Source organism: Rattus norvegicus, chromosome 5, assembly GCF_036323735.1.
Source record: "Rattus norvegicus strain BN/NHsdMcwi chromosome 5, GRCr8, whole genome shotgun sequence".
Lineage (NCBI taxonomy): Eukaryota > Metazoa > Chordata > Mammalia > Rodentia > Muridae > Rattus > Rattus norvegicus.
In genome coordinates this window covers 82,491,247-82,635,425 of record NC_086023.1, presented here as the reverse complement: position 1 = coordinate 82,635,425, position 144,179 = coordinate 82,491,247, and the positions used below count along the sequence as shown (strand labels likewise).

General features: G+C 39.9%; 1 long non-coding RNA gene across 6 annotated transcripts; it reads right to left on the bottom strand.

The window, feature by feature from the left end:
- Positions 1–55,766: 55,766 nt before the first annotated feature.
- Positions 55,767–120,975, bottom strand: LOC103692377 (uncharacterized). 6 transcript variants are annotated; one of them, XR_010051837.1, is made up of 8 exons: positions 119,761–120,975; positions 115,688–115,794; positions 111,093–111,270; positions 80,437–80,566; positions 78,440–78,612; positions 74,357–74,440; positions 60,943–61,115; positions 55,767–56,390 (listed from the first exon to the last, which is right to left on the bottom strand). It is a non-coding gene; the product is annotated as an uncharacterized LOC103692377 (long non-coding RNA). The 6 variants fall into 6 exon arrangements; XR_010051839.1 differs by lacking the exon at positions 115,688–115,794 and having other exon boundaries at positions 78,453–78,612; positions 119,761–120,968; XR_005504800.2 differs by lacking the exon at positions 115,688–115,794 and having other exon boundaries at positions 60,943–61,025; positions 119,761–120,967.
- Between the last annotated feature and the right edge of the window lie 23,204 nt (positions 120,976–144,179).

The following is a 144,179-nucleotide window of genomic DNA, read 5'->3' as shown; positions in this document are numbered from 1 at the left end:
GTCCCATATAACTTCAATGTTCAATAGGTTTATAGCTGACTATATCATTTGTTTTTAACATTCCTTACCCGATATATAAAGCACAGTCTATGCTGATGTTGCATGGTTGCAATTATAGTACATCTGATTTTTGTATCCTTTTGATTTCCAGTGCTTAAGACTGTAAAGTACCCCCAAAGGAACCTAGAAGATGTTTTATATAAATAATGTCATTAATAAGTTAAAATGTATTAAGTAGATAGTTGCCAAAACACTGCATAAGCACTCTGTATGCATTGTTGTGTGTCCTCTTTACAACGTAACCAAAGTAGACACCATGGCTCCTGTTGAACTAAGAAAGACAGTTCAGTGAAGGGAGAATAAACTATTTGTCGGAGGTGCCAAATTCTGGTTGTGATGTATCCAATAGGCACAGAAGTCTGTCTGGTTTCTACACATAGGCTTTCCCCTACTGTTCCACAGTCTTTAAGCCCATCAAAGAAACAATGCCCACACCCATGCCCTTGTGTTTCACAGTGCTATAAGGAAAGGGCTATTCATGCTGACTGGAGTGGCAACAGTACCCAGCCCTAATTTGAGGAACAAAGAACTAGGGGAGAGATCGGGTTTCCCACCAAACCCTTCCCAGGCAAAGCAGCAAACCAGAATAAAGTTGCAAAGGAGCTGGGAAATAGCATGCATGATGAGATGGTGGTTCTTTAGGTTTGTGACCAGGAAAGCCTGAGTCTCCTGCTGCAGCTGCCAGGCCTGCAGATTAAGCCCCCTTTTCTTTCTTTCTTCAAAAACAAGAATGTTGAGACCCTAAACTTGTTTTCTTTTAAATGCTATAAGCCTTTCAGGAAACAGCTTCCTCTGGGAACCTGCTCATTACAGAGGCCCCTTGAAGAAGTGCCAAAGTGTAGTTAGGAAGGAGGGGGTTGGAAAGAGGGAAATGCTGGGTGGATTCAGTGGGGTTATTTGATGGTAGAAATGCCTTTATCCAAGGAACAGAGAATGGCCTGGTGCCTTCTCAGCCAGACAGAGAACACAGACTCCTGGGAAAGGAGTTTGCATTGGATGAAATTTTGCTAAAAGCAGATTCTTGCAACTGAGAGTGATAAATTTAATAATTTTAGTAATAGGTCCCATATACTAAGGACTTTAAGCACTGAAGTCAGATCTTTTTATTGAACTTAACTCCGTAGTCACCATGTTGGGAGATAGCTTTATAATATAAAAGCAAAAATGCAAAAATATGAATTCAGAGATTAAAAAGACTTAAATACCACAGAGATAAGACATAACCAAATCTTTATTTGAACTCTTTTTTGATGACAGATTTCATGTTGTACAGTCTTACCTATTGACATCTGAGTAAAGAAATTCTAGATCTATAAGGTTAATTTGCAGCAAAGAATTATCCTGGAATGAAGAATGTGGAGACGTATTTCCTTTTGTCAAGATTTTATACAATCACGACATCATTCTTCATTGATATATAAAAGAAGGGATAGAGCCATTGGATACACAATTACTATCATCTACTCTGGAATGTTTAAAGGACATCAGTGAGATTACTCATCCCTGAGTATCATTCCTGCCTAAAGCCACCAGGACCTACACACTTCATCTTTAGAATCATCGCTTAGAAAATTCCTCAAAGGCTTAAAAGTACAGAAGATCAGGAAATTAAATAGAAACGTGTAGCAGAAGAGGATGGGAAACTGAGGTAGCCACTAAAAAGTCCCAGACTCCAGGGAAATGAGAGGTTCCCAGGAGCCGATGGCAGTGTCTTTAGCTGCAATACCCAGCAAAGAGGAGATACAACCCATAGAGACCAACTACCTCCAGTAGATAGGCACAGCCCCCAGTTGAGAGATGGGGGCACCCATGCATCTCAAAATTTTAAACTCAGAAATGTTTCTGTGCAAAGGAAAAACAGGGACAGAAGGATAGGCCATCCAGAGACCACCCCACCTAGGAATCCATCCAATCCCATCTGCAGATACCAAACACCCAAACTATTGCTGATGCCAAGAAGTGCTTGCTTACAGGAGCCTGATATGGCTGTTCCTTGAGAGGTTCTACCAGTACCTGACCAATACAGATGCAGATACTTACAGATAACCATCAGACTGAGCCTTGGGACCTCAATGGAAGAGCTAGGGGAAGGACTGAAGGGGCTGAAGGGGATTGCAACCCCAAAAGAAGAACATCATCAACTAACTTGACCACTCAGAGCTCCCAGGGACTAAACCACCAACTAAAGAGTATACATGGAGGGAGCCAGAATTCCAGATACATATGTAACAGAGGATGGTCTTATTTGACATCAAAAGGAGGAGAGGGAGACTTGATGCCCCAGGGTAGGGGGATGCTAGAGGGATAAGGTGGGAGTGGATGAATTGATGGAGGGACGCCCTCATAGAAGGAAAGGGATGGGGGAGGAGGAATGAGATGGGGGGAGGATTGGTGGAGGGGTAACCAGGAAGAGGAATATCATTTGAAGTGTAAGTGAATAAAATGATTAATAAAAAATACAAAAGAAAAAAAAGAAAGAAAATCCCTCAGAAGAAAAACAAATTGGAAGACCATAGTCTGTGAGTAGAATGCAGAGATGTTCATTTGGGGGTCAGATTATCCTTTCTTTGTTTTCTCCCTAGTCTATGGACTGGCTGAACTTTTATGACCCTTCATTTCCTCATCTGTAAAACAGATCTAGGAGACATTTACTTTACAGAGACTGTGAGGTCAGAAGATACCATGAAACAATAGCTCAAAGAATGGATATTCACTACAGTTCCAGTGAGTATTGAGGTGTTGTACAGAGGTTATTATTGCTAACATTATTACGTTTGTCCAAGGAAGCATGAGCACATAAGACATGGCATGAATTAATTTCTCACTATGTGACAAGTATGAGTTTACCCATCTCATAGTATGCAATACTCTCAGGATCTCTATTTACTAGTGGAAACGTTCACTGGAAAGTTTAATAAACCAAATTATGATAAAACTAAATATTGCCTTCTCAATTCACAGAGGTTATAGGGTTTTGAATCAAGATTCAGACCCAGAAAGGCTAATTCTGATAAGTTTCCCTTGGGTACTTGTATGGAAATTTCCTACACAGTATGTGTCCAAACCAGGTCCTGTGGTTCCCTAGAAGCCACCAGTGTGGGTAGGAATAACACCAAAGCCCTTCTCTCCTCTCCAGAACACTTCCATTTATTAATATTGCATATGCTATTTTAATAAATGTGTCATTTTAAAAGAAATTTCATAACTGCTAAGCATTTAGTCTAGACTCTGTGCTACATAGTATGAGGATGAACCATGGGCTCGGGCTCTGTGGAGAGTGACAAGGAAGGGCACAGCCAGTGTTATGTTGAGACATACTTTTCACAAGATTTCACACTAATGCCAGTACTGCAGATGATTCCTCAGTTGAGACAATACTTGAGGTGTCTTGGGTGGAAGCCTTCACGTTCTTAGGTGGCTGCTAAACAGCCTGAGACTTTCAGCACTGTCCTGGGGAACAGCAGCCCTGCAGCCAGGTTCTGGTGGCCTGAACCCAACCAAGAGAGAGGCAGCCTGGAATCCAAAGATGCCTTGCAGATAGACATTTCAGATGTGGAAAATTGATAAGGGTTATGATGACTCTTTGTTGTATTGTTTATCTTCTGTTTCCTTTGCTAAAAAGAATGCATCATTTTAAAAAATTTCACACACTTCCGCCATGGACATTTCTTGTCAAAGTGTCCTTTATATTGTTTGTTTCTTTGTTTGTTTGTTTGCTTGTTTGTTTAAAGTGAGAATAAAAATAACTTCTGGGAAATGAAAATGGCTTTAAAGGAATATTCCTAAAATAGCCTTGGAATCTTGAAATTTCTTTGATGTCTCATTTTATATTATAAAATATTAAAATAACCACCCTACATGTCTGGCTGAGCTAAATGAATTGAGAGGTGCCTTCTTTCTTTGTTCCTCAGCATCCAAATAGAATATATATATATGTGTGTGTGTGTGTGTGTGTGTGTGTGTGTGTGTGTGTGTGTGTGTTTGCTACTCTACTTGTAATTATTGTAATTATTGGTTAGACTTTTGGGGTGTGCCTTGTAGCTGTGTTTTTCACTAATTGCATCAGTCTGTACTGCCATGAGCAAAGCACAATAAAAAGTCTCAAATAGACAATTTATGGGGAAGCCCCCAGTGAGTTCATTAAGACAAGAACTTTGCCATCTTCAATTTGTTCTCTTTTTACAAGGGTTTTTGCAACAAACAATTCCATGATATTCTACTTACAAATGAGTTAATATGATCACTTTCACTCTACATGGTATCTTCTCCAGGGGAGCATCATGAATTTGTTCTTCACGACTTCTTGAAGGGTCCCGGGCATACTTGTAACACACTGTAGTAGGTACAATAAAAAAAACCCTCCCCCAAGACTGACAGGGAGTAGCATGATAAGGATGTGTGGCCTTATTGGAGTAGATGTGTTACTAGGGGTGGGCTTTGAAGTTTCAAGTGCTTAAGCTAGGCCAAATGACTCTTTCTGCTGCCTGCTGACCCAGATGTAAAACTCTTAGCTATCTCTCCAGCACCATGTGTGCCTGAATGCTGCCATGCTTCCTGCCATGAAAATAATGGACTAAATCTCTAAACTGTAAGCTTATCTCACTGAATTGTTTTCCTTTATAAGAGTTATTTGAGTCATAGTGCCTTTTTATCACAATAGATCTTTGACTAAAGGCACACACCTTAATGAATTTGTCCACAGAAGGGAAAAACTAATTTCTTTTTTACATCAGTCCTTGGGACAAAAGAGATTCCACATAGACAATTCCTTCTTTATAAATTCCCAAGAAGAGTCAGAAGCCTGAGTTGTCATTGAACAATCATGCTCCACCCCAACTAAAAGATTCATAATTTGAAGGAAAGATCCTCAATTAAAAATGAATGTCATCCTGCACAGCGGGAGAGATCACCAATACTGCCCACCCCTGACCACATCCCTGGCCCAAGAGGAAACTATATAGGGCGTCTTGGAACTGGAAGATAGGGGCACTCAAGCAGCAGGTTCCCTGCGGTCCAGACACTGCCCGGACCTGAAGGGACCCATCAACAGTTCCCTGCACCCAAATCCCATGGGAGGGAGAGCTAAACCTTCAGAGGAGCAGACACGCCTGGGAAGCCAGAAGAAACTACACTCTGCCCACATTTCTGACTCCAGAGAAAAACACCTAATGCCATCTGGGACCCCGCTGCACGGGGGCCCCGGGAAAAGGCGGCGCAGGCCCTCCTGGTTGCTGCAGTCATGGAGAGCTCAAAAACAGCACCCCAGGAGCAACTTCAGCCAGGGGACCACAGGTAAGACAAACTTTTCGGCTCCAAGCGACCTGCCTGGTGGCCTCAGGACAAATGCCCACAGAAACAGCTGAAGACCAGTAGACAGGAACAACTACATGCCTGAAAGCAGAACACTCTGTTCCCATAACTGGCTGAAAGAAATCAGGAAAACAGGTATACAGCACTCCTGACACACAGGCCTATAGGATGGTCTAGCCACTGTCAGAATTAGCAGAACCAGGTAACACCAGAGACAACCTGATGGCGAGAGGCAAGCACAGGAACCCAAGCAACAGAAACCAACACTACATGGCATCATCGGAGCCCAATTCTCCCACCAAAGCAAACACTGAATATCCAAACACAACAGAAAAGCAAGACCTAGATTTAAAGTCAGATTTTACCATGATGATGGAGGACTTCAAGAAAAACATTAAGAAGTCCCGTAGAAAAAAAGGAAGGAAAACATAAATAAACTAGTAGAAGCCTATAGAGAGGAATCACAAAAAACCCTAAAAGAATTCCAGGAAAACACAATCAAACAGTTGAAGGAATTAAAAATGGAAATAGAAGCAATCAAGAAAGCACAAAGGGAGACAATCCTGGATATAGAAAACCAAAGGAAGAGACAAGGAGACATAGATACAAACATCACCAACAGAATACAAGAGATAGAACAGAGACTCTAAGGAGCAGAAGATTCCATAGAAATCATCGACACAACTGTCAAAGATGATGTAAAACGGAAAAAGCTACTGGTTCAAAACATACAGGAAATCCAGGACTCAATGAGAAGATCAAACCTAAGGATAATAGGTATAGAAAAGAGTGAAGACTCCCAGCTCAAAGGACCAGTAAATATCTTCAACAAAATCATCGAAGAAAACTTCCCTAACCTAAAGATAAAGATGCCCATAAACATACAAGGAGCCAAAGAACTCCAAATAGATTGGACCAGAAAAGAAACTCCTCCCATCACATAATAGTCAAAACAACAAATGCACAAAACAAAGAAAGAATATTAAAAACAGTAAGGGAAAAAGGTCAAGTAACATATAAAGGCAGACCTATCAGAATTACACCAGACTTCTCACCAGAGACTATGAAAGCCAGAAGATCCTGGATAGATGTCATACAGACCCTAAGAGAACACAAATGCCAGCCCAGGTTACTGTATCCTGCAGGCAAAATTCTCAATTAACATAGATGGAGAAACCAAGATATTCCATGACAAAAAAAACTTTCCAACCAAATGGTCTGAAGAAGCAAGCTAGAGTAGCAATTCTAATACTGAATAAAATTGCTTTTCAACCAAAAGTCATCAAAAAAGATAAGGAAGGACACTTCATATTCATCAAAGAAAAAAACCACCAAGATAAACTCTCAATCCTAAATATCTATGCTCCAAATATAAGGGCACCTACATACATAAGAGAAACCTTACTAAAGCTCAAAGCACACATTGTACCTCACACAATAATAATAGGAGATTTCAACACCCCACTCTCATCAATGGACAGATCATGGAAACAGAAATTAAACAGATATAGACAGACTAAGAGAAGTCATGAACCAAATGGACTTAACAGATATTTATACAACATTCCATCCTAAAACAAAAGGATATATCTTCTCACCACCTCATGGTACTTTCTCCAAAATTGACCATATACTTGGTCATAAAACAGGCCTCAATAGATACAGAAATATAGAAATAATCCCATGCGTCTTATCAGACCACCATGGGCTAAAGCTGTTCTTCAAAAACAATAATGGAAAACGCCCACATATACATGGAAATTGAACAATGCTCTACTCAATGATAACCTGGTCAAGGAAAAAATAAAGAAAGAAATTAAAGACTTCTTAAAATTTAATGAAAATGAAGGCACAACATACCAAACTTATGGGATACAATGAAAGCTATGCTAAGAGGAAAACTCATAGCTCTGAGTGCCTGCAGAAAGAAACAGAAGAGAGCATATATCAGCAGCTTGACAGCACACCTAAAAGCTCTAGAACAAAAAGAAGCAAATACACCCAGGAGGAGTAGAAGGCAGGAAATAATCAAACTCAGAGCTGAAGTCAGCCAAGTAGAAACAAAAAGGACCATACAAACAATCAACAGAACCAAAAGCTGGTTCTTTTGAGAAAATCAACAAGAGAGATAAACCTTTAGCCAGACTAACGAGAGGAAACAGAGAGTGTGTCCAAATTAACAATATCAGAAATGAAAAGGGAGACATAACTACAGAATCAGAGGAAATTCAAAAAATCATCAGATCCTACTACAAAAGCCTATATTCAACAAAACTGGAAAATCTGCAGGAAATGGACAATTTCCTAGACAGATACCAGGTACCGAAGTTAAATCAGCAACAGATAAACCATTTAAACAACCCCATAACTCCTACAGAAATAAAAGCAGTCATTAAAGGTCTCCCAAACAAAAAGAGCCCAGGTCCAGATGGGTTCAGTATAGAATTCTATCAGACCTTCCTAGAAGACCTCATACCAACACTATCCAAACTATTCCACAAAATTGAAACAGATGGAGCACTACCGAATTCCTTCTATGAAGCCACAATTACTCTTAGACCTAAACCACACAAAGACCCGACAAAGAAACAGAACTTCATACCAATTTCCCTTATGAATATCGACCCAAATATACTCAATAAAATTCTGGCAAACCGAATCCAAAAACACATCAAAACAATCATCCATCATGATCAAGTAGGCTTCATCCTAGGCATGCAGGGATAGATTAATATATGGAAAACCATTAACATAATCCACTATATAAACAAACTGAAAGATAAAACCACATGATAATTTCATTAGATGCTGAGAAAGCATTTGACAAAATTCAACACCCCTTCATGATAAAAGTCCTGGAAAGAATAGGAATTCAAGGTCCATACCTAAACATAGTAAAAGCCATATACAGCAAACCAGTAGCTAATATTAAACTAAATGGAGAGAAACTTGAAGCAATCCCACTAAAATCAGGGACTAGACAAGACTACCCACTCGTTCCCTGCTTGTTCAATATAGTTCTTGAAGTTCTAGCCAGAGCAATCAGACAACAAAAGGAGATGAAGGGGATACAGGTTGGAAAAGAAGAAGTCAAAATATCACTATTTGCAGATGATAAGATAGTATATTTAAATGATCCCAAAAGTTCCACCAGAGAACAACTAAAGCTGATAAACAACTTCAGCAAAGTGGCTGGGTATAAAGTTAACTCAAATAAATCAGTAGCCTTCCTCTACACAAAAGAGAAACAAGCCGAGAAAGAAATTTGGGAAATGACACCCTTCATAATAGTCCCAAATAATATAAAATAACTCGGTGTGACTTTAAGCAAGCAAATAAAAGATCTGTATGTTAAGAACTTCAAACCTCTGAAGAAAGAAATTGAAGATCTCAGAAGATGGAAAGATCTCCCATGCTCATGGATTGGCAGGGATAATATAGTAAAAATGGCCATTTTACCAAAAGCAATCTACAGATTCAATGCAATCCCCATCAAAATACCAATCCAATTCTTCAGAGAGTTAGACAGAACAATTTGCAAATTCATCTGGAATAACAAAAAACCCAGGAAGGCTAAAACTATCCTCAACAATAAAAGGACTTCAGGGGGAATCACTATCCCTGAACTCAAGCAGTATTACAGAGCAATAGTGATAAAAACTGCATGGTATTGGTACAGAGACAGACAGATAGACCAATGGAATAGAATTGAAGACCCAGAAATGAACCCACACACCTATGGTCACTTGATTTTTGACAAAGGAGCCAAAACCATCAAGTGGAAAAAAGATAGCATTTTCAGCAAATGGTGCTGGTTCAATTGGAGGTCAGTATGTTGAAGAATGCAGATCAATCCATGCTTATCACCCTGTACAAAGCTTAAGTCCAAGTGGATCAAGGACCACCACATCAAACCAGATACACTCAAACTAATAGAAGAAAAAGTGGGGAAGAATCTCAAACCCATGGGCACTGGAGAAAATTTCCTGAACAAAACACCAATGGCTTATGCTCTAAGATCAAGAATCGACAAATGGGATCTCATAAAACTGCAAAGCTTCTGTAAGGCAAAGGACACTGTTGTTAGAACAAAATGGCAACCAACATATTAGAAAAAGATCTTACCAACCCCACAACTGATAGAGGGCTTATATCCAAAATATACAAAGAACTGAAGAAGTTAGACTGCAGGGAAGCAAATAACCCTATTAAAAATGGGGTTCAGAGCTAAACAAAGAATTCACAGCTGAGGAATGCTGAATGGCTGAGAAACACCTAAAGAAATGTTCAACATCTTTAGTCATAAGGGAAATGCAAATCAAAACAACACTGAGATTTCACCTCACACTAGTGAGAATGGCTAAGAACAAAAACTCAGGTGACAGCAGATGCTGGCGCGGATGTGGAGAAAGAGCAACACTCCTCCATTGTTGGTGGGATTGCAGACTGGTACAACCATTCTGGAAATCAGTCTGGAGGTTCCTCAGAAAATTGGACATTGAACTATCTGAGGACCCAGCTAAACCTCTCTTGGGCATATAACCAAAAGATGCCCCAACATATAACAAAAACACATGCTCCACTATGTTCATAGCAGCCTTATTTATAATAGCCAGAAGCTGGAAAGAACTCAGATCCCTTCAACAGAGGAATGGATCCAGATAATGTGGTGCATCTACACAATGGAATACTACTCAGCTATCAAAAACAATGACTTTATGAAATTCATAGGCAAATGGATGGAACTGGAAAATATCATCCTGAGTGAGGTAACCCAATCATAGAAAAACACACATGCTATGTATTTTTTCATACATAAGTGGCTATTAGCCCAAAGGCTTGAATTATCCTAGACGCACAGAACACATGAAACTCAAGAAGGATGACCAAAATGCGAATGCTTCACTCCTTCTTTAAAAGGGGAACAAGAATAGCCTTGGGAGGGAATAGGGAGACAAAGTTTAGAACAGAGGCAGAAAGAACACACATTCAGAGCCTGCCCCATATGTGGCCCATACATATACAGCCACCAAACTAGATAAGATGGATGAAGCAAGGAAGTGCAGGCTGACAGGAACCGGATGTAGAGCTCTCCTGAGAGACACAGCCAGAATACAGCAAATACATAGGCGAATGCCATTATTAAACCATTGAACTGAGAACGGGACCCCCGTTGAAGAATTCAGAGAAAAGACTGAAAGAACTTGAAGGGGCTTGAGACCCCATATGAACAACAATGCCAAGCAACCAGAGCTTCCAGGGACTAAGCCACTAACCAAAGGCTATGCATGGACTGACCCTGGGCTCCAACCTCATAGGTAGCAATGAATAACCTAGTAAGAGCACCAGTTGAAGGGGAAGCCCTTGGTCCTGGCAAGACTGAACCCCCAGTGAATGTGATTGTTTAGAGGAGGGTGGTAATGGGAGGAGGATGGGAAGAGGAACACCCATAGAGAAGGGAAGGGGGAGGGGTTGGCCCAGAAACTGGGAAAGGGAATAACAATCGAAATGTAAAAAAGAAATACTCAAGTTAATAAAGATGAAAAGAAAAAAAAATGAAAGTCTTCTAGTCATGGACTGAACACACATTTTCCCTGTAGTGGTAGGAACTGGAATTGGTGACCATTCTCTTCCAGTATTCTAACCTGAGTCTTTGTCTCAGACTCTACTTTAAAGGAGCATTGAAAGTTGCATTTAAAATAATGTTGGAGACTATGCCGTACTATTAATACAGTTCTCACTTTTCTTTCTCTCTTTGTTCTATGCAGTCCATTGGCTAAATAATTACAGCAACTGGACATACAATTTATTTGTACATACAATTGGTTTTCTTATGAATCTCCTGAGCATAACCTAGGCAGATTCTTCAAGGGCATATGATAACCCAAAGTTTTGCATAAATGCTTCTATGACTTTGCTTCCAAAATGGGGCTCTGCACACTTCTGAGTTTTAGAAACCTTCCTTCAAGTGAAACGTACAAAGATATAAAGTACATATACGATAAGACACAGACTTCTCCAGTTTATGTTAAAGAAACAAAGCATTAAACATCATTGTTAAAAAAGTATGGGGCCCATGGGTTCGATCCTCAGCTCTGAAAAAAAAAAGAATGGGGAGAGAAAGAGGGAGAAAGAGATGAGAGAGAGGGAGAGATGAGAGAGAGAGAGAGAGGGAGAGAGGGAGAGAGGGAGAGAGGGAGAGAGGGAGAGAGGGAGAGAGGGAGAGAGGGAGAGAGGGAGAGAGGGAGAGAGGGAGAGAGAGAGATTTGTACCAAAAAGGAGGCCTAGAAAAAATGGAACTGGAGGACTACAGTTTAAAACTTCTTGCTATCTGGGTAACAGCCTAGTTCTCAGAGATCTTGAGTAATGCATTCTATGCAGCGGGCTTCTCCTGTGCACTTTCTATTCCTTCAACCAAGCTGGAATTGGAGTTCTCACTATGGCAGATCAAACCCACTCAGCTAATTCTCAAAGGATTCCTTATGATGTGCCACACCGTCCTTTTCTATGTATTTTCCCAGAAAGTATTTGGTGGAGATGGGGTTCCAACTTTTATTTTGTTTATTTAATATTTTTTGGCTCACTGAAGTTAGTTCATGGAGCTGCACTAGAAAAGAATTCTCTTTGGAGATAATGGAAAAGCCATTGGGGCCAACGCTCAAGTAGGAAAAGAAGATTCTAGATGTAAGCCTCTGGTGCTATCCCTCAGGAGAATACTGCTGAAAGGCATTCTCAGAGATCTATGTGGAAAGAAATTTACTTGTTTTCTAAAACACCCTTGCCTAACTGCCTTCGGCTCCCTGGCCATCTTATACTCAGCACAGCCCCTTCTCTCAATTAGGGCTCCCATTGCTGCAGTAAAACAGGTTAGAGAGGAAAGGGCTTATTGCTTTTTTCCTCCCACAGCACTATTTATCATAAAGGAAGTCAGGACAGGAACTCAAAAAGGGCAGGAACTTAGGGACAGGAGCTGAGGTCATGGACAGGTGCCGTTTACTTGCTTCTTCCCCATGGCTTCTTCAGCCTAATTTCTTACAGAACACAGGACCAGCACCCCAGGAATAGTACTACCCACAATGATGTGGGTCCTCCCACATCAATCACTAAGAAAATGCCTTACAGCTGGATCTTATGGAGCCATTTTTTCAATTGAGTCCCCTCTTCTCTGATGACTCTAGCTTGTGTCAAGTTGACATAAAGCCAACCAGTATAACCCTTCTCCCATTGTAAAACTAAGAATCATTCATTCTAGAAATTTCATTATCTAGAACAAAAGTATTTGGTCACTGTCTTAGTTAAGGTTTATATTTATGTGGTAAAACCCATAACCAAAATCTACTTGAGCAGAAAGGGCTTCTTTATGCTAACATACCCCATTCACAGTCCATCATGAAGAGAAACCAAGGAAAGAACCCAAGGGAAGAGAAGCAAAAACCATGGAAAGGTGCCGGTTACTGGCTTACTTCCTAAGGCTTCTTCAGCCTGTTTTTGTATACACCCCAAACTACTTTCTCAGGGGTGACACCAACAGCAATGGACTTTGTCCACCCACATCAATCATTATTTAAGAAAATGCACACACAAGCCTGCTGACAAACCAACTTTATTTAGTTGTTGTTTCTTCTTCTCTGATCACTGTAGTTTGTCTCAAATTGACAAAAACAAAAGCAATCAAACAAAAACAAAAACCCAATCATAACCATCACAACATTTCCTTTATTTCCTATCAAAAGTCCCATCTTTGATCTCTCTTGAGATTGCATACTTCAGTGAGGACTTATGAGTAATGGTGGAGAGGCAGACTCCTATAAAGAACACTAGCTTTGAAATCAGTTGGAATCTTAGACATTTACTAGCTCTCTCTATACAAGAGTCATCTTGCCTTGTTAGAGCACAGTTTCCTTATTTGGAAAGCCAGGATAAAATATCCAATCTCATTAGATAAAACTATGTCCTTTCTACCATAAAAGTACTCCCATCATTAGCTTAGTATCCAGTTGCCCACATAATTATTAACAGCTGTTCTCTAGAGACGGCAATAAGGCACAGCCATAGTGCTAACTTCCAGACAAGATACAAGAAAGATCATCAAGAAGCAGACTCTGAAGGGTAGGCTTAGCGCATTATCTATTATTCTCCCATCATTATTTTTCTTTCATCCTTTCTTCTTTTCTGCTAAGCACTCAGAGAATGTCCTGCGAGTTGCAGTAGCCAAAGTGCATTGTGACAATGCTTAGGAGCTTAAGATAAAGAAGTTAAGCATGGGAGCATTCTGAGTACTAAGACTGTTGGATCAGGGCCAGCATAACCACCCTGAACTCTATCCGTGTACAAGAAAGAATAACTTTATATCTTGTTCATGTTATTCGGGTGTGGGACCAACTTAATATTACTCTCTGACAGGTTTAATCACAGAAAAAACTGTAATTCTTTCTAGTTTGTGATGATTTGAAGAGATTGACTGTGTAAACCACTTCTCATGCTTTATAGACAGAGCTGGCATATGTTCTTGATCACCTCAAGAACACCACAGAGAGTGATGGCCTAAAGACACAAAATGCTCCCACTAAAAGTAGTTTCCCACTGTCTTCTTTTCCTTAAACCTGATTTCAACCAATCCATGACTCTGGCCTGACACTCCTTATGAAGTAACAGCAGGCTCATATCTCATCATTCTTAAAATATTTTCTCCTAATATTCCAGGTGTTTATAATTCTCTAAACTTGAACTATCTTTCTTATATGCTTCAGAGGGTGACTCTGATCTGACATGCATAACTCTCTTGGTCTTAGTTCCTCTATGACCAATAATAAACCCACATGTATGTTATGGTTGTTAACTAGGTGTTTTGGGGGGACTCCTAACAATGGCAGTGGGATTATCTCTGGCTCAGTTGCTTGCTCTTAGGACCTTTTTTCTGCTACCGGATTGTCTCACCCATCCTTGGTATAAGCCTTTGTGTGTATTATTATTATATCTTGTTATGCCACATTCAGTCATTAACCCTGGGAAGCCTCTTCTTTTCTAAAGCTAAATGGAGGAGGAATGGATCTGGGGGAGAGCAGAGGAGGTAGTGGGGACAGGAACTGGAAGGGGTGAAGGGAGAGGAAACTGGTTGATATATACTGAAAATAAATAAGCAAGCATATAGATAGTGAATACTCTCATTGTCTACTGCCACCAAGCCAACCCTATGCTTCCATACAGCACTTACTACATACTCTCTCCTCCTTTCCGGATTGTTTTCTTCAAGCATATTTTCCCTCACTTTCTAGACTATAGGATATAAAACCACGCCAGGAATTTTGGTAAGGTAGAGCAGGTTGAGATCTAGAGACTCAGTGATCACACACGTGAGGCTTAGGCTACTCCCACCTCCCTGCCAGACTCCGGGCCTAGAACATGTACCACATTCCTCACACAAAGAAATGTGTTCTATGAAGGCTCATTTCCCCAGTGAAGGGGAATGCTGGTGTGTTGAGGTGGGAGTGTGTGGGTGGGAGGTGTAGCATCCTCATAGAAGCAGGGGAGGGGAGATAGGAGAGGAGGGAACAGGGAAAGGGGGTAACATTTAAAATGTAAATATATAAACTATCCAATAAAAAAAGAAACATGTGTTATAGTCACGTAGGCCCAAAACAGAGTTCTCCATGCTAATGAGGTACCTAGAGGCCCAGAGGGCTTAGCCATAAAGCTTCCCTTCCCAGACATCCCTTCGGCAAAACGTATTTAATCTCAGCTCTACCCTGAGAAGTGAATATGGTAAGTTATTCATCCATTTTCCACCATGGACTGTCTCTTTCATCAAGATCCACCATGGGAAGCTGTCAGAGAAGGCATTTGACTACAGAGCTTAATTCTCCAGTAGATGGTTTTTCTGAACTCCTGGCCACAACCTCCACCAAGCCTACATCCGACAAACTAAGGACAATCACCCACGGGACAGGGGGTGCTCCCATCCTCCTTCCCAACCCCAGGCTAGACTCTATCCTCAGCCTGCAACCCATCCCCTCCGGACTCCGTTCTCAGCTCTTCCAAAATTGCCAGCAACGCTTGTATGTCCAAGAGTCTGAGAACCCCACAGCCCCCGCCTAATCGTAGCTACTAGGAACACTGAACCAGCATTTCAGACTGTGTTTTCCCACCCCTGAGTGGTATTTCCATGGTTCTAAACAGCACAGCACCCTCCCGGGCAGCAGTGTGGGGTAAGCACTGTCAAACTGCCTGCATTACACCTCCCCAAAAGGCATGCTCAGAGGCCGAGTAGACACGGACAAACACTGGACATTTAAGTTCTTCCCGTTATTTTCCTGCTTCATCAAAAAGCAAGTTCTGAGTCAGCAGGCATCTTCTGATTGTACACTTAATCCAAATTTGACTCACATATCAAAAAATGCAATGTACCACTACAGCACTGTGTTATTTCTCTAAAAAGAGTTTACATCCACAACCTAATTGACAGTGTTTCTGGGAGCTTAATGAAACATTCTTATTTTTCAAATACCATAATTCTGGAAATGCCACCTTCTTCAAAAGTTTTGCTTCTGAAGGGAAACCTAGAGGTGACGAGGTGTGTACTACTTCTCCATCTTGACTAGGTAGTGTAAATTACTTCAGAATACTGAAGACAATATCAAGGATACACAGGTAATACAATTCAGACCGGCATTCTTAGTAAGAACTTTCTACTGCTACGGTGTTACCACATCAAAGGCTGATCACAAGATCAGCTCATAAATAATAGTGATAATAATAAAAATGATGGTAGCTAGTATTTATTGACTATCACATGCCAGAAAAGACACTAGACATACCTTAATGATTATTTCATTTTGTTCTTACTTAGGAACATATATTTTATGACTTGAGCTTGTTCTCAGCATTGTAAAGATAAGGAGATCTGGAGAGCTTAGTCCACTGTCTAAGTTAACAAAAGGAGTAAGTGGAAGAGCGGGAATCTGAACTCTACATTCATCAGGAAGCAAAGCAAGAGGTTCACAAAGTTTGCATGTTGAATTTCTCTGGGGATGACCTCCAACAGGAATTTAGCTCCCCTCTTCTTTGTTCCCATAGTACTGGGTATACCCCAACATTAGACCATTCAGTGTGCTATATTATAGTTATTAGCTTAGTTGCTTGTGTTCTCCACTAGTCTTCATGTCATTTGTGTCATTTTCTGCATCTTCTATCTTTGTATCCCCTTTCCTGTCAGAATGGCTTATGCATACCAGCATTGCTTCAAATTAACAAAGCATAGGAAATACCTCTTGTATTTGAAATGAGCCATTGTCTCACCACCTCCAAGAGAAAGACTGTCCATCTATTAATAAGGACAATTCTGACTCTTTGATGTCAAGCAATGCTCACAATATTGTGTTCCTGAGCCAGTACATGTGTGCAACTGGCAAGAAACATCTTGGGAAAATGCTACCCTATTATTACAAGGCACTATTGAAAAGGGACCAAAAAAGAAAATTCCTACTGTCCTAACATGATCCAGCTGCAGCAGACAAGTTGTCATTACAGCAACAAAAAGTTATTGCCTCTTGACTCAAAACCAGCAAATTGGCCTGAAGTTACAGGATACAATCTTCATTGCATATTGTTATGAACTCAAACTGCATTGTAAAAATGCACGCTATCTCTGCGTGGGGGAAGCTGTCATTGTGTCTTCGCACCAGGTATGCAATCAGTGTCTGATGGGCAGGTTGCCAGGATGGCCATCTGTGTTGTGCTTCGTTGCTAGGGTACAAACAAGGATCTGTGTAGTATCTTGTTTTCACCCTAGCCACAAAAGCCTGGAGCAGTGACAAAGGCTGCTCAAAATGCTACAGCATCAAGGAAATGTATATATTTTGCTTAATTTGTGGACGTGCTACAGAAGGTAACTCAGAAAAGCAGGACTGGGATCTGGGCTCTGCAGCTAAAGGCTCCAACTTAGATGCATAATTTTCTGAGAATACTAAATCACTAGGGGCAAATACGGAGATTCCAAGATTCTATCACTTCAACAGTATAATGAATACTTATGGATATTACCCAGACAAACCTCTAAATCCTTTAGCATTTAAAAATTATTGGAATGTAGAATGAAAGGACATTACTAAATACTTACATAAATAACTTCTTAGAGTGACTGCAAAGCAAATAGTTCTAATATTTGAAGTTATCTTCTTTTGTTTCACTTTTAGTAATGAATCTACATAAGGAAACATGAATTCTGATAGCATATGTACTTAAATATGACAAAACCCATAAAGGTGGAACCCTATGGCTAGAAGGAGGAGAGAGCATGAGTAGAACATGGGACAGTCATATTAGTCTAACACAAATGGCTAAAGCAAGAATCTGGACTGTATAGGCTAAAGCAATTTTATTATGAAAATTATTTTATTTATGTAGGCCACGTGGATCAAGGTAAATAGTTTTGAACCAACCTACAGGGTATTAGGACTCAAAAACAAAGAAGAAAGTGTCTTGGCACTGTCTAACCAGAAACGCACCTGGACAATAAGCAATTTCAATCCAGGTCGACATTTATAGCAACGTGAAGTTATCTGGGATCCAGAAATAGAAACCGAGACTACATAGGAGGAAATGGCCAAAGGAGTCTTCACAGTAGACTGGAATTACAGTTTGAGCCTTAAAGCCAAAGAAAAGCATCACTTGACTATGTAGGCCAGTGAGGACTTTCCAGGCAGATGAAAAACTGTATGGAGAAGTGCTAAGCTGAAAACCTGACAGGAAAAATATGGGTTCATTTTCTCTATTTCAAATGCAAATAAGTTGTCTGTTAAGATCTGCATTTCATGAGTGAGAGACTGGGATGCTCAATGTGCAATCCTGAGCTGGCTAATTATCTTTATATTGTATCATATCAAACTGGAAAGCTCAGCAAAGTGTAGCAATTAATGGTATATGAAGGCTATTATTAACACACTGAGCAAACTTACTGATGATCAAAAGAAGCGATAGTAAGATCTGCCTCTTTGTGGTCAGATTCCCCAATTGTAGGTAACATATCTTTCTTTAAAGCCCCTGATACATATGTAGCAAGGGCTTCCCTGCCTGGCCTCAGAGGGAGAGGATGTGCCTAATCTTGTAGAAACTTGATGCTCCATGCGAGGGAGAAACCTGGGGAGGAACCCTCTCAGAGGTAAAAGGGAGGAGGGATTGGGAAGATAACTCTGTGAGGGGACCAGAGGTAGGCAGCATTTGGGGATTTAAATAAATAAAATAATCAATTAATAAAAATTTAAAATGTAAAAAATATAACTGTAGAGTAACTCCCAATATACCTTTCCATAGACTTCCAGAAAGACTCCTCTATGGATTTCTACCAGTTCATACATTGAACATATAGCCACATTTCTCAAAATCAAGGACAATGGAAACCTTCTGTCCTTGGAGAAATTTTTATTCAAGAATGAGGCAGAAAGAATACATGTGGACCTTTGACATTGAGTGCAGGCATTGGTTAACAAGGTCCCTGATTAGGGAATATGCAACTGGGAAAAGTTTCATACTACCTTCACTTAGTGAGGACACTTTATCAGTTCAAGTAGGAGAAATAGGTCCTACAAGATTTCCCCTCCCGATCCATATTTAAACATGAGCATCCAAGATGTATTCACACAAATTCTCTACATTCAACTCCTCATATAACAAAGATGATATGAAAATAGCATAGCTAATTATGTTCTCCCTATCTTAATTAACAGTGTCTCTTCTAAATCAAAGCAGGCACAGATGGCTAGCTGGAGATAAGAATAGGTTACCTGTGAGAATATAAAGGAAATTTGATGAAAACTAAATATGGAGAATGTTGGCTTATTCAAGAAAAAAAACTAAGGAAGGAAAACAGTAGCTATGGTTGTTCTAGAAAGGAGACTATTTTCAGCTTGAGAAAAGAGTTCTAAAACAGGACTCTACCTGGGGTGTGTTATGATGTAAGCAGAAAAATCAAAGATGACTATGAGTTTTAGGCTCAGACAGACAGAATGGTTTAATCCCCCATTTAACCTCTCAATTGACATGACTTTATTTGGTAGATCGGACAAAACCCATAAAAGTGGAATATCAAGGCCAGAAGGTTAAATAAGACCAGATCATATTTAACCCTCAACTTGTTTCAACGTTACTTACCAAGATAAGGCCCATCAGATGCTAAATGCATTATTCTAAGGACTGTAGTACAATCAACCCTAGCAATTGAGAAGAAGAAACAATGTGTTAATTAAATACTTATCTTCACATTCAGTTCAGAAAAGCTGATAATGACATTTGATTGTTTGGTGGAAGACAGATTTGGTGACTACTCTGTCTCTACAGAATGGTATTTTCCTCTTTTGTTTGTTTGTCTGTTTGAAGTATAATCCAGTGTTCTATCACAGAGATACAAGATACAATATATTATCATGTCTAAATGTTTTTTATTATTTTGTATTTGTTAAGTTTCAAACTCAGAACAAGAGGGTCAGGTGCCTATTTAACATATTAAAGCAGATCTGGCCTCCAGGTTCTCCCAGCATCACTTAGTTCCTACCTACTACAGAATATGGCTGGCATACCCTATCCGCTACCCTGAACTCTCCATCCCAGGGGCTGGGCATCCCCTGCTCCAGAGGCTCTTTCAAATATGATCCAGGCATTTTGGTTACCTGCCCTTATTTGCTTCTTTTGTATCTTTCGACTCTTTGCTGCTGTGTTTTGTTCTCTCACCCCCTTTCCCATATACTTACATGTCATGACCATTCTGGACTCTCCTTATGTGTCTGCATCTGGCTATGCTCTCACATAGCTACAGTAAATTCACATATCTACAATAAACATCTCCTTCACCATACCTAGAAACAACCATGTCATTTTCTTTCTTTTTAATTTCTTTTTTTCATCTAGTATCTTGCTAGCTTCTTAACTTGCTTTATTTGTTACAGTACTAATTTTGTTAATCCCCTATACTTTTCAAACCATAAAGACCCATAATTTACTATCTTATGTCTTTTTCCACTTCTTTTAAAATCATATCCTTGTCCCCTCGCTGAGTATTGATGTCTTCAAATTACCTAAACTAAAGTTTCTTTGGAGTAAAGCAAATAACAAAGTGACCTGACATGCCCTGAGTCCCATGTGCTGTAGCTAGGGAGGATAGAGTCTTACAACTTCTGTCCCAAAGGTGTATCTGTCAGCAGCACTGACTCAAAACTTCACCCACTCTGTGCCATGGAACAGGGCCAACTCTAGAACACCAGGCAGAAGCCACAAAGCAGACACACTGCTGGTTGTGACAAGGCTTGGGTTTTCTATCAAGGGATTTTGTTTCCCAACTTCATTAAAGATAATTCATATGTGGGCATGTGTCCCACAGTAGATTAGAAGCATAAACAGCTTCAAGTCCATAGATGATCGACTCCCTGATAGCCATGATTTCAGATCCAACAGTCATAATATTTTCAGCAAAATGAAAAATCAATAGTATTTAGGTTTACATATCAAATACAATAACTCTTTCAGAGGAATGTGTGCTACACAACAACCCAATTTCACAAGAACACCCATTTATTACTTATGCATCCTTCTTCCCTAAGAGCAGCTCGCCTTCCTTAGCTGCATAACTTCTACATATATCCATTACATTATATCCAGAGTTCATCGGAATCCAGCATTTGTTTATATGTTACATTCATAATTGATGCTTTGATTTTAACATTTGCACATTCCCAATCACCTGTCATTTCATGTGTGTGTGTGTTCATAGTTTTGTGTTTCAGGTCTGTGTGTTCATAGTTTTGCCTATACCTAAATCGCTTGCCTTAGTGTTATTGGCAGTAAATGCATGGAGAGTTAATACAACACTTCTTTCAGACTTTTTAATTCTATTTCATGTGTCTTCTTTGCCTTATGACTTAAACTAATTTTATCTCATTGAAAAACAGGGGCATACTTCTTTTTTGGAGTCTTAGAACTAAACTGCTAAGAACTGAAGCTGATAGAGAATGTTGTCACCTGCATCTGTCACTCAAGTTTCTTTTTACCAACATTTGCAAAAAAGTACAAATTGACTTCCATAATAGTAAAATAATAAAAAGAGTCATGCCAACAACAGAAGACCCAATGATAGCAGGCTCCAGCCTTGAATTCATACTTTGGTTCTGAATCAAGTTCCTCTCAGTGTTTCGTCTTCCTGTTCAGGCAAGAAGTTAGTGGCCACGATGTTTATGAACCTCATACTCATGCATGAAAAATAACAAAGAAGACAGATGACTCTTCCAGGGCCAAATTCCCCCATGTGCCCATCCCTTGTCAATTACTGGATTAGGGAAAAGGACAACTCTCTGTCCTATCAGACCCACCCATGAGGATCTGATTTTCATTCAGTATTATGGCTCAAGTCGGAGTTCAGATGAAAAGGTATCAGCTTACTTACTAATACATGCAGTGGTTATATAGTAAACATTTAACATATAACAAGTCCATATAACAAAGAATACATGTGTGCTAGCTTTCCTTCAGTTTTCTGAAGCCAGACTTGTGAGTGTAGTCTGAGAGGTCAGCATCACTGCTGTTCTCTTGGTGTGTTCCTCTTCTACTTTGCATGGGCATAAGATATCCTCTACACTTTTAGAGGCAAAGAAAATGAAACACGCCATTGTAACCACATTTTTCATGCAGCCAAAACTTCCCAATCATGTCTGCTTATTTTATTGAAGTCACACCATTAAACTGAAATCTGAGGAGCTGAATATTTAGCTTTCTGGTAAAAATTTCTAGCCAATGACCAATGGGAGATGCCGAGTTTCTGTCTTTTTTACCTGCCGTTGTCTCCTTTCTGTTTCATCCATGCTAATATTTTGCCTGGATTTTCTAAAATAGAAAGTATCAATGGATCTATTTGGTCTTCTCCACCCCATTTGTTATTTATCAGAGCCCAGGTTTTATACAATATACAAGAAAGGGCAAATTATTTAGGGATGAAATTTTTATCCTTCTCATTCCCCTTCTGCTTCTTCCTTCATCTTTTTCCTTCTCACGGATATAAATTGGATAATGTATGGGTCATAGCCTGGCATGCTGAAGTCAAATGTACTCCCAGCAAGAAAGTTGCTTTATCTATCAAAGATATTGAAGGAAACTAGGCAAATTGAAAATGCTGTGTTTGAATCCCTATGAGTGGGGAAAAATTTACAAGTAGAAGAATGAAAATGTAGAAAGTCCAATGGTGTAGTATAGATTAAAATTTGAAGGAGATAGGTCAGTCTCTCAGTTTTATATGCATATGGATCAAAATACATAGGCATATATACTTCTGAGTAACTGTACTATGTGTGCATGTCTGTGTGTTGGCATTTCTGTCTCTGTGTGTACGTTTGTGTGTCTGCATTTCTGTCTCTGTGTATACTTGTTTATTTGTGGTCTAGATCTGTCCATTAGAAAGACTTATACAGAAAGACTTATAAATATCAGTACTCCCCTTAGAATTGACATGAGGTTATTCTTAACATCCTGGCTTCTCTCCACGTAAAAGTCTCCTTGCTTTTTTCTTAATGATTTCTTGATTTTTATTTTATGTACATTGGTGATTTGACTGCCTGTATGTCTGTGTGAAGGTGTCAGATACCCTGAAACAGGAGTTACAGACAGTTGCGAGCTGCCATGTTGGTGCTGAGAATTGAATCCAGGTCCTCTGGAAGAGTAGCCAGTGCTCTTAAACACTATGACATCTCTCCAACCCCCTCTTTGTTTCTTTCTATACACAACCCTTCACTGAAGAATCCAGGATGCACAAGTGCATTGACAAAGATCTGGGGAAAAGAAAACAAAATTTAAACTAAGGAGTTTCTGAAAGAATTGAGACAGCAGGTCAAAAGGTCACTGGTGCCAGTTTAAAGGGCTTTATTGACCAGTATAGAAAAATATAAGCATCAAGAGGGACACTGACCTTTAAAGGCTTTAGTCTTTAGAGTTAAACAGAAATCCATGAATCCATTAGTGACATAAGAGTGTGGCATAGAAGTCAAAGTTCCATATTGCAGTAGAGCATAAAAGTTTATCCCCCAGAAAATATTTTTTTACTAACCATTAATCATGAGCAGAAAGTAATTGTTGGCTACTTATGCAGTAGTATTTCATTTAATCAAGGGATGAAGAAGTTATTAACATTGATAAACAAAGTTGCCCATATTGCCTTATTATAAGACACCACAAGGAGCATATTTAATGGCTTTGTTGCAGGCAAACAAAATAACAACTGGAGACATTCTATAAAACCAACTCTATTTAAAATGCCACAACCATAAAATAGAAGGAAAGATTGGAGATTGCTCAGATGGGAGGAGAAGGAAAAGATGACAATGAAATAAAACACTCATTCCTGGTTTTGAGTCAATTACTTCACTATGTTGATGGATACAACTGACATTGCTTGGAAATGACAGAGGAGCTTCAAGTAGATGCCAGCTAGTGTAGAGACATAAACTGGTCAATGTGATGAGAGAAAGTGACTGTTGAGTGCTAAGCCCTAAATGTGAGATCCCTATCACCCTTCTCATTGGAGAAGAAAGAGAATGAAGAGCTGGGGAGGGAAAGAATGCTGGAAAATGGGGTCTTTTGAACCTGACACGGCTGTTGCATCCATGAATATGCATCAGCAATGCCACAAAAGTGAACACAGTGACATTTCATCACCAAGAGGCTCATAAATCTCCATAGCCCCAAGAAGAATGGCAGGCAATAGAGACAGTCAAAGTTCTCAGGAGGAGAAGTCATATTTGTCAGTGGTGTAGCCACTGGCACACTGTCTCGACCCATTCTTATGGGGGCACTCCTAATTAAATGCAATAATTCCCCCCAAAACACATAAATGTAGGAGGGGAACGTTGTGAGATGTAAAGAGGTAAGAGAGGTCATGAGGAGACGTGGATTAAAGACCTTTGTTTGAGGGAAGGGAACGACATTGCAATTATTCCAAAAAAGAACATTTTATATATACATATATATATATATATATATATATGTATATATATGTGTGTGTGTGTGAAATTGTAAGAGAATAAATTTTAAAATGTTGATATTCATAATATAACTTTTTAAATTAATCACAAATTTCTGAAATGTACAAGTGGTGTGTGTGTGTGTGTGTGTGTGTGTGTGTGTGTGTGTGAAAGAGAGAGAGAGAGAGAGAGAGAGAGAGAGAGAGAGAATGCTAAGACGAATGTAGACAAAAATTATCAACACAGAAATCTGGTTTAGGGGACTGTGGAAACTTAGCAGTTTTGCAACTTGTCTGAAGCATTTTAATTATTTTGAAATAGAAAGTTTAAAACTCAGAGACAAAGGTTAATGAGAATATAGATGTTGCTTAGTAACTACAAGTGTTTATGATAACATACATCTTGGGCCTCACAAGCCAAACTCTACCAAAACTCCTAAACTTCTGTACATGTCCATATTCTAGGGACATTAAAAGCACAGGCTCAAATATATAAAATTTATTCTTTTGCCAGTTTTGCACTCCACTCCACCGGTCTACCTCCAGGACTATTCAAGACACTTTAAAATGCTCCATAAATTTTCCTCATTTATCACTTAAGTATAAGCCAGGTATTTATTTCCACTTGGCCATTTGGTCTTCCACAGGTTACCCCTTGATCTAGTAAGATTTCTCAGTTGCAGCTGCTGCCTATCTTGACGCTACTGGTATGGAGCACCACAGCTGCTGGTGAGATCACTATTATCATTGCTTTAATGCACTTAGCTGAGGTCTTCTGGCCAGAAGCCTCTACCTCTGCATACTAACTCCAAGTCAGGAGAGGATTCATTCCGAAAGGCCAGCTGCAGACAGCAACAGTTCTTTTTCCTAAAGATTTCCATGGATTGCTGGAACCCAAGGTCAGCACCAACCAGCTTCCAAAAGGTTGATCAACTTCATCCAGCCCACTGGCTTGGTTTTATGGCAGGAATCTCAACAGAGTTTGCATTTTAAAAATATTGGAGAAAAGTCAAGACTCTATTTCAGGATCCATAAAATAATTTAAAACTCCAATTTGCCCCATCATTTAACATTTTCTTGGAATGCAGCCATGTGTGTTCACTTATATATTTTCCAGGGCTACTTTGATGCTGTGCTGGCAGTGTTGAGTACGTGTGACAGAAGGCAAGTGACCCACATAGTTCAGTATATGTATTCTCTAGTTTATTAAAGAGTGTATCCATTGGTCCCTTTCCACGAGCCTACAACACCATTACTCTTTAAACATCTTTGGACATCATTTAAATTGTTCGGATAAACCAGTGCTTCTTAATGCCAAATCATATCATCACCCTAGAAAAGCATGAACCATTGAAACACAACCCTTGCATCTTAAAAGTTACCTTAATTTCCTGGAACTGATACTTTCAAGTCCAAGTAAACATGCTTTGAACTGGACTGAGACTTTGGGAGTCTAAGAGCTGGCCTTGAGGACTGACTCTCAACAAATTCTCCAGGACTTCTCATATAACACTCAGAGTCCAAGTGGGGGACTTAATGAGTGAGGTCATTACATTAGAAGCCCCATAAAGGATGGAAGGAAAATAAATGAAATGTTGGAGGAGAGTGAAGTATTATTGGTTATAGGAATAAAGTAATCAAATAGTGCCTTCTAGTTCAGTTTTAATTCCTTTCCTGTTGTCAGTTCAGTTTATAGAGCCACAAAGAAAAGACACTGGGTTATCTCAAATGTAATTTGACCATCCATTCCCTGGTCATCATCTCATACATGATGCTCTTATTTAGGTCAAATTTGATACTGGAGCATCAAGGTACCCCATTAACAGAGTGAGTAGCTCTTCAACCCCATGATGGTGGAGGATCTTCACAATTTATGCCTGTGGCAAGAACCTTCCCCTAATGAATAAAGATCTCAGGGGACCAATCACTGGGCGAGGAGTAGGCAGGACTTCCAGGTCGGAGGGTGCAAAAGAGGAGGAGAAAAGGGACTTGCAGCTTTTTGGACAGAGTGAGCTTGAGGTACAAGATATAACGAACTAGAAGCCCCCGGTTAGATGGCAGATCTGTTGGAATCTGCTACCGGAGGATTTAATTTAGAATGGCTTAACAATGAGGATATTAGTTGTTGCATCCAGCAATTGTGTTACCTGTTAATTCTGAACTAAGATTGTGTAATGTTTTCTTTCACGTGGAGACTCAATTAAGTTCCAGAGGAAGATATGGGAACCCCAGCCAGCTTTGGAATTTGGATGTGTGGGTGTGGCATGGTAGTGACCTGTCATGAGAACTTAGAGAGTCAGGTGCAAAGATTTCAGAGCAAAGGGTCAAAGAGTCTATTGAGATGAGGACACCCCGCTGGTGCCATGTGGCCCGCTGGTATGCTGTCTAGTGTGGGTTGGTGCCCCCTTTGTTTATTATTTAATGCAACATATGTTCATGAGATTTTTCAGTAAACTTTAATCTTTATACCTATGGGATATAATTTCTGTTGTTTTCATTGAAATGATAAAAGAAATCATTTCCTAGTAAACTAACTTAAAGTTCCTGACCCCCACCAGCATTCTAGGTCTGCCACATTAGTCACCAGCTATAAAGAAGTAAGTCTGTCAATAAACCTTAATGAACTTGAAAGTAAATTCTTCCCAGTCCAGCTCAGACCATACTTTCATTTCAGACCTCTATAAACTTAAGTAAAACCAAGTGCAGCTACTCCTGGACTCCTAGTCCACAAACACCGTGAGATATATTTTGTAAATTTACAGATGATAACATTTATTGAAATGTGCACATGATAAGAAATTAGGACACTGAGCAATACCACCATCTATTAATCAATCTATTTAGGTGGTGTGTGTGTGTGTGTGTGTGTGTGTGTGTGTGTGTGTGTGTGTGATGCATGTCACAGCCTACACATGGCAGTAAATTGAGAGCCATCAAGAATTAGTTGGAGGAACTAGAGAAAGGATTGAAAGAGCTGAAAGGGGCTTGCAACCCCCTAAGAACGACAGTGTCAACCAACCAGAGCTCCCGGGACTAAACCACTACCCATGGACTGACCCATGCCTCCAGCTGCATGTGCAGCAGAGGATGGCCTTGTTGGGCACCAGTGGTAGGAGAAGCCCTTGGTCCTGCCAAGTTTGGACCCCTAGTGTAGAGGAATGTGGGGGGGGGGTTGGATGGGGAATGGAATACTCTTATAGAAGAAGGAGAAGAGGATGGGATAGGGGGCTTATGTCCAGGAAACCAGGAAAGAGAATAACATTTGAAATGTAAATAAAAAATACCCAATAAAAATAAAAGAAAAAAGACAAAAAAAAAAGAATTAGTTCTCTCCATCCATTACATGGGACCTGGGGATAAAACTCAGATTGACTGACTTGGCAACATGAACCTTTTCAAACTAAGCCATTTTGTCATGCCATACCTCCACTTAAATACATTGAAGCTATAAAATAAAATACCATTGGGTAAATGAAAAGCAGTAGAAATGTACTTCACACATAACTGGAAACTTAAAAGTTCAAAATGAGCATGGGTAGACTAAGTATCTGATAAGATCTCAGTTCCTGGCTTATAGCAATGGCACCTTCTCCCTGCTCCCTCACATGAGATCTCTTTTATACAAGGTATAAAAATCCCATTCATAAGGACTCCCTCAAACACCTAATGACTTGATATCACCCCACTGAGAATTGGATTTCAATGGATTAATTTTAGTCAGAATACTAATATTTAGAAATTCCTGTGCTCATTCTTGAAGGTATCTTGAAAGATGATTAAATTCCATTTATGCACTTTTTGCTTATTATTTCTTTGGTCCTTTAAAGACCTTACACATTGGTAAGAAGACAGTTCTCTTCAGCCACTTTGGATAGACATTGTTGAAGAAGCTATGATATGAGCTGAGTGGCACTAAAAATGGGACTGACATGACCATAGCCCCTCCATTAGGTCCTCACACACCACACATCCCAAACACAAAAAGAAAGGTAGGAGACATGGTACAGACCACCAACTTGTGAAGAACATAAAGTCTGGATGTGCCCAAATGCAAGATGCATGGAAACATGCAAACCAAGTGATAGAGGAGGCCCCGTGTGATGCAGGGGCATCTAAAACCGTTAGGTATTATAGGTACAGCTCTGCCATTTACCATGTTGCTAAGGCTCTGTGTGCAAGTTTTCTCAGTCTCTCATTCTCACCTATAAAAAAATAATAATATAGCTAATATTTCCACCAGAAAATACTCATTGTATCTTGTGAGTATATGCTAACATCTCACTAGACACTGATAATGTGGAAGATTATGACAGATATAAGGTTACTGTCTTCAAGACCCAAGGAGCCTACTAAAAATACTAAATGCCAGAGACAAAAGCAGAACCTTGCCGTCTCAATTCTGTAGTCAGTAGGGTTATACCTGTAAGGTAACCAAAATGTCTCAGGAGTGAATGGACAATGCAGAGAGTTGTTAACATACCTTTTAGTGAGTCTGCTGTGTATAAGAAAAACAACAGCTTTGAAGTAGGAAGAACCCTTGTGATTTATTATTGAAAACAAGTGCTGACTATAGCTAGGGTAAGACAATCAACTTGCCCCACCCAGATAGTCACTAGGATATTGGGAGGGTGAGTTTTCCTGTTATTTTGGTTTAGTTTTGGATTTTTGAGACAATATCCCAGGCCATCTGGGAGCTGAGTATCTAAAGATAACCTCCTTGTAATCCTCTTCTTCCCAGTACTAGGGTAGCAGAACTGTACCACCATTTTGTGAAGGCTGGAGATTAGTCCCTAGGCTTTACTCATTCTAGGCAAGCACTCTACCAGCAAAACACACATTTGGAGCCCCAAGTTGTTCTTAACATGCTAAAACAGAAGCAGGGAGAGGACTGATGAGAATCCAGGCTAAGACAAAATAATCCCTTGCTCTAGTGGAAAGTTACAGTCTTATACATATAAACTCTGGGGGTGAGTTTTCAGTACTTCTGTTCTCCATACCTTCTATGTACAAGTGTAGAGGAAAATAAAGTACAAAGTGCTGTATCCCAATTGCAGATGAATGGTATGGGATAACAGTAACAAGTAGGGACGTTTCAAGGTAGAGAATATGAAATACGTGGGTACAGGACAGGAGATGACAAAGGGAAAAGAAAGCTTGAGTCTCTGAATTCCTAAGGACCATAATAGGACCCTAGTATTATTTCAGCCATGGAAGGGTCTCTGGACTGATGCACATCTCTCTTCTAATGGATAATATGATCTCTGAAGGCTGGTGATACCAGGGGAATGGGGCAGCTGAGCAAGTAAACAACAATAAACCAAATGTAAGGAGTTTAAGAGGATAGATGTGGCTTTGGGGGAATTTCCAGTCTCTCTGACCAGTAGGGAATCTTTAGGGAGTATAACAGAAGGTGGCAAAATGCATCTCAGTGCAATTTTTCCCCAGGATATAGTCAGGAAGACACTAGGAGAAAAAAAGCCTGGTGAGAAACATGATGACCATTGAGGATCTATCTGGTCAATGCCACAGTAAGCGGGAAGAACTCAGCAGGCTTTGGTCTAACGCTGGGCAGATCCCAGTCAGGAGAAAGACTGAGCCTCCATCCACACAGTCTGTTCCTCCCACTGGCTTCACCTCACTTTTCCGTCTTTACCTGATGGTTGCCCTTGAAACGTTATTTTAATTTTTGAAAAGAAAAGTGAAGATATTTTAGTTTTGTTTTAATGAGAGAGAGGGGGTTAGAGAAGGCCAGTGAAAAAAGACAAATGGCATTCACAAGGACATGAGTATGTTTGCAGGGGGGCAAACCCAACGTTGAAAATGATTCCTCGGAAGAGGCCTTTGGTGCCAAATAGTTGAGCTGGTGCCAGTCATTTATGACTCCTTCTTTATCATTTCCCCTCAGATGAGGCAGATCAGGACAGATCCACATTCCATCTCTTGGTGTTTGAGGCCCCTCCTGGCCTTCCTCTACTGGTTTGCCGAGGCTCTTGAGTTTGAGAAAACCCGCCTGGCAGCTCCATTTCAGCATGTTGAGGCGCTTATGCAGATGGGGGTGTCATGGGAGCCATGGCAACAGAGTCACAACAAACAAAAGCAACCCACTGCCTTCCAGCACAAACAATGAAGACCTCCCAGTTCCCCAGCTAGTCTATGAAGTTGCTGAGTGGCCACATCTCTAGAGTCCTCGCACTAGACAGTGAGCAGCTGTTTCAAGTTTTTTTTGGAAGAGTTTATACATAAAGTAACTCAAACGCAGCTTAGCCTTGAGCCCATGAGTATCTCCTCCAGCCATTGGTGCTAACTGCCCCGCCACCATCTCTCATGCTTTCAGTTGCTTTCTTCCTCCCCTCCTGTCTTCCTGCCTCGCCACCTTCATAGTTCATAACAGACAGTTCTGACAGTACAGTCAACTCAGAATCTACAACATGGGAATGATGCCTCTTGACACTAGGGTGGACAGTACGTTTTGGTGTCAATAAAAATGTAACTGCCTAAGCAAACAAGTGAGAAAGAACTAAAATCTTCTACTTTTTTAATTTATTTATTCATTTTAAGTTTCTATCTCAGTCCTCTTCCAGTTCTACCCTTATAAATCCCTTCCTCATTATCCCTCCCCTTCTCTGAGGAGAAAGGGAAGCTCTCCTTGTATCACCCCACCCTGGGGCATCCAGTGGGAGCAGGATTAAGCACATCTTCCACTAAGGACCAATTAGAAGACACTCATGAAGACCAAGTTGTACATCTGCTACAAATGTATAGGGTACCTAGGTCCCATCCCTGTATGCTCTTTGGTTGTTAATTCAGTCTCCATGAATTCAGCCTCCATGGGCCCAGGTTAGTTGATTCTGTAGGTCTTTTTCTGGTGTCTTTGACCTCTCCAACTCAATTCTATTCCTCTACTCTTCTACAAGATACCCAGAGCTCTGCCAGATGTCTGGCTGTAGATCTCAGCATCTGTTTCCATCAGCTGCTGGGTGAAGCCTCTCAATGACAGTTATACTAGGTTCCTGTCTGCAAGCATAGCAGAGTATCATTAACAGTGTCAGGGATTGCTCTCATGGGGTGGGTCTCAAGCTGGCAGTCATTGGTTGGCTATTCCCTCAATCTCTATTCCAACTTTATCCCTGCACATCTTTTGGGCAGGAAAACAATTGGGTTGAAAGCTTTGTGGATGGGTTGGTGTCTTCCTCCTCCTATAGAAGTCCTGCCTGGCTACAGGAGATAGCCACTTCAGGCTCCTTATTCCCCACTGATTGTGGGGGACACCTCTGGGACTAGCTGGAGACCTGTGCTAGGGCAAGACTAAAGCCTTCTTCCCAGCAATGGGGGAGGGGGAGACTATCTATGGAGGAAGGTGAGGAGTCATGATAGAAAGCGACCTAGGATGGAAAGTCGATGTTTACAGATACACATCTGATAAGGAGTCAAAATCTCAAACGTATAAGGAATCCAAGACATTCAAAAGTGAACAAACAGAATAATTTATTTTAAAAATAAATGAGCTTCTCAGAAAGAGAGGGAAAACATCTCTTCATCTGCAAAGAAAACAAGCTGATGGCCAAAGGGTACATGACAAGGTCACTAGTCACCAAAGCAGTGCGACTACAATCCACATTCTGAGGTCAAGCTGGTTATGAGAATATTTTCAAGAAATAAATTTAAGTGCTAAATATGGATATGTCGAGAGATAGGAAACATGGTACATTTCTGGGGGTGTAAAATAGTGTGGTGGCTATGGAAGACAATGCAGTCAGTTATTCAGAGACCAAAGCCACAGGATCTACAATCTCAGATATCTATGCTGAAGAAAGGAAATCAAGTTGTCAAGGCAATTATGCATCTTCACGTTCATTACACCATTACTCAAACCAATATATACTATTCAACTGCCAAATGAAGAAACATGAATGTTCATGAACAGATGATAGGATAGTGTTCAGCCTGAAAATAGAAACCATAATGAACCATTGGTGACACTATGCAAGAACTTTGGGGGGCATTGTAGATAACTAAAGACATTGAGGTGTATAAATCGCTAAACTCCTAAAAACAGAATGAAGAATGGAGCTGCCAAAAGCTGAGAGCATTGCTGTACAGTGGGTAGGAAGTTTCAATTAGAGCCAAAGCTGGCTATCTTATCTGTAACACTGGCACTCAAGATGCTGAGGGAGGATTGCAATTTAGACAAAGAAAGGAAAAAGTAGAGGAGGAAGAAAAGGAAAGAACCATGGGATAGGGAAGGAGAGAGGAGAGAGATGGAGATAGGCGAGAAGAAGAGAAGGGAGGGTAAGGAAGGGGAAGAGGATGGGAGGGGAGAGAAGGGGAGGAAAGAGAAGAGGAAAAGTGAGAAGTGAGAAGCAACTTTCCATCCCCCTCCCAGTCCTTGGCAGCCACATTCTTCATTCTGTTTTTAGGAGTTTAGCCATTTAGACACTCCATATCTTTAATTATCCACAATGTACCTAGGATTCCTTCATACTGTCACAAATGGCAGGTTCATTATATTTTTAGGAACTGTGAGAAGTAGAGTGGAGGGGAAGAGGCAGGAAGGGAGTGGAAAGAAGAGGAGAAAGAAGAAGAGAGGGGAGGAATGGGGAGGAGAGGATAAAGAAGAAGATAAGATTTAGTAGTGCAAGATAATTTCTACAGAACTGCTGTACAACAAAATTACCTATATGGTATGTCTATTGAAAGATTTGAAAGATTTGTTATGTGGGTAGATCTTAAATATTTTACCACAATTTTTAAAAGAAAATAATATTCAATAAATATAAATAAATAAAATAATAAATAAACTAGTTTATTCAGCCTATACAATCCTTATTTCATAACATGCTTCAGGCAGAAAGGGACCTTAAAAGATGAGGGCCCACAGTCATCCCCTCATGAAGGAATGAAGTCGGATAGCATGGTAATGCGAGCAGCAGAGACAACTGTGTCTGAGCAGAGGGCCAGCTCTGTTGGTTCAGTTCCCATCCACTTCCAGCATATGTACAGTCCACAATGTCACTTTCTGTAGTCCTATTAGCTGCTTACCTAATTTGTGTCAAGGATAGACACAGGTGAGGCTACATAAAGCTAAAGACAGTTCCTCCTTTGCTCCTGCCTGGTTATTGGATATATTAAAATAATATGGTCGGCAACGGCCCCATTTACTAACTACTCCTATTTAGTAATTAGTGTCTATTTGCAACATGAAATCCTAGAGAAATAAAATAAGGCTTTTGAATGTTTTGCAAATTAAATTTGCAATGGAAAGACACATGGTTTCAGTGGAGTCCAAAGTAGTTGGAAGGGAGACTAATGTAAACCAGGCTGAGGGCTCAGTGAGAAAGGCATTGTGCTGGGCCTCAGCTTGCCCTGACGGAGTGTCTGCTTTGGATGGAAATAGGAACCTTGGGAAAAACAAATGATGCAGTTGACACTATATACGTGTGTGTGTGTGTGTGTGTGTGTGTGTGTGTGTGTGTGTGTGTGTGTGTAAATTCTCTTTACATCCTGTTCACTGCCCCACTCCTGGTCACTCATCCCACAATCCTTCCTTCACCACCTCCCTTTCTCCTCTGAGTGGGTGAGGGTTCCTCTGGGTATCTCCCTACCCTGGCACATCAAGTCTCTGTGAGACTAGGCATGTCCTCTACCATTGAGACCAGACAAGGCACCCAAACTAATAGAATGCATCCTGCGTGCAGGACACAGGTTTTGGTATATCCCTCCCTCTGGCTGTTTGGGAGCCCCATGAAGACAAAACTGAATATCTGCTACGTATGAGTAGAGAGGCCTAGGTTCAGCCTGTTTATGGTCTTTGGTTAGTGCTTTAGTCTCTGAGAGCCCCAAAGGTCCAGGTTAGTTGATGCTTCCTGTGGTTGAATCCATAGGAAGATGAATGTTGAAGACCGCAAGAAGTTGTTTCTATCCCCTTAGGGGCTATAATCCTTTCTTCTATTCTTCCATAAGAGTCTTCTAGCTCCATCCATTGTTTGGCTGTGGGCATCTGCATCTGTCTGAGTTAATTGGTGGGTGGAGTCTCTCAGAGGACAGCAATGATAGACTCCTGTGTGCAAGCATAACAGAGTATCATTGATAGTGTCATGGGTTGGTCCTTGTCAATGGGATGGGTCTCAACTTGGGCCTGTTATTGGTTGGCTACCTCCCTAACCCCTGCATTTCCTGAAGAGGAGATAAGTTCTGGGTTGAAAGTTTTGTGGGTTCATCAGTCTGCTATTTTTTATTTTTTAAAGATATTGGTGATACAGGCTCCCCAGTCACCAATGGGACATCCATTAGAGGTCATAATTCTTCTCTGAAAGAGGTAACCCTGAAGAAAGACATTGTGATTATGTATACATACACATATGCAACACACATATACATGTGTACATACACACATATTTATACAAACACATATGCCTTTCAAGAACATAGGTTCTACATTTTGGGATATCCTCTATTGTAACTTTGTTTGATATATATATTATTTAGTTTTTTAATTTTGAGATTTGCATATATGAATGCTATATTTATATTACTTTTCCCTATCAAATTCCCTTCTGTGGCTCACATTCCTTCCCAAATTTGTGACTTCTTCCTCTTTAATATTATTACATAACATACATATAAGATATTATAGTACATTACATTATACTACATTATATAATTAATGGAATATAATGGCTACTGAATCCATTCAGAGTATGTGGGGTGGGGTGTGTGTATGTGGGGTGGGGTGTGTGTATGTATGTCTGTGTGTGTGTGTGTGTGTGTGTGTGTGTGTGTGTGTGTGTGTTATATGTTTAGGGCTGACTAGTTGGGATTGTATAACCTATCAGTGGGTTCACTGTTGGAGAAGACTTTCTCTCTCTCTCTCTCTCTCTCTCTCTCTCTCTCTCTCTCTCTCTCTCTCTGATATTAATTGTTTGTGGCTCTTCATGTAAAAGTGAGGGCTTGTAGTAGTTCCCCCCATCAATGGCATCTCAAACGGAGATACCATTATGCAGGTTTTGTTCAGGCAGCAATAGTGTTCATGTTTCATGGCTGCAGCATCCCTGTGACATCTAGAAGATGCTATCTCACAGCTAATGTCCTTGCGCCTCCAGCTCTTACAATCTTTCCCACTTCCTCTCCTTTGATACTTCCTTAGCCTTGGGTATAGTGGTTGTGCTGTAGAACTCCTTTCTATATGTTCACTTATTCTCTGCATTCTGACCAGCTATGGATCCATACAATGTTCTCCAACTGCTGTAGAAATAAGTTTCTTTAAGGAAAAGTGAAAGCTAGACTTATCTATGGGTACAAGGTTAAGAACTTAGTAAAGCTATAACTTAGGAAAGAAGTGGTGCCCTGATCCTCTGACTCTTGCAATCTCTCCACCCCCTCTACTGTGCTGGCCCCTGAACCCTACATGCAGGGGTTGTAGCACAGATGTATTAGTTGAAGTTCTGTACCCCACAGTCAGTTATTCCTTGCATTTTGACCAGTTGTGAATTTCTTAGTACTTTCTGTCTACTGAAAAAAAATTAAAACATCCATCTTTGAACACATTTTCTAGTGGCTTCCTCTTGAGCCAGGTAGAGAATGAGTAAACCATTTGGCACATCTCCTTTGTAGTATGCAATGTTTCATATACTGGATTAAAATTATCAACAAAATTAAATAATGAACTGGCAAGTTATTTATTTATAGAACACGCTACATGAAATGATGTGCTATAATACACCTGGCATGGGTATTTGTTTCCTTGGATTACTCTCTTGACCATGAGATTAAGACTTATTTGTGGAGGTCAGTGACTTGGCCATCTTTATAGCCTTAAATTTAAGCTGTGAACACAAATCAGTAGGAGCTCAAGTGTTTAACAAAGGAAGGAATAAGGTGGTCACAAGTGGAAAAGATGCAGGAAGCAGGGAAAAGTGGGTGGAATAACAGAAGTCTAGAATTCCTGGTAAAGGTATCATTTTGCCTTTCTGGTATTGTTCTAACTACATATCAACACAATCTTAGTGAAACTGAAGCCTCTCATGTTCTATCCCTTCTCAGAGAAATCTAACATCCTCAGTCACTTTCTTATACATTAGAGGAATGGAATAATTATGCATAGAGGTAAGTATGGGTATGGCTCATGTGTGTCTGTGAAAAGTTACTGAATAAAGGTGACTGTGAAGACCAGTTCATGAAGAAGGAGGAATATTCATGATTGGAGACTGTAGGAACCTAACTTGGAAGCAAAGAATATTTCAGAAAAAAAATGGCCTTTGCTAGGCAAAGACTAAAATTTCCCAACATTTTCATTCCATTTCACTGGCTACATGTCAAGTAGAGGTAGGAAGATGTTAAGCAACAGTTGTTCTACATTCCTTAAAAGCCAAGTCCTTGACACTAATTTTAAAGAAATGTTTGACTTATACACTAAGTGATGGTTGCTTGTTTCATACTTGGAAAATCCGAGGAACTAAAGGTCAACCAATTTATAAATGTTTATGCTCAGCTAAACAGAAACGAGGTCAGAATTGATGCAAGGTCCCTTTAGATCATTTAGAAGGTAACTTTTGGGTCAGGTATAATCAGTTAATGTCAACATGAGACTCTTCGTTCATTCTGCACTACCCTTGTGGTTCTAAGTGTAATAGCAAGTGCTCTTATAAGTCAAGTATGGAGAAGAGAAAGAGACCACCAGGGGAATGATCAGAGTGGCGATGCCATAGACAAGGGTCATGTGGAGCTAAGAGAAGCTGGGCAAACAGGGAGCAGGATGCCTGCCTAGGGTACTCAGATGGCGTACAAACCATAAGGACTGACTTCATACTTTTGACCTCTAAAACTCTGCTAGCAAATTTCTGTTGCTTTTAATCCTCCAAATGTGGGGTCACTACTCTTAACTTCTCCTTTGGGAATATCAGTTTTCAGATTCAAAAACGTGAGACTTAAGTAACAATGTTTTGGAGAAAATGTATCAGCAACCATATTGCTTTTCGAAGCACAAAATAAGCTGGAATATAATGCACTCACATGGATATACTTTCTCCAATGCATTTTTTTCACTTAAATTCCCTAGGAAACCATGTTGTGTCCATTATTCTGTACCCGAGGCCTTGAACAATTGCCCATATTTTCCCTAGGATGGCAGTTCCTTAAACACTATGCCCCAGCCTCACTGCATGTTTTTCCATTTACATGGGTTCCTTCATTCTCACGGGTGGGGACTTCACAGAAATGGCAACATAGTAGAAGCCTTAAGCACTAGCAGAGGTCCTTCTGAGGGTCCATCAGTGCTTTTGGGTGCTTCCCAGACATCTTAGGGAACCTCATGCAGTCTCAACTGCCATGCATGGTAGAAATGGGTGCAGCACACTTATGGTAATATTCACAAATTATTCAACAAATGAACTTGACAGATATCCAATTTCTTAGTTCAAATGTCATCAATTTGTGCTATAAAATGTTAAGGTAACATGAAAAGGAATAGGTAAGACATCTCCCCAGTTCACTGAAGTAGAAGAGAAACAATGTCAAACACATATCCTAAGTGAGTATAAAGGGACACTTTAGACCTTCTAAGCATTCTATGTGACCTATCAGTGCCCAGAAATAGGATGCTTTAAAACAGTACACATGTGTGTAAAAAGATAAGGAGAGACTAGAAAATAAGTAAAACCAGTCCAACCATGAAGAACCTCGCATCCTGCCCCATAGGACAAAGTATAGCAATTCCTGCTTACCTATATTCTACTAGAACAATTACTTACGAAAGCAGGAGGGTAATAAACACCCCCCAAGGCTGCACTTAACAATGTCTGGAGATGTTTTGTTGTCAGAAGGAGGAGGTGTTACAAGCCAGGAATGCTGTAAACATCTGACAATGTACAAGACAGTCCTCCGCAACAAGGAATTTTCCAGCCCCAAATGTCAATGCTCAGAGATTAAACATATTGTGCTGACAGGAGATCTCTCAAATCAAGACAGCTTCTAGTAAGACCACTATCTTCACAACTTTACATATCAGAAAGTACTAGAGACTTGAGGACTAAGGACATAATCAATCTAGGCTTTCATATATACAAAGAGATTCACTGTGGTTTTCTATACAGATATAAACAATAATAGTGATAACTTGATAGTTTGGTTGGTTTTGTTTGTTTTGTGTCTGTGTGCATGTGTTTGTGTGCGTGCGTGTGTGTGTTTGTGTGTGTGTGTGTGTGTGTGTGTGTGTGTGTGTGTGTGTGTGTGTGTGTTTGGTTACTTTTAGTTTCCTAGTCTCCTTGTAATCTCTCCTCTTTCCTCCTGTACTGGTTATATATTCACTTGTGTCTGTTAAGTGAAAGAGTGGTGTCTGAGGAATAAATGACTTCAGTAATCTAGCCCTTTGAGCCTGACTATGGACTCAAGGTTGGACAGGAGATTGAAGCCATTCAACTAGAGCCCTTTCCTTGAAGTGGGTGCAGTAGACTAGTGAAAGATTCTGATGCAGGAGACTAGCCTACTGCGAGATATTTTTTTCTACTTTGCTGTTCAGGAGACTGAATGAAGTTCATGTGAGCATGGGTAACTGTTGTTATCTTCCCTCTCTTCTTCCTTGCTTCCTTCTCTCCTTTCTCATTGCATGGAGATGACCACATGGAGAAGAAAAGAGCATGGGCATCAGAGATGCCAACAAGAGTGAACAGCATGTTCTACTCGTAATGGTCATCAGTTACGTTCACAAACCCTGGTTCTTAAATCTCTTCCTGTAGAATTGTTACCTTCATAACAACCCAATGATTCTCATTTTGAAATAAGTTAATTTTATTTTCATTTCAACTAATAAACTCATATTTATAAAACAATTGAGAGTTCACTAGGTGTTGGCACATTTGTGATTATTTCTGTCACATGAAAAAGGAGAGAGAGAGAGAGAGAGAGAGAGAGAGAGAGAGAGAGAGAGAGAGAGTAATCTAGAAGTGAGAGTGTTCTCTTATTGGCAGGTATAAAAACTAAAATCCAAAGTGGCTGTGGTTAAATGGCCATCCTAACACCAAACTATGGAACATGTCCCTAGAGGAAAAGGTCTCACTCTTCCAGTAAGAGACAGTACAATAAAAATAATGGAAGAATAGTTAACATCTACATTGCATTTAGCATCTGCCAAGCTCTGCCCAAGTGCTTTGTAAATAGGAACTCTCAGAGCTTCACAACTCCTGATATAAATTCATGACAGTGGGCCAACTTACTCAGCCATACTAATAAGGGAATTAAGGCATTGGGAGTAAATGCCCCAAAGTCATAGTGATGAAAAGTTACACACCTAGGACTTAAACTGGCAATCATAATGGTCAACCTGTGCAACAAACATAGAAACAGAGCAGTTATGCAGAATAAGTCAAATACACCTTCACATAACTAGGGCTACACTCCGGATCCTAACCCTGTTTTGACCTAAAGGCATTTACTCTATACTGTCACCCAGTACATATAGCCATTCGAAGTGATGGCTGGTATATAAGGATTAACCACAGACCAAGTCCACTCTTCATATCTTCTCATATATTCATGTAATATGTTATCAGTAAAGCAGTCTACAGACATGTTTAGAAGGAAGACCAATGATAATGTTCAAGAAAACTTCATTACAAATCAATTCTTGTCCTCAAAGAGGAGGTTCATACTCAAATACATCTTTGAAACAGGGATTCTAGGAGAAAAACAGTCTGTACTTTATTAGAGAAAGACAAGAAAACACCCTTCACCAAGCTCAGTAGCCAAATTAAAAATATGCTGGTTCATAGTCCACAACAAATGCTGGATCTGTCATATCCAAGTCACTTGTGTCCCCAAAACACATGTAGAGAAACCTTGGGGACTTGTTTATTTCAAGGTTTCCTGATAGAGAATGTGGCCTGAGGGTTCTGGCTTGCTCCTTTTCTCCATCCTGCTACTGGAAAAAAACAAAAGCAAAACAAAAAAGGAATTTCTAAGTCCAAAACACATGTCTTTCATAGAGATTGGAAAGCTATTTATCATCATCTTGGCAAAGAAAAAACATAATATTTAAAAGAAAAATTCATTTCAGAATCTTCAAAACAGCAATATGAACTACAAGAGAAAATAATAATTCTAAATGCTCAAGCAAATTTCCAAATCACCTTTATTTTTCTATGCATATAATTTTTTTTGTTTTGTGGATTCGTTCATGCCTTGCCTTGAAATGAAGACACACTTTTGAGACTGTCACCATGTAGCCCTGTCACCTTGATACCCAACATAAGTAGATATCCAACATTAGCATCCTGTAGGGAAAGCCTATGACGACTGTACAGTTTCAGTTTCTCAAGAATGGAGTTAAGGAGATAAAGGCTGATTTCAACTTGAGGTTGAAGGAGATATGGTTCACCTGAGTTGAGGAAGGCGTGGTGGAGAGAGAATGAGGCATGTGGGTACATCATGTCCACAGTCCAGAAGCAGAAAGATGTATGCCTCTACTTGACTTGCATTTCCCTTTTATTCAGTTACAGACTCAGCGAGTCTTTTAGGTGATTCTACACCCTGTCAAGTTGACAATGAAATTAACCACCGCAAAGCCAAGGGACAGTCATATACAACTGAAGCTCAAGATGACCAACAGAGCCTTGGCTCAATAAAGGGAAACTGTAGAAGGATGTACCTTTGTACCTGTAACCATTTTCCTAATGTAAAGATGATGCTAATGAAAAGAAGCTGGTAAAGGTAACACTTGGAGTTCCTTAGGCACAGCTTTCATTGAAAAGTACTTGTTTTGCTTCAATAAAATGAGATGAACTAAGAACTAAATGAACCACCCAAAGTGTACCCAGAAAAAAATTGGACTCTACACCTCAAGGCAGCCCTTCCAATTCTTTCTAAAGCCTAGCATTGCTCTTCCCTCAGTGTTCCTTAATCAGAGGTCTCCAGCCTCCTCCATGGGCATCATAGACAAAGATTCAGATGCCCCACCTCCTTAATTAAGCCATTACCAACTCCCTCAGACCCTAGTTTCAGACTCTTCCACACTGTCCTTCCTTTATTTCTGCTCCCCTTCCTATATAGGCTATTTACACCATGTCCAGATAGTTTCCATCTTCGTTTCTCTCCTATATGCAAACACAAAACAGAATTCCCCACTCACCCCCACTCTCAGAGCCCTGAAACATCCAATTTCACCTTCAAGATAAAGTGTGAGTTTCTTAGCAATATATGTAAGTCTCATGTCCTCTGGTCCACCCACCCATCTTCAGCCTCCCTCTCTCCATACTATAAGAGATATTAGATGTTATCCCTGCACACTCAGATGTTTCTCATCTCAGGGACTCTGTTCAGGCTGTTGCAATGTGAACAATTCTACCTTCTGCTCTTTCTACCCCTTGTTTGTGCCTCATTCTTAAGGGCTTAGCTTAACTACCCACCCCTATCATTGTGTGACTTCTTAAACGGTTTTCCTAAAGTTCTACTAACACCACCTTGAGAATACATCACTTGTCTGCTTTTCATCACACCTCTCACCATGATCTTCCCAATCTCCTTATGCATGTTTCACTGTAGGCAGAGTGTTGGTTCTGTTAGAACTAAACTCTAGACAAAAATTCTTCTAACATAGTAATCTTACCCTGGAATCCTCTGTCCTCTCCCTTCCTCTTCCTTGTCCTCTACCCTCCCCTCTTCTCTTTCTCCTCCCCTCCCCCCTCTCTGCAGCATTGCTATTTCCTACTGATATCATTGTTTGATGTTTGAAGTAAACAATAACAAGACATTTTCAATGTCAATGAAAACATAAGAACCACTACCAGCCGTCAAATTAAGTGCATTTTTTTAGAAGGAAGGGAAAAAGAATCACCAAAGGCAAATGCCCCTGAATCTTGCTTGTCTGTGAATCTCTTCACCTGTCATTTATTAAGGACGAGCTTTTGCATATAAAATGTGGAATCTGTTTAACAAGACTATTTTCTTACCCTTTTAGATTTGGACTTTGTTGTCTAAAACAAAAAATGCTAAGTTTTGGACAGGAATTAGGGGAACAGTGTGACTCTAGATTGCCTTTTCAGTACAAAAATCTTTTTCTTCTTAAGACTATTCCTTATTGTCCTGCCCTGCACATTTTTCCTAATGTCTTCTCTCCTCTGTGTGCAAATACTTCGTCTGAACCTTGGTGAACTGAATAGGTGAAGGCACCACAAAGGCTGAAGTCGTCCTACTTCCCATAGGAACAGAAAAGATTTCTTCCAGATAGGCTGCTCTTCAAACTATTAGTGTGTGATCCACTATATGGTCAGTTTTATATGATGCTTCCACTTCTTTCCCCACTTTTCCTTAAAAAATTTCATTTATGTATTTAAGCAGTGGGGACACATGCTACAGTTCAGCTGGCATTTATCTCCTTCTACAATGTACATGCTTTGAATCCAAATCAGATCACTGGGATAGGCAGTGAACTCCTCTATCCATTAAAGGGTCTCAACTTTTAGACAAGTAAAGTATCCTACTTTCTTGGGTAAAAAGGACTAACATTAACTCTATCCAATTATGTGATAGATAAAGCACACTACTTGTGTCATTTAATCTTCCTAGCAAACTTTGATCAAAGCCTTCAGTTAGAATAAAGGTTCAAGAGCAATTCCATAGTTAAGGTTTTAGAAATTAATTTAAACTTAATGCTATTTTCATTTAAATTGATGGAAGTTAAATGTGATTACCTGAATCCAAAAGCCCGTATTTTCCCCCAAAATTTTGAATCAAGGTAGTAATATAATAAAAAAAAATCTTTGAAAATTGTAAAGGTTAAAGCAGTCAAGAAATGCCATCATCACTTTTAATTTAACATACTTCTTGTATATGAGGATTCTAGGAGAATATACAGCTAAAAGAAAACACAGAGACATCCAGCAAAGCATCATGTTTAAGGGAAGGAAAAAGCAACAACAGAAAGTCAAGAAGGACTGGAGATGGTGAAGGCCTCTGCTAAGTCATGGTGGAGCGACACATGGGACAATCTGCAAGAGTAGGGCGTGGCTGTGCAGTGTGACAGCTGGGCCTGAAGAGGAGCAGACTTTATAGTAAGGGCTGTTTTTGAGCATCTGAGCCAAGGGGGCATCTGGCCCAGAAGGCATTCTTGGAACAAAGAACTGAGAAAAAAAGGCAAAAAGTAAAATAAATCCTGAGCTCCATGTGTTGGGACTCACAGGAATGCTTTGACCTTAGAGTCACTTTCTACACTGGCACCAGGAGTTTTCCACCCAGGTTTTGCACAAGCTGCAAATTTTTTACATCAGTTTTACTGGGAATCATACGGAAACAGGCTTCAAGGGACAGAGACTATTTTCCCACATCACACTGGGACCAAGTCTCCTTAATCCTTCTTAACCAGAAGAGTTTACCTCAGTTACTAACTCTGTCTCTTCAGCCCTAGTGGGCAGGTGACAGGAGGTGGGCAGGGTGGTCCATCCATTTTTATGCTTTGAGATGCTAAAGCTGGTGTTCTGAAAAACATCCCGGGCTCCTTGCTCACTCCTCACTAAAGTCTTTCAACACTGAGATCAACAGGAAACTGGGAAGTGACAAAAAGGAACAGGACACTATTCCAAGTTCCATCTTCTGTCAGATGCCTTCTATAAACAGAGATAGCCTTGCTCACATCTGCTGGCTCCTACCAGCTCATACTGTGCTGTGCCTCACTAGAGACCAACACAAATTTTTGATCCACATTTCAGTGCTCAGCTCACATTCTCAGAGTTCTGATCACAGGCAAGATTGTCTCCCCATTGAAATTCACTGAAGAGGCATCCCTCCCTGTAAATATAAAAAGTCAGTCACAGAAAATTCACCTCCAGTTCATAAGCTTTTCTAAGAGCACCTTTTATTTCTGAGCTTCTGTAGTTACCAATGTTATAATTATCTCTCAGTACAAATCCACTGACAGCCTTCTAACACCCACAATGTCAATTCCATATATTAGATCAAAAGCTCAACTAATAGCTCGTGCTAGTGAGGATGAGGAAGAAGCTCCCTCCATTGCTGGAGGGAATGAAAACTTGTACAACAACTTTGGAAATCAATTTGACTGTTTTCACACAACTGGGAATAGTTCTACCTTAAGATCCAGCTATGCCACTTCTGAATATATACCCCCAAAGATGTTCCACCATACCACAAGGACACATGCTCCACTATGTTCGTAGCAGCTTTCATGATAGGCAGAAACTATAAACAACCTAAATATCCCTCAACTGAATAACAGATAAAGAAAATGTGATAAATCTGCAAATTAGAATACTACTCAGCTATTAAAAACAAAGACATCATAAAATTTGAAGACAAATGAATGGAACTAGAAAAATCATCCTGAGTGAGATAGCTCAGACACAGAAAGACACACATGTACTCACTTATAAGTGGATATTAGTTATAAAGTACAGATAGCCATACAATGGTCTGCAGACCCAAAGAAGCTAAGTAACAAGGAGGACCTAAAGGAGGATTTTTTAATCTCACTGAGAAGAGAAAACAAAAGAGATATTGGGGGCAGAAGGAGGGAGGGAACTCAAGGGAACCTCTTAAGAACCTATGAGGGCGAACATAGCTAAGACTCCTAGCAATAGCGGATATAGAACCTGAAACACCGTCCTCCTGTAACTAAGTACGACTTCTCATGAAGGGATAGGGGACACCATTCCACCCACAAAACTCAACTCACAATTTTTTCCTCCTATAAAATACGAAGCAATAAAGATGGAGTAGAAATTGAGGGAATAGCCAACCAATGACTGGCCCAACTTGAAATCCATGCTATGAGAGAGAACCCACCCTGACATTATTAATGATATTCTCCTGTGCTTGCAGACATAAGTCTAGCATCTACTGTCCTTTGAGAAGGTTCACCCAGTAACTGTTGGAAATAGATGCAGAGACCCACAACCAAACATAAGTTGGAGCTAGGGTAATCTTCTGGAAGAGGGCAAGGAAGGATTGAAGGAGCCAGAGGGGTCAAGTATACCACAAAAAAACCTACAGAATCAACTAATGTGGTCCCACAGGGCCTTGCAGAGACTGAACCACCAATCAAAGAGTGTGCATGATGTGGACCTAGGTCCTCTGCACATACATAACAGTTGTGCAGCTTGGTCTTCATGTGAGACCCATAACAAGTGAGCAGAGGCCATCTCTGACTCTGTTGACTGTTTTTGGACTCCTTTCCCCTAACTGTGCTGCCTTGTATCTGTTCAACAGCAGAAGTCTACTGCAAGGTGATATGCTAAGACAATCGATAACCATGGGAGGCCTGATCTTCTCTGAGGAGAAAGGGAGGGGGAATTGGGTAAAGGGAGGGAAAGGGAAGTATTGGGAAGAGGTGAAGGAGGGGAAGTTGTGATTTGAATGTAAAATTGATTGATTAATTAATTAATTAAAAATAATTTCCTGTGGTTTCTATAATATCCAAGGCTGATGGTGGTGGTGATTTGGGGTAAATCATTTCTAGTATTGTAAACTTACCAAGGAAACTCTTGGAATTGAGAGAACAGAGCACAAGAGGAGCAGGTTAAGGAAGAAGAGGAAAATGAGGAAGTGAGTACCATATTAATAATAATTAGGCCATATCACATTGATAGCACAAACTCAAAGCTCAATAGAAATCCAGGAATGTTGAGTTCAAGAAAATAACTAGAATAGAAGCATAAGAGAACATGTTCAGCACACTACTGGGCAGCCTCATCCTTGTGTGACATTGGTGATCCAGTGTGAGCAGGGTCGGGCTCTGCCCTGGTCAGAAGAGGGAAGCTGGCGCCGAGTAGCTGCAAAAACAGCGAGAATCCTACAGCAGACACCCAGGGGCAATGCCTGGACCTCCCAAGGTACTCCTGGACCCTAAGTGCTGTGACTTTCCACATCTCCCTCAGTGGGATTTCTTGAAAAAGCCACAGAATACTGAAAGCTGGGAGATGTGAGGGTGACTATTATTTCATCCAAACCTATCATTTGACAGATGAAATTAGTCTCCATGTTCCCATCAGCCATATGGTTCTGAGGTTGCTTTCTCCAAAGGTTCAGCCACAAAGACTGGCTAGTTATTTAATTTTTTTTTTAGTTGAGAAATACTGGATAAAATGACTGTCTCTGTCCCCACCACAAATGACCTGCTTTTGTTCCTCCATAGAAAATATTACGGGTTAAATATTGCATTTCCCGTGACTGCACTTTCTCCTGCATCATAAGAAAGTAGTCCACAGAGAGAGTAGTCTTGTCATGAGAGGGGTCAGTCTGCATAAGATTTTACCTTTCTTCAGAAAGTTGAGCTAGAGAATATATTTATTCCCAGGACACAGTCTCCTTTCATGATTCCAACCCTAGTCTTTGATGTTGTTATAGGATTCAAGGTTTATTGAACATTGGATTCTCAAGTTCACAGTGGAACTAGTGGCTCCTTTTATATCAAATATGGTCTTTCTTTAGCCACCTACAAAACATTAATGGAGCACTACTCTGCTTGTCACTGAAGTCATAACAATAAAGATACCATGCTGCCTTTTCAAACTTGTAATTGAGTGACTTTTGTTGACATTAAGGACACAGAAGTGTGCATTATGATCCAAAAGTAAATGAGTCTCAACCACAGTCTTTCCTTGGAGACTTATATACTATAATATTATATAACTGATTTAATGCTATACAAGAGAACAAATGCACCTGTAGATCTTACAGAACTAGAAATTCACTTGATAAAATTCTTAAGCAATTTACACTTCACTTTCAGTTACTGGTCCACAACTTAATCACCTACTTACTACCTGCTGTAAGGCTGTTTATAGTTGGTCTTGCAGACAGTCTCAATGAACTAAGTTATACATGAGGATAAGTTATTCATGGTCATACCCAATACTGTCAGATGCATTTTATTAATAAGGGAACTGAAGTCTAGAAAAAAATCAGAAGCCTAGCCGAGTTGAATCAAGACCAAGTCCATCATCTTTAATATCATCATTTCTATTATGATAACAAGATATAATCATCAATTCTTGTATATTATAGCAGGAGCAGCCATTCATTCATTCATTCATTCATCCATTCATCAAGCAAACATTTAACTAAGCCTGTTATGTACAAACATATTTTAAATCATACGTAGTTGTAGCCTATCAAGATGTCTCAGAGAAAAAAAGAAATTTGCTATGCAAACTTGACAAACTAATTTTGATCTCAGGAACCCACAGACATGTGGAAGGAGAGGACTGATTCCTGAGAGTTGTTTTCTGACCACCACACCTGCACTGTGCCAGTCATGCTCTCACATGCATATGTTTATATAACAATAATGTATAGTATTATTTTTAAAGACTCAGCTCTTATGACCAAAGCGCAAAGACTTCAATAAACAATCTATTCATTAAGAGGTAACCACTGGGCCATTTCACCTTCAGTTATTATGAGTAATGAGATGTGTGGACACCAGTGTGTGAACATGTATCTGCAAGCTTTTTGTATAGAAATGTGCTTCAATATGCTGTAATGTTTTCCCACTATAAACAGGACTGATGTATTGATACATTCTGTAGCATAAATGAATGTTGATGACATTGTAAATAAAAGTAGTCAGGTATAAAAAGGCATGCATTTCATCATTTTATTTGTAAAAAGTATCTATTAGAGGGACTGGGGAGATGGCTCAGTAAGTAAGAGTACCTATCACAGAAGCATGGGGACCTGAGTTCAGAGTGTGATCCACATATAATCTGCTTGGGGCCATACGTACAGGCAATTCCCCCTCTTGGCAGAGTAGAGAGACAGAAACATCTCTGAAGCTTGCTGGTCAGGCATTCTAGCTACAGAATACTAAGCACGGGAAAGAGACATTGTCTCTAAGAAACAGGGTAAAGACTGATAGAGCAGGACATCCAGTGTGCCCCCTTTAGCCTTGTCACTTTAATATACAGATATGTACAATAGCCCTCCCTTGATAACACTTACATGTGAACAACATGCAAAATCACATCCAGTTGTAGGTATAAATATAAGCATCCAGTTGCAGGTAAAAATCTATAGGGTGCAATGACTACAGACAGGACTATGGAAAGGCACAAATTTTCTTTCTGTGTGTTCTAAAAATAAACTGAATGGTGCTTGTACAACTGGGTGAATGAACCAAAAACCACTAGTCACATACTTCAAACATCCTAATTACATACTACAAAACAAAGAATTTCATGCCATGCACACAAGAGGACATGCAGTATTAAGACTAACTCAAAAGAAGTGTGATGAATGGTTTGTGTGAGGGTGGAAAGGCTGCAGACGGCTGAAGGGAATATCCGTGCTACACCTATAACCCGCTTTATTGAAAGCATATTGTGTATTTTGCATTATGTCAAAAATTCTTTTGACATAATTTATTATTAGTTTATTTCAATTAACCATCAAATTTCATTTGACCATTAAGCAATTAGGGCCATTGGAACTTGCCATGTGCCATACCCTAAGTTATAGGGATTAGCTATAGAGCTCCTAATGGCAGTAAGATCGCTGCTTCAATAAAGCGTCCATTCTATTGAGTGGCAAGCCAAGAGTGTAATGGCAAAAAGAAATGAAAGCCACTCAGAGGGCACAGGTCACAGGCTGTGGGGAGTTTTATTTTTCCCCAAGATGGTTAAAGAAATAGTCACTAAGTGACTGTGGGTGGTAACCCAGAGCTTACAGGCTGGAGTTCTAAAGCTAAACAATGTGGTGATATAGAGGGTGATGTCATTAGATGCTAATTGAGACTTTATCCACCCTCTTGGTTACTGGCCGAGGTAGTGTGAGAGGATGCTGAGGAGTGAGTCACATCCTCATTCTCTCAGTTACAGCATGGTGTTCTATTATCTTCTACGTCTTCCCATGGCAGTACCCAGTTCCAAGACCTACCAAGTGTGGATGCATCAGACAAAGAAGCCTTTAACCAACAGAGATGGCAAAAGAAGCAATATCCTATAGCCAAGACTAGGAAACCCAGCTTGCAGATGAAGAAATGAATCCTTCAGATTTTTCCCAGAGTTAAGAGTGGGAACTGACCTCTGACCTGGACTCGAAGGCCCACCAACCTTCACAGACATTTACTTCACTCCATTCTTGACTGAACATAAAACCCCCAATCCAACCTGAATGTGTTCCTTGGTCTAAGGCTATTTCCTCTCCATAAGAGCACCAGGCAGTCTCCATGTTGCCATAGCAAACTACAGATCATAGAGCCACCCTGACAATGAGAATACTGTACCCTCTGACTAAATCCAGCTCACAATGTCTGATTAGCCCATGCGAAAAACAGCTCGGGCCCCCTGAAAATCAGTTGGCTGCCTTCCCAAGAAAGCTTTTTATTCATCTAATTTAACATTTTCTCCTACTATCAAAATGGGGGCAGTCTCAATGCTCTATTCCTGGCTGAGACTCCCTTGGAGGTTAGACTTCCCTAAGACTGTTCATTCTTTCTGCAACTCACTTTCCTGCCCATAGGGTCACAGCCTCTCTCACCCATTGAACCCTCCTCCTGTGGTTTAGAGACAAAGTGAAGGTGACCTGATTCTGATGATAGAGAAGCGACAGAGGGTATAAATAGTTCATTTAGGACATGGCTTAGAGGTAGAGCTGACAGGTTCTGTTCCTGGAGCAGATGAGAAAAGAGAGACAAATGAGTTCTCAGGGGAGAGTTGCCAAGTTCTGACAAGTGGAAGACCAGTGTGGGAGGGAGAGTCGAGCTTACGTGTATATGTACCCCCTAAAAAGTGTTTTATACAGACAGGTCAAGTGGAATAGATTACCTATTAGATACACAAGTACAATATGTAATGCACACTCTAAATGTCTGGGTTTCAGAATATCCTGTGACTAAAAGGAGCCCTTCTCAATCTTAGCACAATTAATTTTGCTGTACAATTCTTAGCAGTACCTTGCTGTTTCCCTACACCATGACATTTATCACCCTCCATGAATTAGATCCCAGCAGCAATGCCCCACTTACCTGGAGTCATGGTGACAACATGAAAATTTTCTTTTCAGACATGGCAGAGTATCTGGTGGTATAAATCACTCCCAGCCGAGAACTACTAACCTAGTGCTACCCAGAGTGGGACAGTTATAAGCTCATGGACTAGAATCTATCTATTTACCTATAGATACGTTTACTGCTGGAACACATACTCTTACACATTTATTCTTCACATGTGTACTGACTTGTAACTTACTTATTTCATCACAGAAGATCTGAGCATGCTGGTGCATGTACTATGAACGTGCATAGTAACATCTCATTTTAAAATGTCATACTATTCTATAGCATGAATCTCTTCAGTTCATCTACATCTGAGCCCTTAAGTTTGGTGATTTGTTTCCACAGTTGTTTTGTTTGCAATGAATTTCTTACAGCATAACTCTTTACTCCTTGTGCAGAGTATCCCTCAGGTAGTGAAAACTGGAATTGTTCAAATGCATAATGTTTGCTTCAGGAAGATAGTTTATTTAAATGATTTTTATGTGCACCCTCGCACCTGGGTTTCTTTGTGATCTGACCTAGCAGCAGCTACTTACCTTTTTCCCAAATATGAGTGGGCTTTGTGACTAACCTTGAGTCACAGAAAGCAGCACTGTTGAAAACTCAGCAACACAAGCAACCTTAGATGCCATCTTGCTCTCAAGGTGTCATAAGCTTGTCCCAAGGAACAGTATACATCAGAACTATGGAATAGCAAAGGCAGATTAAGTTTGCAGTAGACTGTTGAGTGGAGCACTAAGGGGATGAGTCAGGAGGAACGCAGGTTAAAATTGTCACCTTGGAACAAGCAAATCTTGAAGACTGGACATGAGATGCTATTTATAAATATCACCTGCTCATCAGAAACAAGAACTGTCAGGCCCAGCTTCTCTCAGCTGATTAATCCCCAAAGTCCTGGCCCTTGTCCTTGTGGGCATATGATAGAGCAGACTGTCAGATGCTGAACATCTGTAATGCACAGAAGCAAAGGAGGTCAAGGCTGTTGATTTATTTCCCCTGGGATGAGTCTAGTCTTTGCTAGCATAGCCATTTATAAAGGAAGAAGTCTGTTAGAAGGGTAGGATTTGTTTTTCAGAGCATAAAATGTATCTCAGATATTTGACTTAAGGGGACATTGAAGGGTTCTTTGGCAAGAGGGATACTGAAAACAGTTTTAGCTTCCAGTCAAATCAGAGTAGGGACCTAAAAGTCTTCAAACACCTTGGCAGTTTTCATTCTTCAAAATGGGAGGTTTCATTCTTTTCCATCCCTCCTGGTGTGCCAGGATGTGACATTTGACATCTGAAATTCTCTGCTGTGCTATTCAAGGATCTGTCTGATCTAATGTAAGCTGCAATTTCACTCGAGGAGGAGTGGCTGGTAAACCCCATTTGTTTTCTTCATGCTGGCTCTGTCCTCCACCCTCTCTTCCTTGCCCACCTTCTTTCTCTCCTTTTAGGATTGTTTTCAACATAAAAGAAGCATTATTTAAGAAGAACAATTATTCCAGTTAGTGATTTAGTCAATTTGAGAATGAATTTCAGTAAGACTGATTCATGGTCCAGTGCCAACTTCGTTGTACATAACACAAAATTAATGCTATGGTCCTCATCAAAAAGAAGTGCTTGAAATATGGGAGGTGGAGGGATCTATAGAGAGGCAAACAAAGGAAGGAAGGTAGGAATGGAGAGAGGGAGGAGTGGATGGACAGAATGATGATGGACGAAAAGAAAAAGGGAGGGAGATGTGGGAACAAGCAAAATATCCAATAACACAAATCAATAAACTATTATAGCCCTTCCATGGAATACTATGCCTTATGCCTATGCATATTTCTAAAACAAAGCAAACCTGAGAATTTCTAGTGCAGTGGTGAATTCCAATATCTCAAACACATAAGCATATCAAACAATCAAGTTTAAATGTGTATATAATCTCCCACATGTGAAAAACAGAAAGAAGATGCTCTCATGCTAAATTCATCTATTATGAAATATACAAACAGGCCCTCGAAGCATCATAGGAAATGCATATCCCTACTCTCTGCTAGTTTTTTGGTTCTCTAATTTGGCCAATTTTGTTGCCAGCAGGCACTTGTCAGTGTCTTGAGACACTGGTGAAGGCACTACAGACAGTTGTACCACATAATGTTGTATTTAGTGTATGGAAGGCATGGCCTCTGGTGTTATCAGTACGCAGGTCTTGTTTATGAAATGATGTTATTGGGAAGTCATGAGTGAGATGTCCCCATCATATCTAGAAGACACTATTTCATTATCTTTAAATCTTTCTACCCAGATCCTCAGGTATAGGAGTTCTACTGAAGATGTCCTAACTAGGTTTGGAATTTCCATAGCCACTTATTCTCTGGATTTTGATTAATATCTCTAATAATCTCTATCTGGAAAAAGCTGCTTTTTAATTTACGATGAGAACTATAATATCTGTGGTTACAATGATAAGTACTAGAATATAGACACAAACTATATTGATGTAGGTAAATGACAGTAGTAGGTTCTCCAGAACGATCTATGACCTCTTCGGACATTGATGGTTGTCTATGCATGCACATGCATATACCAAGCATGAGTTTCCTCCTATTGAGTGAACACCTTCCTATTGAGTGAATTCCCTCCTGTTAAGGACAACTAGATAGCTCTTGGCTATCTTCAAATTAAAGTACCAGTATTTGGGATGTCTTACCAGGCTGGTCATTGTGATAGTTTGTTATACACTATTGATTATACATTTGCCATTGTGGTTTATAAAGCACATTTGAATAGAAAGAAAGTCCTTGGGGAAGAGGCATCTAGGCTAGATCCAGCTTGATTTCTCTAAATCTCATGTCCAGAGAGTGTCACACTTTCAGTTATAGGATCTTGCTTTCAAGGTCTGGAAGGCAACAAAATGCAATAGCAATAGCCTATATAATAGTCTATATTGTTTGGGGACATCTCTTAAAACCTCTGATTGACAACTAGAAAGGATATTTCTTATTGGAAAGCATTATCACCCCACATGACAAGTGTTTGTGTGTGTGTGTGTGTGTGTGTGTGTGTGTGTGTGTGTGAGAGAGAGAGAGAGAGAGAGAGAGAGAGAGAGGTATGTGTGTATAACCTTGCAAATGTTTCCCTAAAGCTTCACAAACATCTTAGTGATGTAGTGATGTTTTAAGTCTCCTTGCCCCATTCCCTCTACTCTCTATCTCCCCTTCTTAAGTATCCCACCCCCCACTTGTCCCCTGTCCTACTATCCTCCTCCTTCCAATTCTCCCATGAGCCCTTTCTATTTTCCTGGTTTCTGTGGCTACTTGAAGTTATATACTCAAACCTAAAAATGCAGAATCTTGTTCTACCTATAAGAAAGAGCATGTGCATTTTTCTTTCTGTGTCTGGATTATCTCATTTAGAATAACATTTTCTATTTCCATTCATTTACTTGGAGATTTTGTTATTTTATTCTGCTTTGCACCTGAATAGTAATCGACAATGTATATGAATCATATTTTTGTCCATTCATCATTTGAAGGATGATTATTCTTTCCACATTTCCTAGTTATTGTGACTAAGAGCATCAGTGAAAACTGAGAAAGTTGCATGATAGTCAGATAGTGTAGGTAGACCCAGAGAACTACATGGATGGATAATACAGCAGATTTTCTTTTAGCTCTTTGATAAATTTTTCAATTATTGAAGTTTTATGCTTTAATATAAATTTCATAATCAGTGAAATGATTCTGCATCCATGGGTAAACTGTCTTAAGAATGACTGATTTTAAAGTTTCAATGATTGTAGTTACCATACATAAAATTAATGAACTAGACAAAGAAATGAAAATGGGAATCTATTGTGGGAGACAGAAACTCATGACACAGTCTTTAGCGTAGTCCCCCTACCTCCAAAAGGAACATGGAAATCAGGTTTTTTATTATCCAGAAACATAGTAGATGTCTCCTTTGAGGGATTAATAACTGAGCAGCCTGAAAGCAAGAATTAATTATTTTCTCTAAAATATCTCATGTGCTAGGTAATTCTAACATGGGCACCATGGCCGATGAGAATTAGCTTTTCTTCTGACCAATATTCTATGCTTTTTTTTGTTTGTTTTGCTGTTGTTGTTGCTGTTGTTGTTTTTGTAGACATCTCTCAGGTTTGGTAAATGACTAAAGACAGACAATTAAGGGACAATAATTTCAGGATGTGGTTTGGGACTCTATTTGGTACTAGCAACTTCAAAAATCATAATTCTTGGAGCAAAATAATGATGGCCAGAGTCTTGCCCACCCTTTCATCTCATAACCTTCAGAAACCAGCCAAATCAGAGAGCCAACTGAAGCAGAAAGGGTGCCTAAGCCTCAATTTCTGATCAACTCTGTGCTTGCCAACTGCCACTGATGCAAACTCCGTTCCCACATGTCTCCAGTGGGATCTACATTGGTTTCAGGAATTTGGATGCTGGCCTCAGATATCTCTCTGTATTACTATCATATTGGATCAGGGGAGACTGACTCAAGGTGGAACCCATTCCAACATTCAGGAAGGAAGTGGCACATGATCAGATTCTCCTGACAAAGTAAAGTCCTTCTCCATGTAACACACTGAGACATGTGCCTGTTGTCATGGAGATTTCATAATGCAGGGCAAGTAAATGCAGACTGAATAGATTCCATCCAAAATGCCCTTGGAGGCCCACGGCTTTCATTCCCCTTTCATCAGCAAGCCGGAGTCCAGCTGGAGCCAGAATTAGTGATGGGTAAAGAGCTGAAAAGGCTGTTGGTCCCTTTCCAGGGTACCTCCAACTTATGTAAAGCTTCTTGGACTTGGAAGACTTCACTGGCAAGCTGCCCCGTGAGAGTCTCAACTCTTCTTGGGTTTTCATTCTGGTCCACAAACCAGCATCTCACTTTGCATTTAGGAAAGACGTGTGGAAGCTAATCACCATAACTTTTAAGACTTCAAGGCTTTGCAAAGAGGGAGGAAAAAAGGATGTTTTGGGTAGAGACCAGAGCATCATTTTGCTCCCAGCCTCCTTCCTCTTATTTAAGTACACACATATTGAACTAGCTTTCATAGCACAAGAGAAAACAATGTTCAAGTTATTAAACATGATTTTTTTCTGTTCTATAGAAAAACAAATGCAATACACAAAACATAAATCCAGAACACCTAGTCTGTTCTGAAGATGATTTTGTAATAATTAAATGAAACATTTTTTTAATTTCTGCCTTCCTTCATACATATGTGTTTAATTAAGTTACACAAAGACTGTACCAATTTGCCACATCCCATGGATAGAGCTGAACTGTGTTCTGAGGACAAAACAAATACCTATGAAAGTGGCAGAGAACGCATAATAGGAAATGTCTCAGGATACTTTGTTGAGCACAGGGAATGACATAGCCCTCAGGGAAACAGATAACTGGACTCAAACAAGTCTAGAAGCACTTAACATCCATTTCCTTTAATGGTACTACATTTCACATAAAACACACATTACATATATGTGCATATATACACATTTATGTATGTACATATATATGTTATACATGCTTATATACATATTACAAACACACACATTCCACCTCAGTATAAGCAAGAAAGTTGTACCAAGAGACTCAGTGACAACAGAAGATGACAACCATTTTCTTTCCCTGAAGTAGTTTTAGTATCCTAATTTTATGTGACAGGCTGGGAAGATAGCCTTCACCCTTCTCATGCAGAGCCTGGAGTGCAAAGAAGGAGAAAAATCGTGTCTTCTCATGCAGTGTTGAGTGAGGGGTTCTGAGTATGGAGCTCCTCATACCCCACAGCTTTCCACTCATAAAATCAAGAGAAATACACAGTGGAGAAGGTGTGCAGGTATAAAGTTTTCCAGAGACTTCTGACACAGAGAACAGTGTGAATCCAGAGAAGAGGGAGTAGGGAATGTTCATCGCTTCCAGTCAGCAAAGGAGAAGTCCAAGCCCAGGATGAGAAAGCCTCTACAGATCAGTCAGCTTCTCACTCTGTTTCAGCTGCCCAAGGTGGCAGAGCCAGACACAAGCATTGCCTCTTCTCTCTCTAGAACGGAAAGAGCCAAATTATTTAGCCAAAACAGGTAGTAAGCATTTACATTTTCAAGTAAGTTACCATGCATTTTTAAGGTCTTAATGAATACATTTTGTCAATCAGTGTTCTTTGAGCTGCTAATTTTCGTAAACCAATTTGTTAAAAACTCCTGACATCGGAACATGCCCATTTCAAGACATCCAACAGTTTGCCACAGACCCATTATCTTCACATTTTTCAATGTAGTGAAACATTGATTATTATCATCATCATTTGTAATTAGTCACTAATGCTGATTTGCTTAACAACAAAACTGCTCTTTTTTCCTTTTGCCTACATGCCTTCCTCCCTTCTTCCTCCCCTCTTTTATTCTTCCTTTCTTCCTTCCTTTCTTCCTTCTTCCTTCCCTTCCTCTCCCTCCCTTTATTTTCTGCTTTTCACCTAGAATACATTCTGAACAGGTATGTTTTAAATTCCATATTACTGGCAGCCAGGAACAATTACAAAATATAGCAACATTTCCCCTTCGTAATATATCATTTCACCCTTTATTCATATGACCTCTCTATAGATCCCACTCTCATATAGGTTTTCATGGATTTGTGTGGGGTTTGGAGATTATTTTTGTTATTAGATACAAAAGCATGCAGAGTTTGATGTGCACACCTTAAGTACCAGCACTCAGGACAAGGGCAAACTGATCTCTGATTTTGAAGGCAGTCTGATCCACATAATAAGACCTTATCTCAGAAAATAAACAAAGAGCTGGAGGGATGACTTAGAAGTTAAGAGTACTTGCTCTAGCAGAGGACCTGGGTTCAATTCCCAGTATCCACATGGAAACTCACAAGAATTTGCAACCTCAATTCCAGGAGATCTGATGCCTCCTTCTTACCTCCATGGGCACCAGGAACAAAAATTGTATACAGGCATACATGTTGGCAAATCACCTCTGAAGGCATTATGTAATAATAGTAATGATAATAATTCTAATAAAGCTATTGAAAATTATTAAATCTGATTAATATATGTATTTGATTACAAAATAACCCATCTTTACCAAACTTGAATTCTTTTGTATATAAAGACAGATTCTTCCAGGCAGCCATAACCAGCATGGGGAAGGGACTGGGTTCCTTAGAGTGAAGCAGCACCATTACTCAACACCTATATGGCCTATGTGAACTATATATTTCTGATGACCAAGGCAGTGTCCTAGTTATCTTACCCAAGTTCTAGCATAATATTTAAAACAGAACAAGTTCTGAATAAACTTTGAGAAAATTAGTGAGTAGATGAATGAATGAATGAATGAATGAATGAACTATTTCTCAAATCGTTAACATACTGCTTCCTCTAGAATGAGCTAGAGTGTTGTTTTAAAATCTAAATGCACCCAACTCACTTTTACACTAACAGGCACATTGTCTCTGGGGAGATTCCCACCAGAGCGGGCAGACCAAGATGGTAACATCTTTAAGCTCAGGCTCATCATCTTGTCTGCCACACAACAGTATCAATTAGTAAAAAACCAGGCCAATACTTAGTGGTATAGTAAATGATTTCTGAAGGCAAGCGCCAAGAATGTGGTCTGAGAGTTCCTGGTTTCACAGACAGTTCCCCTAGGAGAACAAAGCCTTCCTCTAGTTCACTGCCAATTACAACCCGCCTCTAGCCCACAAAGTTTCTGAAAATTCAGTCATCTCCCCCGAGACTAGAACTACCACCATCTATTCAACATCTACAGTTGTGGCCTTTTCTTGCCTTTACTATGTGTAATGAACCATTTCTAAGTGGAGAGAAAATGAACAGACATAGGGAACGAGACAGAAAGGGAAGTGAGGAAACAGTTGTGAGGACAAAGCTCCCATCACTGAAGCCATTGGAACCCAAGCTCCTGAAAGGTCAATCTGGATCATGTTGCTGGGATGCAAGGCACAGAGGCAAAGAAGCATAAGTAGAAGATTGTTCTCTGGACAGCATAAAACATACTGAGTACACAGCAGTGCTTTTCACCATGCCCTCATATATTCACTGACTACTCAAGATGCCCTACCACTGACATCACTCCTGAAGGACAGAATGCTGACAGGATCTACCACATTCCCCTGAACCATCCTTTCAGCTTCCCCCTCATCCTGAATATCTCATCTGGAGGACCTGGCACTACAGAGAGCCCCAATAGTTTCAAGCTTTCTATTTTTCTTTCCACAAGTACCCAGTCCATATTTACTTCACAGAACTTTCAGAATCATCAAGAGACCTTCAATCTTATAATCTAGGGTAGGCTGGCAAACATAAGAAAGCCCAGTGGAGAGATGTAATTTTCTACGTCCTCCCAAAAGTTTCAGGATAACAATTCACTTTAAGGTGGCACCTCATTTAGTCCAAACTATTGTCTCTGCCTTCCTCTCTCTGCCTTCCCTTGCGCTCACCCTGCACATCATGTTTAAGGTATGCAGAACAGTGTATAGTGGGTTGAAAGCATCACATCACTTTCTCCTCATGTGACGTTGTGGCCCTGAAGACCCACAAAAATCTTGTCAGAGTGATAGTAAGTTTGAATCATCTTGATCTTACATTAAAAATTAGGGGAAAGAATCCAAAGATTCAATGGAATTCTTAGGATGGGATGGAGTTCTTAGGACACCAATAGACTGAATCTTAAACCTTATCAACCTGTCATAGCTTCCAAGCTGCTTTCCTTTTCTTGTTTCTCTACACACAAAATTTCCCAGAACAAAATAAGAATGTGTGGAATGAATGAAATTGAGTTTCATGAAATGTAAAAGGCCACAATCCTTCCTTATAGAAAAGTTAAGGATCTTACAATTGTAGCAAGAAGTCTTCCGGGGAAGGGGTCTAGATGGAGGGGTATGGAGGGGAGCAAGAGGGATTTGGTGGGAGGAAACGGAGGAGGAGGGTGCTAGGAGAGATGAGACAACAAGAATGGGGCAATCTCTGAGATGAGTTAGAACTCTAGTATAATAGCAACTTCAAGGAACCCATGAGAGTGATCCTAAGACTTCTAGCAATGGGGTATATGGAACCTGATCTTGGCATCTTCTATAACCAGGCAACACTTCCAGTGGAGGGATTGGGACACCAACCCAGCCACAAAACCTTTGAGCTACAATTTCTCTTGCCTTTAATATATACTGGGGTAAAAGTGGTACAGAGATGATGGGAGTGGCCAACCAATGACTGATTCAGCTTGAGACCCATGTCATGAGAGGGATCCTACTGCTGACACTGCCTGGAGGGCCAGGACCCAGAGGCTGTATAGCCCAGAGATCTAAAATAGAACCAAACGTGACTGACCAAAAATAGTCAATGAAATGAATCCTAGTGATATTCTGCTATGCTCATAGATTGGTGCCTAGTCCAATTGTCGTCAGAGAGGCTTTCACCCAGCAACTTATGGAAACAGATGCAGAGACCCACAGCCAAACACTAAGCAGAACTTGGGGAATGCTTTGGAAAAGGGGGGAGGACAAAGGATTGTAGGAGACAGAAAGGTTAAGAGCATCACAAGAAAACTCACAGAATCAACTAACCTGGTCTCAAAGGGCCTCACAGAGACTGAACCACCACCCAGAGAACCTACATGGGACTGACCCTCTGCTCATATGTTACAGTTGAACAGCCTGGATATCTTTTGGAACTCCTAACAGTGGGAGCATGAACTGTCTCTAACTCTGTTGCTTTTAGGGCCCTTTCCCCTACCGGGTAGCCTTAGCAAACCATAATTCAAGAGGGGGTGCCTAGTTTTACTGCAACTTAATATGCCATGGCTAGTTGATATCCAGGGAGCCTGGGTCTTTTCTGAAGAGAAATGGAGGAGGAGTGGATGAGGTTAGGGAAGAGAAACAAAGGGACTAGAAGGAGAGGAGGGAGAGTAAACTGCTGTCAGGCTGTTAAAAAATAATAAGTAAATTTTTAAAGAATGAAGTCTTAGAAAGTAGGCACATGAAGTGACTATTAGTAAGTATTCACTTTTTTTGCATTCTGAAAATGAATGTAAGGGTCAAGATTGGAAGAAAAGTTAGCAGCCAGCAGGTAATTAGCACAATCCAGGCTGCTAGCATAGCCCAGGTCAGCAGCTGTGAGACTTTTATTACAATCCAAGGCACAAGAAGAGTGCTGTCAATATAGGTGTTAGCAGCAAAGAGAGAGAGAGAGATTGGTAAAACCAGGAAATGCTTTAGAAATGCAAACCGGATGTGTTCTCAGATATTAAAAGAATAGAGTATGTATAGGAAAGATGTTGTTCATACTTAAAATTTGATTGAGGGAAAATGCCTATTTATGTGGAAAGTCAGCTTCATGAGAGGGTAACGAGAAGAGAGATCCAGCATGAAGGGAAGCGTCAATAGTTCTAAGTGGTCCATCGATTGTTCATGTGACTTGATAGATTTATCTTCCCAGACCTGTAGGGTATATGGTAGCTGATCAGAGAGAAATAGATGTGGAAAAGTTGATGAATACAGACCCTTCAGCTAAGAAATACCACCTGTTCTGTCTTGCATTGATCTGGTTGGATAGAAACCAAACATGAACTTACTGCCATCTGGGCTCCAGGACAAGCCTTGTTGCTGCGTGGCCATATGATGTTGGCGAGTTTGGCTCCTCTCTCTGAACCCCAGCCTGTTCACATACAAAGGAGATTATTCACCTGTTTTAATGTTTGCTGACGTGCCTTTCAAAGTCTGTTATAAACGACAGAAGCCTGGATACCTGTAGACCAGAGTTACAATCATGTTAATATATACACAGGCATGAAATGAAAGGAATATTTTAAATGAAAATGAGCCATAGGAGAGAAATTGGCAGCATTCTTTCTGCAGGCCCCAAGCCCTTAAAACAATCACAAGAACAACCTGAGCCTGTTGGTGTCAGTGAAACATGTTTCTTACTTTGTTTTTTAAACTTCCCCACCACTACAGTTAGTTCCTCTCAGCTTGTCTCCTTGTGGCTGATGCTGAAACATATTTATCCCCCTTTATGTCTTGGTTTCTCCTCAGGCTGAATTCATTCCATTTGGCTGAAGAAATAGGCCAGACAGTATCCATCAGGGCTGTCCTCCCGCCAGCCACAGGGGAGCTTGGGGATGATTTGAAGTCATTTGCCAACAGAAGACTGAGAACTAAAACCACCACCTGTGAACCAAACATTGTGAGTCTGGGGGCTGTGCTTTTGTAACAGCAGAGCTTGGGAATGCCCAGGAAGGGAGTGAGGTCATCTGTCTGGTTACGAGCAGCCTGTTCTGCAGGTCTTCTCATTCCACATTACGTCATGCTGGAAAAAGAAAGTGTCTGGACATTCCTTACACAATGTGCAGGGGTGTGAAGTGAGGCAGACATTGGCTTGCTGGAGAGTTGTGTCGCATTGATCTGCTCACACATGTATATATATACAATTAACCTCACCAGCAGCTATGGAATGCCTGTCCTGTGACTTGATTCTGTGTGTGTGTATGTGTGTGTGTGTGTGTGTCTATGTGAGATGTAGACATGTGAGTATTCATGTGCGTATGTGTGTATGCTCATACATTAGCTAGAAAAAGGATGTTGGATGTCCTACTTTATGATTCTACTTTCTTCCCTTCCAATAATCCCAGCTATCTCCACCCCTAGGATCAAAGGCTTTTGCAAAACCACGTATGAGTGCTAAGACCCAAACCTAGGTCTCAAGCTTGAATAAGAAGTGCTCTTGCCCACTGAGTCACCTCTCCAGGTCTGCTTGTGATTGCTGATTCCAAACTAAGCTTGCCTTCTCAGTTACTCTTTCATTTACCAATGATTATGTCTAATGCTTTAGATGTAAAATCTGTGCATGTAGGTACTGTGGATAGAAACAAACAAAACAAAGCTCATACTTCATGAGTCTCTCAAGAAATAGCAGGAGCTGAACAACTAACAAATCAACATGCAAGATGTGACACCAAGTCCAGTGGGTGGTCTGATGTAAATATCAATAAAGAAGTGGGGGAAAGGTACGGGGGTGATTTGGGCTAAGATAATGAAGAATGGTCCTGTTTTGAAGCTGACATTCTTATAGAGACCATAACAAATCAGCAATGCAGCAATGCCTGGGAAGGAAGAGGTCTGGGAGTAGAAACAAAAGTGAAAAGGTCCCAAAGCTAGAAAATACTCCACCTTTTTATACTTTCCCTGCGGCATCTCTAAAACTCCCTAGTAAGCCTAAGTGAACCCTCCCAGCATAAGGTGAGATATCTCTCCATTCAAGTAGCAGCCAATCATATTAGAAATGTGCCTGATACGTATTCCATAGATTCTAGTGTCATTACACTTTGTATTTAATTCTTATGCATGATTTCAATTGCGCATTCTCTCTACTGAAGGAACACTGAAGGAACAGTTTTATGATTGAGCCCATTGGGAGAGCAAGGGAAGTTGATAGAATTCCCCCACCTCCTCTCTGGTTTGCATGTGAGCATTAAATATGTGTGGTGGAGAGATAGTTCAATGGCTAGAGCACAGCACATGATGTGAAAACACAAGGATCTGAGTTTGAATACAAGGAACACACATAAAACCAAGACAGTAGTAGGTGTCCATAGCCCCAGTGTTTCTTCAATGAGATGGGAGGCAGAAGCAAGAGATTCTCCAGATGCCCGTGGGTCAGCTAGACTGACCTGAACTGTGCCATACAACAAAAGGACCTTATCTCAAACAAGTTAGAAATGTAGTTGCTACTGCTACTCCTGGTATTATGACAAACTCCTCCCTATGTATAAACAAACATATATGTAGAGCAGGGGGTGACAATGAGCGTGACATGTTTGGATTAAACAACTCCAGGACAGTCCTGTCAACCTATGTCCTCCTGGTCATGTTCATGCTCCCACATTGAGATTTACCACTTTGCAATGCCAAAAAATGTCACAAAACTACTATTCTGACTGTGCACTGATGTGACAAGCAGGGTACTGACGAGTACATTTGCAATCAATATTGAGTTTGCTCTAAAACAGGCTTGACTCAGCCTTTTGTCTGCCTCCCCGGGAACATGAACAGATCTTATTACCCAAGTAGTCACTCAAAACCCTTTTCATCCAGAAATCCCCAAACCCATCTATTTCACCCATCAGTGGGGACCTAGTTTTGTGAGAATTGATATGATGTGACTCTAGTTAGTATCTTTGGAACAAATAGGAAATGACAACAGAAAGTAAGGAGAATTACAAGTGAAAGAGATTGGGAAGAGGGAGCACAAAGGAGGTGTCTGGCCCATTTAGAACTCATAATCTTGTAAGGTAGACACTTGAACATCCATTCACCGTAAGTGGTATTAGGTGTGAGGGGATTATATCACCAACAGGAAAACAAACGTAGCAGATATCTCTACTGGGATTCAAACCCATGTGTACCTTCTCTGTATCTACTTTCCAGCTCCCTCAGTTTTTCTCTATGAAAGCAGAGACATTCATAAGACCCCTGATTTCCCTTCATTTTTTCCCAATCACTTAGAGCCAGATTGACTGAAAATTTCAGCCTAGCACCCACAGACATCTACCTACAACCAATTCAGCAGTATCTCTTTAAAGAGTCCTCCCCAAAAGTGCTGGCTTCAAGTTCCTGGCTTCTACTTATAGTTACTTAACAGGCATCATATAATAGATATAAATAGCATTGGGTAATCCTCAAGGCTCCGCTGGAAAGAAACTGGTGTGGTCTGAGGTTTGGATGACACTATCACAAGAATTGTTGGCACCAACCCACTGTGCTCCCTGTAATAATGGTTTCTTAACAAAGGACATGCATGGCTTTTTAAAAAGGAACTTCATTAGTTACTCTGATTCTGTAATTTTCCATGTCATGATTAATTGTAACTTTCCTGACTTTGTATTTGGAGTAGGACATCCCTTCAGAGCAGGGACTTTAACTTCATATGTCTGTGTTCTCATAACATGACATGAGAATACTCAATTCTATCTCACTGAGTAAATATCGGTTATTTGCTAGGAAAATATGCTCCATGTTTTAGTGACTTGGAGTCACAATCATTCTCAGACCTCCCAGATCTGTAGGTCAACAATTTCCGGAAGGCTTAGCTGGTCAGCACTTCTGGTTTCTGCTAAGGACCCTCATGAGTGAAGAGTTAGACTGGTTCCCCCAGCAGCCCATATTCTTTGTGTTAACATCAATGTGTTTTTCACTCCATCAGTATTTTGTCTGGATTGTGTTCCCATAGCATGATGTGGATACAGGAGAGGCTAAGAAACAGAAGTGCAGAGTGGAAAGACATCTCAGCTAGTGAATTGCTTGCTTTATGAGTATAAGTGCCCAATTTCAATCATAAGAAGCTTTTTTTTAAAGTTGTACATGATGATACATATGTCTAATCGCAGCACTTGAAAGGCATGGACCTCACTGGCTGAGCCAGACTAGGCTACTTGGTAAACTTCAGACTATTAAGAGATCTGTTCACAAAAAACAAGGTCTGTATCACCTGGCCCATGGTACCCACAGAAAAAAATTGTCCTCTGGTCACTCTACATACCCACACACTATTTACATACACACGTGCATGCACACTGGCTACAGGATAAATAGAGAATCACACACACACACACACACACACACACACACACACTCACACACGTATGCAACAGAAATGTGTGGACTATTAAGTTATATTTTCTCACCAAAATTAACTCATTTTTCATCTCTTCTAGCTTGAATGAGGGGAATAAAAGTCACCAAACAACTTCAGGGATGGTGTATTCTATTCATCACCAACAATGAATGCCAAAAATCCAAAGGGACTTCAAAGATTAGTTGAGTGTCATGATTTAGATTTGATTTTCCTCCTGGATGGGTGGCTGAGTTCCCTGACCTCCTAACCTGGTTGCTTTTACACATGCGCCTCCACTTTGTTCTGATAGGCTCTACAGAATGGTTTGGTGAAAATGTATATTTTGAAGTCAGATTGACTTTCAAATTCTGGCTACTACTTATTAATCATACAACTTTGCACAATATAATTTGCAGTTCTGAATTGTTTTCTACATTTATACAATGGGTATTACTAATAGTAAGTGTGTAGATCCAATGCTATGATTAATGAGATATGGCAATAAAAATGTCAATAAATGTGTCCCATTCACATTTCCTTTCACCTCAGGAATCCTGAAGAGAATGCTTCCTCATCATAGATATAGTATGTTTCTCTCAGGAAATACTCAAGAACCAATGATAAAGACTGACTACAATTTTTACTTGAATTGGGAGTAAGTTAAAAGAAATTCTCAAAAAACAAAAAAGAAAAAAATTTAGCAAGATATCAATTTGAACCAGCAATTTACATTACAACAAACCTAAATGGGAATTCATGTCTGATGGCTGATTCATTTTTTTTTTAAGAAAATGGTTTTAAAGAGCCTTACAAAGGAGCAAATCTACATTTGGCTGTTCACTTAGTCCCTGTCTTTATAGATTCAGGGGCTTTGTGGGCAGAGAGCTAGTGATCCAATAAAAGGTAATATAGACCTAGTCTCAGCTTGCCTCTTGGGAGTCCTCCAGATGCTGATTTCTTTATTATCATGTCTGAAATTGAAGAAAAATTGCTTCCATTATGTTCATACTCCCAGTCCTTCATTCCTCAAAAGAAAACTGGCTGACACCAACTTCCTCTCTATTCCACTCAGTATTCCATAATCCAGTGGAGCCTCCTCCGTGTCCCTGTTTCTCCCCAATACTTACTTTTTCCCGCTTCCAACAGCTAGAAGATTCCAGAGTGATTTGTTCATGCTTCAGATAAGACTGGTCATAAATGATTCTGCCAATATCTATGACAATGCCTCTTGCCAAGCACAGCTCTTGCTTTCTGACAGACCCGTGTGTTTCTTGCGGGTCACCTCTTGATGCCATTTGCATTCAGTTCAAATTCCCAGACATCAGTGCCCACCAATCTCAATAACAATAATCTTCACTAACATTGAATGCATCAACTCCTGTCTGTTCCAGCCAATGATGTCATGGGAAAATAAAAGAACTTGTCTGCATAAGATGCTTTTAAGTTCTCACAAGTCAATTTATGCCCAAAATATCAAGCATTATGAGGCTATGGTTAGGATTCTAAATTAGAACACAGGGTCTTCAAGATTCTTCTCATCTCTATTCTACTAATAGCCATGTGGCCTCAAGGAACCACTTCACTCTTTGGTGTCTTCATTTCTCCATTTGTTAGCCATGTCCTTCCTTTCCATGACTCAGAACAAAGATAGGCAATTTGCACGGAAGACTATTTACTTGTGCTCAGAGTTTCAAAGGTTTCAGTTCACAGGCATGGTGGGACAGGACAGGCCACTTCCCAGCACTGAGGGAGCAGAAAGAGACTATCTAAGCCAACAGGCTCACTCCTCTTTCCCTTCTATAACACCTAGGCCTACAGCTTGTGAGGTTACTTTATCCATGTTTAGAGCGGGCCTTCCAAGCTCACGTGATCTTATTTAGGAATCCTCTTTTAGACCAACCCAGAGGTAAACATCACTACTTTTCTAAGCATTTCTTAATCTAATTAATTTGACAATCCAACAATCACTATTGCCCATTGCATCGTATCTGTAGAGTGCAAACAGAAACATTATCTACCTATCAAGATTGTGAGGGGATTGAGGAAGCTAAACAAAAGCTTTAAATGTATTCTGTCCTTTGGAAAGTTCTGTTTCACACTAGTACCTAAAGTTCCATTAATTACTGTACACTCTTAAACAGCTGGTCAAGGTTTTAGCATTTTAGCAACTTAGTTTATCAACACAACAAGTAGAAATTATAACCTTTGTCTAGAGAGGTGATTGTAAGTATTCAGAGTATATAAAGTGCTTGACCTAATACCCAAACAATAGCAGGTTCCCTTGGCAGTAGTAAAGCTCTCACCGGAATATCAAAAATTAGGATAGTAACTGCCTGAGATGAATGAGGAATTGTTTAAGTATCCAATTATATTTAAAAATTACTTACTCTTATGAAGCTGTCAGGATGAGAGATAAACATCACCAATGAAAATACTTGATGTGTACAGACTAAATCTGAGCTGTTGTATCAAAAAATGAAACCATGGTTTCTCTTTTCTCTATGAGAAAGGCTGGAAAAACAGCGCCTACCTTGCAAGACTCTTGTAGAATGAATGCTACATTTGGCACATACTTAGACCTCAACAAATGGTAGCTATTCTAAATCAAAGGTCTGAGACAGGAAAATGACCTGTGATTTTTATTAATATGAACTAAATTCGAGAGAGAACTTGATTTATTCTTGCAAGTCTGGCTCTAGCTAACTTATTGGAAATGAAAGAGCTGGGAAAAGAGGGGGTTCGGTGGAATAAGGACACAGGGTGTCCAGGGAGTTTTGCTGAGGTTAGCTCTAATGGATTTGTGGTTTGATTCAAAGGACTTCATTTTATGAGGTTTGAGAGCCTTCACAAATAGGAAAGCAGCTGCATCAAGGGAAAGATCATGTCAACAGTGCTATCTTCAGCGATGGCTGCTTTGAGTCCAACTCTGTTACACTAAATAGGAATGGGTACAATTGATAGAGATACTACTAACAGAGATAATCCAGTGTACGTGTGCAAATGCCTGCCTCTACCTCTCTCTCCTCTCTCTCTCTCTCTCTCTCTCTCTCTCTCTCTCTCTCTCTCCTCTCTCTCTCTCTGTCTCTTTCCCATTCTCTCTCTCTGTCTCTCTCTCTCTCTCTCTCTCTCTCACTGTGTGTGTGTGTGTGTGTGTGTGTGTGTGTGTGTGTGTGTGTGTGCAACTTTAAACCTAATTTGCCTGGTCTTGTAGACTCCCAGTGAACTATAATAGGTCACTGAGCTAGTATTTCAAGGCAATGTTCCCCAGAGGCATGAGCAGAAAAATGAATCAAATACAACCCAGTAAACAGTGGTGCTTTCCGTCTCTAACACCCAATTTAAATCTTGGAAGAAAGCCAGATTTTCTTCCCCAGGAACTCATCATTTCCAAACTCCCAGGACAATCTATTGGGAGAAACTGTTTCCTTAAGCCATGCGTCACTATCTAAATGCTATGGAGGTAAATGATTCAAAAGATCACGAGTAATGCTAAGTTAAAGTAATTGACTGCCTAGACTAAAACAACTCAGAATTTTTTTAATGAGTTTATCAGAACAAACCAACAGACTCCATCAAAAGACTTTATGTTATTTTAAACATATAAGGAAAAATCATTACAAACTTAACAGTGAACAAATGTGTGTGTGTGTGTGTGTGTGTGTGTGTGTGTGTGTTCATACTGTAGAGTAGGGTACCTGTCAACTTCCATAGATAATCCAGCTGACTTATTATAATAAGTTAAGCCACGTCTCTCTATTTCGGTGATGAAAGGAAGGCCTGGGGAGAACTGATGATTAAGTCAAGTCTAGGTTTGAATTTCTCCATGTTTTGTTCTTGTCATAACACCAGAACATGTCTGTATGTAGTATCATGAGTGGTTATGGTTAAGAAGATAATTTTAAGTGATATGTGGTAGATATATTTCCATTTTAGTAAATTCTTACATACTTTTGTACGTTCAAAATATCCAAGAACATTAGAGTTGTGATTTTTGTGAAAGTAATTACTTTAGAAAAGGTATTCACTCATATCTTCTTAAGGAAAAATATTTAAAATGTTTAAAATATGGACATGTAAATATATGTTAAGAATAATTGATATGTAGAAAGCATGTTCTAGATAAAGACATCTTCTGCTTTAAAAAGAATGGCTTTCAAGAAGAACTCCCCAGAAAGGCTTTAAGTCAGTTACCTCCAGTGTTTTCCAACTCTAGTTGATTCTGCCATCTTCTTAGTCTCTATAGACAAAGTTCAAAAGTCAGCTCCTTCTTGCTCTCACTGTTGTCACAATGATCTTAGTTCATTATTCACCTAGCTTCTGCATTCTAATCCCTTCCACTCTTATATTCAAAGTCCATTTCTATCAGCATTGCAATGGGTCTTCCAAAGTTTACTATTAGTATCAGTCCAGGAAAATCAAACAACTCTGATACTCCTTATGGTAGGCTAAATAGCAACACACACACACACACACACACACACACACACACACACACACACACACACACACACATACACACACTCATACACACAGAGCTGCCCCAACCCCCATTACAGAGAGTGTGAAAAAGAAAAAGGGAGAGAAAAGGGGAAGAGAGAGATATCCTACTTCTATGAACATCAATATATGCTATCTTACATGTGATAAAATTAAGCATTTTGAGATAGGAGTCTGCTCTGGATATCTAAGTGTGCCAAGTATAGGCTCAAATGTCCTTTGAGATAAGAATCAGAGGGAATGGAGCTATGAAAAAAGAAATCAAAATGGTGTGTGGCCATGAGCCACAGAGTGTAGGCAGCTACTACAAGTTGGAGAAAGTAAGGTTTCCTTACTAATACAGAAATTTTAGATTCCTGACCTTCAGAGCCATAAGTTAATGTAAATTAACTTCACTGTGTTGTTTAAACCCACTAACTGTGCTGTAGTTTATTCCAACAGCTGTGGCAAGCTAATTCTGTCCTTTCTGAAGCTCTTCCTCTCTTTTTGCCAAATCTAGTCTTTTTCATAAAATAGTTGCTTATGATGTCTCTCTCTCAAATTCCCAACCAATCCCATGCCTTAAGATTAATATTAATAGATAGCAGTTACTGTATAGTAACTACTGTACCAAAACCAAACATTAGCAGAAGTGATCCTGACAAGAACATACCCGATCAGTGTTTTTTTTTTTTTTTTTACCATTTCCCATTGTTTAGATATGAAAAGTCTGAAGAGCCAAATGATGTACCCAAGGTCCTACTACTTGTAAAGGAAAAAGCTACACTTGGACAAATTTGATTTCATCATCTCTGCTCTTCAGTGCATGTTATATCACAGTCTTGGAAATAGTCGGTTAACATCCAGTGTTTCAACTCCTTAGAAATGCTGTAGTCAGGAATCCAGTCATAATACAGATCCACGAGAAACTGAGTAGAATAGAGGCTGCATAATTTTCAAGACAGAACATGGGCACATTAGAAGAGAAAAATAGCAGAAAACAAACATATATTTACTAAGAGTAAGGAATGGATATGTGCTAGATTGTCTGCCATTCCAAGAATAGATTTTTATCAGAAATATACAGAGAGAGAGAGACAGCAAGGTGAGTATACTCAGAACCCAATACTACACTTAAGTTTAGTCGTCTGCCACTTAAAATGACTGTGGTAACCACTGTTCCCTTTTACTTAAAAGTGAAGAGTTTGTGGGAGAGGTGAATATCAGAGAGCATCACCAGAGAGCAAAGTATCAGAGAGGTGGCCATATAGTATGATGATGAATACTAACTCTGAAATCAGACAATCCAGGGAGAGTTCCAGAGGAGAGATTTGAATTTATTTTGTTTTTGGCTCTAAAACTGACATAACTATCAAACAGATAAAGTGTCTAAAATCTGCTATGCAGGATGAGATACATAGAAACTTCTCTTACTTACTCTGGCTTGGGAGAAGATTTGAGTAAATAATCTATTCTATCTATTGGAGTCAAAAGTACAATGAACAAGCCATGTTTTGTCAATGAAGGATATAGTCCAAACTAGGTGCATACCACCAGCATATCCAGACAAGTTTGCCAAATGAGTATGACTCATTTACTAAAATAGACACATAGCTTCCTCTGACTCAGTAGTGAAGAAACAAAGCAGGAATCACTTTGTCCTTAATTGGACAAAGCCTAGGTGATTTGAAAAGGAAAGCACCTCTTAGTATTAGACTACCATCAGCCCTGGGTCCCCATCTTCAGTTCTGTCCCTACTTCTTTGCCTCTTTGTTCATGAGTAGCGTAGTGGTCAGAGTTCTCTAGAGTTATAGACCTCATGGAATGAAAATCTCTTCTCTCTCTCTCTCTCTCTCTCTCTCTCTCTCTCTCTCTCGATATACATATATATATGTAAGTATGTATATACACACACACATATATGTGTGTGTCTGTGTGTGTATGTCTGTGTGTGTATGTCTGTGTGTGTATGTCTGTGTGTGTCTCTGTGTGTGTCTCTGTGTGTGTCTCTGTGTATGTCTGTGTGTGTGTGTCTGTCTGCATGTGTGTAAAGGGAATTTATTAGAATGATATATAGGCTGCAGTCTAACTAACCCAACAATGGCCACCTGTAAATGGGAAGTCCGCGAATCCAGTACTTGCTCGGTCCCTCAGACGAGGTGTTTGAGCTGGTCTTCTGTAGAAGCTGAAATCCTGAAGAAGTAGACTCCAACAGATATGCTGGCAAGTAAGTGCAAGTAGGTAAAGAACAAACCCTTCCTTTTTCTGTTATCTTTATGTAGGCCTTTAGCAGAAGGTATGGCCCAGATTAAAGATGAGCCTCAAAATCTGGATTAAAGGCATATGTCTTCCAGCCTCAAGATCTGGGTCACAGGTGTCTCCTCCAATTCTGGACTGTAGTTCGTTCCAGATATAGTCAAGCTGACAACTGAGAATAGCCATCACAGTAAAGCCAGCTCTCTAAATTATATGACTACTGTTCTTTAATATCTTTTCTCTGATCCTTCCAGAAAACCACAAAATCATGTGTTTATGTGGGTCCATTAATGCCCAGAGTGAAAATGACTTTCTGCAAGTTCCTTTATAGCTGCTGTGGACTTGTGACTAAGTCCCAAGGAAAGGGATAAAGTCGGCAATACTTTGCATACGTCTTGGGGAACCTCTTTGAAAGAATGCAGCCACCTATCTTTAAGTATCTTACTGTGGCTTCCCTCTTGTTGCTGTGACCATCTTAGAAATTTGAGTTTAAAGTTACAGTCAGGCATGACTGGAAAAGTCTATAACTTCTCAGGTGTACTAGTGATGGCTATGCAAATACACACTTTTATTTGAAAACTAAATTAACTATGGTCAAGCTAGTAGAACTTGGAATTTTTCATCATCATTAACTGTCAACCTAATCCTAAGTACTGTGTTGATCATGTCACCCGATTGATTTAAAAAGTTTTCACAATTACCCTCAGAGAAAAATTCCAAACCCCATTAACTAAACACTCAAAGTCCTTCAGAATTGTGTATTTAGTCTCACAATTTAAGCTTCCTTGTTGATATTTTGAGAAATTAGCAAGACTTATAGTCTGTGCTTCCCCAAGTATTCTGCCTTTCCACAGTTTGTTTTGTTTCCATTCTCCATACATAGTATCAATGTCTGTGCTGCGTCCCAGCCTCTGGCAATGCACCAGTCCTGCAGACACACACGTGGCTCTTTAACTTTATTCCATTCGTCTATCACCCGTTTAGCAATTGCTTCAACTCAGAAATAGAATGTGAAAGGCTATAGTAGGCCCTAGCATGGCAACTATGGCTCTGGAAGGCCTGGCCCTCCCCCTATGCCCTCTGCCTTCCTAAATGGTTAGATTACATCCCTAAAGCTACTTACCAAGGTCTATTACCTTATTTGGCCACTTCCTCCTCATGAGGTTGACTACCAAGGTCTAGCAAAATACTGAAGTCCTGCACTCAGAAGCTCCCCTTTGGTTGCCTTAATTAACATGCCCAACCAAAATTAACAAATTCATCCTAACATGAAGTTTCATCTCTATCCAGATACAGTTCTTTGTACCTCCAGGGCAAATATCCTGCCTTATTCCTTTTCCCTTCTCCCTTATTCTCTGTATCTATTATCATCTCTTATTCCCTGCCCTTTGTCCCCTCTGGGGCAAAAATATCTCCTTTGTGCTAAGAACTTGGTCTTGAGGAGTCTTGTGCCAACTTTGAGGCTACATTTGTATGTTTGACTAGATTGTTACATTTTTTCTCAAAAGAGTTGAATAATTTTCCATTTTCCTTATAAGTCATATGTGCCACTGTGATAGACATCCTTTTATTGGATAAATGTTGGTAGCAGCTATTCTGTTGCAGATACTTCAATATTATTCCCTAGTTCTTTTAAACCAAATCTTCCTTGATGTATATTTAGACTGTGCCAACTCTGTCCTTAGGCACCTAACCACTTCTCAGTATCAATTTTCTACTACTTTAATATGGAAGTCGAACATAATTATTTTATTCAATATTAAAATTACATGATCTTCCCAATATTAATAACAAATTGTATTAAGTATAATAATTTTCTAGAGAGATTTGAGACTTAATAAAAGTCACCCCCAATCTCTAGGATGCAAAATACAGGAAATACCTATCAAAAAGCTCTGCACGAGACGAGGCATTTTGACCTTTGATGAGTTCCTGACTGATCCATTAGATTGCAATGTGACCATGAAGAAGTCACCTCAACTCCTAGACTTTATATTCCATGTGTTCAGGGTTGAAAATGTTCTAATAATATTTAAAAAAAATACAGTCTGAGTATCACAATTTGCTCAACACTTTGACCTAACATTACATACTTACCCTATCAAAGCAGTTTTCCCTGTGATGGACTACTCTGTCTAGCACCCCACAGTTCTACAGTCCTACTACCTTCTGTGTTATGAGAAGCAGGACAAGTTGGTTGTACCTTCAGACTGTGGTCTGATGATGCATGTTTGTGTAGAGTGAATGATTAGTTTCATATGGACCCATGATCCAGCAGCTGGGACCATCTGCTTACACTTAGCACAAAGCCAAACTTTCCACAGTCCAGAGTCAATGTACCCCTGACTGAGCTGGGCTGGCTGCTCTGGACTACGTAAGTTAGAGTCTCATGGCTTGTATCCATGTGTCAGGAAGAATAACCCAGACATGAAACATTCGAGGTAAGAATCAGAATTCTGGTATCTCCAGATATAGATAAATTGCTTATAGAAATGAAACAGACAGACAAAAAGGAAGCTTGTACAATTGTGTGATTAAGAAAGATTCTGAAACATGAGTTTTCCCAGAAGAAAGCTCATCCTTCAGGAATATGGACCTACATAAGCAGCTACAGCTGTCATAAATAGCTTTAGGTTGAGACTTACAATCTCATTCAAAGGAAGAACTCCAATCCCTGTACAACATTGCCCTGAAGACCACATTTTTCTTCCTTGCAATAGACAACATGCCTGTGGGAAGAATATTACAATTAATTATTTGACCCCAAGCATTTCTTCCACTCACTTTCAGCATCTTCGGTTCAGTTCTATTGCTCTGGGAAGCAGTAGCCTCATCCCAAAGGATGCTTTTTGGGACCACATAAGATGTTCCAGGAAAGTGTTTTGTCTAATGTGAAATATTATCCAGATGTCAAAGCTATTATTACTAACTAGAGACTATCTCACGATCATAGACTTAGAAGTGATTATGTTTTATTCTACCCGACAGTGTAGAAACTATTCTACTCTGAGGTATAGTTATCCTATACTTCATATCAACAGCAAATTTCCTAAGATAGGTGGCCGTAGCTTGGAAGAAAAGTCAGTAAAAATGAGAGTGTTGTGCTTGTAAAATCTCATTAAGCTGTCTTCCCTTCCATCAAGGCAAGACCACAACTGGTCTATTTCCTCTTTTCGGGAGTTAGGGAACAATTATTTTAAAGATGAAGAGAGGAAAGGCAAAGATATTGATGACATATTGTTCTAGGTTCATGCTCTGCCTTTTGATTCTTTACTCTTGAAAATGCTGAGTAAACTCAGTCAACTTGAGTACCATGATGGGAAGACAGTAAATTTAGACAGCATGTGAGTATGCCGAGCTGATATGAGCAATACTACTGTATTGCTAACTGCTTATATATGCTAACTGCTTCAAAGTGTCATTAATAACTGGCATTTGTACCTATTGCTTCTGTTCCCAAGACATCCAGTCTATGGGAGGGGAGCCCCTTGGTCCTGTGCAGGCTTGATGACTAAGGATAGGGAAACACTAGACTACTGAGGCAGGAGTGGATGGATGTGAGGGGCAACCTCATAGAGGCAGGGGGAGAGAGGAGGAGATAGGGGGGTTGTGGAGGAGAAACTGGAAATGGGAATAACATTTGAAATGTAAATAAATAAAATTACCAATAAAAATAAAATAAAATAAATAAAAAAGAAATTAAAAGTCTAGTTCAGAAAAGGAAATAGGGTCTATTGGAAGAAACAAGGTAAGTTTAGGGCAATGATAGGGATTGAACATTGGTATTGGGGGCCCCAGCACAGTTCAGATTAATATCCTTAAGACAATTTCTGTGAAACATTGGTCATTACACACATCTTAGAGAAGAGGAGTATGGGTAATTTTAGAGGAAAGAAGGGTAGACTGAAGGTTCTTGACAGGAAACTGTAATTATGCACAGGAAAACAGAAGAATGGAAGAGAAGTGGACACTCGAGGAACCACAGGTCAATGCCACAAAGAGACCCAAGACCAAATATTTGGCCAGGTTAGAAGTGTAGGAATTATAAAGGAAAGGGCCAGCAGTGAGATACAAATGTATTCATGGAAAATGTTATTACTAGGTGCCCAAGGTTCACTGTAGCAAACTTCAATTTGTCCCTCAGCAACCATGAATATATTTTAAATTTAAAATGTCTCATTAAGATATTAGAAATGGCATGAACTATTGGCCTTTGTGCCATCATGATGTTCAGGCTTCATGAGTGGAGTTATAGAAGCACCCACAGATTAAGAAGCTGTTTCTGAAAATGTAAGCCAAAGGGAAGTCATCCCTGAGACTCCACCCATCATCTTTTCTCCCTGAAGCGGCTTGGCCTTTGTCATTAAGAGCACAAAATGTTTGGAATAGATCTGCAAGTTGCCACAGTTAGTCTTGAATAGTTTACCTTTGTTAATAACCATTTTAAAAGTCGACCCTGCCTTCTGGGACCAGCAACATAGGTCAGTGGGAAAGGAACTTGTCACCAAACCTGACAACCTGTTTAGTTCCTGGAACCCACACGGTGAAAAGAAAGAATCAACTCCGCGTGACCCATAAACACACAGAAAAATAAACAAATGTAGTGTATTTTTTTAACCAACCCTACTATTACTCTTTTATTCAAGTCTAATCATTCCAAAGACACTATAGGACAAAGAAGTACATTCCTGCTCACACTGTAACAGCTCATCTTAACCAGGTTCTGAATTCTGTTCTGAATTGGTTCTTTCCGAGCTACAAAGAGTATGGCTTCAACACCAGTCTTTTATGGGGACAGAATGCACTTCCCAGGCCCCAGTGATTATTAACCTATAGCACCCAATCTTCCTTTTAATTCTTATTAGCTGTTGATGATATCATCATTCCTCCACTCTTTAGTAGCATCCTGTCTTTGACCAAGACCAAAGAAAGCTCTGGTGAAATGCAAAAATCATCTATTCAGCTGTAACTGATTCTGGTAGAAACAGCAGAGCTCATGTCTCAAACACAGACAAACTTCCCCCTGGCTGGGTCTTTTCTTTTTATAAACACTACCTCCATGATTCTCCAATAGCAGCAAAACATTAACATGAAGCCTCAAGATCCTCAGATCCTTGTTTATACATGCCAGACAGAGCTTTGTTTTCTGTCTCTTGTCTGGGAAAGATTTGATGCCTCCCTCCACTCTACTCACCCCGTCCCCGACAAACACACTCAAGATAATAGTGCCATGTTTCAAACCATCTCATGAAGAAAATCAGGCTTTTCTGAACCTAAAAATGCTAGTTACAGACCTGTCTTCCCTACAGAGTATAGAACTGAGGGCTGCTGCTTCACTTGCTTCTTCTTGGAGGATTCCTCCATAAAATCTGTCTTATCTAAGCAAGACTCTTTAACCTAGCCTAAATTTTTATTACATCACTCACTGAACATGCACAAAACAAGGGACTTTACTTGAAGTGTTTATATTCATATCTACCCACCCTACATAGATGGTAGCAGATAGATATGTACGGATGCATGGTTGGTAGATAAATAGATAATAGGTAGATAAATAATAGACAGATAGATTGATGATAGACAGATGCTAGATTGATTATAAATAGATGATTGATAAATGATAGATATATACATAGATAGATAATACATAGATACATAGAGACATAGATAGACAGACAGACAGACAGATAAATAGATTGTAAGTATCAGAGAAGAAGAATGTATGTCTTGCCTAGTTTTGAAGGGACTTTAAGAACCAGAAATCATGTTCCACATATAATAAAACAAAGATCTCTGCTGAATTAATACACATATATGAACTCTTTCATTGAATTTTTATAAACAATTTAAATTCTTTTAGTGATTGAAGAGTAAGATCTGGCAACTATGAGAAATGAATGTCTCCGATGTATGGCTGGAATTCAGACTATTATATGTTTTCCTGAATGCTACATGTTTAAGCAGATAAAGCTTCATATTAACATTGTCCATTGGTATCTGTTTGCATTTATCTTTTTTGTTCAAATCACTTCTCAAAATCAGAGGTTTAAAATACTACATTTAAAACAGAACTATCCAAATTTTGTGCAAGGGACCATAGTTTATATGCATTCTTGTACTCCAAATGGGTAAGGAACATTACAAGGAGCCCACTACCTCCTCTCTATCCCCTCCAAATATCAACAGTGACCAAGGAAGAAAAAAGTAGCAGAAGCTGCAAGGTCTTGCCTTTGGAGGAGACTCTGAATGGCTCCTGCTCCTGGCTACAAAGGCATTGATCGTACATCTGCTCTCTGTGGCTACCCACTGTCCCATGCCAACCGCTTTGCTTTTGTGATTCACTGGGTCTGATATCTGGCAGAGCAGACATATATGCTGACATAAGAAATAACAAGGAGCCTTCATTCCCTCAGGAAAGACCTTTGCCTTCTGATGTCAGAAAGATGGGAAGAGCTGAGAGGGAATGTCTGGAGTGCCCTCCTGGTTGCTACATTTAACTTTGGACTGCTTCAGCCTTTCCACCCCTAGACCAGCTCTCAGAACTTTACAGGCAAGTTGTAAAAAGTGGACTCAAATGTGGAACGTGAAGCAAGTCCTTTGTTGCCAGATCTCTACCTCCTTCAAACGGAATCAAGTCTCAGACCTAATGGGGGGTAAAGTGAGAATATGGAGGAGGGTGATCCAGTTAGCATTTTAAAGCTAATAAAAGAAGAAAAAGGAATCCAAACCAGGCATGTGTACTTTCTCTGTTTGCAGACAAAGCATGACTTCATTTACAAGGTTGACGAGTCTCTGTCTGCTATGACTCAATCACATCCCTTGAGTCATGCCTCAGTTCCCTCTGTGCCTCTGATGAATATGAAATCTCAACTTCCAAATCAGCAGTCTTTTGTTCCAGGACCTATAAAAAATACCAAAGAAAATGTTATTGATTTTAAGATCACTGTTTAAAGGAAACAGCTGAGAAACAGGAGTTCATTTTTTTATCATCTAGAAATAGTCAGCAAACTCCTTCTCCAACATGTTTGGGACATGTTAGAGTTCCATCTGGTCTGAATGTTGTGTCATTCAATACTCATAAAAATTCTACTCTCCTCAAGGAGAGAATCACAAGACTTCATGCATTCCTCTGTATCTCAAAATATACTTTCCTGTAATTAGTACTGGACAAATTCAAGATGTACATGAGCTCAGAGGTATTTGTAATATAGTCAAGGTGGGAGGTGGAGTTTGGGGACTTGGCTGAGAAACTAAAAAGTGTTCATTTGAGTACCACATCTGAGAATCTCACTGGAGGCTGGGAAATTGTCTGGGATGCATTTGATATCACATATGTACTATAGTGTGTGTGTGTGTGTGTGTGTGTGTGTGTGTGTGTCTGTGTGTCTGTGTGTGTCTGTGTCTCTGTGTGTCTCTGTGTGTCTCTGTGTGTCTGTGTCTGTGTGTGTTTCTGCTTCTATGCATTTGTGTATGTTCTCTCCTTTGCAAAACAACAGATTTAAACACTAAGCTCAGACTCTGATAAACTCAGCAAGGCAGCTTCTCTGTCTGCACTGGCAACAGCAGTTGCTTAACAAGCTGGCCATCCTTCTGTTCTCAGGTTCTGTGATTCTTAACGTGCTCCCCAGATCAGGCTGAGAAGAGGAATCCCCGCTAAGAAAAGAATGTCTTCCATTCTGCATCAAGCTCAAGAAAGCTATCCAGACCTGGTAAACTACAGCCATAGTAGTAACATGCAACAAGTCTCCAAGTCATTCCAGTCTTTTCTCCAAGCTCTGGCATATTCTCCCTGTTTAGTATCTACCTGTGTGCAAACTCCAGGGCAGTACATTGGATGGAGACCCATGGGGCCCCCAGTTCAAAGAAACAGCTATCCAATGAGCTCTGCTAAGGATAACTAGGTCTTTCCCATCTCCATGCTTCAGTGTACTGCTCTGTAAATGTAGGACTTACAATTCTGGTGCAGGCCTGCTTCCACAATGAATGCAAGAACCCAAGGAGTAGGGTTAGACTTTATCATCTGTACATCTTTCTGTATGTACAGTGGATTATATTAGCAGCAGTAGATTTCACAGGACAATGCTACTTTATACAAACGAAAATTCTACTTCCAGAGGATCCAAGTTCAATTTCAATACACAGAACTCACAAGACATCTCATAACCATCTGTAACTCTATTTCCAAGGAATCCAACAAAGAGAAATTACAATTGATCATTTCTTATCACTAAATTTCTTTTCTTAGAATTCAATTATGAAATTGTGTGACTGGGGATCTAGCTTAGTTGATAAAAGGTATATTGCTGCACACACACACACACACACACACACTCTATAGGGTCATATCTTATACCTTAAATATACACATTAACAGTAATATTTAAATGAAAATCTCATTAAAATTAGAATATAGCAAGAAAAATTCATTTAAAGAGATGGATTCATATGTAGTAGAGTTGATGGTAGGTAGACAAGAATAGTGACTGTGTATTAATTATCTGTTACTATATAAAAAATAATGCAAACTATTAAAGACAACCTAAAGGTAGTGTGTACCACCATTGGTACAAATGTGGGGTTGACAGCCTTCTCAGTGTATGCAGTTATTAACATTTTTATCTGTCACAGTGCCTGCACATTATGAATTTAGGGTAATTCTGGGTAAACATTTTAAATCTGGTTTGTAGTAAGATTTTATCCAAAACTTTAGGCCTTGGAGACTCACCTTGGGCTGGATTCTATTGCCAAGATGGTTCACTCATGTGGTCCATGAGCCATTGTTGTTGACTCTTGTTCCCAGTACTGCTTGAGTGTCCTCTTGACGCATTAGCTCCTGAACTCCAAGGAAGAATCATCTGAGAGACCAAGGTAGAAATAGCACTATCTACTATGAACTCTCCTCAGACATCACACCCTGTCAATCTATCATTACCCACATAACTCAACCTGTTGTAGCATGGGTGGAGACTGAACATCACGGAGATCAGGCAAGAGTCCCCTTCCAGACTGACCAACACATTGTGACACGGCTAAGGAGAGGGTTTTTAGAAAATCTACAGCCACAGTTCTACCAAGAAGGCATTGGAAGAGGCAGGAATTTCAGTCAAGATGTCTCAACACTGCCAATGTTAGAGAAAAAGAGGATTTACAATTTCTAGTCCTAAAAGACTGTCATTCCCATCTTTGTACCAATAGTAGTACTACCTTTAGGCTGTCTATTTCAAGGGGAAATCCAAAACTTTCCCACCTTGTCATGGCAAAGCACTATGTATCCCTAGCCTCAAGGAAGCAGCTGAAGGCTATTACTAGGACCTAGACTCACTGTCTAGGCTTGAAGCAAAACATGATGGTCAAATTTAAAGACAAATGGGAAGCTGATATTAAAGGTCTTCTGCTACAGAGTTATCAATGACTGTTCAGCTGATAGATTGTGAGTCCTATGAAATATACTATAACAGTTTATAACTGCTCCTACTAATATATATTTTTGTTAATATAGAATGATGTATAATATATAAGTCTCTACTATAAAACAAATATAAATCTCTACTTCTTGGACTTCTGGATTAATCTGGGGACTGTGTGAATCCTGAATATCTATATCTATGGCATTGTTAGCATTTTCTCTGTATACATTCTGTTTTGAGTGCTTTTTTTAATGAATCATTAATTCAATGTCAGCATTTCACATAAAATTCAAATAGATTCTATTTTCATAGGCTAGCCACAGTGCTACCATAAACCTTGCTTTTCTGAAAGTGACTGTTCCCTGGAATTATTTGAGTATCATGCAGTGTCCTATTCATCATGGTCCCTGCCTTTTTTCTACTTTCTTACATCTTCTGCCAACTCCCAACCAATTAGCTGAATACTGTTGAGTTAATCCAAGTAACTCTTTTGTAGGAGGGCCAAGTGAAGCCTTGCTATCTAGTGGACTTACATATTTTTACATTTCTCTATAGCCACATGACTGGAATGGTAAATGCAACCATCACAGTAGGATTGTTTCTCATCTCAACTGACACCCATCCAAAACTTTCAAAGCATCTTAAGGAGTGAGACTCTCTTCTCCTAAATGCACGATTAAGCTAAAAGATATGGCATTCCATCAAGGATATGCAGGAAAGGAGCTATGTAGCTCAGTTCTAACATGTAACTCCAGCAGAACAACTAATTAAAAGTTTACATGTTAATTACTAAAGAAAGTTGATTAATAAAATGTAGTAGTCAGAGAAAATGCAAGTAGGAAACTCTTATAAGTCCTCAGAACACTGGTAACAGTCTTCAAACATTATAGATTCCAGTCTGTTCAATACATCCTCATCTTTGTGTTCTTACTAATTTGAAAATTGACAAAAAACTTTTACTTCCTCATTTCTTGACTTTTATGAAATCACTATGTTGGCCTATACATAGAAGGCAAATGTTTTTAACTACATTGCAAATAAAATGGTAAATAACAAAGTAGGCAAAGTAGGATGGACAGAAATATTGGCACACCAAAAAGCTTTCCATGAAAGATGATCTAAAAGGCCAAGCTACACAGCTGCTCCCATGGTCAATAATTAGAATGTGAAATCTTCAGCATAAACTGGCTATGTGCAGGGTCACTGCCAGTGTCCAATTATTCTCAACCAGACCTGCTTCACAGAGGAAAGAAGAAGCTTTGCTTCTTAAGGGCATCTGAGTTCAGATAACCTTTCCTGCTACCAATCTTAAGGGACAGGTAAGATCTAGAGGGATGGATTCACCATAGATCCACAACCACTTCAGACTTAGGCCATGTATCATGCCGCACCTATACTACATGATAATGAAGGACCCTAGACATTATGACTCCCCTTCTCTGGACCACATCTGCTCCTCTTCTGGGTACTGTTGTATCTAGAACAGTATGTTCTCCCCTACCACATAAAAGTCATAGCACCATTTGCACAGAAACTAGAAACAGAGCAAATGGCATATCATATCTCTCTTCACTTACTCAATCTTCTACTATTTGCCTGGTGTTTACAACATGCTAGGTGTGGTGACTGAGGGCTCAATGAGCAAGCTATCCAGTCTTCTTACAGAGGAAATTAGTCATGCAGAAAAAAAAAAGATCAAAAGTACTTAGTAGGAAATGGGTCGAATGTTGTATGGGAGTTGGGGTGGGAGAAAGGCAATTCACAGAGTAATGAATAAAGGAAAGGTGACATTAGGGGAGATGGCACCCAGACTATTTGAGAAGAAGAAATTATCAGAAGGAGAGCAAAAAAGAAAAAGAGCATTAGAAGCAAATAATCAAAGTACATTATACGAATTTATGAAAATCTTATAATAAACCCATTATGCTACACTGAAGTGGCAATTTCAGCTTTCGTTGGAGGCTCTGTTGTTTCATGTGATGTTTTTCTGGAAGCTGTCTTGTGAGATGATATTTTTCTGATTCAGACATGAGAATGGATGTTTTACTGAGGCACACACTTGAGAGAATGTATGATGTTTGGAAAGTGTGAACGTATAACCCAACAGACAGGGAAGAATGCTCTTGCCTTGGTTTAAGTTACAATACTCTGCTGGCCTCCAGTGATCTTTGCTTGTTGTGACTTGATAGAGAGAAAAGCACCAGAGAGCTTCTCATGGTATTCCAGCTGCTTCTTGCTGATTTCATGGACTTGTAGTGATTTGGCTTGGTGGAGCCTCAAGGTTTCTTCTGGATTGAGCCACTGCTACTGATTAGTGTTTGGTGTTTGATGATTGAAGTGGACTGCCATTACTGATTCATGTTTGGAATTGCCCCAAAAACTACTTTCTCAGTTTCCTGTTAACTTTTATTTTTCCCTACCTCTGGTAGGTGGGCTAGAAGGAAGATTGAAGCATTTAGGAACCCTTATTAAAGAGATTTCGAAAAATCTGAGCCTGTACTGCGCAATTAACATATGAATATATATGTTTAAAACCAGAAGTGAACAAAATCAAAGGGTTAAATTCAAGCAATCCAGAGAGGAGTGGCCATATATCAGATGGAAAAAGACTTGCGTGAAAGCCTGGTGGTAGTAGTGGGAAGCATGGTGTTCTTGGAGAATTAAGAGCAGCTTCGTGGAAGTGGGAAGCACACAGGAGTGGCTAGAGGACAGATAAGACATTTTTAGTTGTCCTAGCTCCACAGAAAGCAAAGCATCTCATAACATGGAGGGAGACGTGCATAACAACATAAGCACTGCCAGGTGGGAAACAAAAGGTAACATCCAGGCATGAGAACATTGCTCCAGCTTACAATACCAATGGATGGCAACTGCAGAAAAATTCAAATCTCAACGCTGGCTTTTAATCTGGGTTCACCATCTCTGACACTGAGGAGGAGAATGTAACAAAGAACCTGTAGTAAGGGATGGACTGGCAGGACAAGGTGAGGGATGAGCTGTTAATCCTTCTGGATTCCCAGCTCAACAGAATTGCTGCTTCTAAATGAACAGTGGGTCATGATTTTCACTCAACATAAAACAGACTGAAGACCGGAGGCAGGCTCCCTCCTGTTCAAGAGGGACTGATAACCAAATGTTCTTTTTGGAGATGAAGCCACCTGGTGAAAAAAAAGGCCGTGTGAAGCTAGTTTAGCTTCAAAGGTCAAGCTGAACCAAGCCAGATGTGCTCCTTAAGTAATGGAGCAAAACAATCCCACTATCTCCATGGAGCAGGAATTTTAAACAGTTGACATGAATTGCATCTCTGGATAGCAGCCTCAAAGCCCACTGCAAGGAAACATTTCAGAAATTCTGATGAAAGAGGAAATAGACTAAAGAACACCCTTCAACTGAGAAGTATACAAAACAAAAATCTCCAAACATACAACATACCTAATACTTAAGAAAAATCAACATCTGAATAAAAGAAAAAAGTGAAATTAGAGTCACATGAAAATCAGAATAGTAGTCACCTGTCTGTCAGCTACCATCAAAGGATGGGTCTACTAGTTACAAATAAAAGAAAGAAGAAATTGTGCACCAGGACTAGGGAAAATGGAAGAAATACATAATGAGTATACAAAGAGTATAATAAAAAAAAAAAAGCACGGGCCCTAACTGTGCCCCTCAAACTCTCCTAATTAATGTTCACAATTGTTCTAATAATATATTTTCAATTAATCTGTTTACCTATCTACTATCTATCCAATCTATCTCTCTATAGTTACATACATCTATCTCCACATGCATATAACACATATACACACCACATATCAACTCAACACACCTTCTTACTAGTTTTTTTCCACAGCAAGACTAGATAACATTAAGTTCACCTTCATTTTCTTAAACACAGGTTCTTATAGCTCACACAAGTACACATATAAAAATAAAACATAGATAAGGCTAAAATATCTATTTTGAAATTTATTTATTTACATCCCGAATCCTGGTCTTCCCTCACAGAGTCCCTGCTCCAAACCCCATTTCCTTGTCTTCTGAGAGGGTGGGACCCTCTCTGGGTATCTCCCACTCTGGCATATGCAGTCTCTGTAGGGTTAGGCACATTCTTTCTCACTGTGGCCAGACAAGGCACACACAGGCATGCGTGCGTGAGCACATGCATGCGGGCACACACACACACACACACACACACACACACATACACACACACTCATTTATTTAATGCTCACAACATTTTTCTGACATAAGCATTATCATCGTCATCATTTTATAAATATAAAAACTTAACTACAGTATTAAATGATCTGGCTCAAATAGTATAGCCTAATGACAGAAGCTAAATTTAAGCTAAGTGTATTGTTAGACCCTATACTACATGGCCTACCTAGTGTGTGACACAATGTAGGAACAGTTACTTTAGAATCTGGGTGAAACCAAGATGCTTGCTTCTTCCCTCCTCTACCCTACTATTTCCTTATATATTTTCCATGATCTCTGGCCAATTAATAAAAACATACATTCCATTTTTTATAAAAACAGGAAGATGAGGTAATCTAGCCTTTTCTTTAAAACCATATGACTAGGAAGTTTTCATTGTAACAGAAAAAGAAAGAAAAATCATGTTTCTAGTTCAAATTTAAATCACTTACAAGTTCCAGAAAATGACTATGCCAATTGCAATATAGAAAAAAAGGTAAAAACATTTTTGTCAAAATGGGAAACATCCAAGGCCTCTCTAAACTTTTAGCAAACTTTTACAGTCCCATGAAAGTTGGTCCCAAAGAAAGGTTCAAGTATTGTTAAAAGATATAAAAGTGAGCAAATGTTGATGGAAGAAAAAAGAAACTCAATGAGATCCTTGTTCTTCTATTAAAGAACAGGCAGGGCTTAGTTTAGTTTTCCTTTTCTTGCAATTTCAGCTAAAATCCCAGAGAAGGTTTCATTGAAATTGACCAGTCAGTATTTCTGTTTACCAAATAGACTAAAGAATAAAAGAAAGATTTGAGAAAAAAATCATAAAGTGTAACAAGTCTCCTCTTAACTCTGTGGCATGTAAGACAATATGCTATAGATACAAAAGGAAAGAGATCAGTATAATAGAATTAGGCATTTTGAAAGAGGCTTGTGGAAAACTGGCTTTATCTGGGATGCCATTGTAAGCCACCACTGAAAGCACAGGCTTTTTAACAAGTTGGACAAAGGCAAATGCCTTTCCATATGGAAACAAAACAAAATTAGATTATAGCTTTAGGGAGAAATAAATTCCAGAAAAATTGCAGGCTACAACATAAACATAAAAAGTCAAATTTCTACATTGTTCCCCCTTCTACGTGGGATTGAAACATCGTCACTTGGGCCTTCCTTCTTGTTAAACTTCTTAAGGTCTGTCGGTTGTATCATGTGTATTCTGTACTTTTTGGCTAATATCCACTTATCAGTGAGTACATACCATACATGTCCTTTTCAGTCTGGGCTAGCTCACTCAGGATGATATTTTCACTTGTGTGCAAAACTCTTGATGTCCTCATTAAGAGCTGAATAGTATTCCATTGTGTAAATGAGCCACATCTTTTCTGCATCCATTCTTTGGTTGAGGGGCATCTTGGTTGCTTCCTGCTTCTGGCTACTATGAATTAGGCTGCTATGAACACAATCGAGCATCTTTAGGGTATGTGTCCAGGAGCAGTACAGCTGGGTCCTCGGGTAGAACTATGTCCAATTTTCTGTGAAACTGCCAGACTGATTTCCAGAGTGGTTGTACCAGTGTGCAGTTGTACCAGCAATGGAGGCGTGTTCTTACTTCTCCACATCCTCTCTAGCATGTGCTGTCCTGGGAGTTTTTATCTTAGCCATTTTGATTGCTGTAAGACAGAACCTCGGGGCCATTTTGATTTGCACTTCCCTGATGACTACAAGTGCCGAATGTTTCTTTAAGGGCTTCGAGGCTATTCAATGTTCCTCTGCTGAAAATTCTCTGTTTAGCTCTATACCTCTTTTTTTAACTGGGTTTGTTGGAGTCCAACTTCTTGAGTTCCTTATATATTTTAGAAATTATCCCTCTGATGGATGTAGGGCTAGTGAAGATCTTTTTTTTCCAATCTGTAAGTTGCTGTTTTGTACTATTGACAGTGTCCATTGCCTTACAGAAACTTTTCAGGTTCATGAGGTGAGGTCTCATTTATCAATTGTTGATTTTAGAACCTGAGCCGTTGGTGATCTGTTTAGGAATTTTCCCCTGTGTGAATGTATTCAAGGCTAGTTCTCACTTTCCCTTCTATTAGGTTCAATGTATCTGGTTTTATGTTGAGATCCTTGATCCATTTGGGCGTGAGCATTCTTCTACATCCAGACCACCAGTTAGACCAGCACCATTTGCTGAAGATCCTTTCTTTTTTCCACTGGATGGTTTTTTAATTTTTTGCTATAGATTAAGTGTTCATAACTGTGTCAGTTAATTTCTAGGTCTTCAGTTCTATGCCATTGATCAACCTGTCTGTCTCTGTACCAATATCATGTGGTTTCTATCACTATTTCTCTGTAGCACAGTTTGAGGTCAGGGATGGCTATTCTCCCCCACCCCCAAAAATTTTTTATTGTTGAGAATTGTTTCGGCTACCCTGGGTTGTTTTTTTTCGGGGGGGGGGGTTCACATGAAGTTAAGAATTGCTGTTGCCATGTTTTTGAAGAATTGTGTTGGAATTTTGATGGGGATTGCCTTGAATCTCTGGATTGTTTTTTTATATAAAACAGCCATTTTCACTACGGTAATCCTACCAATCCATGAGCATGGGAAATCTTTTTATCTTCTGAGGTCCTCTTTGATTTCTTTTTTTCAGAGGCTTGAAGTTCTTGTAATACAGATCTTTCACTTGTTTTGTTACAGTTATACCAAGATATTTTATATTGTTTGTCACTATTGTGAAGGGTGTTGTTTTCCTAATTTCTTTCTCAGCCCATTTATCATTTGTATAAAGGAAGACTACTGATTTGTTTGAGTTAATTTTATATCTAGCCACTTTTCTGAAGTTGTTTATCAACTGTAAGAGTTCTCTGGTAAAATTTTTGTTGTTGCTTATGTATCATATCATCTGCAAATAGTGATACCTTGACTTCTTCCTTTCCAATTTGTATTTCCTTGATCTCCTTTTGTTGTCTAATTGCCTAGCTAGCACTTCAAGTGCTATATTGAATAGATAGGGAGAGAGTAAACAGTCTTGTCTTGTCCCTGATTTTAATGGGCTTGCTTTAATTCTCTCTCCATTCAATTTGATATTGGTTTACCATATATTGCTTTTATTATGTTTAGTTATGTGCCATGAATTCTGATCTCTCAAAGACTTAACATGAAGGGGGCGTTGGATTTTGTAAAAGGCTTTCTCAGCATCTAATGATCATGTGTCTTCCTTCCTTTAGTTTTTTTATATAGTGGATTACATTGATAGATTTTCATATATTGAAAATTCTGGGATGAAGCCTACCTGATCATGGTGAACAATATTTTTGATGTGTTCTTGGATTTAGTTTGTGAAAATTGTATTGAGTAGATTTTTGCATCAATATTCATAAGTGGAATCAAAGTAATCAGGGAAGACAGAGGGACGGGGCAGGGATCTAAGTTGGAAGTGGGAGAGAGAGAGGAAAAGGGGGGGGTCATGATCAGGTAAGGGTGTAGAATGGAGAGAAGCCCAGAGGGCCAGGAGAATGAATGGATATATGCAACTTCTGAGGTGGGAGGAACCTCTAGAAAGTCCCGGAGACATGGGATGTAAGGCAATATCCTCCTAGGACTCAATGGGAGTGACCTTAGTTGAAATGTCCAACAGTGGGTAGATGGAACCTGTAGAGACCACCTCCAGTAATAGTCAGGACTCCAAATAGAATGATGGGGTTACCAACTCCTGTTCAAATTTTTTTGATTCAGAATGGTTTCGAAATGTCCCTAAAGGTTTAGAATGTCCCTAAAAGAAATGTAGGGACAAAAATGCAGCCAATACTGAAGGAAAAGTTGACCAGTGACCAACCCAACTTTGGATTATCCCAGGGGCTGGCACCAAACACTGATGCTATTTCTGATGCTATGTAATGCTTGCAGACAGGAGCCTAACATAGCTGTCCTCTGAGAGGCTCTACCAGCAGCTGAGTGAGACAGATGACAGATACAAATACGTACAGCCCATCATTGGACTGAGAATGGCGACCCTATGAAAGAGTTAGAGGAAGGTCTGAAGGAGCTGAAGAGGAGTGTAACTCCAGAGGAAGACCAACAATGCCAACTAACCAGGACCCCTCAGAGCTCCCAGAGACCAAGCCTCCAACCAAGGAGCATATATGGGCTGGTCCATGACCCCCAACACATATGTAGAAGAGACTGTCTTGACTGGCCTCAGTGGGAGAGGATGAGCCTAACCATGTAGAAGCTTGATGCCCCAGGGGATGGAGTATCCTCTCAGAGGTGAAGGGGAAAGGGGTGAAGAACTCTGTTAGTGGGGTACTAAATGGGGACAATGTTCTGGATGTAAATAAATAAAATAATTTAAAAGCTAATTTTAAAAAGTCAATTTTCTAAACTTTTCTGAGAAAAATGACTAACAAAAGCCTTTGAAACCAAACTGAAGGACTTACTGAGCCAGGTACTAATGATAAAACTAAAAACATAAAATTTTCTCTTCATATTCTTTGATAGTTTCATACATGTTAACCAATGAAATATAATCATAAACATACCCATTTTCCTCCTCCAGCTCCTCCTGTAACCCCCAACTCATCCCTTTTCAAACTTCATTCTCCTTATTTCTCCTCTTCCTGTTCCTATTCTTCCTCCTCCTCTTTCTCCTCCTCTTCCCTCTCCTCTTTCTTCTCTTCCCTTTTCTCCTTCTTTTCTTCCTTCTGTGTGTATACAATTCACTATATTCCATTAGTGTTGCCAACTATAGAAAAACTTAAACAATTGTACATGGTAAAAACACACAAAACATGAACTGGAAGCCATGAGCTTGAAAGGGTTATTCACCATTTTGAACTCACTTGTTGGGTTGATTACTTAGTTGATTTATAGTCAAGTTCTTAGGTCTTCTTGCTATATATAGACAATGTTATCCTTGAACATCTGATCTTCCTGCCTCTATCTCTCAAGTGACTGAACTTTCATGTCTAGCCTATGCCAGGTTATTCTAAACAGTAATTCTAAACAATAAATAATTCCTGTTGACTAGGCAGGAGGAAAGCTGTCCACAGATCAATGTGGTAGACCCTAAATTTCAAGAGAAAACCAAAGACTCTGCCAGAGAAACTACAGAAAAATCTCAGCACACAATGAATATACAAAATGAATATATAATTGCGTTTGCTAATAGATGCAAATTAAAATGCAATAAATGGGCTGAATAAATCTTCCAAAAAACCCAAAAACCTTAAAAATGAGGCTCTTTGTCCTACCCATCAGACTGTCTACTAGCTGACAATGTTAATATGTTTATAAGATATAGGAAATGGAAACTCCCATGGAGTACTGTTGAATAGGTGGATTGGTAGAAATTTGAAAGGGAAATAAGATTATTTCTAACAACAGCATTTGAAGAATATTTTTGAAGGAAAGTCAGCTATCAAGTGAAGTGTGCTACAACTTATACCAAGCTTGACTAAATGCATGTTGATTTATGTGCATATACATATATATATATATGTAACAAAGACTTAATAATTCACTTGTACTTTTGTGAATGTGTGTATCACTTGATAATGTAAAATATAAAAATCTTGCCAATGGCATTAGCATGATGGGTAGGAAGGCTTGAGGCAGATAGAATAATTAAGACATTCATAACTTTAGGTGATGTGCAATGGCAGTTTGGATCATGATGGTAGGTGATGGAAGACGCCTCATCTTAGGAAGCAGAGCAAACTAAGACTAAGGAACTAAGGAATGAAGTCACCATATGAGCACATTTTGGGTCTGTGATCATACCTGAAGCAAGAGACAATATATGAGTTCATTTAGAAACACATCTGTTCCTCTCTCCATCCAACCATGGGAAACAAAAGCTAAAGAGACATATGTTAACAATTTTAAACCATCCTAGAGCTGAACTGAACTAAGAGTTTCCAAATATTACGTCAAAAATGAACTTACTTTTCAGCAACAGAAAACAGGTAACTTTCAAGTAGATAAAATCAGTGTCATACATTTGAGAACATACAATCATTACACACAGAGAGAGACTAGAAGCATCCAGAAGTTTACGAAACTGAACATGGCCGCTTCAATCCAGAAATAGGGAAAGAGCCTAAGATATCTCATGTTCTAAAGGTAATTTGATCTCTTGCTCAACCTTCAACTACATAAATAGCCAAACACTTCACCTTAAAGGCTGTCTGCTCCCTTTCACTACTCCACCAAAGAGGCACCATATCAAATAGACCTGCATCTAAGTTCTCATTTTATATTTGTGACCTTTATGGTTCTGAACAACTCTTAAAAATTCTTTGATCCTAAAACTCTTTTTTTTTAATAAAAAGGTATTACACAATCACTGACCTAAGAGAAAGACATCCCATATATTGCAATTACTCTCTATATGTATAAATACTATTCCTAATGTTCCAGGTAGAAAGCAACTAAGTGCAAAAAAGGTTGCAACTATTTCCCCCTGCCCTATCCTGCCCTGCCCTGACCTGACCTGACCTGCCCTGACCCGCCCTACCCTGCCATCTCTATCTAATACTTCCTTACTGTCCTTAACCTTATGAATTTATGCATGCATCTATAAGACACAAATGTTGAGTCAAATCCACTGCCATCTAATCTCTTCCTAAAGTTAGCCCAGGCTGCAGGCCCACTGGTTACTTTTACCATCCTTACCTTGCCATCCATCGTGTTTTTCTTCAGCCCAGCATCAAACATCATGGGTATATGGTTAAATAGTATATGTCTTAAGTCCCCAGTGTGTATTTTGAAATTTATAGAAGTTTTTCTGAGTTCCTCCTTTTAACTTTTCAAGTTTATTGTTTAAGATGTATTTGGGTGGCCAGCTGTAAGGCTGCTCTCTGCATTAATTATTTGCAGATGTTGAGGCTGCGGGATGGGGATTAGGGATGCCAGAAAAATCTGTGTTCCTTGTTCTGCATCAGGACACAGTTTTATACACACATTTACAAGAGTGTGAGCTCAACAGAAAGGCTTAACTCTGTCCAAAATAACAAATAATGTCTCCTGACACCTCCGAAAATGGAAATCAACTTAGAGCAGACTATAAATGTTGAAGAATTCTGTCCCACAACAATAGGATACACCCTTAGGGAGCAAACGTTCTATATGCCAGACCCTATGCTACAATGCTTGCATTAACTATCATTAGACACCCCCACCCCCCTGAAGATACTTTCATTGTATCCTCAATTTCAAGATTAAAAGGCTCGAGAATCAGACAGTTAACTTTAGTTGCCCAAGATAACACAGCTGATGAACAGAAGACTCTCCTCTGAAAGTCAAGAGGTTCTAATCCTAGATCTGTGGTTTCTTTCTCCACTGGTGACAGAGAAGAATGAAGAGGTTCCATGTATTAGTATTTCCACATAATTAAACAACTGGATATCCTAATGGCTGTTCGCCCTGCATGGTGCTAAGATAACAGCTTTTAAAAGTGAGGTTCCAATGATCAAGTCCTTAGGAACTAGGATTCTAATGTAAGGTCCCTGAGAAACTCCAAACTCATGTCATCTAAAGACTGAAATAGTTTATGCATCAAAAATACTATTCTGGATAAGCACTGATACATTAGAGGCAAATACTTCTTAATGAGTATCATTACTTACAAACATTCTAGAGAGTCATTCAGTGGTTCATGCATTTCATTTTTATTATGATCCTTACATGACCTTAAAATAAAAGACAGGTTGGGAATATACATCAATTGGTACAGTGCTTAAAAAGCATACAAAACCTTGGGTTTGAGACACAGAACTGCATAAACTGGGCAAGGTAATGCGTGTAACCCTAGGACTAGATATGCAAAGGCAGAAAGATCAGAAATACAAGGTCATTCTAGGCTACATAGAAAGCTTGAGGCTAACCCAGGCTACATAATATTCTAGTTCAAAAGAAGAATCTTGAAAAGCAAAGAAATATACCTTCCTCTTGTTCTTGAATTACTATTGCTATGGGTACCTTCTTTTTGGGCTCTAGATTCATTTTTATGACTCTGCTTAGCAACCAGGCACCCATACCAACAACAAGAAGTCTATTCAGCTTTCTCTTGTTCCTTTTCACTGACATAATATACTAATTTCTGGTCACTGTGTTGATAACATGGTTTATCATGGCTTCTACAAGGAAACCCAAGGAAATTCAGAACACTATACCATCTGGAAAGAGACCAAAGACATAGTCATTAATTTGTAACAGTAGAGAGGGACCAAGAATAGAGAAAGGCCTAGAGACTCAGACATTAGTCCCCAATGTCAAAGGACTAGTCAGAAGCAGTGTTGATAGCATCCTCTGGGTCCTCTGGAATCCAACATAGGGCTCTCCAAGCCCTACCAGCTCTCCCGTGGCAGCTCACCCAGATGCCCACAGTTGTGTAGTCATGGTGAGAGGGATCAAAAGACAGAATTGCTGCTCTCGGCAGAAATACTGTAATGGAAACCATTTCACAGACTGGAGCAGCCAAAGACTCCTGCCTCATCATATTTTAGCTCCAGGCAGAGCCAGTGACTCATGTTGGGCATTTGGGTGTGTCTTCTCTAAAAAGCCACGGTATCCTGGGTAGAGTCTTAAGAGAATGAAAAGGAAGTGTGCCGTTCCCTGCTTTAGTGGCAAAGAAAATGTCTAGCCAGGATTCCTGGCTTAGGTACCTAGTGTGCCTCTGTGGTCATTAAGATAACAAGGGTCTGAAATTTTGGAGTGTCCATTCATTTCAATAGTGTGAATGTTTGCCTTGAAGTTGGAATTTGAAGTTGTAAGGAAAAAGTGAGTTTTTCAGACACATCTAGTGCACTTGATTTTTTTCCCCATCTCTAACAGGCTGAATTAGTCACTTAACTTGGGCAACCCTCAATTGCTCATTTATGAATGGATATAATAAAAATACTTTCCTTGCAGAGTTGTGGCAGTGGTTGTCTGAAATAAATGGTGAAAGATTTCCAGCAAAGGCTCTCAATGGGAGTTTAGTAAAGTTTGTGTTTCACTCGGTTGATAAAGCTGCACTGAAGCCAATGAAAACTATTTGGAAGTTACGGTAAGAAGAATAACGACACCGAACACACACCAAGGAATCATCATATAGTGCCAAAGGCACTTTATAGATACTATTGAACAAAAGGTACTGAAGGGGAGAAATCATCACAAGGGCTCTTATGAAATGAAGACTGGAGGCTTGATGGTAATCCATGAACCAAGGTATGAAGGCAGCCATCAGAATCTAAGAAACTGTGAAGAAAAAAGCCCTGCAAGAGAACAGAAGCAGATAACACCTTGATTTGACCATGTGAGACCTAGCCTAAACTACAAGTCTCCAAAAGTGTATGGCAATATATTTGTGGGGTGTGGGGGGAGGGGTCTGTGAGAGTGTGTAAGTGTGTGTGTGTGTGTGTGTGTGTGTGTGTGTGTGTGCGTGTTATGTAAGTAAACGAGTGGGTGTAGATGTGTATTTGCCCACATGTGTCTGAAGGATAGAGAATAACTTTGACTCCTGAGATAATATTTACTTTGTTTTCCTCTTTCCGGTTCTGTCCCAAGTTGGCCTTGAACTCAGAGATCTGCTTGGCTTTGTTTCCTGGGATTAAAAATGTGTAGCATCATGCCTGGACCTAAATTTAGCTGAGCGGTACTTACCCCAATGTCACTTAATTCAATTTAATATCTTTGAACACAGGATTCAGCTCCATTTCACTTCCTGGTGTCCCCTTAATACTCAAACCATATATGTCATATTTTTGCTTTCTAAGGTGAAGAAAAGCTTAAATCCAGGTGTGGTGGTACATGCCTTTAATCCCAGGAGACAGAGCCAGGAGGTCTCTGAGTTCAAGGTCAATCTAGAGAAAGTTGGAGGACAGCCAAGCTTAGACAGTGAGAGAATTAGAAAACAGAAAACTGGTGATAGAATAAGACGGGGGCGGGGTTAATTGGGGGATGGGGTATGTTCCAGCCCCAGGAAGCAGCAGAACATGGCAGCTTAGGCCATGTGGTTCTGGTTTTAGAGTCCAGAATAAAAAGGGAATGCTGGAAAAATTGATGCTGGTTAGCTGGAGCTCAGAAATTAGTAATGATTACGAAGAAGCCAGCATCACTGAGAGTCACATGAAGAACTGAAGCTGAGGCAACTGAAGAAGAGGCTAAATGTGAAGTGTGAAGGGACCAGACAAAGGGATGAGGAGCCAAAGGCAAGGGAAGGGCCACAGTAAGAAGGGGATGGAGGAGGGGGTCTGTGCTCGTGTGAACGGCCTCAGAAGGTGACCCAGTCATAGTGTGACACACTGAATGAATAATGAACAGAATTAAGGTAAGCAGACTAGAGAAAGCGGACTGCATAAGGGAAGACAGTTTCCAGGTGAGAATATTAGCGTGACTGGATAGGTTTTCCCATAGTAGAAATGGAAATGAGACCATCAAGACATGAACAGGAGTTATCACAGTCATCACTGTGCCCTCCTTTTAATTCTTTTAGAAATCCCATGAGTCCATATCAAGAACCCATTTCCCAGATGAAAAAAAAATTATGGAGACTCAAAAGAGGATCCTTTCCTCCTACTGGGTTGTCTCATCCAGCCTCAGTATGAAGTGAGGTACATAGTCATACTACAACTTGATATGCCATGTTTAGTCTATATCCATGGAGGCCTGACCTTTTCTGAAAAGAAACAGAGAAGGTAGATGGATGGGGCAGGGGGGAGACTTGGAGGAAGAAGCCGAAATTGCTTTTGGAATGTAAAATAAATAAACAAAAAACAAATAAATGGTAAATAAATAAATAAATGTATTTGTATTTTAAAAGAGTGGTATACAAACTAAATATATAATTTGGGGTCCTGGTCCAAAATGAAAATGAAAAATTCTTACAAAAAGAACTTGTAAAATGTCTTGTTCCAAGACCATTATTTTAAGACCGTGATAATAGAACAACAAATCAAGCACAGAGATCTTCTGAACACCAGGCTCCATACTACTGTATGAGTCCTTTGCTCATAAGAAAATCCCATGTCACAGCTGGGAGTCAAATTGCTCTGTCAATAGATCAGGAAGTAAGGCTGTTAACCATGACCGCTCTTGCATTCTGGATGTGTGAGCCATTACAAAACCATGAGACTCAAACAGGATGAGTACGAAGTAGACTCATACTCTAAAATGGTGGGACTGTTCATTACTAAAGCATAACCTAGCCCAGGCTGACTGACATACTATGCTCAATAAAACCTCATGCAGCCACTAAGTTGAGCAGTTAGGAGCTGAGCCTGGACATTCAAGTCCTATGTTCTTTCTTGAAATCTATGCCTTCTGACTATAAGTTACAGCTGGCTTTGGAATCATAGAATCCACTCAATGAGTCACAAGAAGGTTTTTGTAAATGAGATAATCTAACAAATGTGAATTGGGCATATTACATACCATAATGGTATTTTCATAAAATCATTTGTTTGGTGTGTGTTCAGAGTCACAATAAAAAATATACTTGTGTATATGGGCCACTATCAAAAAATGTTAAAGGTTACTGTTCTGTGTCATACTTTCAACACAGGAAAAAAAAGATAAGTCTACACACGTCAACCCACTCATGCTACACACTCATGATTGCCTTTTAAATGAGCTTAATGGAAGGAAACTAGGGCACTACTGTCAAGGTAGTTACTGTGTTAGATTTTACAGTTTCCCAGATAGGAAGTACTCCAGATTTTTGCCCAACGTGAAACTCAATCTTTGCACTGTGCCTTTTTAATGACATTAATTCTCTGTCTCCCCTTGCCAGCTTTTAAAAGGACTATGAAGTCATCGCTTCAGATACAGGGAACAAGCCTTCATTGTCTTCTGACAGAGCAGGCAAATTTGGGGCACAGATGTGCCCACTGGGGCAACTTTAGAAAAGCAGGCTAGAAGCCACTGTGTCACCAGCTCCAGGATTCATGCCAGGCTTCCTGTCTTCAGACTGCAGTGGGATGAGGCCCTCAGAAGGGAATCATCAAGGCATACCAGCATCTGTTCAGCGGGAGTCCCAGTTATTCAGCGGGAAAAAGACTGTGGGAAAATTTGCATTGGCTCTACCAACACTGAACTGTCACATCTGCCTTCCTCCCACTGCAGCTGTGGGTCTAAACCTCTACCTGGGACAAAAATTAATTATTAATTAATTAATTAATTAATTAACGGAACTAGAAATTGTTTTCTTGAAGTTGCTGAAGATTCCAAGGCGTGAGCACTAGTGAGGCTATAGAACACATTTTTGATGTCCGAATGCAGAGGTTTCCTCTACATGTCCCTTACTATTGAGCAAAATGACTCAGAAGTGATATTATATTATTTTGATGAAGGTAGGGTTTAGGATCCTATTATCCAGACCTTGCTGATTTGAAGAGCGTTGTTCACTATTTGTCCTCGTGAAAGAATCACCATCCCTTGATGCAAGAAGTTGGCTTTGAGCTTGTAAGTTTTCTGTCTCCAGAATACTTGGGGGGATATAGCTCTCTCCCTGTCTCCCTGTCACCCTGTCTTTCTGTCTCTGTCTCTCTGTCTCTGTCTCTCTTTCTCAGACATACAGACATGCACACATGTTCACACACACACACACACACACACACACACACACACACACATTTTTCTTTTTTCTATTTTCTACTTTTCTATTTTCCTAGAACCAAACGACTAAATCTGCTTGCCTGTGTTTCTTTGGATTCTAGGAAACAGAACCATACATAAGGCTGAATCATATCAATCATGTAGATACATGTATTTTCCTACTTGTATTTCTCTGGCCTTGGCCTTGGTTTTCTATTTCTTTTTTTTTTTTAATTTTTTTTTATTAACTTGAGTATTTCTTATATACATTTCGAGTGTTATTCCCTTTCCCGGTTTCCGGGCAAACATCCCCCTCCCCCCTAGCCTTCCTTATGGGTGTTCCCTTCCCAACCCTCCCCCCATTGCCGCCCTCCCCCCATAGACTAGTTCACTGGGGGTTCAGTCTTAGCAGGACCCAGGGCTTCCCCTTCCACTGGTGCTCTTACTAGGATATTCATTGCTACCAGGGTCAGTCCATGTATAGTCTTTAGGTAGTGGCTTAGTCCCTGGAAGCTCTGGTTGCTTGGCATTGTTGTACTTTTGGGGTCTCGAGCCCCTTCAAGCTCTTCCAGTTCTTTCTGTGATTCCTTCAACAGGGGACCTATTCTCAGTTCAGTGGTTTGCTGCTGGCATTCGCCTCTGTATTTGCTGTATTCTGGCTGTGTCTCTCAGGAGCGATCTACATCCGGCTCCTGTCGGTCTGCACTTCTTTGCTTCATCCATCTTGTCTAATTGGGTGGCTGTATATGTATGGGTCACATGTGGGGCAGGCTCTGAATGGGTGTTCCTTCAGTCTCTGTTTTAATCTTTGCCTCTCCCTTCCCTGCCAAGGGTATTCTTTTTCCTCATTTAAAGAAGGAGTGAAGCATTCACATTTTGATCATCCGTCTTGAGTTTCGTTTGTTCTAGGGATCTAGGGTAATTCAAGCATTTGGGCTAATAGCCACTTATCAATGAGTGCATACCGTGTATGTCTTTCTGTGATTGGGTTAGCTCACTCAGGATGATATTTTCCAGTTCCAACCATTTGCCTACGAATTTCATAAACTCGTTGTTTTTGATAGCTGATTAATATTCCATTGTGTAATGTACCACATTTTCTGTATCCATTCCTCTGTTGAAGGGCATCTGGGTTCTTTCCATTTTCTGGCTATTATAAATAAGGCTGCGATGAACATAGTGGAGCACGTGTCTCTTTTACATGTTGAGGCATCTTTTGGGTATATGCCCAAGAGAGGTATAGCTGGATCCTCAGGCAGTTCAATGTCCAATTTTCTGAGGAAACTCCAGACTGATTTCCAGAATGGTTTTACCAGTCTGCAATCCCACCAACAATAGAGGAGTGTTCCTCTTTCTCCACATCCTCGCCAGCATCTGCTGTCACCTGAGTTTTTGATCTTAGCCATTCTCACTGGTGTGAGGTGAAATCTCAGGGTTGTTTTGATTTGCATTTCCCTTATGACTAAAGATGTTGAACATTTCTTTAGGTGTTTCTCAGCCATTCGGCATTCCTCAGCTGTGAATTCTTTGTTTAGCTCTGAACCACATTTTTTAATAGGGTTATTTGTTTCCCTGCGGTCTAACTTCTTGAGTTCTTTGTATATTTTGGATATAAGGCCTCTGTCTGTTGTAGGATTGGTAAAGATCTTTTCCCAATCTGTTGGTTGCCGTTTTGTCCTAACCACAGTGTCCTTTGCCTTACAGAAGCTTTGCAGTTTTATGAGATCCCATTTGTCGATTCTTGATCTTAGAGCATAAGCCATTGGTGTTTTGTTCAGGAAATTTTTTCCAGTGCCTATGTGTTCCAGATGCTTCCCTAGTTTTTCTTCTATTAGTTTGAGTGTGTCTGGTTTGATGTGGAGGTCCTTGATCCACTTGGACTTAAGCTTTGTACAGGGTGATAAGCATGGATCGATCTGCATTCTTCTACATGTTGCCCTCCTGTTGAACCAGCACCATTTGCTGAAAATGCTATCTTTTTTCCATTGGATGGTTTTGGCTCCTTTGTCAAAAATCAAGTGACCATAGGTGTGTGGGTTCATTTCTGGGTCTTCAATTCTATTCCATTGGTCTATCTGTCTGTCTCTGTACCAATACCATGCAGTTTTTATCACTATTGCTCTGTAATACTGCTTGAGTTCAGGGATAGTGATTCCCCCTGAAGTCCTTTTATTGTTGAGGATAGCTTTAGCTATCCTGGGTTTTTTGTTATTCCAGATGAATTTGCAAATTGTTCTGTCTAACTCTTTGAAGAATTGGATTGGTATTTTGATGGGGATTGCATTGAATCTGTAGATTGCTTTTGGTAAAATGGCCATTTTTACTATATTAATCCTGCCAATCCATGAGCATGGGAGATCTTTCCATCTTCTGAGGTCTTCTTCAATTTCTTTCCTCAGTGTCTTGAAGTTCTTATTGTACAGATCTTTTACTTGCTTGGTTAAAGTCACACCGAGGTACTTTATATTATTTGGGTCTATTATGAAGGGTGTTGTTTCCCTAATTTCTTTCTCGGCTTGTTTCTCTTTTGTATAGAGGAAGGCAACTGATTTATTTGAGTTAATTTTATACCCAGCCACTTTGCTGAAGTTGTTTATCAGCTTTAGTAGTTCTCTGGTGGAACTTTTGGGATCACTTAAATATACTATCATATCATCTGCAAATAGTGATATTTTGATCTCTTCTTTTCCGATCTGTATCCCCTTGATCTCCTTTTGTTGTCTGATTGCTCTGGCTAGAACTTCAAGAACTATATTGAATAAGTAGGGAGAGAGTGGGCAGCCTTGTCTAGTCCCCGATTTTAGTGGGATTGCTTCAAGTTTCTCTCCATTTAGTTTAATGTTAGCAACTGGTTTGCTGTATATGGCTTTTACTATGTTTAGGTATGGGCCTTGAATTCCTATTCTTTCCAGGACTTTTACCATGAAGGGGTGTTGAATTTTGTCAAATGCTTTCTCAGCATCTAATGAAATGATCATGTGGTTCTGTTCTTTCAGTTTGTTTATATAATGGATCACGTTGATGGTTTTCCGTATATTAAACCATCCCTGCATGCCTGGGATGAAGCCTACTTGATCATGGTGGACGATTGTTTTGATGTGCTCTTGAATTCGGTTTGCCAGAATTTTATTGAGTATTTTTGCGTCGATATTCATAAGGGAAATTGGTCTGAAGTTCTCTTTCTTTGTTGGGTCTTTGTGTGGTTTAGGTATAAGAGTAATTGTGGCTTCGTAGAAGGAATTCGGTAGGGCTCCATCTGTTTCGATTTTGTGGAATAGTTTGGATAATATTGGTATGAGGTCTTCTATGAAGGTTTGATAGAATTCTGCACTAAACCCGTCTGGACCTGGGCTCTTTTTGGTTGGGAGACCTTTAATGACTGCTTCTATTTCCTTAGGAGTTATGGGGTTGTTTAACTGGTTTATCTGTTCCTGATTTAACTTCGATACCTGGTATCTGTCTAGGAAATTGTCCATTTCCTGAAGATTTTCAAATTTTGTTGAATATAGGTTTTTATAGTAAGATCTGATGATTTTTTGAATTTCCTCTGAATCTGTAGTTATGTCTCCCTTTCATTTCTGATTTTGTTAATTTGGACTCACTCTCTGTGTCCTCTCGTTAGTCTGGCTAAGGGTTTATCTATCTTGTTGATTTTCTCAAAGAACCAACTTTTGGTTCTGTTGATTCTTTCTATGGTCCTTTTTGTTTCTACTTGGTTGATTTCAGCTCTGAGTTTATTTCCTGCCTTCTACTCCTCCTGGGTGTATTTGCTTCTTTTTGTTCTAGAGCTTTTAGGTGTGCTGTCAAGCTGCTGACATATGCTCTTTCCTGTTTCTTTCTGCAGGCACTCAGCGCTATGAGTTTTCCTCTTAGCACAGCTTTCATTGTGTCCCATAAGTTTGGGTATGTTGTATCTTCATTTTCATTAAATTCTAAAAAGTTTTTAATTTCTCTCTTTATTTCTTCCTTGACCAGGTTATCATTGAGTAGAGCATTGTTCAACTTCCAAGTATATGTGGGCATTCTTCCTTGATTGTTATTGAAGACCAGTTTTAGGCCGTGGTGGTCCGATAGCACGCATGGGATTATTTCTATCTTTCTGTACCTGTTGAGGCCCGTTTTTTGACCAATTATATGGTCAATTTTGGAGAAAGTACCATGAGGAGCTGAGAAGAAGGTATATCCTTTTGCTTTAGGATAGAATGTTCTATAAATATCCGTTAAGTCCATTTGGCTCATGACTTCTCTTAGTCTGTCGACATCACTTTTTAATTTCTGTTTCCATGATCTGTCCATTGATGAGAGTGGGGTGTTGAAATCTCCCACTATTATTGTGTGAGGTGCAATGTGTGTTTTGAGCTTTAGTAAGGTTTCTTTTACATATGTAGGTGCCCTTGTATTTGGGGCATAGATATTTAGGATTGAGAGTTCATCTTGGTGGATTTTTCCTTTGATGAATATGAAGTGTCCTTCCTTATCTTTTTTGATCACTTTTAGTTGGAAATTGATTTTATTTGATATTAGAATGGCTACTCCAGCTTGCTTCTTCTGACCATTTGCTTGGAAAGTTGTTTTCCAGCCTTTCACTCTGAGGTAGTGTCTGTCTTTGTCTCTGAGGTGTGTTTCCTGTAGACAGCAGAATGCAGGGTCCTCGTTGCGTATCCAGTTTGTTAATCTATGTCTTTTTATTGGGGAGTTGAGGCCATTGATATTGAGAGATATTAAGGAATAGTGATTATTGTTTCCCTTTATATTCATATTTGGATGTGAGGTTATGTTTGTGTGCTTTCATTCTCTTTGTTTTGTTGCCAAGACGATTAGTTTCTTGCTTCTTCTAGGGTATAGCTTGCCTCCTTATGTTGGGCTTTACCATTTATTATCCTTTGTAGTGCTGGATTTGTAGAAAGATATTGTGTAAATTTGGTTTTGTCATGGAATATCTTGGTTTCTCCATCAATGTTAATTGAGAGTTTTGCTGGATACAGTAACCTGGGCTGGCATTTGTGTTCTCTTAGGGTCTGTATGACATCAGTCCAGGATCTTCTGGCCTTCATAGTTTCTGGCGAGAAGTCTGGTGTGATTCTGATAGGTCTCCCCTTATATGTTACTTGACCTTTTTCCCTTACTGCTTTTAATATTCTTTCTTTATTTTGTGCGTTTGGTGTTTTGACAATTATGTGACGGGAGGTGTTTCTTTTCTGGTCCAATCTATTTGGAGTTCTGTAGGCTTCTTGTATGCCTATGGGTATCTCTTTTTTTAGGTTAGGGACGTTTTCTTCTATGATTTTGTTGAAGATATTTACTGGTCCTTTGAGCTGGGAGTCTTCACTCTCTTCTATACCTATTATCCTTAGGTTTGATCTTCTCATTGAGTCCTGGATTTCCTGTATGTTTTGGACCAGTAGCTTTTTCTGCTTTACATTATCTTTGACAGTTGAGTCAATGATTTCTATGGAATCTTCTGCTCCTGAGATTCTCTCTTCCATCTCTTGTATTCTGTTGGTGAAGCTTGTATCTACAGCTCCTTGTCTCTTCTTTTGGTTTTCTATATCCAGGGTTGTTTCCATGTGTTCTTTCTTGATTGCTTCTATTTCCATTTTTAATTGCTTCAACTGTTTGATTGTGTTTTCCTGGAATTCTTTCAGGGATTTTTGTGTCTCCTCTCTATGGGCTTCTACTTGTTTATTTATGTTTTCCTGGAATTCTTTCAGGGATTTTTGCGATTCTTTCAGGCATTTTTGTGATTCCTCTCTGTAGGCTTCTACTTGTTCTCTAAGGGAGTTCTTCATGTCTTTCTTGAAGTCCTCCAGCATCATGATCAAAAATGATTTTGAAACTAGATCTTGCTTTTCTGGTGTGTTTGGATATTCCATGTTTGTTTTGATGGGAGAATTGGGCTCCGATGATGGCATGTAGTCTTGGTTTCTGTTGCTTGGGTTCCTGCGCTTGCCTCTCGCCATCAGATTATCTCTAGTGTTACTTTGTTCTGATATTTCTGACAGTGGCTAGACTGTCCTATAGGCCTGTGTGTCAGGAGTGCTGTAGACCTGTTTTCCTCTCTTTCAGTCAGTTATGGGGACAGAGTGTTCTGCTTTCGGGCGTGTAGTTTTTCCTTTCTACAGGTCTTCAGCTGTTCCTGTGGGCCTGTGTCTTGATTTCACCAGGCAGCTTTCTTGCAGCAGAAAATTTGGTCTTACCTGTGGTCCTGAGGCTCAAGTTCGCTCGTGGGGTGCTGCCCACGGGCTTTCTGCAGCGGCAGCAACCAGGAAGACCTGTGCCGCCCCTTCCGGGAGCTTCAGTGCACCAGGGTTCCAGATGGTCTTTGGCTTTTTCCTCTGGCGTCCGAGATGTGTGTGCAGGGAGCAGTCTCTTCTGGTTTCCCAGGCTTGTCTGCCTCTCTGAAGGTTTAGCTCTCCCTCCCACGGGATTTGGGTGCAGAGAACTGGTTTTCTATTTCTATTGCATGATTTCGGAGATGTTTTTGACATCTTACTGATGTGAAGAATGCCACAAGATCTACCATGACCTAGGACTGTAAAGCTTCATGTGAAAAAATCACCAGAGAATACAGGTTGAACTCTTGAATAGAGAAATGAAGTCACGGATATATCTCTAAGGTGTCTGAATACATTTCATATTGGAGACATGATAAAGGGATTGAGAAACTACCACAGGAGTCAGAAGAGCTGAGCCATCAGTTGGTTTAGTGGGATTTGGCAGTTTCTTGCTCAGATTCATAGCGAGTCTTATTCTCTAGTGAATGAGAGACTTTTGTGGGCTTAACATACAAGGTTGTTAAGCTACCTAATGAAGGTTCTTCATAGGATGAAAAGTGAGAGAGTGAAATGAATACATACATGGCTGAGAGATTGGGGGGGAGGGCGGTGTCTGGTGAGATCACCTTTTAGTTCTTCCTTCCAGGACAGGCTTACGGGCAAGTTTTCAAGTGAGTCAAGTTTTCCACCACTGGGACTCTTCTCCCCAACCTTCCTCCTGGATCTTACTCATAAAGCTGCTCAATTGCACTCAGGCTCCATGGCCCCCACTGGGATATAGACAGACTGCTCAGACAGTCCCTTATACCTCCCATTGTTCTCTACGTATACCTGTCTGACCTGGAAACAGCTTCTAAAAGTCTCCAAACATTAAATTTGTCTAAATTTCCTGTTTCTGATAAATTTATCTGGTAAACTAATTAAAGCTAAAGATCAGTGATGGGGGTTCGGGAGAGAGAGAGAGAGAGAGAGAGAGAGAGAGAATATTGAACAATGATTCATAGCACAATGGGGATTGTGATGAGAGGCCCAGGGAAAGGCAAGTAAGAATACAAAGGTTTCTCATCTGTGAGGGGATAACAATGAGCCATAAGGATACCTAGAGTCATAGGAGGCAGGAGGTGAATTCAAGTGAGCACATGTAAATGGGAAACACGGCCAAATAGTGAGTGCTAACTTCCCCTTAAAGCTATGCCTAGTAGTTATAAACCACATTGAACTCTGACTCTCTCATGGACTCAGACAGATGGCAGGATGATAGTCATCTGCCAGGAGACCGCAGTGAATCCCCTGCATGCCTTGGTCCACTCCAGTTGCTGAGAAAATAAAACTGTACCATAGCCTTGGTATAAGATGCAACAAATGTTCAGCTTTCATGGGCTGGACCAAGATGTCTGAGGTTAAAGACTCTAGGATCCATCCAGTAACTGATGAGCTTCTTTCTTGTTTACACATATGCCCTCATTGCCCTCATATGCTAGCAACTGAGAGAGGAAACAAGCTCTCTCCAGTCTTCAGTGAGGGCACTAATCCATTAATATAGGCTCTGTTCTCATGACTGAATTGGGATCATTAAATAATTCTCAAAGATCTCTTTTCCTGATAACCCTGCCATTGGCGTGGATAGGACCTTCACATACAAATTAGGTGACAGAAGGAAACAACAACAACAAAAAAAAGTCAAGGACTTGTCAGGGTACGTAGGGAAATGACACACAGGAGACATGACAGGGCAAGAATGTAGGTCCCAGCTCATTTTAAGGCCTTGTGGAAGAAACCAGAAAAGCAATTTCCAGGACTATAGCAAAGTTCAACATTTTCTTTTTAAATTGTTTCTCCTTTTTCAGACTATAAGAAATGTACATTTTCTATTGATATATATCAACAATAGAAAATTATATACATTCCTAAATGCATAAATACAATCTGCTCAGTCTGCATAGTATTATTTGTATTGTTAGATAACTAATTGGTGTGTTCTTCCCTGGGAACTACTTCTCTAGCTCTCAGGATTCCTGTAGTTTTTAGTGTAGGATTAAGGCATCATGGGCTTTCCCCTACTCAGATTGCCATGTCTACTCTTGTCCTTGTTCAGCTCATACTTAGGCAATCACTTTGGTGAGTTATCAGTGTAGTTTCTGACTTTACTACGAGACACAACAAACTCTCTAATCCTTTGCCTCATAACTTTTCTACCCTCTCTTTCACAATATGCCCTGAACCTTTGGTCCAGAACTATGTTGTAGATGTATCAACTGAGACTGGTGATACATTTCATATTGGAGACATGATAAAGGGATTGAGAAGCTACCACAGGAGTCAGAAGAGCTGAGCCATCAGTTGGTTTAGTGGGATTTGGCAGTTTCTTGCTCAGATTCATAGCGAGTCTTATTCTCTAGTGAATGAGCTCTGCATATATAGCTCTGCATTTTAGTCAGTTATGGTTTTCTGTAATGGTCTCCATCTGTGGCAAAAAGAAGTTTCCTTGATGAGGAGTAAAGACTACACTTATCTGTGGGTATAAGGATGAGTACTTAGAATATAGTTAGGGATTATACAGGTTTAGTAAAGTGGCAGTTGTAGGTTTCCCTCTAGACACCCTGACTTCACTAGTCCTGGGAAGTTGACTACATTTCCAGTACCAGGTACGATTCTTCCACTCTTGTTAAACAAGTCTTAAGTCTAAGTAGAGAACTGTTGGTTATCACTAAGGTATGTGTACCACTACTGCATTCTTAGGATTAGCCTGCTAAGCTGTTCCCTGTTATGGTTCATAGGCATCATAGCTAAATGAGACAGTTGACTGCTTCCCTCTTTTAGAAGTTTCCATGACTCCTTTTGGTACCATAAAAGCTAGCCTTCAAGGAGAAAGCTTAAAAAACATTTCTGCTGGAATTTGATTCATTAACCATCTGCTGAAAGGCTTAGAAACATATCCTCACATACTACCAGCTTATATCAAGGCAGCCCAGGCCACAGGCAGATAGATACTTTTCCCTCCTTAACAGTCTGTTGCTATGATTCTGCCAATGTGCTGTAGAGAAACTAGTGGAGTGAAAGATCCAGTACTATTATCAAGGAGCTCAGAATTAGTCAAGGCCCAGTGACAGAACATCGAGCTTAGAAAAGGAAGTACCACCTGGAAATGAGGGAAGGCCACTTTAACAAGGAGCTGCCTTCTAGGGTACTTCAAGGGGCTATGCAACCAAGGATTGATAGACCATCCTCAGTCCATAGCTACTTTCCTCAATCTTCCAGAATCTCCAACTAGCATAATCAGTCACTTCTTGCAATTTCTGATGCTATAAGCACCTTTGTGGTACAAAATTCTCCCAACTCCTTTATGTCCCACAATGAACAATTGCAGTTGAGAACTAGGAAGTCCTTTTTTATGGCCCTAGATACATGCTAGGTTCAACTGGCTAAGTAGTTGAGGATTAGAATTGATTGGTTATAGTTAGCTATTCAGTGACAGGGAAGCAATGTCTCATCAACTCAATATCTTTCAATGGCAAGACAGTCAGTAGACCTCAGCATCAAAAGGGGGAAAATGAAAGCTTGATTTAAATTCCATCTCTTTAGTTCAGTTATGTGACTTATAAAGGTTATGTGAACCTGCTTTATCTCTTTGTTTCTTACACTCAATGTTAGAATCATGTCTTCTAAGTCAGCCATGATGCCCAAATGTGAAAATGAACAGAGTAAGTTGTCAATGCATGGTCACACCTAATAACAATGGTGGCAGATGGATCCCTTACTATGTGTCAGCCAATGGGCTAAAGAACTGTATGTGAGTCATCGCTTATAATCCTTATATTCATTGGAATTTTGCATTTGAGACAACCATCATTCCAATTTACTAGAATAGAACAAGGGATCTTAGGAAACTCAGGTAATGTATGCTATGACACACACCAGTCTTCACTATAGCTATATTCTTGGCTCACTTCCCTTAAACATCAGAGCCTAAGCTTTAACATAGCCCCAAATTCTCACATGTGGTCTCCAGATTTCCCCATAGTGAGAGGAGTCAGGACCATGAAAAGTTATTGGACTTATCCAACATCACTAGTCACCACATCAGGATGAGACACTTATTCTGGAAACAAAGCCTTCTCACCACAATTAAGCAACAAGACCCTCCAATCCTCTGCTGCATTTTCTAACTGGAAATGGTGTGTAATGAGAATATTTGAAAACACTCATGATGCCTGATCCCATTATTTCTTTTCCAGTGACGTAGCTTTTCCATTCACATGTGGCAAGAAGAGCAACAAACTCCTAGTCTGTCATACCACCCACCTTGGACTATCTTTGTTCAGTCAGAGTTGCAAATGCAAGAAAGCATAATTGAACTCTGAAGAAAGCATGGGAATGAAGTGTTGTGTGGTCTGTCACCAATCCTTGCCCATATATACATAGGCAAGGATTCCTAGGATCTACACTACTCTGGGCAAGAGGTCAAGAGTTAGAAAAGCTCTGAATTAAACTGAAGCCTAACTGACCAAAGTGATAAAGATGAAGATGGACAATATAATATTATTGTCACTAAAATTTAAAGAAGTTTAACTGTGTTCAGAGATCTTACTTGCCCCACAGGGAAAAAAAATCCATCAATTTTATATATGAAAGTCTTGATCTTTAATACTTTTAATGGTAATATAAAAAACTTTTCTTTAACCAGTGATCCTAAATCTATCCCTTCTTTTTAGTATGATATCCACACAGCATAAAATCTCCCTTCCTCCTCTTTAGAACATTACCCTGATGGGATGGGTTTAAAAGAACAGAGTTTTGGAGAACTCGTTCTTTTCCAATAACTATATTGGTGTTAACTTATATTGCACTTCTTTTCGAGCATCCTCACAAGACCAGACATCACCGTCTCCTTTAGCAGATAAGAACTATGAAGTTCATTGAGGGTGAGCAGTGCACACAACAAAAACGTCTTATATATTTGAATGCTCAGGATTTTGGATCCAATGACACTGATTTTTTTCAACTGATAAAACATGAGGTTGAAAAATACCAAATAATAAACTAGGTCAAGAGATTGGATGTTTCACAATTTGAATGATGTGTCTTATATAAACATGGCATTCTATTGCTACTACAGTAGAGATTATGAAAGGTATTGATAAGATACTTAAGGAAGAGCTTCTCTAAAATCAAATGGCTACCTAAGCAGGATCTGAACAAAGACAACAAAAATAAACATGCTAATGTAGAAGGATAAAATTTCACCAAGCCTCATCCCTAGACAAAGAAATATAGGCAACTAAGGCATGTTAAAGTCGGGAGACATTGTCTTCCTCAATGAAGAGCCCCCAAGTTAGTTGTCCAATACCAAGTGATCAGCCCCAAAATCATACACATAAAAGTAATATTTGGGGACCAAGAAGGTTTTATATATGTTTGTATATGTGTGTGTGTGTGTGTGTGTGCGTGCACACACATGTGTGTATAAATATATTAAACATATTTATATATAAGTATATATTTATATATACATATATATTTACAAGATAGTAATAAGGGGTTCATGTGAAGGGCTAGATGGATGGAAAAGAGTAGGAAAATTATATTTTATATATAGTTTATATTTTAATATCATAAATAAATCATAATCAAAAGGTGTTAATCTCCTTGGGTCTCCAAATGGGTTTGTCTGAACAGAATCTCTGATTCACTGGCTGCTTCCTTTCATGCCTCATGGTTTGTTGCTTTGTTTCACATAACTTATGAGGCCCAAAGACACAAGCTTCTTAAGAATAATGTGTCTATGCCAAAGTAAGAACTCAGGTATTGCTTGGGAGAGAAAAGAAGTGAAAAATTGAGAACATCATGAGATTCAGATTCTCTTCAAAGAACTAAAAGTTAATAAATAAATTGAAAATTAAACAATTTTACAGCAATAATACAAAAGAGTAGCTGCCATGTTTGATACAGGTTTAAAATATCAGCAACTTGGTAAAGGGGACAATATCCAAAAATTATCAGAAATCATTGAGAACAATTCAAAATTATAAACTTAAATATTGATACCAAAAATTATTATGACCCCATTCATAAGATGTACATTTTTGGAGCCAGTTTTAGCTTTCACAAACATAATGTAATAATGTATAATAATAATAATAATAATACATAATTAGTAATAATAAATAATCACTGACTTGAAGCTCACAAATCATGTGCTCTCACCTTAACAAAAATTTCCTATCAGGCAGATAATTTAATAAAAGGAAGCTCTCATGTGATTTTTCACCAAATCCCTTAAAATCTGTGAAAGAACATTCTATTTTATAACAGACAGAGTGGGTATTAATGTTCAAAGGAGTTGAGTACCTGAGAATCCAAGAAAATCTTGGGACCAGGAACGAAGCTAGATGTCATTTGCTCTTAGCTAGGCGTTTTTTTCTATCTGCCTCTGTACTGTAAACCAGGGTGCAATTCTTAGTGTCTACAGACAAAAATTTAACTGTGTATTTTAAAAACAGAATGTCTCAAAATAATATCTCAAAGGAACATTTGAATATGAGTGTGCAGACACATATCCCAGGCAGTAGAATGACAATGGGGCTTGAAGTGTCTGAAGGAGAAATAAAGATCATTTTTATGATAGCTTTTTACTCAGTGCTTCAAATATCCAAGTCACGCTGATTCTTTGTGTGCTAAATGCACATCTCTGCTTGTTTATTACCATTGACAGGTGAGGTCTCTTGTTATTGTCCCTGTCTTTAGCCCATTCTGCCACTGGTCCCTGATTAAGTGATGCCCTCCATTTGTCAAGAACCTCACAGCTGGTATGTGCTAAGCCAGTGGTGAGTGACAGTAAGACTTACTTAGAAGTCTGGCCACCCACTTTCATATCTGGTATAACTCTTCTCCAAAAATGTATTAGGAAAGATACAAATGTTGAAATTCATCTTTTTACCTCCTGAAAAGCCACATCCTGCCAAGATGTTCTTGGCTTTGAATCTAAGCTCTTCCCTCAGTCTCCCCTCCTGGACCAGGTGGAGATGAGGTCAGACTCTGGCTTCTGCAGCAGTGCATCCCTTACAACTCAGCCCAGCCGCAGTTCTCCCACATCAAAGGATGTGGGAGGATGATCACTGAAAGACAGGGAAAGGAAGACTAGATTAGAAAGAACAGAAAAGAGATAGCACAGCCAGTCAAACCCTCCCTAGCTCTTTGTAAATGACAGCACTGTGTCTCCATCTCTGGACCCTCACACGGAGGTGTGCACTCTGGGAGAGCCATCAGTTCACTCAGAAAGAGCTATGTGACCTATTCTGACCAAGCAAGGAACAGAAGTAAAATGAGTCACTGAGAAAAAGTCGTTTCTAGCATGTGATGTGTGGTTGTCTGCTCTCTGCTCCATGTGCCCAGGTTCCAGACTGAGGCTTTCCCCTCACCTTGAGTCCCAGGCTGAGGCAGTCACAACCTAACCACGGAGCTAAATTGCACAGTGGATAAATAAACCTGTGGTCACCCAGTTAAGTGACATTTGTTACCAAAGTTTAAGTTTAAACTGTCCCAATAACCTCCCTGAGATATATTCTCCCCCCAACCCTCCTCTTGTGTGTAGATGTATGTATTCTTCCCTGTTTTCACCTCTCTCTGAATTTCTTCTCTTTTTAAAAAACAGGCCACCTATACTGTAATAGGTGAGGTGCCATAGCATATTGGACACATATTTACTGTCTGTCTGTCAGACCTCAGGCTTGATTGGTGCCTTTATTTTTTCCAGCAGGGAGTCGTGCTTAACAGATAAATGCCTGCTGAGATGAAACTGGATTTGTTTATTCTTTCAGTGAGTGTTTTATGTTCTCTCTCCTTGAGCATGACATGACATATTTGGAAGGAAGAAAGAAAGAAAGCAAAGACCAATGCTGACTTCATAATTCTCCCAGACCATAATTCTTCTACTCATGTGCCAGGTGTTCACTGACATGGCTAACACTAACACACACACTGTGTGCCATTCTCCCGTCCATACTCTCTGATTAGAAGCTCAAGAGGGAACCAAGAAGACTCACATGATTTGATCCAAGGAATAAACAGAAGCAAGTATCTACTTAGGAGTCCCATAGAGAAACTCATGGTAATCTCATAAGATGGACTACCGATGGCATAGCCTAACTCTTTCTTCAATATCAGACCATGAATGCAAATGAGGTGTGCAGAACCACAGCTGTTATCATGAGATGCTTCTAGTTATTAACAAATAAAAAAGAACAGACAATCAAGGAAAAAGAAATCAAGATGGCAGCCTTGGCATTGAGGCCAGACTTGGCATATGAATCCAGTGCCCTTTGTACTTCCCTCCATTAGTCAGACTTTTCTGGCACTTATAATTAAGAAACATGGGTTGTTGAGTTTTAGACCATCAACTTTTACCATCTTCTTTTAGTATCTAACTCCTCCTTGTCCCTTAAGAGATTGGTCATTCCGTACATTCATCCTCAAACCTCACTCAGAGCATGAAACTGAGATCCCTCAGCCCACATCACTAAAGCAAACAACATTTATTTTCTATAAATGGGCTCTTTAAATTGTACCCATACTTTTTAAATTCTGGCATTCAGTCTGTTCAGATCTTTGATTTTCATAAGTATCTGGTAGCTATTCAATTAGATCTGTATTTGAGCACAGTTTAAGCTTTCACCCATGTGAATGTAGACATCCATCATGTAGAAATCCAGGTCAGCCACAGATCTTCAGGATCTAGGATATATTTCATATTGTTGGATATCTTCACACCCAAGAGACTCCATAGGAATAATTTGTAGTTCAATAATACTGGAAATCTTCTAAAATCACCCGCTGTCTTCCATTCTTCAGCTTAGCATTGAATTTGAACTAAATATTTACTTTGCTTGGCTTCTGTGAAGGTCTTCTGCGTATCTGAACTGTCCTTATCCTGGTAAGCCCTCTCCTACCCAGGAGCTGGGACATCCAGAAAGCCAACACATATTTCATTCTATAAAATTATCTAAGAGAACCTGGCATGGGGCTTAAAGCCCTACTGTAACAGATACTGAATGAAGAAAAAAGGGGCACATGATGAGTCTCTGAAGAATGGAAACTGAAATATTACCTACTTCATAGGACAATGAAGGTTGGTCAAACCAATGCACGCAATATGCATAGCATATTAGCTGCCATGTTCACAAAGAAAAAAAACAAAAAACAAACAAACAAAACCATGAGCTGGCACTATAAAGCTAATCAAGAAAGAAGCAAAATGGTTGATTCCTGCCTTCAAAACCAGTGCTCATTGTGAAATTTTGCAAAGTAAAATCCAGTAATTTGGCAACCCAGAATAGAAACAAAAGATTATAAAAGGCATAATGTGGATGAAAATTAGGTAAGTCAAAATTTAACTCTGAAAGTCGTAACCTCGTAGGAAATGTTTCTGGCAGATAATCAAGTTTGGAGAAATAATTGTCCTGCAGACTGAAATCAAAAGTGACTCAAAGGAAATGGGGGCGGGCTCTGCATTGCAGTCAAGAGCACTTCCTGGTCACACTACATGTTTTTCCCTGGGATGAGCTCATAGGAGGATTAAGAATTTGCTCCCTGCCACAGACAAGCTGAACAGCTGCAGTTCATTTTCAATTCCTGTCATGGAAGTTGGATGAAAGGACTGGGGTAGGAATTCAGGACGTGACATTGAGTGATGCCATGTTCACTAGGGGGTCATGGAAACCAGTTGATACAGATTCATTCTTGATTCCCAGGATGAAACACAGGATAGGAATTCCTTGCTGTGAAGACAGAGATAAACCAACCCAAATAAGTATTCCCCCCTCTTTCAATTTGGAGGTGGTGATGAGAAACCTTGGCTGTGTTGGTTAGATCCTAAGTCTGAGGCCATGACTGGGAACTTGCTATCTCCAGCTAGCTTTCTGGGTAAGTTTTGTTCGGTGTTTTTGCCTTCTCTGGGCTTTACTTATCACCAATTCTAACAGGAATGAATTGGGCCACTCTCAGGCTCATTAGAGACTTAAATGCATAGTCATAAAGAAAAATAAGTAACTACTATTATGGCTTTAAGGGATCCAATGAATAATATTCCTTTCTCCTTCTACCCTTAAAGTTGTAATATACTAAAATATTGAAATTAGAGTTACATTTAAACAAAAATAAGTAAACTATCAGTTTCATTAGAAAAAAACATTTTTGTAAAAAATCATGACTGCACCTAAAATTAGAATATAAAAACACCTAGTTACAGAGTATCCTTCCCAACCTATACCTCTATTTCAACCTCATGAAAGGAAGCAGATCGGAACACAGCTCCTCCTATAAGCTGATTCACTGAAGATGGGTGGGCCAGCTAGCCAGGACTTCCACAGCTTAAATAACATCAGAACCAACTAGTGGGCTTATTAATGCTCAGATAGCTGGGCCTGCCCACAGAATGTTCTATTCAGTAAGCCTGGGTGGGTCTGAAAGTCTGCATTTCTAACCCATAATATGATTACAGCAACTCTAAGGACACTGGAAACATGCTAACGAAGCAACTCAGCAACTTCTCCTCTAACTAAGTCACTCTTTCCAGGTTGGAGGATGGGGTAGGGACAAGGGCACAGGAACAGATACAAAAGCTCCAGAACCTGGAGGGACTTCAAAGGAGTATCTAGCCTACATCCCTTTAAGAGGAGTGAGAGATGGGTGTACACACCCACTCACCAACAGCTATTACATTTTTCATGGGACTTGGTTGGTCATAAAGTACTTATTGATTTATTGGAGACAATTTTTTTAAAAGATTGTAATTATACTTTGCTGTCTCAACTGTAGCAGTACAAATAATAGTTTCCAAAAGGAGGCACTTAGTCCTGCCAATTACAAATAAAGCTTATTTGTTTTCAATATTTCTGCCTATGATAAAATAAAAGGGGGGATCAGTCTTAGCTTAAAGACATGAGCAATGTTGAATTATATATCACCATGGGGCTTATGCATGTGATCCTTTTTTAAATGACTCTCGACAATTACTAAAGAACACCAATGGGGTTAGAGGTACATTTCAGTTAGTAGAGTGTTTTCCTAAGCTCTGGGTTCACTCCACAGTGCTTTGTAGAACAATCCACACCTAGTGTGGTGGCTCAAGCTTTTAATGCTAGCACTCTGGAAGTAGAGACAAGAAGACCAGAAATTCAAGGTTATCCTCATCTGTATAGTAGGTAATGAGGACAGCCTGTGCCACATGAGAGTCTGTCTCAAAAAATAAAGGAAGGAAGGAAGGAAGGAAGGAAGGAAGGAAGGAAGGAAGGAAGGAAGGAAGGAAGGAATTCTTACCTCCTGGTACTTACTGTTTCTTTGTAGGAATGAGCGCAATGGATGCTACATTTTAGGATTGTAATCCATCTGTTTCTGTTTTTTTTGTTTGTTTTCCTTTTTTTTTCTTTTTCTTAAGTAGCCTTAGGCATGCCACATTGTCCTCTGAATCTCTTCACCACAAACTCACAGACAATATAATAGCTGTAAACAGCTTAAAAGTCTGTGCCCAGACTTTACCTTTCTGTGAAGAGACATGCACACTTCCTATTTCTACAGGTGCCTGAATTTTCTTGGTGTCTGATGATTGAGAATCCTTAGAATCAAGCATTGCATCTTACTGATCTCTTAAAAAAAAAGGAAAGAGGAGGGAAATCATGAATGTTTAGGAGAAGAATGCTCAAGAAATGACGAGTCTCAACTTGGTCTTCTTTTCAGCTTCAACTGATTTGATTAAAGGAGAAGTTAAGAATCCCTCTCACCCCCAGGACTGGAGTTGGCATCTTAATGCTATGTAGGCAGACGGAAGGAATTTAAACTTTCCTCCGGCTTAGGAATTCTCTCAAGGTTGAAAGAGCTAAATCAAGTCAAACCATGTCACCATCAAATATTTAAAAGAAATAATTCCCATCATGTAACTCGTAGGAGAACACTGCTTCTCTGCGATCTTAAGAAAATATCTACAAGATGGAATGAAGTCAAGAGGAAACAGCAGACATAATTATAATGGGAATAAGATATATCGAGGATCACTTTAAAGCTTATTATTCAGCTAGAAGTGGAAGTTGAGACTTAACATTTGATGCCTATAGGCAGAAGCTAGCTATTGAATCTACTCAAGACAACAGACATCAGCAGTTATGAAAAGCAAAGTCCAGGCATGGATGAGAATACAGTGGTGATCTCAAGAGGCAAGTGCAAAGACGCAGCTTGCAAAACATGACAAATATAAGGAGCAGGGATGAAGCATCAGAGTGGTTCAAGCGGGAGAGTAGTTCAAACACATGCAGAGTTTCAGCCAGGACCAAGGAACATAGCCCATTTTAGTGAGGACAACTGTAAAGGAAGAATCAGAAACATGGGCTCTGGCTTAGCTTCAGTGAGTATAAGCATAAGAGAGGGGAAAGGGTAGGAAGAAACCTTAACCTAGAAAGTGACAGTGAAGGAAATGAGATGAGAAGGTAAATATAGACTTTGAGGTAAGTTTAACAGAGCCTGGAGCTGGATATGTGATCAGAAACAGAGAAAAGTGAAAAAGAAAAAGCCAAAGAAAATGGAGAAACATACATACAAGGGTAAGAAGAAAGCGTCATGCAGGGTTGAACAGATCATAAGGAAGCTCGGGTTTCAGGGGTCGGGGGAGGTATCTTTTAGGTGAACTAATAGTTACGGCTTATTCCGGGATGCATATTCATGAATCCAGACATGAGCCGGAAGGGAACAGCTCACAGGAAGGTCTCCTTTCCTTCTGGCCATAGTCTTTGTATCTTTGGCACATTTTCTCTTCAGTCTAAATATTTATGGAGACAGCTTTGTTTGCAGTTGGATGCACCCCTGCCTTGACAGGATATTAGCAACAATGATGAAGGATTAGAGAGATGATGACGACTGCAGGATGTGTGGTAGAGAGAGTAGGAATGCTGAGGTCAGGGGTGAAGGGGTGAAGGGGACTCCATTGTCTGCAGAGGTGATTGGAAGGAATCTGATTTAAGACCAGGAATATATATACATCGTAACTTGTCATGGCATCACCAGATGTGCAATCAGAATAGTTCACACCCAGCTTGGTTTTCTTCTGGGCTTTGGTGTCACCGGATTGCCAGTGATGCTGACCAAGGAGAAAGTGGGGAAGCTTTCCTCCATTTTACACTAAATGTGTGGGATACAGTGTGAAACCTGGCCTCCTTTATATGTCTTTCTTCATTGGTTACCTTGGAAGCCCTTGAACACTCTATCCAGACATACTTTAATAAAGTTTTAATTAATTGTCTCTGTAGGTATTTTTCCTCTATGTATGCCTGTACATCATATGCATTATAGGTGCATAGAGAAGCCAGAAAAGGTCACTAAGTCCTCTAGCATTAGAGTTACAGATGGTTGTGAGCCAACATGTAGATGCTGAGAATCAAACACAGGTCTTGTAGATGAGCATTAGGTGCTCCTAACAGTTGAGCCATGTCTTCAACCCCAATGATTTAATTATTTAAATTCTACATGCTGTGTCCTGATTTAAAACATTGGATCAATCTTCCTCTCTACCAGGGAACAGTATCAAAAATTTTTCTTCTTTGCCACCTTCTTTAGTTTTCATATCAGAAGCCATTTCCTAAAGTAGGCTTCCCTGAACACTCCTGTAAATAAATCCTCAGCCAGATAGGGCACATATGAAATCCTAGCGTGTAGGAGGCTGAGGTGGGATTGTGAGTTCCACTCCCACCCCCTCTTCTTCTCCTTTTCCTTCTATCTCTCCTTCTCCCTATCTCTTTCACACCCAAACACCACAAAATAACCTCCCAGCTCCATACCACTTTCTAGATATTTTCCTTACTATATGTTCCATCACTATTACTACTTTGAATAAGATTCTGTTATGAATACTGTATCTCTCAAATACAGTGAGAAGTGCTTTTGATTTCCAAGTGGATTATCTCTAGCTTACAGAAGAATTCTAAAAGTTCACAACCCAGGAGTGATCTGTTTGCATCCCTCATACTGTACTGTTCTATGAACTGGCTGTAGAGGTCGAATTCTGATAGATACAAGCCAAAAAAGTGTCACTTAAAAGGTGGATTCCTAAGAGAGAGAAATGATTCTTCTAGAAAAAAAGAAAGTGCAGTAATATATTACATTTTTAAATGAAATTTATTTGTCTTGAAAATTTATATATCAGAACTGCATTTGCATCATTTTCTTCCTCACTTGCTCCAACTTCTCTTATGTCATCCTTCTCAAATTCATGATTTCTTCTTCTTTAATTGTTATTTATACGCACAGGCACATACTATGGAGTACATGTAATGTTACTAGGATGCACATGTATTTAGTGCTGACTACTTGGGACTGGACAACCCATCAAGGAGCTTGTTTCTTGGGGGAAAAAGAACCATTCCTCCTTTCTCAGTAGTTATTAGTTGCCTGTAGCTCTTCAAGTGGAGGTACAGCTTTGCTTTTGATCAACTTCTCTTGGTATCCACTCAGAGTTACAGACACAATTAGGAATATTATAAACTGGTTTTAGTCAAGCTCTACTCTGGGACTGGCCTTTGTATGTATCTTTTCTTGGTCTATTCCAAATAGTACAGACAAAAGTTCTGACAACACTGGGATGCTTAAAGTTTCTTCCAATCTTCATGTACCAGGATTCTACACATCTAGACATAGATAATGCAATGGAAGAGGGAAGTGTATACACAGACTATCCCTATCCTTCAGAGAAACAACTGTGTATGAGGTGGGGTCACATACAGTTGAATTTCCACTTAAACTGTAACTTAAATTTTAATAGCTTGAAAAAAATCTCATGTTCTATGAAAGACTCTATAAAATATTAATAATAATTCCTAGTCATGTGCTTAGAAAGAATTCCTCCCTTGTGTATCTCACATCTAGTCTTTTCAGCCAAGCCAACTCAAGCTTCAGAAAATTATCTTACAAACACCATCCTAGCAATTTGGGTATCCCAAATGCTGTTGCTGCTTCAGCTGCCCTCAACACAGGAGTGGACAGCCTCTCTCTCTAGGCAGAAGTTTTCCAGTACTCTGCTTTGGTGTCTCTGAGCAAAGATATGTGTCATCCAGGAAGTCTCTCAAGCCTTTTCTTTTTGCTAGAACTCCACAGTAAACATTCTTAGAGATGACTTACTGCCTGCCACAACTTTCTCTTGCTGCCTTTCCAGAAAGAATTCCTACAGAATGAGGTCAGTAACTTACTAACCATGATTTCCATTTTTTCACCCCCATTTGGTCTTTCTGATCAGATGCTGAGCAACTGTTGCCAACTGCATCAATGGGTTGCTTCCAAGAGCTATGAGAGCAACATCTTCCAGCAGTCCGAGACAAAGCCCAGAAGATCACAGGAAGAAGCATGGACTCCAAATCTAGTCAGAGGGCCAATGGGGAAATTTCAATCTGGTAGATCCTATAACTGTGTGGTGGAGTAATTGAAAATTTAGATGTGATTCTAAATGGTTTCAAGTAGACAATATGCAAAGGTCAATGTGCTCCCACTATTTTAGTTAAGGTTTTACTGCTGTCAACAGACACCATGACCAAGGCAAGTCTTATAAGAACAACATTTAATTGGGGCTGGCTTACAGGTTCAGGGGTTCTGTCCATTATCATCAAGGCAGGAGCATGGCAGAGTAGAGGCAGGTGTGTAGGAGGAGCTGAGAGTTCTGTATCTTTTTCCACAAGCAAATAGAACACTGACTTCCATGTGGTTGGGAGGAGGATCATAAAGCCCACACCCTCTGTGACACACTTCCTCCAACAAGGCCACACCTCCAGATAATGCCACCCCTGAACCAAGCATAATCATTCCACTCCTTTGCTCCCATAGGTTTATTCAAACATATGAGTCTATAGGGGTCATACCTAAACATAGCATAATGAAAAATACCTTTAGTCCAACTTTAAAATTCTCCATTGTCTATAGTAGTCACAACAACATTAAAACTCCAAAGTTCAAAGTCTCTTCTGAGATTCATCCAGCCACTTAACTATAATCCTCAAAGCTAGACAGGAAAACAGCTGGGCAAACTCCAAACTCAGTATCTACATGTCTGATATCAAAGAAGTCTTCAGATGTCCAACTCTTTTTTGGTCTCTGTTGACTACAGCAAATCTCTTTCTCCTGGGTTGTTTTCACTCCCTGTTAGCAGCTTTCCTCAGCGGATATTCTATGGCTCTGGCATCTCAAACATCTTGGAGTCTCCATAGCAACTTAAACATCACAACTTTTTTCCCCAGTGTCTGGAATCCACATAATGATCTTCTAGAATCCTCTGAAGGTCTTGTGTCAGTTCTCCAGCTCTGCTCTCTGTAGCACTCTAAGCCCTTGTTGAATCCACTTCACTGTTACTGCTGTTCTTGGTAGTTATCCCATAGTATTGGCATTTCCAATACACTGTGGTCTTTCACTGCAATTTGGCTTCACCAATGTCCTCTGATAGGCTCTCTTCATGGTTCCAAGCCTCGACTTCTTTGCATGACCCCTTCAGTCCTGAGCAATCAACTGTAATCAAGACTGCACCTTTAACAATGGCCTTCCCTGGCCTTTCACAGTGCAAAGCCTCCATGACCCCTTCAAAACCAGTACCACCTGAATGATTCCTGCACATTACCAAATCCAGCTCTAACTTAAGATAAAACTTTGGCTACCTCTGAGACTCAGCTTCTTTCTGCTCTCAGAAAACACTTCCCAAATTTTACCTCAATAATGCTGGTCTCTTCTTAATTGCTGCTAATTTCTTAGTTCCAACTACCCAGCATTAATTGTCCCAGTAGTCTATTCTATTCTTGACTCTGAAGCCAGAGCCACATGGCCATAGCTGCCAAATTCTGCTGCTTGCTGGGGCTGGAACATAGCCCCCCTTATTATATCACCAGCTTTCTATTTGCCAACTCCCTCACTGCCTAAGCTTGGCTGTACTGAAACTTGCTCTGTAGAGTGACCTTGAACTCAGAGATCTGCATGGCTCCATCTCCTGGATGCTAAGATCAAAGGCATGCACCACCATGCCTGGACTTCAGGTTTTCCCTACTTGGAATTTGTTCTATACCAAGCTGACCTTGAACTCAGGAATCTGCTTACTGTGTCTCCTGAAATTAAAAGTGTGTACCAGGAACCTTGGACCTAAGCTTTCATGCCCACTTTTTCTCAAGATTCAGATCAAAAGCCTGTGTCTTCCAGCCACAATATCTAGATCACAAGTGTATCCTCCATTTCTAGATTGCAGTTCATTCCAGATTAAAAGTCCAAACTATTTCTTGTTCAACTGCAAAGACAAACAATAAGCTTATCTAGGTGAGATCCTGTCCTGAGATCACCAATCCATTAACCTCTTTATCTCCTTGACCACAGGATTCAGTTCTATTTCACTTCCTGTTGCCCCTTTATTACTTTAACCATACATTTTATATTTTTTCTTTCTCAGTTTCCTCCTTTCTATTAAAACACTCTTTATAAGACTGAACCAGAGAACACAGTCCCTACTGAGCTTTATTGACACTTCCTTTGTCAATGCAACAAATATAAATCTCTTTACCTTAGCCTCTCCCAACAAGGGCAAAAATCAGCCACATTCTTCACCAAAATGCCACAAGAGTCTCTAGGCCACAGACTGAAATTCTTCTCCACTGAAACCTCTTGGGCCATATCTGAACAGTTCAAGTCACTCTCAGCAACAGTCTTCCATATTCCTACTAGGATGGCCCAATAAGTCCCACTTAAAGCATCCCATTGCTTTCCAAATCCAAAATCCCCAAATTGACACTCATCCAAAGTATGGTCTGGCCTATCACAGCAATACCCAAGTTCCTGGTACTGCTGTGAACATATACAATGACCAAGGCAACACTTATAAGGACAACATTGAATTGGAGCTGGCTTGTAGGTTCAGAGGTTTAGTCCATTATCATCAAGGCGGGAGCAGCAGAGTCCAAGGCAGGCATAGTGCAGGAGGAGCTAAGATTTCTACATCTTCTTCCAAAAGCAAACAGGAGAAGACTAGTTCTGAAATGGTTAGGGTCTTAAAGCCCATGCCCACAGTGACACACTTGCTCCAATGAGGCCACACCAACTCCAACAAGGCCAAACCTCCCAAAGTAATTTCCTCTCCCTGTCCATAGGCCATGTAAAGACCCTTACTGTCCTTAGGACTATCAAAGGATTTCGCAGTGAGCACCCAAGCATTTACTCACCTTCATGTTAGTCTTAATTGCTGAACTATAAAAAGTTCACTAAGCCACTTTATCTTTCCTCTTTCATAGCTGAACTGGGTGCATAATGGTTAAGAAAATAAGGGTTTCTACGTTGATAGAAATAGACTGTCCGATAACCCTGATTTATATTGCCACACTTATTCCCCTCGTCAGTATTCACCTCCCTATGATTTCCTATCAAAATGACACTTCAAAAAGAGCCACATTTTATTCAATCAACCAATCTTCTATTCATGTATCTCATATATCTCCACAAGGGCCCTAGGAGAAATATAAGTTCTTCAGTTACAGCATTAGAATTCCAGCCTCAGTCTTTTAAGCAGGTTGCATAAGCTCTCTAATGCTCAGTTTCCTAAAGAATAAAATGGCAAAAATAACAGAAACTATACCCCAGTGGACAAGGTGATTAAGGGTCTATATACACAAAATTTTGTCTAGAATCAAAAGCTCTCTGGTTACAGGTGGTATAAATGAAAAATGTGCAAGTAATAACAGAACTAATGGAGTAATGGTAGAGATATAATACTACTAGTATGGTGATAGTGATGTCCATACGATTGTACTAATAGCACAGGCATTCAGTTGTAACAGTGGGAAGAACAATAGAAACCCAGTAATAGCAACAATGCAGTGGTTACTATGGTGAGGATAACAGAAGTTGAGTGTCTGTGCTAGTACAAGTATCACGTTAGTATAGATACAAACTGTCTTCTACAGAATTCTAATTAGAGAAATAGAGTTAGAACAATATTCAAGTAGAGTTAGATTATTTGGAACAGATGTTGTAGCATGATATCAATGGTAATAATGCTTGTCAGACACCAGGTACAAGACATCCTTTGAACTCATGACACTCCTAGACCCACCCTTCAGATTTTTTGACTATATCAAGTAAAAGGAGGCCTCAGAACTCAGAGAATATGAGATCCATGTTATACAGATAAGGTGACAAATATGAAAAAAAGTTAGGAACATAACCCACAGACCTACCCTGATCTTCTCTCCTCTAATCATATAAGATAGTAAAATCCCCAAAACCTACTATGCCCTCTTAACCTGCCTACTTTTGCTTATTTATTCTTTCTGCTCTTATCTTGAAACTTCACTCATTTTTCAAGACTAGCCTTCCTTTTAAATGTCTTTTGAGGGTTGGGACAGTAGTTAATAGTGTGGTAAGGTTTTTGCAGAGGACCCATGTCGATCACAAGCACTCATAACTCTAGCTGCTTCAGGTAGTCTAGTGCTTTAATCACCCAAGGGCACTTTCAGTCACATAGCCCTAACACACACACACACACACACACACACACACACACACACACACACACACACACTGCATGGGAGGAAGATGTCTTGGTGATTGTATGTCCTGTTTGGGCTGGAAGCATGGAATGGCTGGATAGAGAAAGAGTTGGAAGTTGTTTGGGTGGAAGTGTAAAGAAGAACATAGTTAAACCTGGGAGAAGTACACAGGCAGAGGCCCAGGAGATCACAGAATGAGACGAACATCAGTAATTGGAAGAAAGAACACAATGATGCTACCCCAAGAGGGGAGCACAGTCATCTGACAGAGAGGTCTGAAAGACGTGCCTCAGCCAAGCAGTGCAGTGACCCAGGAGCTCTCTGAGAATGGGGTTTATGGGACCTTCCAGTACCTTCCTCACATCCATCACCATGTCCAACACAGAGAAAATATTTAGCAAGCATCTGCTAAATGAGGGCATGCATATTATTTACCCAATACCTTTGGGGAAATCCTTTCCCTTGCTTTCTCACTTTTTCGTTTTCTAGGAATTAGGGCTGTAGGGGTAGCTACAATTACAGAAGATATTTTCATCCCCATATACCACAAATGCCACCTCTTTTTTGCCCAAATGGCAATCTGTTTGGGATCTTTCTAGAACCAATATCTTCAAATTTTCAGTTTTCTTTTTTATGTATTTATTTATTTATTTATGTTATAAAATGACATCCTTAGTCATCAGGAAAATGCAAATCAAAACAACCCTGAGATTCTACTTCACACCAGTCAGAGTGGCTAAGATCAAAAACTCAGGTGACAACTGATGCTGGCAAGGATGTGAAGAACGAGGAACACTCCTCCATTGTTGGTGGGATTGCAAACTGGTATAACCACTCTGGAAATTAGTCTGAAGTTTCCTCAGAAATTAGACATTCCACTGCCTGAGGACCCAACTATACTACTCCTGGGCATATACCCAAAAGATGCTCCAACATACAGCAAGGACACATGCTCCACTATGTTCATAGCAGCCTTATTTATAATAGTCAGAAGCTGGAAAGAACCCAGATGTCCTTCCACAGAGGAATGGATACAGAAAATGTGGTACATCTACACAATGGAATACTACTCAGCTATTAAAAAATGACTACATGAAGTTCTTAGGCAAATGGATGGAACTAGAAAATATCATCCAAAATGAGGTGACCCAGTCACAAAAGAACATACATGGTATGCGCTCACTGAGAAGTAGATACTAGCTCAAAAGCTCAGAATATCCAAGGTATGATTACAGACCACATGAAGCTCAAGAGGAAGAAATACAAAAGTGTGAATGCTTCAGTACTTCTCAGAAGGGGAAACAAAATAGTCACAGGAGGAAAAATGGAGACAAAGTATAGAGCAGAGACTGCCACACATGAGGATCCATCCCACATGCAGTCACCAAACCCATCCATTATTGGGGATGCCAAAAGGTGCATGCTAACAGGAGCCTCACATAGCTGTCTCCTGAGAAGCTCTGCCAGAGCATGACAAATACAGAGGCATATTATGCTCACAGCCAACCATTGGACTGAGAACTGGGTCCCCAACGGAGGAGTGGATATTAGCCCAAAAGCTTGGAATACCTAAGAAAAAATTCACAGATCATATGAAGCTCAAGAAGAAGAGAGACCAAAATGTGGATGCTTCATTCCTTCTTTCTAAGAATGGAGAACAAAATATCAGAGGAGAAAATACAGGGACAAAGAGTGGAGTGGGAACTGAAGAAAAGGTCATCCAAAGAATTTTCAGTTTTCTGATTTCAGATTCAAGACACGTGTTTGGTGTTCCACTGATGACAGAGGAACAAGCAGATTCCAGAGAGGTGTCAAGCTGAGTCCAAATGATAAGAGAAATGCTTAGGGAAGGAAGAGCAATGAAACATTTTAAAATTCTCAAAATGCATAAATCATCCTGTAACCATACTGTCCTGATTAGAAACCCAAAATAGAAAAAGAAAGCTCTTCTGTGCTAATATTTCATCATAACCAGCAGCTCAATGCCCAGGGGAGCCAGTGTTTGCAATTCTTTTGAGTTGGGACCTGGAAGGACTGACTCAGAACATTACTATGCCGCCAGTTCTCAGTAAAAAAAAAAAATCCCAGCATGGAGTGTTGGCTTCCAGAATCCTTGTGGTAACTTCTCATTTCAGTTGAATTGCAAAGAAGAGGCAAGCCTTCCTGGGGGGTTGGCCAACAATAGAAAGAAACAACTAAAGGATAGACTCATATCAGGCCTGATGCCAAACCCCAAGCAGTTCTTGAGGTCACTGCCAATGGTCTAGGCTGTCAGGGAGGCTGTCTCTCAGTCATGGTGCAGCACACTCTATGTCTGTGATGATATGAGGTCACTGAGACCACACTCCTACCAACATATGCATTGGGGTAGGAAAAATGAGAAGTTCTTCAGTAATATTGACATAGAGTCAAATGCTGGTGCAACCTAATGTGTGGAGTAACCAAGCTGAGCTCCAAAATTCTTACTTCAAATTTAAAAGGACAAGAAAAAAAAAACAACTGTCTTAAGAACTAAGTAAAATTATTCAAGTAAAATAATCTGTAGACACAACATAACCATGTTAAATTTTAGTCCCCAATCTTACTTTCTCATGGTATAAAATTAAAGTTCTCTTTGATTTTTACTTGTAACTCTATTCAAAGAGCCCCAAATGTGGACAAATATATAAATCTTAGCCATACTGACTCTAAGCAGATAGATAAAAAGTTATACATGCTAGTCATTTGGAGGCTTGTTTATTTGGACTAGGGACAGAATGTATACATCTGTTGGTTGTATCATGTTTACCTTGACATGTCAATGATCAGTCTTCATGCTTGGAAAATGTCCCAATATTTTAGACTTTGAATAATCAAGAATTCTGCTCCTTTAGGAGATAAGTTTGGGATCCACCAAGCCAAAATGAAAGTCTCAGATCAACCAATTGTCAGATGAGTGGGTCTAGAAGTACTGCTTGCTCTGTGACTCTCAATGTCCTTATCCATAGATGAATATAATATTTCTTGCAGATTATGCATCGAGTATGCATGCTCGAAATTGCCTAAGACAGGCGGTGCTCATTAACTTCATTCATTCTACAATGCACACCAAACCCATCCAAAGTACCAGGAGATACTCCACACTTGATCTTAGCCAAAAGGTCAAGAAGGGATCCCAGGAGATATTCTAAAGACAAATGATACATCATGAAATAAATATCACTGTATTGTGGAGCCTTTGTCATCTAGAAGAGAGAAGCAATTGATCAATAAGCAAACAGAACTTTCTGGTGAAGCAAGTGTTGTAAAGAAATGAATTGAGTAATGGGATGGACAGTAATTATACATAGTAATGCTAAACAGCTGCCCAAGCTTCTGTCCCCTGTTTTTCACATTTTACCCCAGCAGATCTCCTACCTACTGAGCATGGGCCTCCAGTAAAAAAGAATAGGAGTTGTACTCTGTTAAATTGAGTCATCTAACAAACTTTAAATGACACTGTGGATAGCATAACAACAGTATATGTTTATCAGACAGGATAGACAAAAGTGGGTGTTGCTTTGGAGACCCTTGGAAAAGAATAGCTACACTGTCTCCAGGCTTGTCACAGTTGAAATGACAGAGGCAATTCTTGGGGAATAAGACTTCTTCCCCAAAGAGGGCAAACATCAACAATGCAATCTTTGTTGCAGAAGTACATTGCTGACCTTGTTCTGAGCTTGGTCCAAGCTGAGGAAGAGAGGAGAATGGCCAGCTGTGAAAAGATCAATTTGCTTCCAATCTACTATTCTTATAGTCGGAGAAACTGGCTCCCTACAGTGACTGTGTCTGTCAGGGGCATATGCCAAGTAGGGCACAAACTGAAGAAATACTCCTGTTCCCACTGTAGTGAGAGCATTCAGCCTTGAGTGGAGTCTGTTCCCCAGATACAGTGCTTTCTGGAGACCCATATTGAGAGAGCCAATAAGGAGACTTCAAGTCTAAGTCCAATTCAAAGTATGCAAACTTTTCATTCATTAATATGGTACTGAAAGTACCCAGTGTTGTCCAGATGTGGGAAAGCAGGCATTCCCATATATCACAGTTGGGAGTATAAATTGGTATGACCTCTTCAGGGACCCAGCTGGCAGAATCTATGGAAACTGAATATGCATGGTTCTTTTGTTGTAACTAGCCCTCTTCTAGGAATTTATCCTCCAGAAAAGTTCTCAGAAATGCACAAGGATGAATGTTCAGGAGAGACATTTATTACAGTGTCATTTATGATAGTATAGGTCTAGAATGGCTGAACATTACATGTTATAAATTAAATTTTGAAGCAGATGTATATAAAAAGACAAAAAGAAAAGGGAGAGAAATGTTATTTCCTATGCATGGAGAAATCCACTTATATAGGAAAAGTGTGGCATTCTATTTGTATGCATGGCCTACTGTCCTCTGCTTATACCTGTGTACTCCTATGCCAATCCCAAAGTTTGGTGATAATGAAATGACAAGAGTATGACATAGGCCCCCATAGATTTGCAAGATTCAAAGGCTGAATGGTAAATACAGAAGCCTGGAGCTCATAAGCCCCCATCCGCTCTTCTCTCTCAATCTGTGTTCCTAACCTAGAGTGGAGTAGAAGCAATAGACAGATGTGTACAGAGTTGCTTATGTGACTTGTGGTTTTTCCGGACCTTTATTTGATGGGCATGCTCAGCATTATCCATTTTTCACTGGTTTTATAAAATGGATGACCCATTTCCTCCCTTCATCAAATGGCACAGAGAACAAATGCAAAGAAAGTTGATATGCCCCAAAAGAAATAGCAGTTCATACTTTCACAATAAAATAAAATAAAATAAAACATTTGTTCCTTCCTAACTCTATCTAAAACATCCCCAAATTTTCCATTTTCAAATATTACTAGCAAGTTCAAAATGAATACCAAATGTTGAAGGACAAAAGAAAAGTAATTCTACCCATCCTGCCACTAGTTAGCTGTAGAATTGTGGTCAAGCTTTCTGCTCACACTGGGAATGTTTCCTCGGCAGTCTAGATGATAAGAACTATGTGTCCTTCAGACAGCTTAGGGATAACAAATGCAGAGCACTGAGGCCCATTCCTTTCAGTTTCCCGTAATAGGCATAACTAATTAATCACCACATTTCCAAACAGTCTAAGATGAGTTGTCTGAGTCCTTCATGGCATGGTACTCTAACCTGTCACTAACAATTCAAGTTGACATAAAAAGCAACCCTTAATTTCATTCTCTAGATTAGGTAAGATCTGAAGTTTATTTCGTAGTATTCCAAGAATTCAACTGAATTGTAGCTTATTTATAAAGACCATCTAGATCATTAAAATACAGACTGTAGTATCCTGCTTCTGAAGTTTAGAGACTGGTCTACATAAGTCCATTTGAACATGGCTTCTAGCTACTCACAGATCTATCTGCAGATTGTCTATCTGGGAGAAGTAATTTAATCATAGAAAATTTCAAAGTATGATTCTGTATTGAAAGTACTCTCAAATATGGGCCCAGTCGAGAGAAAAATTTTATGGGAATTTTCTTCATTTACATTTACACTCTCTAAGGCTAGAACACATTTTCATAAATGCTTTTCTCTCGTGACAAAACAAAGCCAAATCTCTCATTTATCTTGAGTTGCCTTGGGGTAAAAAAAAATCAAACAAAGATAGAACTTAAACTTCTGTTAAATTTTTGAGAAAGAGAATGAATGTTATATGACCAGGGAACAGATTATTTTGCAAGTCAGATGACTACCAAGCTTTTGTTACAATGAAAATGATCTGAAAACTAGTTAAATATCAATGGAGACATTAATAGGATGTGTTGTGAAATACATAAAAACTGTAGAGGATAGCCAGACTGTGTGCTACAGAAACTTCCTATGTAACTGCATTCGGGTACCCACTAAGTCTCTGAAGGTTCTCAATTCAGAGAAATGAGAACTATTTGAGATAGAAATATCAGCTTACCATAACTTAATTATCGCAAATTTACACATACCAAGTTATTGTCCCAGACCTCATCAACGTGTTTAAATATGTATAGATTTAAAACATTTTAAAATGGAAATTGACATAAAACTTTTTTCTTGGTAGTTAATTCCGAAAATATAACATCCCACTTCATTTTTTAAATGAACAGAAGATGGTTTTTGTAATAATCTATCCCTTCTGATTTTCGGCACATGACAAATTATAACTTGTTATAACAAAGACTCTTCTTTCCCATTGACTTATTTTTGTGGATAGATTTTATTTTTCAGTGCTTCCAAACAAAAACCAGAAAGTAGGACTAGAATTCAATTACCATAAAATAATTACAGGCATTATATCCCAATTCTAGTTTATTGACTACACTTAAAAATCCAAACAGTTCATTCAGAGAAGCATTACCAAAATAAATTTATGTTTCATTGCATATTTACCAAAATTTAATAAATGCACAGTAGATTAGCCAATTGGGTACAACTAGTAATTCTTGTGATGACTCAGTCTAGAAGAAATTATTTTATATTTGAATGTAATACTTACAGACCATTAGAGATGCATTGATATTGACTTATAAACATGTTTTGTTTCAAAGGAATGCAACAAAGCAATCAGTGAAAGAACATCAAATATGAAAATGAACTATGTTAGCGCCATACCTTATGGACATAATATTCTTATTTTTCTTTTTACTTAGTTTTTCAAATAAAGCATGCAAGTAAGCAGAAAGGATTGAAATTGATCTCCATAGTCTTCATGAGAAAGTGATGAGTTATTGTAGCCTGTGCTTAGAGATGGAAATGGTGGAGACAGTGACCCCTGGAGAAGTCAGCTTAACCATCTTGGTGAGAAGAATCCAGAGAGAGATCCTATTTCTGAATTTAAAAAAATGGTAGAAGGTGCTCTAGGAGACTGGCACCTGATGCTGTATTCTGATCTCTTCCACATAATATATATATGTTGATCTCTTTTTTTCTGGAGAATACAACAGAGGGTTGCCCAGCTTCCTAAGTGATCCTTTTTTTCTTTGATCATTTCCTGAAACATTCCAGATAGATTGCTGAATATCTCTGAAGACAAAAAATGGTGGAAGACAAAAAGCTAAGAGAGGAGAGGATGAAGGCAGAAGATGGAATAGCCTAGATGCCCAAGATGTGCCCACACAATGACAGAAAGCTGCTTAGAAGCAAGGTTTGGCAAATGCAATCCTGGAACGTTTTATAACATCAGCAAAATTCTATCACACTAATTCACAGAACAATACACATTTCTTATTTTGGGGTACATGCTTAGAGGAAAACCCCGATATATTTAAATCTCTGATTCCTAAAATACACCATTGCTAAATTTTTCTAGTACATTTTTCTATTATAAAACTTGGATGGAAATTGTACTACTTGAGTCAGAAAAAAGGAAGTCGAAGATTTCAGTGAAAGTTACTATTCCTACTGTAACTGAGAAGGTGGTAGAACTTGAGACTAGATAAAGACATACATTTTTAGTACTCCAGGTGCCTAAAATCTACAGTCTGCCATTGACTCATTTTTAATATGGAGTCATTAACATCTGTTCTAGTCTTTTAAAGAAGATTCTGTGAAATCCAACATATAAAACAATTATCTTAGTACCTGACACATAAAAGCTTGTAATAAACGTTTTTCTCCTCGTTTTTATAAGCACATGAGAGGATGCATATGGAAGCTATTATATAGGATCCAGGCAAAGTGGGGAAATCAAGGAGTAGAACTACAAATAAAGGATGAAGCAAAGAAGCAAAGAAGTACAGGCTGACAGGAACCGGATGTAGATCGCTCCTGAGAGACACAGCCAGAATAAAGCAAATACAGAGGCGAATGCCAGCAGCAAACCACTGAACTGAGAATAGGACCCCATTGAAGGAATCAGAGAAAGAACTGGAAGAGCTTGAAGGGGCTCGAGACCCCATATGTACAACAATGCCAAGCAACCAGAGCTTCCAGGGACTAAGCCACTACCTAAAGACTATACATGGACTGACCCTGGACTCTGACCTCATAGGTAGCAATGAATATCCTAGTAAGAGCACCAGTGGAAGGGGAAGCCCTGGGTCCTGCTAAGGCTGAACCCCCAGTGAACATGATTGTTGGGGAGGACGGCAATGGGGGGAGGTTGGGGAGGGGAACAACCATAAAGAAGGGGAGGGGGAGGGATTAGGGGGATGTTTGCCCGGAAAGCGGGAAAGGGAATAACACTCAAAATGTATATAAGAAATACTCAAGTTAAAAAAAAACTACAAATAAAGCATTTGGAGTTGAAGATTGAGGAATGATTTAAAGGGCAGGTGATGCTTGGGCTGTGTACCGGAAGGTGAGGTTGCACTTTAGACAGCGTGAGAAGGCGTTCTTCCCGGAATGGTAGGCTACTATGGCGCATCACTGGAGTGTGGAAAGAATCACTTCCTGGCTCCGCTCACTGCTATTGTGTCATTTGTTAACATTATCAAATCTCTTCCATGTGGCTCTGCTTCCTAGCCAAAAAGAGATTACAGAGGAGCAACTGCCGCTCTAGTACCCACTGCGTCCTTTTCCCTTCCTTGTTTGCTCTCTTCCACAGAAACCTATAGCTAGAGGGTACCAAGCCTTCAAAGAACGACAATGCCACAATCTAAACTTCTCTGCAAATTAGAGGCAGCCATCAGTCTCCTTGGGGATAGAAGAAGGAAAGACATAACTGTATCGGAGAGTCCTTAGCAAGTGAGAGAATGGCAGAGAAGTTTTCAGTGCCCATTTGGCATTTATCATAGTGACTGAAGATTAGAATTGGTAGGAGAGAGTGTATGTGGAGTACAACTTTGAGAAACAGAAGTTAGTGGAATCCCTTCACATACTGGCAAAAGATGTCACTTATGATGCCAAAATCACTACGAGAGTAACAATTTCTCATCGGGCCCAACTGTGGGCAGTTACACAAAACAATGCTCTCCGAAAAAATGTCCCAAAATGACATTGTTATTTGGAGAAGGTTCAAAATGCCACATAAACGCAAATTACTCTTTATGAAATCTTATAGGCTCCTATGTCCCCTGAGTTCTGAAGAGAACTCCTGATTCTGTCCCACACCTGCCCATCTTTGCACACTCTAGACTGCCCTCCAGAGCACCCTATCCAAACTGCTTTGCTTTGAGCATTTCTGCAATGTCCATAGAGGTAGACCAGCTAATCCTTGTCACAGATTGGGGGTCAGTTTGAATGACTCCTACCACTTATCTCCCTAGGCTCTAGGACTTCTCCTGGATTGTTAGAGACCTATTCTGTCTTACATGCTTAACCAAGATTCTGAAGAGTAGCTACTACTGGTGTAGGTCCCGGTAGCTTTATAACCAGAAACAGAAAGTGACAGCCTCTGCGGAGAAAGAGGAACATTCCTCCATTGTTGGTGGGATTGCAGACTGGTACAACCATTCTGGAAATCAGTCTGGAGGTTCCTCAGAAAATTGGACATTGAACTGCCTGAGGACCCAGCTATACCTCTCTTGGGAATATACCCAAAAGATGCCCCAACATATAAAAAAGACACGTGCTCCACCATGTTCATCGCAGCCTTATTTATAATAGCCAGAAAATGGAAAGAACCCAGATGCCCTTCAACAGAGGAATGGATACAGAAAATGTGGTCCATCTACACAATGGAATATTACTCAGCTATCAAACAACGACTTTATGAAATTCGTAGGCAAATGGTTGGAACTGGAAAATATCATCCTGAGTGAGCTAACCCAATCACAGAAAGACACACATGGTATGCACTCATTGATAAGTGGCTATTAGCCCAAATGCTTGAATTACCCTAGATGCCTAGAACAAATGAAACTCAAGACGGATGATCAAAATGTGAATGCTTCACTCCTTCTTTAAAAGGGGAACAAGAATACCCTTGGCAGGGAAGAGAGAGGCAAAGATTAAAACAGAGACTGAAGGAACACCCATTCAGAGCCTGTCCCACATGTGGCCCATACATATACAGCCACCCAATTAGACAAGATGGATGAAGCAAAGAAGTGCAGACCGACAGGAGCCGGATATAGATCTCTCCTGAGAGACACAGCCAGAATACAGCAAATACAGAGGCGAATGCCAGCAGCAAACCACTGAACTGAGAATAGGACCCCATTGAAGGAATCAGAGAAAGAACTGGAAGAGCTTGAAGGGGCTCGAGACCCCATATGTACAACAATGCCAAGCAACCAGAGCTTCCAGGGACTAAGCCACTACCTAAAGACTATACATGGACTGACCCTGGACTCTGACCTCATAGGTAGCAATGAATATCCTAGTAAGAGCACCAGTGGAAGGGGAAGCCCTGGGTCCTGCTAAGGCTGAACCCCCAGTGAACATGATTGTTGGGGAGGACGGCAATGGGGGGAGGGTGGGGAGGGGAACAACCATAAAGAAGGGGAGGGGGAGGGATTAGGGGGATGTTTGCCCGGAAAGCGGGAAAGGGAATAACACTCGAAATGTATATAAGAAATACTCATTTAATAAAAAAAAAAAAAAAGAAAGAAAGAAAGAAAGAAAGTGACAGCCTCAGGTACGCAATCAGACAGGCATGCACAGATGCCTAGGTGCCATTGGAGACCTTTGAAACTAACTTGTATTTGCTAAGTTAGATGCCAAGAGGACTCACTGAGGGATAGTGGTATTCCTGCAGCTGGGAGCTCTTGCATTACTCATGCTTTCTACAGATTAGTTCTCAGCTCAGTAGAAAAGAAGGAAACCACCTTGTAAGAGGCAGCTTATGGAGTATTAAAAACTAGATCTGGAAGGGAGTGAGACTCAAATTGGAAAGCTATCTTTTCTACTGGTGCTATGCCTCCTTTATTAAGCCTACTTCACTGAACCTCCATGATATCAACTCTGAAATTATAGCAATCTACAGCTGCTGCTTGTGGGTTACAGAAAAGAGTATGCGGCACACTTAATGCAGTACCGAATGGATTATAGCTGCTCAAAATTTAAGATCCAGGGCTGGAGAGATGACTCAGTGGTTAAGAGCGCTGACTGCGCCCTGGGCAGCACCCCACGAGGGAACCTGAGCCTCGGGACCACAGGTAAGACCAAATTTTCTGCTGCAAGAAAGCTGCCTGGTGAAATCAAGACACAGGCCCACAGGAACAGCTGAAGACCTGTAGAGAGGAAAAACTACACGCCCGAAAGCAGAACACACTGTCCCCATAACTGATTGAAAGAGAGGAAAACAGGTCTACAGCACTCCTGACACACAGGCTTATAGGACAGTCTAGCCACTGTCAGAAATAGCAGAACAAAGTAACACTAGAGATAATCTGATGGCGAGAGGCAAGCGCAGGAACCCAAGCAACAGAAACCAAGACTACATGCCATCATCGGAGCCCAATTCTCCCACCAAAACAAACATGGAATATCCAAACACACCAGAAAAGCAAGATCTAGTTTCAAAATCATATTTGATCATGGTGCTGGAGGACTTCAAGAAAGACATGAACACACTTAGGGAAACACAGGAAAACATTAATAAACAAGTAGAAGCCTACAGAGAGGAATCGCAAAAATCCCTGAAAGAATTCCAGGAAAACACAATCAAACAGTTGAAGGAATTAAAAATGGAAATAGAAGCAATCAAGAAAGAACACATGGAAACAACCCTGGATATAGAAAACCAAAAGAAGAGACAAGGAGCTGTAGATACAAGCTTCACCAACAGAATACAAGAGATGGAAGAGAGAATCTCAGGAGCAGAAGATTCCATAGAAATCATTGACTCAACTGTCAAAGATAATGTAAAGCGGAAAAAGCTACTGGTCCAAAACATACAGGAAATCCAGGACTCAATGAGAAGATCAAACCTAAGGATAATAGGTATAGAAGAGAGTGAAGACTCCCAGCTCAAAGGACCAGTAAATATCTTCAACAAAATCATAGAAGAAAACGTCCCTAACCTAAAAAAAGAGATACCCATAGGCATACAAGAAGCCTACAGAACTCCAAATAGATTGGACCAGAAAAGAAACACCTCCCGTCACATAATTGTCAAAACACCAAACGCACAAAATAAAGAAAGAATATTAAAAGCAGTAAGGGAAAAAGGTCAAGTAACATATAAAGGGAGACCTATCAGAATCACACCAGACTTCTCGCCAGAAACTATGAAGGCCAGAAGATCCTGGACTGATGTCATACAGACCCTAAGGGAACACAAATGCCAGCCCAGGTTACTGTATCCAGCAAAACTCTCAATTAACATTGATGAAGAAACCAAGATATTCCATGACAAAACCAAATTTACACAATATCTTTCTACAAATCCAGCACTACAAAGGATAATAAATGGTAAAGCCCAACATAAGGAGGCAAGCTATACCCTAGAAGAAGCAAGAAACTAATCGTCTTGGCAACAAAACAAAGAGAATGAAAGCACACAAACATAACCTCACATCCAAATATGAATATAACGGGAAGCAATAATCACTATTCCTTAATATCTCTCAATATCAATGGCCTCAACTCCCCAATAAAAAGACATAGATTAACAAACTGGATACGCAACGAGGACCCTGCATTCTGCTGCCTACAGGAAACACACCTCAGAGACAAAGACAGACACTACCTCAGAGTGAAAGGCTGGAAAACAACTTTCCAAGCAAATGGTCAGAAGAAGCAAGCTGGAGTAGCCATTCTAATATCAAATAAAATCAATTTCCAACTAAAAGTCATCAAAAAAGATAAGGAAGGACACTTCATATTCATCAAAGGAAAAATCCACCAAGATGAACTCTCAATCCTAAATATCTATGCCCCAAATACAAGAGCACCTACATACGTAAAAGAAACCTTACTAAAGCTCAAAACACACATTGCACCTCACACAATAATAGTGGGAGATTTCAACACCCCACTCTCATCAATGGACAGATCATGGAAACAGAAATTAAACAGTGATGTCGACAGACTAAGAGAAGTCATGAGCCAAATGGACTTAACGGATATTTATAGAACATTCTATCCTAAAGCAAAAGGATATACCTTCTTCTCAGCTCCTCATGGTACTTTCTCCAAAATTGACCATATAATTGGTCAAAAAACGGGCCTCAACAGTTACAGAAAGATAGAAATAATCCCATGCGTGCTATCGGACCACCACGGCCTAAAACTGGTCTTCAATAACAATAAGGGAAGAATGCCCACATATACGTGGAAATTGAACAATGCTCTACTCAATGATAACCTGGTCAAGGAAGAAATAAAGAAAGAAATTAAAAACTTTTTAGAATTTAATGAAAATGAAGATACAACATACTCAAACTTATGGGACACAATGAAAGCTGTGCTAAGAGGAAAACTCATAGCGCTGAGTGCCTGCAGAAAGAAACAGGAAAGAGCATATGTCAGCAGCTTGACAGCACACCTAAAAGCTCTAGAACAAAAAGATGCAAATACACCCAGGAGGAGTAGAAGGCAGGAAATAATCAAACTCAGAGCTGAAATCAACCAAGTAGAAACAAAAAGGACCATAGAAAGAATCAACAGAACCAAAAGTTGGTTCTTTGAGAAAATCAACAAGATAGATAAACCCTTAGCCAGACTAATGAGAGGACACAGAGAGTGCGTCCAAATTAACAAAATCAGAAATGAAAAGGGAGACATAACTACAGATTCAGAGGAAATTCAAAAAATCATCAGATCTTACTATAAAAACCTATATTCAACAAAATTTGAAAATCTTCAGGAAATGGACAATTTCCTAGACAGATACCAGGTATCTAAGTTAAATCAGGAACAGATAAACCAGTTAAACAACCCCATAACTCCTAAGGAAATAGAAGCAGTCATTAAAGGTCTCCCAACCAAAAAGAGCCCAGGTCCAGACGGGTTTAGTGCAGAATTCTATCAAACCTTCATAGAAGACCTCATACCAATATTATCCAAACTATTCCACAAAATTGAAACAGATGGAGCCCTACCGAATTCCTTCTACGAAGCCACAATTGCTCTTATACCTAAACCACACAAAGACACAACAAAGAAAGAGAACTTCAGACCAATTTCCCTTATGAATATCGACGCAAAAATACTCAATAAAATTCTGGCAAACCGAATTCAAGAGCACATCAAAACAATCATCCACCATGATCAAGTAGGCTTCATCCCAGGCATGCAGGGATGGTTTAATATACGGAAAACCATCAACGTGATCCATTATATAAACAAACTGAAAGAACAGAATCACATGATCATTTCATTAGATGCTGAGAAAGCATTTGACAAAATTCAACACCCCTTCATGATAAAAGTCCTGGAAAGAATAGGAATTCAAGGCCCATACCTAAACATAGTAAAAGCCATATACAGCAAACCAGTTGCTAACATTAAACTAAATGGAGAGAAACTTGAAGCAATCCCACTAAAATCAGGGACTAGACAAGGCTGCCCACTCTCTCCCTACTTATTCAATATAGTTCTTGAAGTTCTAGCCAGAGCAATCAGACAACAAAATGAGATCAAAGGGATACAGATCGGAAAAGAAGAGGTCAAAATATCACTATTTGCAGATGACATGATAGTATATTTAAGTGATCCCAAAAGTTCCACCAGTGAACTACTAAAGCTGATAAACAACTTCAGCAAAGTGGCTGGGTATAAAATTAACTCAAATAAATCAGTTGCCTTCCTCTTACAAAAGAGAAACAAGCCGAGAGAGAAATTAGGGAAACGACACCCTTCATAATAGACCCAAATAATATAAAGTACCTCGGTGTGACTTTAACCAAGCAAGTAAAAGATCTGTACAATAAGAACTTCAAGACACTGAGGAAAGAAATTGAAGAAGACCTCAGAAGATGGAAAGATCTCCCATGCTCATGGATTGGCAGGATTAATATAGTAAAAATGGCCATTTTACCAAAAGCAATCTACAGATTCAATGCAATCCCCATCAAAATACCAATCCAATTCTTCAAAGAGTTAGACAGAACAATTTGCAAATTCATCTGGAATAACAAAAAACCCAGGATAGCTAAAGCTATCCTCAACAATAAAAGGACTTCAGGGGGAATCACTATCCCTGAACTCAAGCAGTATTACAGAGCAATAGTGATAAAAACTGCATGGTATTGGTACAGAGACAGACAGATAGACCAATGGAATAGAATTGAAGACCCAGAAATGAACCCACACACCTATGGTCACTTGATTTTTGACAAAGGAGCCAAAACCATCCAATGGAAAAAAGATAGCATTTTCAGCAAATGGTGCTGGTTCAACTGGAGGGCAACATGTAGAAGAATGCAGATCGATCCATGCTTATCACCCTGTACAAAGCTTAAGTCCAAGTGGATCAAGGACCTTCACATCAAACCAGACACACTCAAACTAATAGAAGAAAAACTAGGGAAGCATCTGGAACACATAGGCACTGGAAAAAATTTCCTGAACAAAACACCAATGGCTTATGCTCTAAGATCAAGAATCGACAAATGGGATCTCATAAAACTGCAAAGCTTCTGTAAGGCAAAGGACACTGTGGTTAGGACAAAACGGCAACCAACAGATTGGGAAAAGATCTTTACCAATCCTACAACAGATAGAGGCCTTATATCCAAAATATACAAAGAACTCAAGAAGTTAGACCGCAGGGAAACAAATAACCCTATTAAAAAATGGGGTTCAGAGCTAAACAAAGAATTCACAGCTGAGGAATGCCGAATGGCTGAGAAACACCTAAAGAAATGTTCAACATCTTTAGTCATAAGGGAAATGCAAATCAAAACAACCCTGAGATTTCACCTCACACCAGTGCGATTGGCTAAGATCAAAAACTCAGGTGACAGCAGATGCTGGCGAGGATGTGGAGAAAGAGGAACACTCCTCCATTGTTGGTGGGATTGCAGACTGGTAAAACCATTCTGGAAATCAGTCTGGAGGTTCCTCAGAAAATTGGACATTGAACTGCCTGAGGATCCAGCTATACCTCTCTTGGGCATATACCCAAAAGATGCCTCAACATATAAAAGAGACACGTGCTCCACTATGTTCATCGCAGCCTTATTTATAATAGCCAGAAAATGGAAAGAACCCAGATGCCCTTCAACAGAGGAATGGATACAGAAAATGTGGTACATCTACACAATGGAATATTACTCAGCTATCAAAAACAACGAGTTTATGAAATTCGTAGGCAAATGGTTGGAACTGGAAAATATCATCCTGAGTGAGCTAACCCAATCACAGAAAGACATACATGGTATGCACTCATTGATAAGTGGCTATTAGCCCAAATGCTTGAATTACCCTAGATCCCTAGAACAAACGAAACTCAAGACGGATGATCAAAATGTGAATGCTTCACTCCTTCTTTAAATGAGGAAAAAGAATACCCTTGGCAGGGAAGGGAGAGGCAAAGATTAAAACAGAGACTGAAGGAACACCCATTCAGAGCCTGCCCCACATTTGGCCCATACATATACAGCCACCCAATTAGAGAAGATGGATGAAGCAAAGAAGTGCAGACCGACAGGAGCCGGATGTAGATCGCTCCTGAGAGACACAGCCAGAATACAGCAAATACAGAGGCGAATGCCAGCAGCAAACCACTGAACTGAGAATAGGTCCCCTATTGAAGGAATCAGAGAAAGAACTGGAAGAGCTTGAAGGGGCTCGAGACCCCAAAAGTACAACAATGCCAAGCAACCAGAGCTTCCAGGGACTAAGCCACTACCTAAAGACTATACATGGACTGACCCTGGACTCTGACCCCATAGGTAGCAATGAATATCCTAGTAAGAGCACCAGTGGAAGGGGAAGCCCTGGGTCCTGCTAAGACTGAACCCCCAGTGAACTAGTCTATGGGGGGAGGGCGGCAATGGGGGGAGGGTTGGGAGGGGAACACCCATAAGGAAGGGGAGGGGGGAGGGGGATGTTTGCCCGGAAACCGGGAAAGGGAATAACACTCGAAATGTATATAAGAAATACTCAAGTTAATAAAAAAAAATAAATAAATAAAAAATAAAAAAAAAGAGCACTGACTGCACTCTCAGAGGTCCTGAGTTCAAATCCCATCAACCACACAGTAGCTCACAACCGTCTGTAATGAGATCTGATGGCCTCTTCTGGTGTGTCCAAAGACAGCAACAGTGTATTCAATAAATAAATAAATAAATAAATAAATAAATAAATAAATAAATAAATCTCTTAAAAAATTGTAAGATCCAATGTTAGTCTGTACATTTCTGTTGTCCCCTTCTACATCATCTCCAGTGTGCTATCAGAATGTGGGGCATGCAAGTGGTGCTTAGCTTGTGAGGACAGATCTCTTGTAAATGGGATTAGGAACCTTGTCATTAAAGCCTCAAGGAGCTTATTGGCTTCTTTGGCCACTGTGAAAGCAAATGAAGAGATGACTGTGTGTGAACCAGGAACGGGAGTCCTCATCAGACCCTCTCTCAGTGTTTAGAATTTGAACTCTGTAACCTCCAAAAGTTTCAAAAGTAAATCACTCTTTTGCAAAAGCTACCAATTCCCTGGCATTCTCTTGCAGCAAATAGCATTGACTAAGACACACATGCCATAAAACTCCGTGGAGATTCCTATCATTTGTATATTTCTTTTAAAAAGTTGCTGAATACATATTACCTCTAGGGATAAGAACGAAGCATGAACTCATGACTCTGCTCTCAACACAGAGTCCCGGCGTCCTTTTTGCTTTGTTCATTTCTCAACCTCTTCTTACCTTAGGATAGAAAACTACAAACAAGCCTTGCCCAGTTGCCAATCCACATCTGGAAGGTAAAAAGCCAACCCAGATCACACCAGTCAACTTTAGTCGCTCAGCACCAGAGCCCTTGGCCATGTAACCAGATCTGGCTGTAGGGAGAGTGACTAAGTGAAACTCCATCTGCAACAAGGTTTCCCTGGCTTCCCAGGAGGGTCCTGAGCAGGATATGAGGAGGCGGTGGTGGTGAGGTGAGAGGTCTGCACGGAAATGGTGAGGATCTTTGCACAGAGAATGTCTCGCCACAGCAGGCGTGGGCCTCCCCAGCATGACATCATCCTGGCGCTCAGTCATGCTCTAATCTCTGTACACTGCTCCTTTTGTGGAAGCAGAGAACTAAAAGTGTGCCTGGCATGTGGATATGTGGGTCATTCATGCTGGTGTGCATCCACACATGAATGTTGTACATGCGAGTGCACATGTATGTCGTGACAGAGAGTATAAGCTAGGGTTGCAAGATCTTGCACTAAGGATATTTTTTTCTGCTGGCCAAGTGAGCCTGTTCTGTCAATTGTGGGTAGACGACAGCAACTCTGATCAATCTGTCTAATTGGTATTGGCACCTCTGCTCACTCCTACCTGTTACAGCTTAAAACATTTCCAGTTAACTCTGAATTCTCCTTGTGAGGGAGATAAAAAATCGTAGCCAGTTAAGAATCCCCAGGGTGGAACAAATTAGAACACCTTCCTATTAAAGATCAAGGGAAAACTTGAGGACACAGTAGACTACAGTCTACAATCCCCTATACTGTTTTAGACATGAAGTAAAAACAAACTAAGCAGGGGTGAGGCAGACAAGGCAGTTCCTAGAACCTCAGCCCTGGGCAAACTGAGACAAAAGAGTGCCAAAATGTTTGAGGTCAGCCTGCTTTACATAGCAAGTTCCTAGCTAGTCTATAATGCATATAGCAAGACCCTATCTCAATAAACCTAGCTGAGTGACTTTGATTTGAGGGTCAAATGGCATTGTCAAAAAAGAACAAACCCAGAAGGAATGAGGACAGAGCTCCTCTGTACATCCTGTCCTAAGCTCACAGAAGGAGGGACTGCACACTTATCTCCACTTTATAAATGAAGACCAGGGCTCAGCTGGAGGACATTCTTGTCCAGGACATATAGCTGATAAGTCCCTGAGATTTGACTTGGATCACTGGAGATAGTTTTTCAAGTAAGACAGTTTGTTCTGCATGTATGAAGACCTGATTTCAAATCCCCAGGTATCTACACAAAGTGTTGGGTATGGCTAGAAGTACCTGCAACACCAGTGTGGTGAGGGTCAGGGATGGTCTTGCTAGCCACCAACAGAGCTCCAGGTTCAATGAGAACCTGATTCAAGAGAATAAGGTAGAGAGGTAACAGAACTGGCCATCCACTATCCCCCTCTGACCTCTGTACATGCATGTATGTTCATGCAACACACACACACACACACACACACACACACACACACCACAACACAAACAGCACATCACAAATAAACAAGATAAATAAAATATAAATAAACATAAAACCTGATCTTCATGATTTAAGTGGCAGAATTCTGAGCCACTGGATTCTCTTAGTCTTTCACTTTGGTGCCTATAACCAATGCTATAGAAATAGCAAAGTTTATTCAACTAAGTGTTTTATCAAGGACTTTTGCATTTAATGTCATCTTCAACTGAAGTGAATGGGCTTGAGTATGCAAATCAGGGTTTCTAAGCTCTCATCTAGACAGGATTAACCCACACTTATGAATCAACATGAGATTGCACCAAATTAACCCCTGAATAAATGACACATATTGGGTGGATAAAAATCATGTTTTAAATCGTATGTGTCCAGTATTTTGAGCTTTCCCTGCATGGGGGTTAGAGGAGAGCTGTACACCATGAAATTCAGTACACAGATTTATTGAGCATGAGGGTATAGACTTGGCTTTGGACAATCCTGGGTTCTAATCCCCAATCTACCACTCTCCCTGTTGTATAACACTGAAAAGACAACTCATAGTAGGGATTCTCAGTTAACTCCTCAGCAAACTGTAGATTAAAACCCTCACTTCTTAGAGTTGATTGGAATAACTAAAACCAGATCCTGAGAATTAACATGGAGTATTCACCACGCTGTCTTGGCTTTTTCTCTTAGGTACTGTCCTTATGGCTAAGACCTAATGTTTAACCAAAAGCAACCTCAAAAAGGGTTTATTGTGGCTCACAGTTCTATGATGCAGCCCATCATGGCAGAGAAGGCATGTCAGGAGGAGAAAGATGTTGCTGACCATAGTGTGTGTGCAGTCAAAAAGCAGAGAGCACACAGAAAGTGGAACCAGGCAAAAGACTTCACGGCCCATCACCCTCCAACTGGGCCCTACCACAAGGCCCAGCACCAACTGGGGACAAAGAAAGTATTCAAACACATGATCCCATATGGGATATTCTACATTCAAATAGCAGCACTCCTCGAATCACATTCATCATTCTGCAACTATATGTATGCTTATGTATCTATGTGTATGGGCCTGTGTGTGTGTGTGTGTGTGTGTGTGTGTGTGTGTGTGTGGTTTGTGCCTGTGTGTGTGTGTTTGCATGCATACGCACACGTGCATGCTTCTGTATTTCACATGCTTCTGTCATGTCACTTCTGAGTCTGAAAGTTCTATGATTGAGAGACCCTATTTCTTTCAATATTCCAAGTCTGTGATTCCTGGGTCAGCTAAAATATGCTCAGTGAATATAAAGAAAGTG